The sequence below is a fragment of the Scyliorhinus canicula genome, chromosome 1 (assembly GCF_902713615.1).
Source record: "Scyliorhinus canicula chromosome 1, sScyCan1.1, whole genome shotgun sequence".
Taxonomy (NCBI): Eukaryota; Metazoa; Chordata; class Chondrichthyes; order Carcharhiniformes; family Scyliorhinidae; genus Scyliorhinus; species Scyliorhinus canicula.
In genome coordinates, this window is record NC_052146.1 from 121,659,580 (window position 1) to 121,803,758 (window position 144,179).

The 144,179-nt window shown below is 47.2% G+C and overlaps 1 long non-coding RNA gene across 1 annotated transcript; it reads left to right on the forward strand.

Annotated features, from left to right (window-relative positions):
- Nucleotides 1-654: 654 nt before the first annotated feature.
- LOC119977576 lies at nt 655-66,983 on the forward strand. Its single transcript, XR_005463227.1, has 3 exons — nt 655-736; nt 41,543-41,601; nt 66,829-66,983. It is a non-coding gene; the product is annotated as an uncharacterized LOC119977576 (long non-coding RNA).
- The last annotated feature ends 77,196 nt before the right edge of the window (nt 66,984-144,179 follow it).

The window sequence follows — 144,179 nt, forward strand, 5'->3', positions numbered from 1 at the left end:
GCAAGCGGGAAAGTGATGTAAAAGCCCATGTTGATTGGTGGAGCAGGGTCAATGGGCTATGTGGTCTATTCCTGCTCCTTTCTCTTACGGTCTTACAACCTCTCTATGGAACCCACCAGCAAATGCAACACTTTTCTACAGGTGCAGCAGCAATATAAATCAGTTCAAAGAAAGCCTAGGCGAATGAATTGTATGGGGAGCAAGGTAAGTACATGAGGGAGAAAAGAATTGAAGATTATGATGAGAGTGTTAGATGAAGTAAGGTGGGAGGAGGTGCATGTGGAGTGAAATATCTGCATGGTTGGGCTGACTAGTTAATAATAATAATCTTTTATTGTCACAAGTATGAAGTTACTGTGAAAAGCTCCTAATCGCCACATTTCGGTGCCTGTTCGGGTAAGCTAGTACGGGAATTGAACCCACGCTGGCCTTGTTCTGCATCGCAAACCAGCTGTTTAGCCCACTGAGCTAAAAACAGCCCTTGTTTCTTTCTATGCTGTGAATGTTATATATTGACAGACTTTAACCATTATGAGTCAATTTTGATAATAAGAACTGCAGAGATTTGGAATCCTATAATGTAATAAGTGTAGCTATAGCAACAGGATGTTACAACAACTCTGTTTTTCTTGACATGTAGTGTGAATTTATGCTCATCAAGGTGAGAGCTTGTTAGTTATGGTGATGAGGCACTTTCCATTTCAGTCGTGTGTGCATGAGCTTCAAGTTTTCCAAGGTATGAAATGAAATGAAAATGAAAATCGCTTATTGTCACAAGTAGGCTTCAAATGAAGTTACTGTGAAAAGCTCCTAGTCGCCACATTCCGGTGCCTGTTCGGGGAGGCTGGTACGGGAATTGAACCGTGCTGCTAGCCTGCCTTGGCCTGCTTTCAAAGCCAGCGATTTAGCCCTGTGCTAAACAGCCCTCAGGTACAAACTAGGTTAAACAGAGTAAAGCAACATCTATTCTGCCCAAGTGCAATTATGAGAAGAACATCTCTTGCTGCAGGAGTGTGGGGATACAAGATTTTGTCTTTGTGACTATTTCAATTCTCAACAGAGGTCCATGTATAGAGCTATTCAAACTGTGTAGGTATTTCTTGTGACTACTTACTGGTCACAGACAAAATGAACAGCTTCACGTTAAAAATCAACAGAAAGAAACTGTAGTCATTGGATGTTTGTTATTGATACTAATAAGAAGTAAATTCCCAGGCAAGGCAAGACAAGTTTGCACACCTCATTGAACACCAGAATGTGGATCAAGTAATAGCAAGCACATTGTTTTGTTACATGTGTGGTAGGTAACATCTGCTACTCAATCCTTGGCTAATGAAGAGGTCTTCTGAATCTCGATGAAGAAGACTCAAACTCATCCAGTAGTAACAAAAGGTTTAGTGAGTAACTATAACAATAATTGCATGAGTTCTTTACTTTAACTTTGATACTAGTGATAAGATTAACAAGATCTAACTACAGTAACTATATGTAACTCCACTAGCCATCTGAACTACTCTGCTATTGCCCTGGTCACAGTGCACCCCTGAGAGAGCCCGAGACCCAATGTGGTTGCCTTTTATACCCCTGTTGGTCCGGCCCTCTAGTAATCATGTGGTGCTACTGATTACACATTAACCCCTTGTGTACATGCACATATAGAGATCACTACATCCCCCTGTTTTTCATGTTACATATTTTCTGTATGTTGTATAGAAAATTGAACAAACATAATGGATGCAGTTTGCAAATGCATTACATAAAATCAATGTGTTAGTCTGTCAAATGTGAATACATTTAGTCTCTAAAGTTTTTTTGCTTGCATGAAATAGGTAGACAAATGATGTTATGTACAAGTTGTGATGATCTTGATGATTATACAAAGTAATATTTATGAGTCCAATCTTTCTTTTTAAAAAAATATTTTCATTAAAGTTTTGCAAAATTTTTCATAATAAATAGTAATAATCCTAACACAGCAAAATAGAGTGAACATTAACATAGTGCAGAAATAGAATATACAATACCAATTAACTAGATGTTACCCCACACGCCTCAGTCTTCCCACACCCTCCCACTGGAGCACTAACCCCCCCCCCCCCCCATGGATCGCTGCTGCTGCTTACTTTTTAATTTTCCACGAGAAGTCAACGGACGGTATTATGCCCCCGCTCAACAGCCGCAGCTCTGTACACTTGGCAAAATTATTTACACACATAAGTAGGCACCTGTTCATGGTGTTGTCCCTTGCTTCTCCCGGACGGAGTTTGTGCCATTGTCGTCTGCGGCACTCCTGTCTTCCCCGTTTTCTCTGTTCCTGTGGATGCCAAGTTTGTTAACATTTCCTTGCCTCCCCCCTCACCCTCCCTGGCTCTCCACTATTGTTCCCTGTCTCTTCCCTCTACCCCTCCCTCTCCCCGCTTCTGCCCCCCCCCCCCCCCCCCCCCCCCCCCCGTGGTTTGTCTTTCCTTCCTCTTAGATTTAGCTGTCCCCCTCCTCTCCCGGTCTATCTCTCCCTCTCATGCTTTGGCTACTTTCCCCTGATTCTTGGCTACCTGGCTATTCTTCTGCTTGTTTGTTGGCCACAAAAAGGTCGAGGAACAATTGGGTGAATGACTCCCACGTTCTGTGGAAGTCGTCGTCTGACCCTCGGAAGGCGAATTTGATTTTCTCCATTTGGAGAGATTCCGAGAGGTCGGACAGCCAGTCTGCAGCTCTGGGTGGTGCTGCTGACCGCCAGCCAAACAGGATTCTACGGCGGGTGATCAGGGAGGCAAAGGCAAGGGCATCCGCCCTCCTCCCCAGAATAGATCTGGCTGGTCTGAAACCCCGACGACTGCCACTTTCGGGCATGGCTCCACCCTCACCCCCACCACTTTGGACATTGTCTCAAAGAAGGCTGTCCAGTACTCCACAAGTCTGGGACAAGACCAGAACACGTGGTTGGCCGGGCCTCCTTGGCACCGTTCACATCTGTCCTCCACCTCCGGGAAGAACCTACTCATACGGGTTCTTGTTAATGGGCTCTATGTACCACTTTTAGTTGCGTCAGGCTGAACCTTGCGCACGTGGAGGTGGAGTTGACCCTATGCAGTGCTTTTCTCCAAAGTCCCCACCCTATTTCAATCCCGAGGTCCTCCTCCCACTTCATTCTTGTTGCGTCGAGTACGGTGGCGGCACCTTCTACCTTTCGGTCATACATGTCGCTATAGTTTCCTTTATCTAGTATGCTTGCGTCCAGTAACTCTTCCAGTAATGCCTATTGTGGTGGCTGTGGGTATGTCCTTGTCTCTTTTCGTAGGAAGTTTTTTAGTTGCAGGTACCTTAGCTCGTTCCCCCTGGTTAGCTGGAATTTCTCTGTCAGTTCGCCCAGTGTTGCAATCCCGCCGTCTGTGTGTAGGTCCCTGACTGTCAGTGTCCCTCTGTCCTGTCCCCACCTTTTGAAGGTGGCATCAGTCAGCGCTGGCGTGAACCTATGGTTGTTGCAGATGGGAGCTTTACCCAACATTTTGGTCAGGCCAAATTGCTGCCATAGTTGGTTCCAGGACTTGAGGGTGGCTATTACCACTGGTCTGCTGGAGTGTTTTTTGGGTGGGGATGGGAGTGCCACCGTGGTGAGGGCCATGAGGGAGGTCCCCCTGCAGGAGGCCACCTCCGCGCGTACCCATTCGGCTTCTGGCTCCTTTATCCACCCCCATAAGTCCAATCTTAATTTTTTAAAAATTTGTAAGTCCAAACGTCACAAATTTATTTGGTTGAGTTGCTTTCGTCTTCTGTTGTTGAAGTAGTGATGTTGATGTTGTTATTTGTGAACGTTGTCAGTGTTCTTGTGTTTAAGTGACATCAAGTCATCATGAGATGTTCGAATGGTCGAATCACTTTGTTGTCTGATTTAGACTTTCTTTTTTTTGTCTATACTTGTGGTAGCGATTCTGTGTTACACCATTGTCTGACCTGAATTTTTTCCTGTGCTTGCGGTATTGATCTAGTGTGTCATCTGCCTTGAAAGCTGGCATGCTTGCTTGTTCTGGAGCAGATGTGAATTTGTGAGATGCTTTGTCATGCCTTGGCATGTTTGTAGTCTTGTCATTGTTTTGCAGTGTGCTGTGGCATTGTCCTTCATGTGCTGAGTTGCACCATGTTATCCAGGTCGTTGTTTCATTGTTGTTGTTTCTGTCATTTCTTTGTTTGTTGTTTTCATTGTCGTTCTTGTTGTTGTCATTCTTGTTGTTGTTTTTGTCATGCTTGTTGTTTCTGTTTTTGTTGTTTTCACTGTTCTCGTTGTTTTTCTTGTTGTGCTTGTTGTTTCTATTTTTGTTGTTTTCGTTGCTGTTCTTGTCATTTTTCTTGTCATGCTTGTTGTTTCTGTTATGCTTCTTGTTGTCTTTGCTGTTCTTGTTGCGCTTCATGTTGTTTTTGTTGTTGCTGTTGTTGTTCTTGTTTCTGCTGTGCGTCTTGCGGTGTTTGTTGTTCTTGTTGCACTCAATGAGTGTTCCGTGTGGATGATTTGAGTAATTGTCACAGTTATTAGTGTCAGTGTCCATTGTGGTATCTGTTACATTGAACGTTACTTCTTGAGAATTGTGAGAATGATCTGATGTTGCATTGATGTTGGTGACATCAGTCATTTGTGGTGGATTTGATTCCTCTTCTTTGCTTACTTGGTACTCCTCTTCTAGAGCCATTTCAGGTTCACTTGAATCATCATTGATTTCTTTGTTCTCCTCTTCTGGAGTTATTTCCGGTTCATTTGAATCACCTTTGGTTTCTTGGTGCTCGTCTTCTGGAGTTAAAATTTTCACAATTTAATTTTCTTGTTGGTCTTCGTGCTCCTCTTCTGGAGTCAAAATCTTCAAGATTTCATTCTCTTGTGGGTCTTGGTGCTCCTCTTCTGGAGTCAAAATCTTCACGATTTCATTTTGTTGTAGGTCGTGGTGCTCCTCTTCTGGAGTCAAAATCTTCAAGATTTCAATTGACGTGGTCTCTCTGGGCTCATGAGTAGCCCTCCTCTGATTGTTGAGTGCTTCTGTGCAGACGAGCTGAGATCTGTCTGTCTCACTCTCATCCTGCACATCCTGTATGGGAGTTGTGATTTCTTCGTCACTTGTCTCACATACAGTGGGTAGACATTCAGTGTCTTCTTGTTGGTTAAATGAGCTGGATAGACTTTCATAGTCTTCTTCTGGAGGCTCAAATGAGCTCGGTAGACTGTCTTATTGTTGGTTAAATGAGCTGTGTTCTGGTGGCTCAGATAAGCTGTCATAGTATTTTTGTTGTTCACATGAGCTTGGTAGACTTTCATAGTCTTATTCATGCATGGCGTTTGCTATGGAGTGTTTGCTTGCTTCCATTTTTGAGGCTGCCACCGAGTTGTCTGTGGAGACTTGCATCGCTCTCTCTGTGGAATCTTTCATCGCTCCCTTTGTGGAATCTTTCACCGCTTTCTCTGAGGAGCCCTTCTTCGCTCTCTGTGTGGAGTCTTTCATCGTTCTCTCTGTGAAGTCTGTCATCGCTCTCTCTGCTGAGTCTTTCATCACTCGCTCTGTGGAGTCTTTCATTGCTCTCTCTGTGGAGTCTTTCATCACTCGCTCTTTGAAGCCCTTCATCGCTCTCTCTGTGGAGTTTTTCATTGCTCTCTCTGTGGAGTCTGTCATCACGCTCTGTGTGGAGTCTGTTATCGCTCTCCCTGTGGAGCCGTGTGGTGTTCTCCCTGCAAAGTCGATCTGTGCTCTCTGTGTGGTGTCGTCTTCTTCTTGGGTATTGCTGTCATCCAATGTATCTGCCATGGCATCATGGTATTGGATTCATCTACCATGAGAAGAGTCATATTGAGCGTTTCGACCGTGTTGCTGATGCAATAATCATCAATTCCAAATAACTCATCCATGTCTGAGTAGTAGTCTTCAATGAACAAATCATCTCTGTTTGTTTCGGATTTGTCATTGTTCTTTCTATGTCCAATGAATAAATCATCTTCTGAGTAGTATTCTTCAACAAACAAATCACTGTGCTCTCCTCTTTGGGTGGTGCAAACTGCTTGTGGCAGGATGTTGCGGGGATTATTTTTAACTGCTGGTGTAAGTTCGGGAATTGTTCTGTCTTTTGATGGAAGGAAATTTGGTTTTGCAGCTTTAAATGTCTTTTTGTTCATTTTCGTGCATTTCCCTTTTAGGTGAGCGTACATTCGATTGCGAATGTACAATCCGAGTTTCCTTTCTGTGCGCTCTTTTCGCAACTGTGCATGGGCTGCTTCTTGCGCATGCGCAGAACACTGTTTCACCGGTTTGCGTCTTGTCGGGTAGTGCGCATGTACGTGCTGGCCAGAACACTCTCGCTCAAGATGGCTGCCAATCAAAAAGTGCTGTTGCATCGAGTGAGATTCTGCCTCTGCCTCATAGTGAGTATTTGCGCCATTTTTACAGATTTTGTTTTCTAGATAATGATTCTGCCTTTGTAAAGACTCAAACTATTGATTTTGCTTTTGCTCGTAAGCAAGGCATTGTTGTATAGTGATTTCTAGAGTTAGATACTTATCGTGTGAAAGTTCTTCCTTCAAATTTTTGTCAGGTAGACCAGAAATGAATTGATCCATTATTATAGTGTCTCTGAAATCAGCATAATCACAGCCTTGTGCCATTAACTTGAGATTTGTGATTAAAATCAGCGATGGGCCCTCCGTTTCTCTGGAATTTATGACAAGAGTTAAATCTTTCCAGCATCTCTCCAGACTGACTCTTACAGTGTTCATCAAATTTTTTGAGTATTACTTCTATTTTGGTGTTGTCTTCACCTTCTAAGTAATTAAAACAATTATAGATTTCTCTAGCTTCATGCCCTCCTGTTGAGAGTAGTAGAGCAATTTTTGTTGCGTCAGAGATCTTGCTTAAATCATTAGCTGCGATAAATACTTGGAATATCTGTTCAAATCTTTTCTAGTTATAACTTACATTACCGGTTGTTTCCAGCTGCTGTAGAGGTCCAATGAGTCCCATAGTTAGTCATCGAGGATCCATTTGCTGCAAAGTCTTCCACAGTCGAATATCCGGTCTGAATTTTCTTCTCTTTTTGTCTAACCTAATCTAACTAGTTCTGTTATAGCCAACACGCCTGGTACCATGTTTTGCTACCTGTGTGGTAGGTAACATGTGCTACTCAATCCTTGGCTAATGAAGAGGTCTTCTAAATCTCGATGAAGAAGACTCAAACTCATCCAGTAGTAATAAAAGGTTTATTGAATAACTATAACAATAATTACATGAGTTCTTTACTTTAACTTTGATACGAGTGATAAGATTAACAAGATCTAACTACAGTAACTATACGTAACTCCGCTAGCCATCTGAACTACTCTGCTATTGCACTGGTCACAATGCACCCCCGAGAGAGCGCGAGACCCTATGTGGTTGCCTTTTATACCCCTGTTGGTCCAGCCCTCTAGTGATCATGTGGTGCTACTGATTACACATTAACCCCTTACGTACATGCACATATAGAGATCACTGCACATGTTATTGAAATCAATCAGCTTTTTTGACTGAGGTACAAGAAAGAGAAAAGATTGAGGCAAAGTATAATTGTACAGGGTCTGGTGGAGCGCCACAGCTAAAAACATCTCCAGGTGACTGGTGGTATAAAGGGGACAATAACTGCATGATGAGGGAAGCAGTACATAGCTTTGTCTTCAAAATCATCCTGAAATCCTGACTCTTTGACGGTGTCTTTTGTCACCCCTCATGCTTCTCTAATACATGCTCTATGTCTAAATGTCTTTCTTGTAGCATGGAGCATTTTTGCTTTGCCAGAGGCATTATTTAATATAAAATGTTGCTGTCATTGTTGTATTCTTTCTTTTTCCTTTCAGCTTTGACGTCAAATAATAATAATAATCTTTATTAGTGTCACAAGTAGGCTTACATAATACTGCAATGAAGTTACTGTGAAAATCCTCTCGTCACCACACATTCCGGCGCCTGTTTGGGTACACTGAGGGAGAATTCAGAATGTTCAATTCACCTAACAAGCACATCTTTCGGGACTTGTGGGAGGAAACCAGAACATCTGGAGGAAACCCAGGCAGACATAGGGAGAACAGACGGTGACCCAAGCCGGGAATCGAACCTGGGTGCCTGGCGCTGTGAAGCAACAGTGCGAACCACTGTGCTACAGTGCTGCCCATACCATTTGCCTTTTTTACTGCCTGCTGTACATGCATGCTTACCTTCACTGACTGGTGTACAAGGAACACCCAGTTCTCGGTGCGCATTCCCCTCTCCTAATTTATGGCCATTCAGATCCATGCCAGTAGTGATCACAGTCGACCTAAAATATTTACAAATAAGAGCGCAGTAGTTATGCAAAGCTGCAGAAATTGTACAGCACATAGGATAATCTGTGGTGAACCCTACTTTATGAAAAATCATTCTACATTAGAAACATGTTATGGATGCGCAAAATCTATATGTACAAAGAGGTTTTGTACAAGAAAGTAGATGGGATATAATCCAGAGTTCTGACTAGGTCACAGACCTGAAATGTTAACTCTGTCTCTCTTTCCCCGCAGATGCTGCCGGAAGAATGTTTCCAGTACTTTCTATTTTTATTTCAGATTTCAAGTATTTACAGCATTTTGCTTTTGTACGAACAGACTGCATCTCTTTTCTCGTGATTAAAGAAGGCTGAGGAGTGACCTATAAAAGCTCAGGAAGCCTGAGATGGTAAATCCAAAAGAAATTTAATTTGACAACAAAAGTAAAGTCCGCAACGGGGTTTACAGTTCCATAGTCCCAATTGGGATTACTGTTCACGTGGTCCCTGTCCAGCTCAGTGTTTATGAGGTGATTTCTATGAGCCCCAGCTGATGGGCCTCCGCCCACTAATGGTGGAGCTTCTATTCCATGTGTCCCATGGGGAGATCGATTGGGGTGTCCCTGTGGGTCTCGTAAGGGTTGCATGACCTAAACTTAGTCTTTGAGATTATGGAAAGATTTGGTAGAGTAGCCATAGTGAGAATGGCCAGGATATTTTGGATAGCAGAGCATAAATTGGATGGAGACAGGAACTCCACCTTCGGTCGTGAGGAAATCTGGCCTCTGAGAGCTGCCGATCGATCTGATTTCCCAGCAGTTCTCTCATCCTCACAACTCCAGATGCTGCAGTGAATGGCTCTGGGAGTGCAAGCAGTCCCCAGACTCTAAGTCCTGGGAGCCCAGGACCAGGTAGGATTTGACGATCTCAGGATGGGGGGGAGGATTTGGGGTGTCAGTGGAGAGGCTGGGTGAGCGGAATTAGACCGTTGGGTGGGGGAGTGGGGGGTGCCGGGGTGAGGGCCAATGTTAAAAGGAGGCAGCTCCCCCACCTTGCTGCCTGAGATCTGAACGGGGTTAATTTATGGGGGGTTTTCAGCCACACATGAAATCCTCCCATCAGCCTGAAAATGGCCCTTAAGTGGTCAATATTGAACTTCCAAGGAACCAATTGAGGCTGAACTACATCTTGCCCAATCCAGTTTAAAATTGCGGAGTGCTTGGGGCAGGTGGGAAACCGGTAGGAAATCCCTCTGAAAAATGTTAAAATGCCTAGCCCCTAAAGGTGCGAGAATTCCGCACCTTTGGGGAGGCCTGACGCCGGAGTGGTTGGCGCTACTCCACTACGCCGGGAACCCCTGCCCCGCTGGGTAGGGGAGAATTTAGCCCCTGATCCTGGCAGCACAACGGATCCAGAGGAAGAATGCCTGGACTCCGCCTACTGTGTGGGAATCATTACCAAATGTGAATATGCCACATCCAACTCATCACAAATTCAATCCATCCTCACTGTGGATTCTGCGGACGAATGGCGTGCGGTGATGCAGGTCGACCACTGCTCCATCCAGTTTAAGCTGGACACAGGTGCTTCTGCCAACCTCCTCTCGCAGGCAGATTTCAAACACATCAAGAAGCCCCCCAAGGTCCTTCCAGCAGCCTGCAGGCTCCTGGACTACAATGGAAATGCCATCACGGCACTGGGATCCTGCCATCTACTTGTCTCCAACCAGAGCACCTATGCACGGTTACGTTTTGAAATTGTCAAGCCAGACAGGGCATCCCTACTTGGCACGCATGCCTGCAAGGAGCTGAACCTTGTGCTGCGGGTTTACACAACATCCTCCAATGTGGATCTTCAGGCCGGCATTGACGACATCCTCGCTCAGTACCCGGATGTGTTCGATGGGATGGGCACGCTGCCATATCAATACAAGATTCTGCTATGACCTGATGCCAAGCCAGTGGTCCACGCACCACGCTGGGTCCCGGCTCCGCTGAGGGAGTGCCTGAAGGCACAACTCAAGGATCTTCAGCAACAGGGCATAATTTCCAAGGTAACCGAAGCGACTGACTGGGTCAGGTCGATGGTATATGTTAGAAAGCCTTCGGGAGACCTAGCATCTGCATTGATCCCAAGGACCTCAATAAGAATATAATGCGTGAACACTACGCCATCCCAAAGCGGGAGGAACTCACCAGTGAGATGGCACACGCACGCTTTTTCACCAAGTTAGATGCGTCACAGGGATTTTGGCAAATCCAGCTGGATGAGACTAGCAGAAGGCTCTGCACCTTTAACACACCGTTTGGCAGGTACTGCTACAATCGTATGCCGTTTGGTATTGCCTCAGCATCGGAGATCTTCCATCGTATCATGGAACAGATGATGGAGGGCATTGAAGGGGTTCGTGTGTATGTGGACGACATCAAATGATTCACGACCCCTGAAGAGCATGTTTCCCGTCTCCAGCAGGTATTCCGCCGTGTCCATGCCAATGGCCTGAAGCTGAACAGGTCCAAATGTTGCTTTGGCATGTCGACACTCAAGTTCCTAGGTGACCAGATCTCTCAGCAGGGCGTGCACCCGGACACAGACAAGGTTAAGGCCATCGAAGCCATGAAGGTCCCTGAAGACAAGAAGGCCGTGTTGCGCTTCCTGGGCATGGTCAATTTTATTGGCAAGTTCATCCCAAACCTGGCCTCACACACCACGGCCCTACGACACCTGGTGAAAAAGTCCACTGCCTTTGAGTGGAAGGCAGCACATCGAGAGTGGTTAGAGCTGAAAGCCAAGCTCATCACTGCACCCGTCTTGAGACTTTTTGAACCAGACAGGGAGACAAAGATCTCAACAGATGCGAGCCAGGATGGCATCGGTGCGGTGCTGTGTCAACGTGATGACACTTCATCCCGGCACCGGTAGCCTACGCATCGAGGGCCATGATGCCCACCGAAACAAGGTATGCACAAATAGAGAAGGAATGCCTGGTCTTCTCACTGGCATTCTCAAGTTTTACGACTATGTCTACGGCCGACAATCACTGTGGAGACGGATCATAGGCCTTTGGTCCACATTATCCCCAAGGACCTGAACGACATGACGCCTCGGTTGCAGCGCATCCTCCTCAAACTCAGAAGGTATGACTTTGACTTCGTGTACACGCCTGGCAAGGAGCTCATCATCGCTGATCCATTGTCCCGCTCCATCAACTTCCTAGTGAACCGCTGGAAATCATCCAGCAGATTGAATCACAGGTGCAGCTATGTGCAAGCACCCTCCCAGCGTCTGATGAGAAGGTCGTTCGTATCCGTGAGGAGACAGCCAAAGACCCCCCTCTTGCAGCGTGTCATGCACCACCTTGCAAATGGCTGGCAGAAAGGGCAGTGCTCTCAATTTTACAATGTAAAGGACGATCTGATGGTGATTGATGGTATCCTCCCCAAGCTGGACAGCATTGTCATTCCACTCAGTCTCCAGAGCTTGGTGCTCCGCCAAATCCATGAGGGACACCTGGGTGTCGAGAAGTGCAGATGCAGAGTCAGGCAGGCTGTCTACTGGCCTGGGATTAGCCAGGACATCTCGAATATGGTCCTCAACTGTGCAACCTGTCAATGCTTCCACCAGTGCAGAGCAAGGAGACGCTCCAGCAGCATGAAATCGAGACCTCCCCGTGGTCCAAGGTTGGCATCGACCTCTTTCGTGCGAATGGTCGTGACTACGTGTTGATTATTGACTATTTTCCCCACTACCCTGAAGCCGTAAAGCTCTCAGACCTCACATCTCGGACCGTTATCAAGGCCTGTAAGAAAACGTTCTCCAGGCATGGTATCCCACTCACTGTCATGAGTGGCAATGACCCGTGCTTCAATAGCCACGAGTGGTTTATGTTTGCCAAGTCATACCATTTCAAACATCTCACTTCCAGCCTACACTATCCGCATTCCAATGGGAAGGTTGAGAAAGGGGTGCACATTGTGAAACAGCTCATCTGCAAGGCCACGGATTCTGCTTCTGACATCTACCACGCGCTGCTTGCGTACAGGGCAAACCCACGTCCACTGGCATGTCGCCAGCTCAATTCCTGATGAACAGGGAGCTGCGGACGACACTTCCAGCCATACACTTGCCCAACCTGGATCACCTCCCCGTGCTGCAGAAGGGGCAGCAGCTCTGAAACCAGCAAAAGCAGGGCTATGATGCTCATGCCACCGATTTGCCCGTGTTATCCCCGGCAGACACTGTCAGGATCAAGATACCAGATGGTGTCTGGTCTGCTCCAGCTGTCGTTGTTCGACAGGCTGTGCCCCAACATATGTTGTACGTATGGCTGATGGTTCTGTTGTGTGACGAAACAGACGGGCACTGCGCAAAGTTTCCTGTCCGCAACCGCTTTCTTCTCAGTTTCCATCCGTTGCTTTGCCACCTCCTGATACCTCGCACCATGAGGCCACCGGTCAGGCTTCCATCCCGCCTGTCAAGGCGCCGTCGTCCCCACCACCACCTCTCCGGCGGTCAACAAGGATAAGACGCAAGCCCCAGAGACTGGACTTATGAACATTTATTTTGTTTGCCAAGTTCTGTTTTCTCACATTAGACAGCTGTCTTCCCATGTAAATATGTTCACATATGCCAACGCTTGTAAATATGTTAAAAATGCCACCACATGTAAGTATGTTCCCATGTGCCAACAAAACATTTAAAAAAAGGAGATGTCATGATATGCAGACATGCAGACAATGATATACAGACAGGCACAGACAGGCAGCTAATGAACACAGAGAACAGGACATAACCAATGAGCAGGCAGGACACTCAGGGGTGGTATCTCACCATAAAGGGGCTGGTTTAGCTCACTGGGCTAAATCGCTGGCTTTTAAAGCAGACCAAGCAGGCCAGCATCACGGTTCAATTCCCGTACCAGTCTCCCCGAACAGGTGCCGGAATGTGGCGACTAGGGGCTTTTCACAGTAACTTCATTGAAGCCTACTCGTGACAATAAGCGATTTTCATTTTTTTTCATTTAAAAGGCACGAGTTGCTCACACTGCCTCTTTCCACTGATGAACATCCACAGAGTGAGTCAGGATGTATTTATAGTATCACACCTCCAGCACGTGGCTAAGAACTAGTCTGGTTCAGTCAGACAGAGTAACCACACTTAGATTAGCAGAGAGTTGAACTCATAGAGATCTGTGCTAACTGTGCTACTGGTTCAATAAATCAGATTGAACTAACTTCAAGGTCTGGAGTATCTTCTGGTTAAAGCTGCATCCATTTGCAGCCTGTGTTATCCCAGAGTACATAACACATCAGTCAGCAATATACGATAGTCACTACGAAGTCAAATTGAGAATTCAGAAGAACAACTTCTTTACCCTGGGAATGGTGAGAATGTAGAACTCACTACCACAGAAGTGAACAGTATAGATCAGGCTTGTCCAACCTTGTCATGTGAACTCCTCTGTTCAATTTTTCTCATACTCCGGGGGCTGATGAGGAAATTTCGGAAATATAAGGGGCGCGATTCTCCGCAAATGCGGCGAGTCGTAAAGGCTGCCGTGAAACTGGCCGTGTTTCACGGCAGCCTCCGCGCCCCCTCCCGGGACCCGATTTCCCCCCCCCGGTCGGGGCTAGCAGCGCGGCCCCGCGAAGCACGGCATCGCAGGCTTGGCGACCGTCGCTAAGCCCGCGCGCCAAGGGTCACGGTGGCTGACGCGCACGATGACGTCAGCCGCGCATGCGCAGATTGGATGGCTCCAACCCGCGCATGCGCAGATGACGTCACCACGCATATGCGTCAAACCTGCGCATGCGCGGGCCGTCATGCCCCTCAGCCGCCCCGTGGACTGATCCTGCGGGGCGGCGGAGGAACAAAGAGCTGCAAAAAAAACAAAAAGCTGCCCGCCATCGGTGCCCACCGATGTAGTAGATGCAGTAAATGAGAGAAGCAGGCTCCCTTGGTACCTACAATTAAATAATTTATGGACATTAATCTTACAAAGAAAAATTCTCCTGACAACAAAAGAACATCTGTGAGTTTGATGATGTCATTGTGATGGCCACTGTTACCCAGGGGTTTGTGGGATGTTTCATACAGTAACATATTCTTCACCAACTGCAGGTTGCTGCATGATTTCAGCACATTATTGGAAAACCTCAACCAGTATAACAACAGTAATTAGGTCAGCTTTCTCACTGTTTTGTGGCAAATTCAGTCAGCGCAATACTGACAGGGGACTGTGGTGCAAGATGGTGGAGCTGGGGATGAGGCAGAGCCCAGCTTACATCGTGACTAAAGCTAGATTATTTGCAGCAATGATTTCCAGGAAATGCAAAAGAAATTGCAGAATATGTACTGACCCGATTAATTGTCAGTGACACCGATGAAAAGTTGCTTTGTACACACACAGCCACACACACATATATACACACACATATATAAATGGACAAAATAACTATTTAAAAACTCGTTAAGAAGTGGGTTACAAATCCCTGAGAGAGTTTGCTAGTTTGCTTCAATCCTGTCTGTCCTTGAGAGAAAAGAGCTTCAAACTGTGAGCAGCCACATGCAAGAATGAACGGATTTGTGCCGTATTTATTAGCTGTGGCATCTCAGATTCAGCTTCAGGACAGGAATACTTCGAATCGACTTTCTCTTAAAAAAAAAGAGATGAAATTTGAAATTTGTCTTCTTACCTGCTCTCCTGAAGGTACTGATTCAGAAATTCGAACTGGTCCATCTTTGGGCAGGCAATGGAAATAAGCCCTGCACCTGAATGGAAGGCCTGAGGTGCCCAGGATTGGGCCTTGGTCCTTTTAAGGGGCACCTGCAAACTGCACGTGAATTTGATTCCGCTCAGTGCCACTGGCTCCTTCAGGACAAACCAATCTAGTTTTAGAGGCCTCAAGCATTGTTGGGCTCCTAATTTGTAAATGCATAAGGCATGTTTCAGTCACGGGCACCAGCTTGCTGGTTTTGTGGCCTTGACCAACGTGGATGGTAGTACACTTCTGGCTTGTTCTGGGCATGGACTTCCTGTCTGCTATCTTGGTGCCTTACGAGATTGCTTCACACCGGAAAAAAAGACATTGCAATGTTTCCTTCCAGTTCACTTAGACCATAAGGCATAGAAGCAGAATTAGGCCACTCTGCCCATCGAGTCTGCTCCGCCATTCAATCATGGCTGATATTTTTCTCATCCCCATTCTCCTGCCTTCCCCCTATAACTCCTGATCCCCTTATTAATCAAGGACCTATCTATCTCTGTCTTAAAGACACTCAGTGATTTGGCCTCCAACAGCCTTCTGCGGCAAAGAGTTACACAGATTCACCACCGTCTGGTTGAAGAAATTCCTCCTCATCTCTATTTTAAAGGATCGTCCCTTTAGTCTGAGATTGTGTCCTCTGCTTCTAGTTTTTCCTATCCAGGCCTCGTAGTATCCTGTGTTTCAAAAGATCCCCCCTCATCCTTCTAAACTCCAACGAGTACAGACCCAGAGTCCTCAACAGTTCCTCACACAAGCTGTTCATTCCAGGGATCATTCTTGTAAACATCCTCTGGATCTTTCCAAGGCCAGCATATCTTTCTTTAGATACGGGCCCAAAACTGCTCACAATACTCCAAATAGAGTCTCACCAAAGCCTTATACAGCCTCAGAAGTACATCCCTGGTCTTGTATTCTAGCCCTCTTGACATGAATGCTAACATTGAATTTGACTTCCTAACTGCTCACTGAACCTGCATGTTAACCTTAAGAGAATGGTGAACAAGGACTCCCAAGTCCCTTTGTGCTTCTGATTTCCTAAGCATTTCTACATTTACAAAATAGTCAATGCCCAAATTTCTCCTTCCAAAGTGCATAACCTCACACTTTTCCACAATGTATTTCATCTGCCACTTCATTGCCCACTCTCCCAGCCTGTCCAAATCCTTCTGCAGCCCCCTTGCTTCCTCAATGCTACCTATCACTGCCCTCAATTCCTTCTTCAAGATCATTAATGTATATTGTGAAAAGTTGTGGTCCCAGCACAGACCCCTGAGGTATACCACTAGTCACCGGCTGCCATCCTGAAAAATACCCTTTTATCCCCACTCTCTGCCTTCTGCCAGTCAGCCATTCCTCTATCCATGCCAGGATCTTACCCTTATCACCATGGGCTCTTAACTTATTTAACATCCTCCTTTACAGCACCTTGTCAAAGGCCTGCTGGAAATCTAAATAAATCACGTCCACTGATTTTCCTTTGTCTAACTTCCTTGTTAACTCCTCAAGGAACTCTAATAGATTTGTCAGACATGACGTCTCTTTGACAAAGTCGTGCTGACTCAGTCCTATTTTACCATGCACTTCCAAGTACTCCGCGATCTCATCTTTAATAACGGACTCTAAAATCTTACCAATGACCGAAGTCAGGCTAACCGGCCTATAATTTCCCATCTTCTGCCTCCCTCCCTTCTTAAACAGAGGTATTAAATGACCACTTTCCAGTCCTTTGGGACCCTTTCTGCCTCCAGTGATTCCTGAAAGATCACCACCAATGCCTCCACAATCTTTTCAGCTATCTCTTTTCGAACCCTGGGATGTAGTCCATCCGGTCCAGGTGACTTGTCCACCTTCAGACCTTTCAGTTTCCCCAGAACCTTCTCCTTAGTGATGGCCGCTGCACTCACCTCCTCCACCTCCTGAAGCTCTGGCATCCCACTGGTGTCTTCCACCATGAAGACTGATGCAAAGTAACTATTCAGTTCCTCTGCCATTTCTTTGTTTCCTATTATTACTTCTCCAGCCACGTTTTCCAGTGGTCCAATGTCCAGTTTTGCGTCTCTCTTACCTTTTATATATTGAAAAAAACTCTTCCTATCTTCTTTTATATTATAAGCTAGCTTGCACTCATATTTCATCTTCTCTCTCTTTGTTGCTTTTTTAGTTGTCCTCTGCTCACTTTTAAAGGCTTCCCAATCCTCTGGCTTCTCACTAATCCTTGCCACTTTGTATGATTTTTCTTTTGCTTTTATGCTGTCCTTGACTTCCCTCTTCAACCATGGATGCCTTGTCCTCCCCTCAGCATGTTTCCTCCTCCTTGGGATGAATTTCTGCTGTGCCTCCCGAATAACCCCCAAAACCCCTGCCATTGCTGTTCCACTGACTTCACTGTTCGGCTCCCCTTCCAATCAACGCTGGCCAGCTCCTCCCTCATGTCTTTGTAGCTACCCTTATTTAATTGTCATACTGTTACTTCTGACTCCAGCTTCTCCCTCTCAAACTGCAGGGTAAATTCTATCATAAAAGCAAATTACTGCGGATGCTGGAATCTGAAACAAAAGGGAAAATGCTGGGAAATCGCAGCATGTCTGGCAGCATCTGTAGGGAGAGAAAATAGCTAACGTTTCGAGTCCGATGACTCTTTGTCAAAGCTAATTATATCATATTGTGGTCACTGCTCCCTAAGGGTTCCTTCACCTTAAGATCCCTAACCAAGTCTGCCTCATTACACATCACCAAATCCAGAATTGCCTGTTCCGTAGTGGGCTCTACCACAAGCTGCTCCAAAACACCATCTCTTAAACATTCCACAAATTCCTTTTCTTGGGATCCAGTACCAACCTGATTTTCCTAGTCCACCTGCACATTGAAGTCCTCCATGATTATTGTGATATTGCCTTTTTTACATGTTTTCTCTATCTCCTGATTTATTTTCTGCCCCACATCCTGACTACTGCTAGGGCGCCTGTACATAACTCCCATCAAGGTCTTTTTACCTTTGTGACTCCTCAACTCTACCTACAGAGATTCTATGCTTTCTGATCCTATATCGCTGCTTGCTATCGATTTGACTTCATTCCCTACTAACAATGCACCACCCCCCCCCCCCCCCCTTTGCCCATCTGCCTGTCCTTTCGATAGGACACATATCCTTGTATATTTGGATCCCAGCCCTGATCCCCTTGCAGCCACGTCTCTGTGATGCCCACAGCATCATACCAGTCAATTTCAATGTGCGCAGCAAGCTCATTTACCTTGTTCCATATACTGTGTGCATTAAGGTACAATACCCTCAGTCCTGCATTGACCATCTCCCTTCTCACACTTGTCACCTTTCTTGCTCTGCCTGAGGGTGATGTTGTTCTATTTCCCCTTCAGTTATGACACCTTCGAAGCTAACGCTCTGGTTCCCAACCCCTACCATACTAGTTTAAATCCAGCTGAGTGACACCCGCAAACCTCCCAGCGAAGATATTGGTGCCCCTCGAGTTTAGATGCAACCCGTCCTTGTACAGTTCGCACCTGCCCCGGAAGAGATCCCAATGGTCCAGAAATCTGAAACCCTCCATCCTACACTACTGGTTTAGCCACGTGTTTAGCTGCACTATCCTCCTATTTCTAGCCTCAGTGGCACATGGCACAGGGAGTAATTTTGAGATTACAACCCTAGAGGTCCTGCTTTTTAACTTACTGCTTAACTCCCTGAACTCCTTCTGCAGGGCCTCGTCGCTCTTCCTGCCTATGTTGTTAGTACCTATCTGTACTACGATCTCTGAATGTTCACCCTCCCCTTTCAGGATCTCCTGTATTCATTCAGAGACATCCTGGACCCTGGCACCAGGGAGGCAACACACCATCCTGGAGTCTCTTTCACTCCCACAGAAGCGCCTATCTGTGCCCCTTACTGTAGAGTCCCCTATACCTATTGCTCCCCTGAACTTTGCCCTCCCCTGCTGAGCAACAGAGCCAGTTGTGGTGCCACTGTTCTTGCTGCTGTTGTTTTCCCCTGATAGGGTATCCCCCTCAACAGTATCCAAAATGATATACCTGCTAGAGAGGGGGCAGCCACAGGGGATTCCTGCACTGACTGCCTGCCCTTTCTAGCATCACCCATCTGTCTGCCTGCACCTTGGGTGTGACCACATCTCTATAACTGCTATCTATGACGCTTTCCACCACCTGGATGGCCACTTCAAGGTTTGTGGTCATTAACTTTGGCACTTCATTTTAGTCAAATGGACAGGCTGCACAAGGGGGCTCAGACACAATGATGATCTGTTATTGGAATTTTGGGGAAAAGTCAAGCTCAATCCTGTCTGCATCCTAACATGTACATGCATACATGCATAGATATATAATTTTAAATCGCACTGGATCTATCAGAAGATAATTATTCCTTTTCCTATCTCTCATTTTCCAATGAAGGGGCAATTTAGCGTGGCCAATCCACCTACCCTGCACATTTTTGGGTTATGGGGGTGAGATCCATGCAGGCACGGGAAGAACACATAAACTCCACATGGACAGTGACCTGGGGCTGGGATTGAACCCGGGTCCTCGACACCGTGAGGCAGCAGTGCTAACCACTGTGCCACCCTTCCCCTTCCTATCTCAATGTCAAGATTTTTGCCATGGCCCCTCCACGATGAACTCCTGACAGCAGCTAACTGGGTGTGATCCAAGGTTCAACTCTGCGACCACCCTGATCTATTGGGATCAAATAATGTCCCTGACAATATGGAAACTTGTCCAAATATGTCCTGTTCACAAAATGCAGGCCAGATGGAACCTGACCAATTACCACATCATCGGTCTACCACTAGTTTACAGTAAAATGATGGAAAGGGTTGTTGACAGTGATATTAAGCAGCACTTACACCTACTTGCTGAAGATTTTTTATTGACAATACAATATTTAGACAGTTACATGCAGCAATAATTGATCAAATGATTCTCACAGAGACATTAGCTGTCAAGTGCAGGATAATTGTTGCAGTGCGATAAAAAATTTCAGCCACAATGGAGTATTCCAGATATCTCAGTCCTTGGCCCGGTAACCGAGATGCAGTCGATGCCACGGCTAAGAAAATTGAATTTTTTTTTTTTTTAATTTAGATTACCCAATTATTTTTTCCAATTAAGGGGCAATTTAGTGTGGCCAATCCACCTACTCTGCACATTTTTGGGTTGTGGGGGGCGAAACCCACGCAGACACGGGGAGAATGTGCAAACTCCACACGGACAGTGACCCAGAGCCGGGATCGAACCTGGGACCTCAGCGCCGTGAGGCAGCTGTGCTAATCACTAGGCCACCGTGCTGCCCTAAGAAAATTGAATTCAAGTTCTTCCTGTGCCACTCAGTTCCTGGCTTTGTTACAGCCTTGGTCCAAACATGGACAAGAGAGCTGAATTGCAGACATGCTGTGACAGTGCTCGCCCTTGACATCAAGGCAGCGTTTGACACAGCAGGAGCTCAACAAGGCTGCTTCAGCAGCAACTTCCAAACCCACAACTGCTCCCACCGAGAAGGACAAGGGCTGCAGATACATGGGAACACCACCACTTGCAAGTTCCCATCATGCCACACACCATTCTGTCGTGGAACTGTATCACAGTGCCTTCACTGCCACTGGGTCAAAATGTGCAAAGTCTCTCCCTAACAACACTGTGTGTGTACCTACACCTGATGGAGTGCAGTGGTTCTGCTCAGCACTATTTTCTTACGAGCAATTAGGAATGGCAATAAATGCCAGCCTAGTCAGTGGAGCCGACATCCCATGAAAAATTAGAATAAAGAAAGCATGGTAGAAAGAGTCAATCATAATTTTTGAAGAGGACTTCCGGTAGCGGCATGCAGGAGGAGGTCGCACGTTGGATGGCTCCTGCTCGAGGCTTGATTTTTTTCAATTTCATACCCGGTCCCAGGGGCAATTTTTCAACAAATAAGTGCAGGAAGACATAAGGAAGGAGGGGGATGTCCAAAAACCAAAAGAAAGCCATTGTGAAGAAGGGGGCAAGTGAAGGTTCGCGGTCAAGTGAAAGGGTTGCTCAGCAACTGGAAGGATGGCGGAGGCTGGGTCGCTGGGTGGGGCCACACTGTTCACGGCAGAAACGATGACCGAGGTGATGGTTGTAGAATTTGAAAACAGTTTGCAAAGCACATGTATTAGGGAGGAGATGATGGCAGCATTGAACGTGCTGGTGGAGGAGGCGATTGCCCCGGTGAAGGCAGCAGTGTCAAAGACATTGACCGAGATGTGGGAGCAGGGTGATAAACTAAAAGGGGTGGTGGAGGCCTTGTCGCAACACAGCAATCAGCTCATCACGATGAGTGAGGAGCTGCAGAGGGTGGTGGAAGCCAACAAAGGTCTGTGAGCAAAGGTGGAGGACATGGAAAACAGAGCTATGCGGCAAAGTCTGAAGATCGCGGGCGTACCAAGAGGTGGCGGGCCAAAGGCTGATTGAGTACTTTGCCAAGATGTTGGCGGAGCTGTTGAGGGAGGGGGAAGATCCCTCCTGATATGAACTGGATTGGGCTCGTAGGTCATTGAGGCCTCAACCAAAGCAGAATGAGCCACCAAGAGCAGTGATTATTTGTTTCCATAGATACAATGTGAAGGAGAAGATTCTGACTTGGACAAAACAGAAGCAGGAGGTGCAGTGGGCAAGAGCTGGTATACACATATACCAGGACTTAACCATGGAGTTGGCGAGGAGGTGGGAAACCTTCAGCCAAGTTAAGACAGCACTGTATAATAGTGGTGTGCAGTTCGGCGTACTGTACCCAGCTAAGTTGAAGGTGCCTTTAAATCCAAAGACTTTTATTTTGAGAGGTGGAAGTGGCGGAGGCATTTGCGAAGGTAGAAGGACTGGGGCAGAAGTGAGAAATTGGACTGAGAATTGACTTGGATGAGGGTATGGAGAATGGAAGATTGTACATAGTTCTATTTTTTTATTTCATGTTATTTGTGTTAAATGGAGTGAAGCTGCCTATTTGGGTAATGTGGTAGTATGACTAGGGGTATTACGGTACCTGGAAGTGTAAGCTGCTATTGGTGCAGAGGACTCGCTACCCATTGGCCTGGGTAAGTCATGTGCCTCTCAGCCGATTGGCTGAGATGTAGGTAGCTCCGCCTATGAGGCGGGATATAAGAACCCGTGCTTCCCAGCAGTCAGCATTTCTTCTGTACGTCTGCTGCCGGGTACACTTCTTGTGTATTAAAGCCTATCGTTCGGACTTCATCTACGTTTCGTGTCCATTGATTGTGCACCAATAAGGTAGGAGGTGTTTTTTTTGCAATTACCTTTTTCTGGGGTTTGTGTGTTGACACCGGGCTTGTTTGTTTGATGGGGTTTCTTTGTTTTCCTGGGACCAGGTAGGGGGGGGAGGAAATTTGTTTCCCTGGGACCAGGTAGGGGGAAGCGTATGGGGGTATTCTGGGAGGGGGAGAGGCATTTGATGGCAACAAAGGAATGGGGCGGGCCAAGCCCAGTGGGCAGGGCCCAGAGTTATGATGATGGCGCATAGGAGGACGGGGCGGGGTGGGGTTTAAGAGATGCGTGGCTATGATAGTTACGTGCAACGTGAAGGGTTTGGGGGGGGCTAGTGAGGAGGATGAGGGTGTTTATGCACCTAAAAGGCTTAAAGGCTGATGTTGTCATGCTAGAGGAGACTCATCTGAAGGTGAAAGATCAGGGGCGGGATTCTCAGACCCCCTGCCGGGTTGGAGAATCGCCGTGGGGCGGCGTGAATCCCGCCCCGCCGCTCCAATGCTGGCTGCCGAATTCTCTGGCGACGGATTTATGCCGGGGGCGGGGATTACGCCGCGTCATTCAGGGGCCGTTGGCAGCGCCCCTGGTCCCCGATGGGCCGAGTGGCTGCCTGTTTTCAGCCAGTCCCACTGCCTTGGATTAGACCAAGTCCGTACTGGTGGGACCTGGCTCTGGGGGCGGCCTGTGGAGTCCTCAGGGGGCTTGGGGAGATCTGCCCCAGGGGAGGAGAGGGGGGGCCACGGTGGCCTGGCCCACGATCGGGGCCCACCGATCTGCCGGCGGGCCTATGCCATGAGGACACTCTTTCCTTCCGCGCCGGCCTCTGTAAAGTTCCGCCATGGCCGGCGCGGAGAAGAAACCCCCTGCGTGTGTGTAGGGATCACACCAGCGGTTCTGGACATGCGCCAGAACACGCTGGCGCTACTGCGCATGTGCCAATTCTCGCCGGCGCCAATCACTCAAGCGCCGGCCTAGCCCCCGGAAGTGCGGAGGATTCCGCAACTTCCAGGCGGCCTGATGCCGCAGTGGTTCACGCCACTCTTTGGCGCCGGTAAGGCCCGCCCGCCAGTTGGGGGAGAATCCCGGCCCAGGTGAGGCTCAGGATGGGCTGCGTGAGCCAAGTATTTAATTCGGGGTTCGACAGTTGGGCACGGGGATAGAGGTTTTGGTGGGTAAGAGAATGAGGTTCCAGATGGAGAAGGTGGTGGCGGAGCAGAGGGGTAGATATGTGATAAAAACAGGGAAGGTTGGTGGCTTTGGCAAGTATGTATGGCCCCAACTGGGATAATGCAGGATTTGTGAGGAAGGTGCTTGGGGCAATTCCGGACGTGGATTCTCACGGGCTAATAGTGGGAAGGGATTGGAATCTGGTGCAAGAGCCAAGGATGGATAGGTCGCAGCCGCACTCCCTTGTCCAGTCCGGGTGGGGTGTGGGGGGGGGGGGGGGGGGGGGTTGAGGGGGGGACGGCGTTAACTGGGTTTATGAGGGAAATGGGAGGGGCCAACCCGGGAACGTTCTTGCACCTGAGGGAGCGGGAATATTCGTTTTTCTTGTTTAATAAGGTTTATTCGAATATAGACTTTTTTGTGTAGGGAAGGCATTGCTGGCGGGGGTAAGGGGATCAGAGTGTTCGATGGTAGCGATCTCGGATCACACACTGCATTGGGTGGACATGGTCCTGGAGAAGAGGTAGCGCGGAGACCGGGGTGGAGAATGGTTGTGGCGTTGCTGGGGGACCGAAGTTTTTGTGAGGAGATCGGGAAGGTGATTGAGGTGTATGTGGGCTTTAACTGTACGGGGGAAGTATCACAGGTGGTGGTATGGGAGGCGCTGAAGTTGGTAGTTAGAGGGAAGGTGATATCATTTAAGGCCAAGGTGGATAAAGAGGAGAGGGAAGAGCATCAAAGGCTTATAGAGGAGCTATTGGAGGTGGAGGGGAGGGACGCGAGGGATGCAGATCCGGTACTTTTGGACAGAAGGAGGGAACTTCAGGCTAGCTTTGATCGGTTGTCCACAGTGAAGACGGTGCACCAAATAAGGCGGGCGAGGAGAGTGATTTACGAGTATGGGGAGAAGGCTGGGCATGCTGGCAGGCCAACTTCAGAGATTACAATTTGAGCATTTGACCACAGGTGGTGTGGCGACAGGAGAACATTACTGGAGCACAGACACCTGTGAGGCAGAACGTGGATAGCAGGCGTAGAGTCCAGTCGCGTTTCGAGTAGCTTCTTAGTCAATAGCAATTAATACTAGCTAATCACAGTTATTTTTATTATAATAATAATCTTTATGTCACAAGTAGCTTAGATTAACACTGCAATGCAGTTACTGTGAAAATCCCCTCGTCGCCAGATTCCGGAGTCTGTTCGGGAACACAGAGGGAGAATTCAGAATTTCCAAATTACCTAGCAGTACATCTTTTGGGACTTGTGGGAGGAAACTGGAGCACCCGGAGGAAAACCACGCTGACATGGGGAGAACGTGCAGACTCCACACAGACATTGACCCAAGCCGGGAATCGAACCTGGGACCCTGGAGCTGTGAAGCAACTGCGCTAACCACTGTGGTACCGTGCCACCCACTGTGCTACCGTGCCACCCATATTGAGCTATGGTATCCAACTGTAATTAATCATAGTAGACATCTTAGAAACTCTTTCATGTCCCCCTGCCCCCCCCCCCCCCCCCCCCCCCCCCCCCCCCCCCCCCCCCCGCTCCCAAACCAGGACGGCCCCCGCGCACAGACCTTCCAGGTTCCGCCATGTGGGACAATATGTCACCCACGCCAGCGGGACTCAGCCAAACCCAGCGGCCATGCGGCCTGTCGAGGCCTGGAGAATCGCCGGGTGGGGCGCTTTCAACGGCCCCTTTCTGGCGTGGCGGCGATCCCGCGGGCGCTGGAGAATCGGTGCCAGAGAATTGGCGAGCCGGCGTCGGGGCGGTGTGGCGCGATTGTCGTGCCCCCCCCCCCCCCTCCTCCGGGGATTCTCCAACCTAGCACGGGTCGGAGAATCCCGGCCCACCTCTGGCACTATCTTCCGCAATATGACCAACTACCAATCACCTGCCCCACCTCCCCAGGTAGGTGGACCCGGATTTCCCCCCCTACCTGGACACACCATATGCAGGTGATGGGTGTGAGCAAGCACACAGCAGACAGGTAGAAGTCAGACTGTGGCATAGATTGAAGAACACCATCGCTCAGCTCTCAGCGGGTTATCATCACCCCTTTGCCCTCGACAGTGACCCGTTGGCAGTCCCGACACAATCCCAGCACCCTGGGGTGATGTTATACAGACCCTGGGAGGGTGGAACAGTGTGGTGGGTGGGGGGGGGGAAATGAATGGGGGGAAAGGGGGGGAGGAGGGAGGGAGATGTCGGATGAAGCCACGCCCTATGTGAAGCGGGCGAGGATCCCCTCCGGGGATGTAATTCTATGCATTTTGAGAAGTCCAATGTACTGCTCAATGACAACACGGTGGTTGCATGGGCCTTGTTGGATCGGATCTCCACATAGGTCACCGGCGTCTGTAATGGCATCATTAGCCAGGTCCTCAGCGGGTTCCCCAAGAGCCAATGGGCCATCTTGGGCTGGTCCTCAAAGAGGGTGGCGATGTCCGACTGCCCCAGTATGTAGCTGTTGTGCACATTCCCCGGGAAGCGGGCACACATGTGCATGATCTTCCTGAGCTGGATTTTCAGGGAGTGGAACCCCTTCCTGTTAATGTAAGGCACTCCCTTACGCTCTGTGTGCACAAGGCCCACACTCGTGCCATCTATTACCCCCTGGACCGAGGGTATCCCATTGATAGCGGAGAATCCCTCTGGGTTGACCCTTGTTGGGCTCGGTCTACATCAAATTTTATATATTGAGCTGCACAGGTAAACCAGGCATCCTGGGATGATCCTGAGGCGAAAGGTTCAGGGCTGCAGTAACCTAGACGGCCACCAGGAGCGGGTATCCTCCTCCATGTGGTGTCAAGTCTGCAAGGACATGACACAGGTGCCACACCGTCCTCTTGTTGAGGGCCTCTTTGTGGCACGCGCTATCTGCTATCTGTTCAAAAGACCAGTGAAGCATGTACACCTTGAGCCATCGCCGGCCTTGTCCTCTGGGTCCCTCCCTGGCCTATTGAGCAGCTGGGCTCTCAACGCGTGGGCGGCGCCCTGCACATGGGCCACCGCCTCGAGTCTGTTGACGTTGCTGCCACCGCCTTCTTCAGCATCTGGACACCTGGCCTGCCAGCAGCACTGTGGGTCCAAGATATCATCAATTGCATGTAATATCTGTAAGGAATTGGAGAGGTTGAGTCTGGTGACTAGCTGTGAGACTGGTGTCTTCTACCCTAGGATCCTCCATTCCGCATGCCCCCCCCCCCCCCCCCCCCCCCACGACATTCCCTGCCATCCAACCCGCCCCTCCCATGCACTCCTGGACACAACAGGTGCTGGGGCCCAGCCCTTCGGTGTCCAGATGTTGGCCGCTGCATCTGAGGCGTTGCCTCCCGCAGTCTCCAGGCCTCACGGTCTGATTGGGATGCCAGGCAACAACTTCTGCATGCTATACGGCACGTCTACCCATTGGAATCCACTTGGGAGTTGTGAAGTGCTCACCTTTTTCAAAATAAATTTAGAGTACCCGATCAATTTTTTCCAATTAAGGGGCAATTTAGCGTGGCCAATCCACCTGGCCTGCACATCTTTTGGGTTGTGGGGGCGAAACCCACGCAAACACGGCAAGAATGTGTAAACTCCACACGGACAGTGACCCAGAGCCGGGATCGAACTTCGGACCTCGGCGTCGTGAGGCTGCAGTGAAGTGCTTACTTAACTATGATTGCCAATTCCCTATTAGCAAGAGCCTTCAGCCTTGTGCCCAGAGGCCACCACGGTCACTGGGAGTTATGGGTAGTTGGTGGGACGTACAGGCAGGGGCTGGCTAGAGTTGCCACCATTACAGGTACACATGGTCCAGGGAGTGGCATAGTAGACACAGGCACTTAGGCACCCACCCCCCAACCCCCCCCCCCCCCCCCACCCCAAGCCGAGGGGCTCCCTCCTCCCGACCGAGGCCTCCCCATGGGGGCTACCTCTCCCCGAGCACTGGTGCAACAACCACAGTACCCCGGGCTCATTGCCTGGGATCGAAGATGGCTATTAACCTCTTGGATCCCCAGTCAACCGCCAGCTTCACGTTTTTCAAAGGTGTACTAATCGACACCTGCATGACCACAGCATCATGGTAGGCCATTAGGGGGGGGGGGGGGGGGGTCCCGTTAATTGTATGGAGATTGACTTTGAGTGGTTATTATTCATTTCATGCCACGCCAGGATCCTGATTTCACCAACGGGAGCGAGCCAATTAGATCACAAACCAATAGCACCCCTGCGCGGTTGCCAATTTTGGGCTCTCCCGCAATCTAACTGCTTTGTAGCGCTATCGCTCACGTTCAACGTGGCCGTAAAATCGCAACCATGTTGTCAGACCTGCTGAGATTGTACAGTGTTTTCTGTTTTTTATTTCAGGTTCCAGCATCTGCAATAATTTGCTTTTGTCATAATTTACCCCTTCAACCATGGCATAATTTTAGTGAATCTATGCTAAACTCCTTCAAGGCCAGGATATTCTTCCTTGGGCACAGTGGCCAGAACTAGACACAGGCCACAGCAAATGCTCTATGTGAATTGTCAGCATTGTAATTTACAATGTATACGTTTATGTCAACACCAATACTTATAGCTTCTGCCTCCTCCTTCCACAGCCTCTGGTGACCTACCAGGGCCTAGCATTTAGGTCCGATTGAAATTGACCATTTTAAATGAAAGAATTGGGTACTTTAAAACACGCCACAGTCGCTCCAGCACAGCCTCATGGGAATACGGACTGACCAAGTTTGAATACACTAAAGGTCAGACAAGCTGCCAGTATATGTCCGGACCTGCCCTGTCAATTGGCCATCAAGGGATAATCGATCCGATTGGTATTCATCGATCTATTGTTGCAAACCCAGACCAGGCTGTCATGATATACATCTATGTATATAATGGAGGGCAGACAGGCAGTGATTGACACACAGGATGACCAGTAAGCACACAGGACAGAGCAGCCAATCACCAGACAGGACACGACCACTATAAAGCCAGAGGGCACTAGGTTTCCCGCTCTCTCTGGACCCAGCCACTGAGACAGTCAGAGTTTGTGAGCTAGTCAGTGCAAACACCATGCGGTAGCTAGTAAGTCTGGTCAGGCTAGTACTAGGTCTCAAGTCAAGTCAGTATAGTGTCAACCCACAGTTGAACATGTATGTTAATTAAGACGTTAAATAAAATCGTGTTGCATCGTATCCAGTGTTAGAGGTCTGTCTCTCGCTACCAGTCCACGTCGAACCAGCCTGCCTTACACATCACAGGCCAGCCTAGAGTTCCCGCCATCACCTTATTTGGCAAGGTGTACGTGCAAACATGTCCACCGGAGATGGACACCTGGGGCGGGCCCAAGGGGGCATCAATCGGATCATTGGACACTAAAATCCCCTTTCGATATCCCATCAGCCAAAAACCCACAGGAAGCAGGGGAAGGGTGCAAAGCCAGAGGGGGGGGGGGGGGGGGGGGTACAAACAGGCACTCTGGACCCCTTGGCAGCAAAGACTCGGCGTGCGAGGTGACCTTGACCAGACCAGAGAAGTGAAGACCAGACTAGGAGGAAGGAAAGAAAATACCGCCAGCGAGTACCACCTTTGTGAAGATGGGCCAGGAGGGCAACATGGTGGCAGAGTGGTTAGCACTGCTGCCTACGGCGCTGAGGACCCAGGTTTGAATCCCGGCCCTGGGTCACTGTCCATGTGGAGATCTACCAAGACATCTCTGCGGGTAGTATGCACTGATCTTGGGCACCTCTAGTATTTTGAGGGTAATTTAACGGTTAATTGGGTTTAATAAATATCGTTGAATTTTGAACTCGTGTTTGTGGTTTGTTTCCTCGTAAATCAAGACACCCAGGGTAAAACCTTTGAGTAAGTGAACTGGTCAAAAGTACCTGAAGTTTTAAAGGTACAACAAATCCTTCCACTTACTAAAGTTTTGTTGCATTGCCTGTCCAGAAGCAAATCAGTCAGTGATGTGCTCTGACACTGGATCACATTCTGCCAGGATTTACAAGACAATGTGTCTGGAATGATATGGCTATCATTGAATTTTGCTTGTTGGCCTAGCCAAAATAGGGAATTATCATGTGAGAGGCCTGTTTACTAAAACATTCACAGCTGTCCTTTGAACGCAATGATAGCCTCACCTCCATGTTCCTTATTAATCTCATTGGCAACTCAAATAATGGAACTCACAATGATATCCCTTCCATATCTCCCCACATGTCGCCTGTCTGCTGCTGGGCTTAGTGAAGAGGATAATATTACTAGGGTAAGGGCTCAACTTCATATCAGAAATGAAATGTGGAATAAGGAAACAATTAGAATAGAAGATTTGCTCACTGTTAAACCTCACTTCTGCTTCCTCCATATGCTTCTGCAGTTAACTGGCTGCAGTATTCTCCACAGCTGTCAACAATGGGGATCACATTCAGCTTGTTCCGATATTTCACTCTCAGCAGTAAACATTCCTCCTCCGTTGGGCAAATTTTTCAGAGGCTCAGCCTCTAAAACGTGTTCCCAGTCAGCCAACCTTGACACCGCGAGCTTGAATTCATAAAATATATTGCTGGCACTGTAGTTCTGAAACTTCATTGTATGAATTGAACCCAGCTACTGGTATAATACTGAAACACTTACTTCTACTGTTGACGATGGTCTGATCCCACATCCTGTTCAGCACCAAGGACGCCTTTCTCCACTTCTGTAACATTGATTAGATTTACCCCAAACTCAACTAGTCCAATGCTCTCCTGCACAGCCTCCCACCTACCTCTGGTGGCAAACTGTAGCTTATCCAGTTCACCACCTGCCTGAATCCAAACTCGCACCATTCGCCCCTTGCCCCATGTTTGGTGACCGATATTGGCTCCTGGTCCAGCAGTGCTTGAATTCTCAAATTCCCATTCTTCTGCTCAGATTTCTTAGTGGCCTGGCTGCTCCCTATCTCTGCAACCTCCTTAAAACATCTGACTCGCAGGTGGCACAGTGGCCCAGTGTTTAGCACTGCTGCCTCAAGGCGCCGAGTACCCGAGTTTGATCCCGGCTCTGGGTCACTGTCTGTGTGGCGTTTGCACATTCTCCCTGTGTTTGCGTGGGTCTCACCCCCATAACCCAACGATGTACAGGGGAAGGGTGATTGGCCATGCTAAATTGTCCCTAAATTGGAAAAAAATAATTGGGTACTTTCAATTAGAAAAAAAAAATCTGACTAGCTAAGATCTCTATACCAATTCTGGTATCTAATGTATTCCCCACTTCCTTCATGCACTTGATGGCCATGCTTCCGCTCAATAACTTTTAACAGAGTTGGACAAATACATGAAGGGGAAAAATAATGCAGGCTGTAGGGAAAGAGCTAGGGAGTGAGATTAATTGGATAGCTTTATCAAAGAGTCTTCAGTGCTCTATCATATGGTCTACCTCTGCTCCTAGTTTCTATGTTCTATAATTATATGAATTAAACAAAGACTTAACTGCAATTTAGTGATCAAAGGGACAGGAGAGCAGGACTTCAACACAGAAATGATTTTACCCCATTGCAGATTGGCCCTTGAAATCCAGCCTGACTATTATTTTTGTCTCTTACTCTATCTCACCGCAGCTTCATGGTTCATAGGCTCACATCACTGCCACCCTCCCACACAGTGAAATTTAACATGTTGTATATTGTGGCCAAACAATGGAAATGTGTGGGATTAGGAGAATTGTGTCATGGCTAAACAATGGCAGGGGGATGTGCATCACTTGACATAGGGACAATCTGTCAGTTTTGGTGGCGTCAGCATTTCTAAACCCATCCAGGCCATTGTCTGCCCCAATCTACAAGAAAACCACTAGCCTCCACATCACCACTTCACATTGTTAAACTCTATAACCGAGAATCAAATAGAAAACTAACCAGGGTTCACGCCAGCCATGCTGTACAGGAGGCTTTTGATTCCAAGGGACAGAGTTGTTGCCACATCCCTGTGGTAGGGCTGAAGGGCAGGGCTTTGAGTTTGCAGTGTAATTTTACAATGCTTTGTGATTAATCCAATGAGCACTGTGTGAGGTGGGATGGCTGCAAGTCTCTCACTGTCAGCTGTTTCTCAGTGAGGCTGTCAGACATCATGTTGTGTGTGCCCACAGTGGTGTGCTCTATATTATTCTCACAGTCACTGCCATGAACATTGGGAGTAGAATAGCAACAGCTTTCAGGACAGCTGAGCCAGACTGGTAAAATGGGTCCACACAAGTCAGATAAAATTTAACATGGTGAAGTGTGACATGATGCAATTAGTCAGAATAAGGAGGGGCAATATAAGCTAAATGGCACAATTTTAAGGAGATCCTGGAGCAGAGCGACCTGGGGTGTATGTATGTACACAAATCTTCAAAAGGAGGCTGGATAAATTGAGAAGGTTGTTAAGAAATCACATTGATCTTGACTTTATTCATAGAGGAATGAACACATGGGAATTGGATGAATATTGATGCGGAATATTTTGCAGGGCTCTATGAAAAAGGCAGGGATTAATTGAATTGTTCTTCTGAAGAGCTGGCACAGAGACAATTGGCCAAATGGCCTCATTTTCTACTGTATGATTTTATTTTTCTGTGAACTGCCTATTTGTAGCTTCAGTATTTCACTTATTACTTTACTGTTAGCATAAAGCCTCATACTGGAGCACATCCAAATCCCTCTGCCCATACCTGAACAAACCGAGACCCATTAACTCATCGCCTTGTCCATTTTGACCTATACTGGCTCCTGGCAAGGGAAGTGAAAGGAAAGGGTTAGGGGAAGAGGAGGATAGGGGAGGGGACATTACTCTTGATAGTTTTACTGGAAAAAGCTGCTGGGAGTCCAAGCTACAGGAAGAATGTCACTTGCTGGGAGAGAGACAATTTTACAAGTTAGCACTTGCTGTAGCCTACATTCCTTGCACTCATTAAACCTCTAATCTATGTGTATAAGCCAATCACACACTGGTATGCTAGCTAAATAAAAGCAATGTTATTCTGACAGTCAAAAGAAACAATATGCAGGCACTGGAAATCTCATCCTCCCTTGGTGCCCGACCCAGTTCTTCCCAATAAACGCTGAATCAACAATGCACCTTTAGTTTGAGAGCAATAGATTTACTCAGGCTATGGTGTTCCTGCTTTTGTTCTTTTCCATCTCTTTCTCTGTTCACTTTTCTTTGGCCCTCTATTACAGGCTCACACTTTCTTTGTTGGGCACTGGTTTCAACAGAGACTGACCACTAGCCTCCTCTCCAACCCCGCCCTCAACCCCCCCACCCCTCCATTCCCAACTAGCTAACCATCCTCCCCCCCACTCCCATGTTTGAGCCTCAGACAGGGAGTTTGGCGACATGCTATTCAGCTGTGCGGGGGATCACCACTAATCACAGCCATTGGCATTTTCAAAGCAGCACACGATTTGCACCCGAGGTCATTGGCAACGTTCAGGACCAGGAATCTTGGCTGATTTTAACCCTTATTACCCCAACACCAGAGGTATCCATTGTAGAGCTTCCAAATTACTCTTCAATGGAGATCTCCACGGAATCTCAACACAGACTGAGGGATCAAAGGCCTTTCCATTTGAAGCAGAATTTTCCTTCCTTTATTAACGTGTCCCATGTAACTTTTATTGTCAAATAAAAGTAGAACAGAGTGATGTCCACACATATTCTCCCTTACCCTTGTAAAATTGTCTTTACTTGAGCCCTTGTTGAATTAATCTGTTAAGGTTTCAGTTGACCCCTCCTCCCACAGTTATGAATATGCAGAGTGTCGAACAATGACATTTTGTAAAGTCTCATGCTTCTTCCTTGTCCCACCCATTTCCTCCCACAGCATGCTCAATCAATTTGTGCCTATCCATCGCCATAACAACCTGCATAACAATCACCATAACAACAGGCACAATTAAAATCTGTAACATCATCATCTCACTTCTGCTCCCCGGGACAGTTTTAAATACATTTTGATTTCATCTGCTTATTGACGTTATTTTAGAATGCACAAATTTCAGAGTTTAAATAATTTGAAGTGTGGGATTATTTATGAATCAGAATCATATTGTCTTGTTTACTGGAAATGGGCAGATGTAAAGATCCATTCTTTAGCCCGTTTTCAGTTATTTCTGATCTAGTTTTAATACAGATTTATAATGCTCTAAACACGACCACACACTTAAGATGGAAGTTTTGACATTCAAATTAGAGATTTTCTCTTGGGTTTCCATAGCAACAGAGAGTACCCAAGCAGATGGGTTTTTATTTAACGCATTCATGGAACGTGGGCGTCATTGGTAAAGCCAGCATTTCTTCTCCATCCCTTTGATTGTGATCCATCTTGAATGCAACTGAGTCAAAGATAGTTAAGAGTATGCCATACTGCTTTGGATCTGGAGTCACATATTGGCAAGGATAGCATTTTTCCTTCCCAAAATGATGGTGAACCAGGTAGGTTTTACTGACAATCCAGTCATTTCATGGTCACCATTTTTATTAGTCGTGGAGGAGTCCGGAACGGGGAGTTAAAAACAAAGGTTTATTTCCGAGAAGGACATTTTTACAAGTAACAGTCCCAGTCTCAGTCGGGAGTACTCTGCAGCTTAGCTCCTATCTGCGTTGGCTTTATGGTACTGAATCAACTAGCCCGCAGATTAATTGTCTTGCCCTGTGGGCCTTGTGGGGTCATAACATCACACCTCCCTCCCCAAAGTCTGGAAGTCCCTCTAAAGAAGAGAGAGCAGAAGGACTTCCGAGCCTCTTTGCCCACGGCTACGCTTCCGGTCGCTGCAGGGCTGGGTCGGGGTGCATAGGATGTTGGGGAACGTCGTTTCTGTGACACAACTCTTGGGGTACCACTGGCAGCTTATTCCTGGCCAGCCTGCCATCAGAAGCCTCGGGTGCCTGGGTCTCCACCTTAGAGCCGGAGTCCACCAGCTCTCGCATCTCGGTGTTTTGGCCCGAAGGGGTGATGCCTCCATGTATCGGGACTGAAAGACGGTTCTTCTGATGGGGCGTGGCCTAATACTTCTGAGGTGGTCAAAGTGTTTCTGCACCATTGCCGTACACGTTTTCACCGGTCCGATTTGTTGTACCACTGTCCCTGGAATCCAAAGGGCACTGTCCCAGACGTTTCAGCCGTACACCACATCCTCTGGTTTGAAACTCCTGATCCAGATCCGTCAGCTTTGGCTTTGCTTCTGTAGGTCCTGCTGATGTTGTACTTTCCCTCAATATTAGGGAATGTGAGCCTGATGCACCCCCTGAGCCCCCAGTCCATCAACAATTCCACTGGTGCGACTCCCATTGCGGCATGCGGTGTGGTCCGGTAGCTAAACAAAAACCATGCCATTCACATCTCCACGGATCGCATGGTCTGTTTTTCATCCTTCTCATGGGCTCGGCCAGCCCATTTGAGGAAGGGTGAAACGGGGCCCTACGGATGTACCGCATTCCGTTTGCATTTTAATTCATCACTGATGAACAGGGTGTTGTTTTCTATGACTACCACCTCCGGATGTCGTGTGGCTGCAGAAAGAAAGCCGTAGCTTCTCAACCGTGGCCACTATCATGGATATAGTGGGGTGACTGGTGGGAGATTCTGCTGCTCCTGGCCTGTGGTGCATTGTTGGACCAGTGGTTTGATTGCACCATCATACACATAGCTCTTGGCCAGCAATATCATTTTTGACACCCTGGGTGTCCGTTGTACAGATCCTGGAAAATCGCCTCTCTAACCTGGCTTGGGACAACGATGCAAGCTCCACAGTGGAGGATGCCGTCTTCCACACTGAGCTCCTGCATCTTGGGTCAAAGGCCATAGGTCCTCGGGCAGCCACCCTTGCTGGCTCCTGTGTAAGGTGGTGCAGCGTACTTTCGCCAATATTGAGTCCTTTTGCGTCCAGTCACGTATCTGGGTAGCGGTGAGCTGCAATGAAGTTGAGCGCTGAATGTGGGGGCACCATAGGCGTTCAGAAGAATCACCATCTGGCGATCATCCCCAACGATAGCGTTGGCCTTAAAACAACAGGCAGCACGATTGCGCAGTGGGTTAGCCCTTTTGCCTCACGGCGCCGAGGTCCCAGGTTCGATCCTGGCTCTGGGTCACTGTCCGTGTGGCATTTGCACATTGTCCCCGTATTTGCGTAGGTTTCGCCCCCACAACCCAAAGATGTGCAGGATATGTGAATTGGCCACTCTAAATTGCCCCTTAATTGGAAACAATGAATTGGGTACTCTAAATTTAAAAAAAACAGCACATATGCTCCACATATTGGACGGAATTCTCCCCCCCCCCCCCCCCCCCACGCCGGGTGGGAGAATCGCTGGGGCGCCGAGCGAGTCCTGCCACGCCGCCACGCCGCCCCGGCACCCGCACGCGATTCTCCCAACCCCCCCAAACCGGCGCGGCGAGATTCACGACTGGCCGCTGGGACAATCGGCGCTCGCCGTTTGTAATGGGCGAGCGGCGATTATCCGGCCCAGATGGGCCGAGCGGCCTGCCCAATACGACGGGTTCCCGCCGGCGCCATCCACACCTGGTCGCTGCCGGCGGGAACAGCGCGGGAACGCTGGGGGGGGGGGGGCGGTCTCTGTGGGGGGGCGGAGGAGGGATCCAGCACCGGGGGGAGGCCTCAAAAGGGGACTGACCCGCGATTGGTGCCCACCGATCGGCGGGCAGGCCTCTCTGAAGGAGGAACTCCTTTCCTCCGCCGCCCAACATTTCTTGCAGGGCGGCCGCGGGGAGGACGGCAACCGCGCATGCGCGGGTGACGTAATTTACACGGCGCTGGCCGCGTACTTTACGCGCCGCCGCTTTTACGTGGAGCCAAGGCCCAGCGGCGCCGCTCCTAGCCCCCTGGGGGTGGGAGAATAGGGGGCGAGTAGCGGCCTCCGACGCCGGAGTGAACCACTCCAGTTTTCACTCCGGCGTCGGGGCTTAGTCTCCCAATGGGAGAATTGCGCCCCAGTACTCTACACCCACATCGAATGTGTCGAGTCGGCCAAAGAGCAGCATTTTCAAAATGGTGCAAACCTTATTCCTTCATGGTTAGCAGCACCGACTGTATTTCCGCTTTATCCTGGTCGCCAATTGAGTAATAGTGGAGGAGTCTGGAAAGAAGAGTCATAAAAAAGCTTGTTTCCTGGAAGAACGCATTAAAAAAAAAAAAATTTAGAGTACCCAATTCATTTTTTCCAATTAAGGGGCAATTTAGCATGGCCAATCCACCTATCCAACCTACATATCTTTGGGCTGTGTACGAGCTGCCCTAGAAGAGCATATTTATAAGTGACAGTCCCAGCCCCAGTCGGGACTGCTTCGCAGCTCGGCTCCTACCTAGGCTGGCTTTTATGGCACTGAATGAACTAGTCCTCTGATGGACATCCGCCCCTCAGCAGGGCAGCTCGAACTCCATGAGGCTCATGGGGAGATTAATCGAGTTGTCCTTGTGGATTTCGTTGTGGGTTATGACACCATTACTGAGACCAGTTTTTTATTCCGGATGCCGTTGAATTAATGGAATTTGAATTCTCCAGATGTTTCGGGGGGGGGGGGGGGGGGGGCGCATGGTGGCACAGTGGTTGTGACTGCTGTCTCACAGCGCCAGGGACCCGGGTTTGATTTTGACATTGGGTGACTGTGGAGTCTGTACGTTTTCCCCGTGTCTTCATGAGTTTCCTCCGGGTGCTCCGGTTTACTCCCACAATCCAAAGATATGCAGGTTAGATGGACTGTCCATGCTAAATTGCCACTTTGTGTCCAAAGGTTAGGTGGCATCACGGGGAAAAGACGGGTGAGCGGGCCTTGGTAGGGTGCTGTTTTGCAGGGTCCCTGCAGACTCGATGGGTTGAATGGCCTCCTTCTGCACTGTAGGGATTCTATGGGACTGAAACTCATGTCCAGATCATTAGTGCAGGCATCTGGATTACTAGTCTAGTAACAGAACCACTTATCTATTGTATGCCGGCTCAGTAGGAGGAAGAATGTCTGAGATTACAAGTTAAGGGGAGCCAAGCCCAGGCACACAGCCCATGGTCCCACAGGGGCAGATACTCCTCGGTAATTACACTAAGAACAACTTTCAATTATATTGTTTGTGGGCAGCACGGTGGCGCAATGGGTTAGCCCTGTTGCCTAACGGCACCGGGGTCCCGGCTCTGGGTCACTGTCCGTGTGGAGTATGCACATTCTCCCCGTGTCTGCGTGGGTTTCGCCCCCACAACCCAAAGATGTGCAGGCTAGGTGGATTGTCCAAGCTAAATTGCCCCTTAATTGGAAAAAAAAATGAATTGGGTGCTCTAAATTTATTTTTAAAAATAAAAAATTATATTGTTTGTGACTGTATCATGTTGTTCTAAGGTGCTTTACAGAGGGAGAGAGATCGGAAAAAATTAACTAAAATAGGTTGCAAAAGTAAACCATAATAGGTAAAACATAGTATTACTCCATATGACAATGCATCCTTTGACCACATGGACAGCTGAAGTTGGCGTGCCAGGACTGAGATATGTGGATGGAAAGTACAAGTTTAAACATGTAGCAGCACCATCTAATGTCAAGTTAAATATTTACAACGTCTGGCTTCAGAAGAGCATTCTACCATCTGGTGGACATTATGGTAAAGTACAAAACCAACCCAGGAGAATCAGTATAGCAAAAAAAGGCAATTTTTAAAAACGTACTTGAACTAAATGGAATTTTAACAGTTAGTTACCCTGTTTTTCTTCATTCCCCCTACAACTTTCAACTCCTTCCATACTCTTGCTCCTCTCTATCTGGGAAGGCAGTGATGTGATGGTACTGTTACTGGACTCCATTGTAATCCAGAGACGAGGGTAAGACCTGGGTTCAAATCCCACCGAGGCAGATGATGAAATTTTGAATGCAATCAAAATAGGAATTAGAAGTATAATGGTGACCATGAAACAGTTGTTGATTGTTGTAAAAACCCATCTGGTTCACTAATGTTCTTTAGGGAAGGAAATCTGTTGTCCTTACCTGGTCTGGCCCGCATGTGACTCCATTGACCCAAGATCCACAGCAACGTGGTAGGCTCTTAAAATATCCTTTGAAATACACTCAATGTAAGGGGCTGTCTCACATCCTCTGAACAAATAAAAAAAATCTCTGAAACCTCTTCCAACCCCACAATGCCTCAGAGATCACTGCACTCCTCTGTGCACCCCCGGTTATCACCACACCATCAATGTTGGATATGCCTTCAGCTACCTGTATCCCAAGCTTTGGAATTCTTCAGGGGAATTCTTCTGCTTAATATTTATCCTTCCTTATTTCGCACTCCACCTTTAAAATGCTTCACAAAACCTATCTCTGTGACCAAGCGTTTGGTCACCTTCAGAGCAGGTAAGGTGAAAAGGTGCCTGTGTGAGAATGGATGTTAATGTTTCTTTTATTTTGGGGAAAAGTTGTGTTATTCTGTTGTGATGAATGGAAGGGATTGTCATATTTTATATATTATTTGCAGTAATGCTATTAAAACCTGGGTTAAGATGTGTACAGCCAGTATGTCTGCTAAAGCTGTAATAAAGGGGCCACAAAAGCGAAGTAATTGTTGATTTTGCAGGTGAAGTGTTCAACTTATAGATTTAAAAAAATAAATTTAGAGTACCCAATTTATTTTTTACAATTAAGGGGCAATTTAGCGTGACCAATCCACCTACCCTACACATATTTTGGGTTGTGGGGGCGAAACCCATGCAAACCCGGGGAGAATGTGCAAACCCCACATGGACAGTGACCCAGAGCCGGGATCGAACCTGGGACCTCGGCGCCATGAGGCAGCAATGCTAACCACTGCTCCACCATGCTGCCCTTCGATTAATAGATTTGAGAACTATTTACTTGTTTTCAGCTAGCCAGCTAAGGGAATATCATTTACGTTTAAAGGACAACTGGTTTGTAGATCATCTATGAGGGGTATTGTGTTTAGTCCTGGCTAAACAGGTCATGGGACATTGTGTGGTAAGAGACAGAAGAATGCCGTATGCTTTGGATATAGGAGATTTTCACATTAATTTGTTGCAGTGTTAATGTAAGCCTACTTGTGACACTAATAAAGATTATTATTATTGATTATGTAATTAAGTAGAGGAGCCAGGTCTGCCTGAAAAAGTTAGTTCTTCCTGGGATTTAAATCGAACAGAGGTGTTTCAATTTTGGTCTTGAAAGGTTCCCTCTCCAAAGTTTCTGCACAGAGAAAGCAAATAAGGAATCTGGTTGTTAACTTTATTCATGAGTGGTGTTCTTAATGTGAATATAGTGGCAGGTTTCGGAAGTAAGTTAAAGTTTCTTCTTTCGCTTCAGAACTGATGTAACTGTTAACTGCAAATCTATTTCTCTGTTGTTAATGTGGTTAATTCTGTGTTTAAATTCAAGTTTGTTTTGACACATAAGATACCCATTGGTCAGTGATATCACTCCCGTGGTGCAGTAACCTTTCCTCACAGTTTACAAATTGTAAATAGTCTGATTCTCGTCCAGGAGCCCAACGCTGTACAGAAGGCTGAATGTGTGTGTTTGTGTAGGTGTGTGCATATAAATGTTTTCACTAAGCTGGGAAAAGATTGATGGAGACCCTTTGTCTGGAAGAGGTGAGGGAAAGGGAGCAATGGGTGTATGCATTTGTATTGAGAATCTCTTGGTCAAATGTAAATAAGTAGGCTAGATTTAGAAATTTGCATTAGGAGATACCTAGGTATATGTTGCTTTCAGCAATTAAATTTCACAGGGTACTAAAAGGCTTTTAGAGCTTGCAAAGTTTTCACAAATAAACAAGCGAAGGTTATTCAATTTCATTTGACCCGAAGGTGGGCCCATAGGAAAACATTGACAGATATTTTGGAAATATTAAGTTTAAAAAAAGTGCATTACTAATAATCTTTTGTTGTCACAAGTAGGCTTACATTAACACTGCAATGAAGTTACTGTGAAAAGCCCCTAGTCGCCACATTCTGGCACCTGTTCGGGTACACAGAGGGAAAATTCAGAATGTCCAAATTACCTAACAGCACGTATTTTGGGACTTGTGGGAGGAAACCGGAGCACCCAAAGGAAACCCACACAGACACTGGGAGAACGTGTAGACTCTGCACAGACAATGACCCAAGCTGGGAATCGAACCTGGGACCCAGCACTGAAGCAACAGTGCTAACCACTATGCTACCATACCGCCCTCGAGGACAATGGAATCGTAAATGAAAAGTAATAAAGCTATTTCAGGAGAAATGTTCTGAGCTTAGAGGTTGGCTGTGTGAGGAAGGCCTGCTGGAAACAGCTCTGGGCTGGAAGAGGTGTAGTTTGAATCAGCCATCCATTCATGCCAGGAAATTCTTGAGACATCTGTAATGGAGTGTTTCCTGGGTGATGTTTACTTGTGGGTCTGACCATGTCGGGAATCTTTTTGGGGGAGTGTTTTGTAAGACAATTTGCACTGCGTAACTACAATCTTGTGTGCTTGGATTTTCTTTTCTTCTTGTTGATTAACCTTTTATTTTCATTTTGAAATCCCAGGAGTATTACTGGATTTCGTGCTGCTAAGATTAGTATGTTTACCTCTTGGTGTCAAAATACAATAAAAGGGGTAGGGTCCAGTAAGCTATGATTCCCTCTGGGATTTGGTTTGGCTGGCAATTGACATCTGCTGTGGTCATAACACCTGCAAAAAGTCTTCTCAAAATATTTCTAGATACTTAAGCAAGTTGAATTGCAGCTTTCAAACCAGATGGTCGGTGAACCATTAACATCCACAGCTGTTTTGGTAAACTCCCTGCTTTTCCAAAACCACTGGACAATTCCATAGAACATTGTTGCATTCTATTTTTGAGTATTAACACACTTTGTGCGTAGGACATTGCCATTATTTCCTCTTATGCATTTACTCTCACATGGACTAACACCAGTATGCCCCTTCCTACCACCTTCAATAGCCTTCAGCTCTTCCTTTATTGTGCACTGCTCCAAATAATGTGGGTAACTTATTGTCTTATACTATATTGCAAAACCTCATAATGTTTTCTTGTCTCTTGATGAAGGTTCGGGAGAGAATTTGTCCAGTCCCTTCTAGTCCGTAATCGGGGAGCTTGTATGTAAGGTTTGTGTATTTCCTTACCCTCAGAGTGATTTCTCCTGATTTAAAATAATTTCCTACGGTAGGCTTTTTGGTGCTTTGAAAAAAACAACGAAGGTTAATTATCATCAACACTTGCACAATATGTTTAAAACGCAACATCTGTGACGACTGGAAGACTAAGAATATTGGGTTCTAAGTATGGGGCACTTTAAGATTTAAACGCCTGGGGTTAGTGTGTGTTTTTGCTTTTCAGGACCTGGATGCTTTTGGCAACTAGATGGTGAAATTCATAAAGGAATGTGGTTTTCAGTCTGGGTTAATGGATTGTGAGTTGACTGGGAAAGTCCCTGGAGAGTAAATGTGGTCTGCAGAGATATTTGTTTTTCAGCTTGGGGAAATGAGGTCATTGCTGGAGGCAAATAATTCGGATCCATTTTGAAAAGTTTTAGAAGAGGCAGTTTTGTGGAGAAACCTTGGAGAGAGGAGTTGAATTCTGATCTGCCTGATGCTGAGTCCACAATTTTCCCAGAGTAAGATAGATTGAGAACTGTATGTTTCTTTTCTTGTTGTTTAATGGGAAATTGAGCAATAATGTTAAGGGGCAACTGTAAGCTGTTCTTTTCGGGTGTGAAGTTAAAAAGTTTAATATTGTATTCATAATCACAGAATCACAGAATAACACAGCACATCGAGTCTGCACCGACACATGACGAACACCTGACCTGTCTGCAATGATATGTAGACAGACATATAATTAAAGGGTTAATCACAACACCTAGCTGTGACACCACCACTAGAGGGCACCACCAGATCACACTATATAACTGTGCTCCCAAAGGCTCTTGGTCTCTTTCCATACAGGAGCAGCCAGACAGCAGTAGTATAGTATTGTTATATCACAGCCTGGACACAACGTGTAATTCAGATATTTTATATAGTTATATCTCATTACTTTATTTCTAGAGTTAGTTCAGTAGAGTGTCGAACACATTTATTAGTTTTATTATTACTTAATAAATGTGTTTACTTTACATTGAAGACTCGTATTCTTCAAGATCATCTGCAACCAGTAACGACAGATATTACTTTAACCAAGTAATACAACATGGTACCAGAAGTGACTATTGAATCTACCTAATAAAATTTAGTAAGTTTAGAGAGAAAATTAGATAGCTATTCGGCAACAGAAGCATCGCCTTCGGAACAAAACCTTTGATGATTCCCGGCTCGATGGACAGAACACAAGCTCCTCGACACCTCCGGATCACTGATTAATCTTAATGTTAACTGGCAGTTGTTTAGAGAACAATTTCAACTGTATTTAGAAGGTTCTGACTCAACAAACGTGACAGATGCTCAAAAAATAGCTCTGTTCCTAACTATGGCTGGTCCACACATTTAACTATACAGAAAGTCAAGGCAAGACAATGTATGAAACAATCCTTGAAAAATTTGGTATCCACTGTAAAGTACAGACAAATGAAACATTTGAAGCTACATCTTTAAAAAGAGATTGCAGGGAAAGAGGAATCTTTTAATAGCTTTGTTACTGATCTCCAGCAGAATGCCAAATTGTCTGAGAATTGGGCCTTTAACAATTTTTGAAGTACTTTACTTGGCTTGTTAATAAATTCAGGCAAGTTCTGAGGCCAGTGTTACCCCCCCCCCCCCCTCATGAAAATTGGCAACACCAGAATTGGAGGTTGGTCATCCAATTCCAGCTAGTATTGGGCCACAACAATTCAGCCCCAGGTGTTGCTGTCATTGCTTGATTGCATTCCAGACTGCTGGAAGGAGGTCTAACCAGGTTTACATCATTAGGTGTCCCAACTGGATTGTGGAGGCAGAAACATGCATGATGCTGATGTAATAATGATGTCAGATCACATGACTGAGGAAGTAGTGAGATCTTAAAGAGAGCAGAAGCTCTTCCCTCATGTGGAGGTCCAGATGTGTAAATAATTGCTTCAAATAAATAGTTCCAGTTAAAAAGACTATGGGCGGGATTCTCCATTCCGGGATAGCTGGAATGCATTCTCATGAGACGGCGTCATGGGAAAATCGGGATAGTTGCCAGGCGCCGATCGGAACGGCATGCTCTGACCCCCCACCATTGGCGGCGTGAACAAGGTCCATGATGCGCGGCGGCGGGGGGGATGTAAAAGACCCATTTGCATCTATTTAGTGGACCTGGCGACCTATGCTCCGGCCTCTCATGATTACCTAGTCACTGTGGCCGGGAATCACAGGGGTGCAAATCACTTGTGGTCTCAGCAATCGTCAACCTGTCATGGTGGGCCAAGGTGGCAACAGTTGCCCCCTTGACCCACCGTGAGGTACACTGCACCAGCGCCATGCTGGTAGAGACCATCCAAGCCCATCCAAGGGCCACCTCCCCAACAACGCATTGCCTGCCCAGGCCTTCTCTGGCAGACACCTCCACACCTCCTCCAGGGACCCCCTGCATAAAGGAACCTTCTCCACGGATCCCCACCCAACCTAGAAAAGGGACCTAAGTCTGGAAGTCTAGAGAACAGTATGTGCAAGAAAATTGTCAAATGACATAATGACAGGAATACTATCAGAAGGAACTGAACAAGAGGATTTAGACTTCATCAAGGAAGTTGAAGCATATACGTCTTTAATCACTTACCAGCAACTGCAAGAAAGTTGCAGGAAATAAAGCAAGCCTCGAAATGGGATGAAAATTTTTTTCAATCCAAGAAAATCCCCAGTAAATAAATACTACACAATATTTTGAACAGTGCAAGCACCTCACCATCATTGACTTACCAGTCTTCAACAATAGATCAGCCTTACCAAGAATCCTTCAGCATGATATTCTTCAAAGACTTGATCAGGTCATTTCGGAATTGCAAAGGGTCATGCATATGTGCATCAATCAGTCTGGTAGCCAGTTATTGGTTGCTATATAGAAGAGTTATTTATAGCTGTATTGCTTGGGCCGTACAATAGCCCAGAACAAAATGAACCACTATTACCTTCTTCCTTTCAATCAATCCTGTGTGTGTGCCTGCGAACGGACTTAGTTGAATTTACTGTTATTGATTATTATTCATGGTTGATTGAATGAAACTGTTTGCATAGTATCACAGCAGAAGCAGTCATTCAATCCCTCAAGAGAATTTATTGAACAAATGATTTTTCCAGACACAGTAGCACAGTGGGTAGCACTGTTGCTTCACAGCTCTAAGGTCCCAGGTTCGATTCCCGGCTTGGGTCACTGTCTGTGCTGAGTCTGCATGCTCTCCCCATGTCTGCGTTGGTTTCCTACGGTGCTCTGGTTCCCTCCCAAAAGTCCCGAAAGACGTGCTGTTAGGTGAATTGGACATATTGAATTCTCCCTCAGTGTACCCGAACAGGCGCCGGAGTGTGGCGACCACAGGCTTTTCACAGTAACTTCATTGCAGTGTTAATGTAAGTCTACTTGCGACAATAAAGATTATTATTATTAAAACATTGTGGTGTCTGATATAGTCTGACCATCTTGTAAATGAGCAATTCCAAAATTTCACTTACAAATTTGGCTTCCTTCATGTTACCAATTCATCTCACTATCGTCAAGCAAATGGAGAGGCGAATAGAGGAGTACAAGTGTTTAAGAGTTATTGAATATAAACAAAGACCTTTATCTAGCTCTGCAGAGTTACCATTCCTCACCATTACAGTATGGTTTCTCACTATTAGAGTTACTAATGGGTAGGAGATTTAGAGCAAAGCTTCCACCTTTGAAACAAAAATTCAAACTCAATGTCACCATGGTCGACCAAAAAATGATAAAACAACCAGGCTCATAACTGATCCCAGGCATAGAATATGTGAATTATCTATGCTGAAGCCTAGGGGGAGAGAGTAAGAGTCTGAGGTCATCGAAAAAGCTCCACAACCAAGATCGTACAGGATTGAGATAGGTCAAGGTATCATAGGATGAAGTGGATCACCTTAATATCCTTGAAAAGAAAGCAAATAGAAACTTGGGTTTGTTACTCAGAACCTGATGAAGAGGAAATACATGCTGCAGATTTTACAGTCACCAAGGAGAAGAACACTCACACTGGCACAAGAATGTGTATTGAGTATCCTCCACCTCAAAAATAGATCAAAGCAGGATCAAGGAGATTGGCTAAGGCACCTCGGAGATTGACCATGTAAATCTGATACTTTGGGGGGAAGATGTAGGAGACTGTAAATATGAAGAGGACAAAGACTTGGGGGAGATGTAGAGTAAAGGGTGGGCACCAGAAGCATCAATGATGTTGATTTAATAATGATGTCAGATCACATGACTGAGAGAGATCGTGAAGAGAGCAGAAATTCTTACCTCGTGTGGCGGTCCGAATGTGCTAACCCTTGCTGTAAATAAATAGTGTGGAATCTGTCCAATTCAAATACTTTTAATCAGTTTACTTACTCAAAGGTTTTATCTAGGTGTCTTTTAATAACGAGGAGAACAAAGGACAAACACAAGTATAAATTCAACAATCTTTATTAAGTGCACAATGAACCCATAAATTAACCCAAAATATATAATCCCAGAAACATCTAAGATTTGGTTACATTACTCGCAAAGATGGCTGATTGAATTGTGGGTTCGATTCTTGAATCCCTCTGGTCCATCATCACGAAAGTCAGTCTCGCAGACAGTTTCTTCCTTCCGTCCTTCTCAGATTGCCTCTGCCTGGAGGCTTCTTTGCTGATGTGCCTCAGGTGCCTGTTTTTATCTCCCTCCTTTCATGCCCTTTTGCCATTTCCGCTGGCCTTTTGCCAATGATGCCTCAAGAGGGGGGTCTCAGCATCCAATAGTCCAGTTAATGGAACACCTTTTGACGTTTGACGGAACACCTGAGCCAGCCCCCGGTGTCCATCTCTGGTGCTGTGGTCTGCTGATAACCTCTTCCATAACAGAAGGAACTGTGTGTGCCCGAGAAACTCGCTCAATCTGGGCTACTCACAATAGACCAGTGCATATCAGTAGTGTGCAATGATTTCCTGAAGGACGATTGATGGTTGTGTTCCAGACATGTTTCTAGCAGTTGGTCTGTGCGTTTTGTATTTGACTTTGGTCAAGTCTGACTTCCCCACAACCTGCCTGAGGGTTGACTACAGTTTAATTTAAAGTGCCCAATTCTTTAATTTAAAATATCCAATTTAATGGACTCAAAACTAGGCCCTGTCATAATAGAACATTTGTTCCACTATGGAGTTCAGCGGCATACCTTTGGGAGACTAGGCAATCCTCAAATTCCATCAAAATTCCTACCACACAGCCTCCGCCTTACCCGGACACTCTAAGAATCAAGGGATACAGGGGTAGGGGACAAATGTGCAGATGATGTAGAAGATCAGCCATGGTCTAAAAGAATAGCGGAGCAGGTTCAGGGAGCCATATACTGTTCTAAAAATGTTAACAACACACATGAAAGGTAGCACATCTGACAGTGCAGCACCTACTCAGTACTGCTTTGGAGCATCAGCCCAGATAATGTACACAAGCGTCTGGATTCCATAAGAGTACTAGATGCTAAGATATAGGAGCAGAATTGGCCATTCAGCCTATCAAGTCTGCTCCACCATTCAATCATGGCTGTTATGTTCCTCATCCCTATTCTCTTGCTTTCTGCCCATTACCCCTGATCCCCTTATTAATCAAGACCAGTTCTGTTTCTCTCTTAAAGAAACTCAGTGACTTGGCCTCCACAGCCTTTTGTGGCAATGAGTTCCAGAGATTCACCACCCTCTGGTTGAAGAAATTCCTCCTCAACTCAGTTTTACAGGATTGCCCCTTCAGAATTGTGATAAAGCCAGGGAAGTCTAACGAGCTTCTTAAAAGTCCTCCATTTCAGAAACAGCATCATGCACGCACAGGGCCCGGTTATCTTTCACCAGGTCCTCGTTCCTTTTTAGCTGGCTCTACAGCTGCCGGCCTTTTATGCTAGTGCTGGCTGAACTCAGTCCAATTGAGCATGGGGAACAATCATCCCCAGCTGGATGAGTCCTGTGCAGGTTATTACACCCCTCCCCATCCAAAGTCAGAAACCCCTCGCAAGGACGTCCATTGAGGAGGAGAGGAGCAAACAGGTGCAAACCCGAAGTGGCCAGACAACAAACCCCCCCCCCCGCACAAAACACATTGGTTTGGATAAGGCGCCACCGAACGGGGAGGCAGGATCGGCCGGTGGGTACTCCACCAAGCGTTACATCCAGCCCAACATCCTCACCAGTCACACAGGGGACAAAGCTGGCAACAGCCGAACCCGGAGGCGGCGCGCTCCACGGTATCGGACCCATCAACCCAAGGTCCAATCGACGTGACATGCCTTCCAACCACAGAGGGACCAGATGAGGGAAATATTGGAGAACATCCCATAACTCCCAAACGCCCCTTAATTTAAAAAAATCAGGCACTCCTGATGCACGATCAATTGCACAAAGACAAGAGTTGAAAACAACTGAGGGTTTATTGCTCTAAGATGTGTGGCCTCCCACAGCAGCTAGTGAAATGGCTGCTGCACAGAGGACACACATATTTATACTCCGCCTATTGGGCGGAGCCAGCAAGCAGGGACTATCGACGTACCTGTAGTACAGGTCCCACCATACATCACCTAATATACATCACCACCCCCTGTTAAAATTGAGTCCAGCGGGGGTGGTGGAGAATTATATACAACAACTGACTTTTACATATACAATTTCTGTGAGAAAAAAAAAGTCTTTTGAAGTCCAGTGGACCAGTTAGAGATTTAACCGGTCAAGGGCCTTGATGTGCCGCTGGGAGCGATGCAGTGGTGGCGGTGATGCCGATGCTGGTCTCGTCTTTGGTGACTCTGGGAGCGTGCCAAAATCCTCTTCATCCTCAGTCGTGGGCATGGGGAGGACGGATGGTCCTGTGGGGGTTGCTGCTGGGAGCGCCGGGGAAGGGGAGGGTGGCGCCGGGCCGGAGGGGTGTGTGTGGAACCTGCTAGTGCCAGGTCCCTGAGGGAGACAGTATCCTGGCGACCATCAGTGTACGCCACGTAGGCATACTGGGGGTTCGCATGGAGCAACTCCACCCTCTCCACCAACGGGTCCCCCTTGTGGAGTCGGACGTGCCTACGAAGAAGGACGGGTCCTGGAGCTGCGAGCCAAGTTGGGAGCGATACCCCGGATGTGGACTTCCTGGGGAAGGCAAAGAGCCGTTCATAGGGTGTGTTGTTAGGTGCGGTGCACTGTAGTGACCGAATGAAGTGTAGTGCATCAGGGAGGACCTCCTGCCAGCGGGAGGCCGGGAGGTTCCTGGACCGCAGGGCCAGTTGGACGGTCCTCCATACTGTCCCGTTCTCCCTCTCAACCCGTCCGTTTCCTCGGGGTTTATAGCTTGTCGTCCTGCTGGAGGCGATACACCTGCTGAGTAGGAACTGACGCAGCTCATCATTCATGAATGAGGATCCCCTGTCACTGTGGATGTAGGCGGGGAAACCGAACAGAGTGAAGATTGTGTTGCGAGCTTTGATGAAGGCAGACGTCATGTCGGGGCATGGGATGGCGAAGGGGAATCTGGAGTACTCATCGTCCACACTGAGAAACTACGTGTTACGGTCGGTGGAGGGGAGGGGCCCTTTGAAATCCACGCTGAGGCGTTCAAAGGGGCGGGAGGCCTTCACCAGGCGTGCACGGTCCGGCCGGTAGAAGTGCGGCTTGCACTCCGCACAGACCTGGCAGTCCCTGGTGATTGTCCGTACTTCCTCGACGGAGTAGGGCAGATTGCGGGCCTTTATAAAATGGTACAACCGTGTGACTCCCGGGTGACAAAGGCTGTCGTGCAGGTCCCGGAGTCGGTCTACTTGTGCGCTGGTACATGTACCTCGGGATAGGGCGTCTGTGGGCTCGTTGAACTTGCCGGGGTGATACAAAATCTCGTAATTGTAGGTGGAGAGCTCGATCCTCCACCTCAAGACCGCTGGGCTGGCCGTCTGTGGGGTCCACGGTGTAGGCCTGAACATTGTGTGAGACGACCGTCATAGAGAGCGCTAGCGTCTTTGTCTTTGAGAGATCGAGCATGGCCCCTTCTAAAAGTCACTGACGTATGAGGTCCGACCCAATCCCCATAACAAAAGCGTCCCACATAAGGAGGTTAGAATGTTCAGTGGCCATAATGACCTGACAGTCACAGTCCTGGACTAGTGGGATTATGGCCCGTCAGAAGTCTTCTATGGACTCACCAGGGATTTGAGGGCGAGTGGCGAGCACATGCCTGGCGAAGAGCGTGTTCGTCTTCTGGGCGTAATTTCCTTTAAGTAGCGCCATGGCTTCGGCATAGTTTGGTGCATCCTGGATCAGCGGAAAGATGTTGGAGCTCAACCTCGAGTACAGTATCTGTATTTTCTGAGCCTCCGGAACGGGGCTTGGCACCGAGTTGATGTACGCCTCGATACAAGCTAGCCAGTGCTGAAAGTCCTTTTTGGCGTCGCTTGATTGCGGATCCAGCTGCAGGCAATCCGGCTTGATACTGAGGTCCATCTTCTGAAAATCTTAGAGCAATAAATTGATGCACGATCAATTACACAAAGACGAGAGTTGAATACAACTGAGGTTTTATTGCTCTAAGATGTGTGGCCTCCCACAGCAGCTAGCGAAATGGCTGCTGCACAGAGGACACACATATTTATACTCTGCCTGCTGGGCGGAGGCAGCAGGCAGGGAACTACCATCGTACCTGTAGTACAGGTCCTACCATACATCACCTAATATTGGTGCAACAGTGGTTTACCTAAAATTAAGGCACCTACCAAAATGCCCAATATTCACCCCAATATTCTTACAGTACCTCCATGCAGGCAAATAAACCCACAGCACAATTTTTAAAAAACAGCAGAGATCCGCACAAGCTGCCACAGGACCAGAAGTCACATATGGAATGCCCAGTCAACACAATGGCAACGGAGTCTCCAGGCACAAAACCTGCAGTCGTATATTAACTGTCTGCTCGCAGGCAAAACATCACTGTTGCAAATCCCAGAGTCCGAGCTGCCACAGAAATGTCTTCCAAACACAACTCCACACTCACGACCAGAATGACGTTCCAAAAGTGCGGCGAGCAACTCGAGAATGGTCTCCCCAGTGGACCACTCTGCCAGCATCAGGAAACAACGACAGAGATGAATGAAAGGCTACGCAGCCAACACCAGAAGTCACTCAGAAGATACCGCATCTGGTACCGCGGATCACGTCAGCCTCCAGATCACGTCAGCCTCCAGATCACTTCCAGCCCACACACTTCACAAGCCAGCAGCAAAAATTTGACCCCGCATTCGCCTTCCAAGACGTTACAGGCTCCCAAAAAAAAACAACAAAAAAAAGTCTGTACCATAGTGCACACGTTAAAAAACTAATTCTGGGGAGGTAGCTCAGCTGGACAAGCAGCATGCCGACAGCTCCAATTCATCATCGTCACCAATGTGATAAAGACAGGGGAGTCCAATGAGCTTCTTAAAAGTCCTTTATTTTAGCAACAGCATCATACCTACACGGGGCCTGATCACCTTTCACCGGGTCCTCGTTCCTTTTTAGGTGGCTCTACAGCTGCTGGCCTTTTATACTAGTGCTGGGTTAACTGAATCCAATTGAGCATGGGTCCTGTACAGGTTATTACATGAATGAGGCTGTCCCCTAGGATCTACTCTACTCTCTCCGACTGGTGGAAACACTCTATCTAGGTCTCTCAGTATTCTGGAGAATCAGTGTGGTGATATGTCTGTAAATAGTAATGTACGTAGTTAGCAATGCGACATCCAACCAGCTGGTGGCATCAGATCTTGGTCACGTGATGTGGGACACTCGCCAGTTGGTGATAGGATGTACAACAGGACAGTTGCACTTAGAGTAACTCCCAAGGAATTCAAAAAACTTTGTCTGTATATAATTCTGTCAGTTATCCTTCCACGTGTTTGACAATAAATCATTGTGTTAGTTGAAGGCATGTATATTCTGTGTGTATCCTTGTCAACGCCGGCACCACAGAACAAAACAAGATTTCAATGAGATCATCCTCATTCTTCTAGACTCCATTGATTACAGAGCCAGAGTCCTCAACAGCTTTTAACAAAAAAGACAAGTCCTTCATTCCCAGGATCATTCGGCAGCACGGTGGCGCAGTGGGCTAGCCCTGCAGCCTTGCGACACCGAGGTCCCAGGTTCGATCCCAGCTCTGGGTCACTGTCTGTGTGGAGTTTGCACATTCTCCCCGTGTTGGCGTGGGTTTTGCCCCCACAACCCAAAGATGTGTAGCCTAGGTGAATTGGCGACGCTAAATTGCCCCTGAATTGGAAAAAATGAATTGGCTACACTAAATTTATTTAAAAAAAGAAAAAAATTCCCGGGATCATTCTTGTGAACCTCCTCTGGACCCTCCCCAATGTCAGCACATCTTTCCTTAGATACAGGATCAAAACTGCTCACAGTATTCCAAATGGGGTCTGACTAGAAACTTATACAGCCTCAGCAGTACATCTGTGCTCTTGTATTCTAGCCCACTCGAAATGAATGCTAACCGGCATTTGTCTTCCTAACTGCCAACTGAATCTACATGTTGACCTTAAGAGAATCCTGAACTAGGACTCCTAAGTCCCTCTGTGCTTCAGATTTCCTAAGCATTTCCCCATTTAGAAAATAGTCTATGTCTCTATTTTTCCTACCAAAGTGCATAATCTCAGACTTTTCTACATTGTATTCCATCTTTTCTTTTCCCACTTTCCTAGCTTGTCCACGTCCTTCTGCAACCTTCCCGCTACCTCAACACTACCTGTCCCTCGACATATCTTTGTATTATCTGCAAACTGAGCAACAATGCCCTCAGTTCCTTCTTCCAGATCATTGATGTATATCACGAATAGTTGTGGTCCCAACAGTGACCCCTGCGGAACACCACAAATCACTGGCTGCCATCCTGAAAAAGACCACTTTATCCCCACTTTCTGCTTTCTGCTAGCCACAGTAAGAAGTCTCACAACACCAGGTTAAAGTCGAACAAGTTTGTTTCGAATCACTAGCTTTCAGACTGCATCTCCTTCATCAGGTGAAACGCCTCCTGTACGGCACCTTGTCAAAAGCCTTCTGGAAATCCAAATAGATCACGTCCACTGGCTCTCCTTTGTCTAACTTCCTCATTACCTCCTCAAAGAATTCTAACAGATTTGTCAGATGTGATCTCCCCTTGACAAACCTGTGCTCACTCAGCCATATTTTACTGTGCACTCCCAAGTACTCTGCAGTCGGATTCAGACTGGATCATGGCTTTCTGATTCAGAGGTTAAAGGGCTACTAATTTAAATATGGCTAGCAGCTGATATTGATACTTAAACAATTTAAGATTAAAGAACAACATCATCTGAATGAATACCCAGCTGTGACAGTCATAATCACATCTTCCTGTTTGCCTGCAGAGCAAAAGTACACCTCCAGCTAAGTAGTATGGAATTGCTCTGCAACACAGCAAATCAGAAATAATAAACATTAATGACTGATGATAAACCATTTGTGAGTGGAACTGTAATTTGTGTCAAATGAGCATTAACAGTTCCAGAGTCCGCCTTGGGACCTTTGTCAACATTATCATTTTTAAACCCATCAGCGTTAGCATAAAACTGACTGTCCCCTCAACATTTTGTCCACTTTGATATTTGTTCATTTTTGATCTCAGTGAGAGCTGCCTACATGTGTTCTTGTAAAGGTGTTGAGGAATCTCTTTGGATTCGAAGAGTTTCTCAATGAGTTTGGGAATGTGCACATTTTTTTTAATGTACAGGGAGCAGCACCTGCTCTGGCTATTATGAGTTTGGAGTCGGTGTGATGGACCAGCTACTCTTCTCATACCCTTCAGCTTCATATCTTTGCATGTTTGTATTTGCAAAGTATAGAATCTCTGCAATGCAGAAGGAGGCTATTTGCCCCATTCAATCTGCACCGACCCTCCAAAAGAGCACCCCACCCAGTCCACTCCCCTATCTCCAGCCTATCTCCCCTATCTTCCCGTACCAGCCTCCCCGGACAGGCGCCGGAATGTGGCGACTAGGGGCTTTTCACAGTAACTTCATTGAAGCCTACTCGTGACAATAAGCGATTTTCATTTCATTTCATTTTTCATTTCAGAATACCATAACCCCACCTCACCTTTGGACACTAACGGGCAATTTAGCATGGCCAATACATCTAACTTGAGGGCAGCACGGTGGCCTAGTGGTTAGCACAGCTGCCTCACGGCGCTGAGGACCCGGGTTTGATCCCGGCTCTGGGTCACTGTCTGTGTGGAGTTTGTACATTCTCCCCGTGTCTGCGTGGGTTTCGCCCCCACAACCCAAAGATGTGCAGGGTAAGTGGATTGGCCACGCTAAATTACCCCTTAATTGGAAAAAAAAGATTTGCGTACTCTAAATTTATTTCAAATAAGACATGGGGAGAAAGTGCAAACTCCACAGAGAACATCACCCAAGGCCGGAATTGAACCCAGGTCCCTGGTGCTGTGAGGCAGCAGTGCTTAGCACTGTGCCACCATGCCACCCCTGCATGTTTCTATATTTGTAAATAATAGTACTTAGAAGAGTCAGAATCTAGTGGCCATCGTCAGTGTAGGAAACTGAAGGAAATACACATCAGGCCAGCCACCGTAGGTTTCGATTCATTCATAGGGTATTATCACACTATTGCAATATGGACTTATGAAATATAAACCCAAAATGGATGCTTTACTTTAAAACAAAATGGAGTTGGGAGATCACGTGACCTTTTTATTTCCTGCCAATGCACTACAAGACCCCTGAGCGAATCTTCCTATTGTTTTCCTATTGTTTGCAAATCCTGCTGCCGGTGGGAATAGCCATAAAATTTCACGCTATAATATTGCCTCTTAACAGCCTCAGTCTCATTCGAGACGGGCAACAAACACTTTTGCTAGGACAAATAATTGCAAAAAGGTGATTATATAATTGTACACTTAACAAATATGGGGAATATATTTCTCAGAATAATGAAGATAACTACAATAATAAGGCTTTGTATGATATTGAAACTTACCTAGCATTAAATTAAGATGACATTTTTGAAAATATGTTCTCCATAAATCATTTCCCAACAAACAATGAACATAAAAAACGTCATCTGTCATTGATAAACAAGAACGTGCAATCAGATGGTCTCCTGACCCTAACTGTATGAGATTGAGGTACTGCATGTTATAAAGTGAACAGCCACATCAAAGTGTTTATTATGCATTTCATTGGATAATCTAATGTACAATGGAAGCTGAATAATCAGACACCCAATGAACCGAGATGCTAATCTCTTATTTACAAGGATTTTACCAGAACTGCGGACGGTTGTGTTAAGATCCCAGGCCAGACCCCAACATTCATTAAGATACCGGATAAGAACACCAAACACTTTTTAAAAATTTAAAACTGTGAAGAAAGGATACTTTACTCCAGGAGTGATTCCACTGACCAATAGGTACCTTTTATATTAAATTAAATGTTATTCTTAACACAGGATTAAACAAATTAACATCACAGAAAATAGCTTTTCAATTACCAGTAAAACAATTCTTAAAATAAAAGGAAACACTTTTTGCTGCTAACTTATACCTCCTCTATCTCTAGGTAAGCGAAGCCCATCACAGGTGAAAAGCCACTTCTAAATAAAGTTAGCAAACACAGTTTACTGGACACTGTAAAGTTGCTGTACGCTTCAACAGAGGTCACTTGCAAATACTGTGTGAAGAGAGAGTTCCTTTCACGAAACAGCCTGAAGATCCTTCTGGCTGTGTCAGACTACTGATTAACCTGACAGTCTTTGGCAAAAGCTGCTACTCAGCTTAACGCTCCTAGCAAAATACCAAAGCAAAACTGCCTGTTATAGACCTGGCTCCTTCAGAATCTAGTGGCCATCGTCAGTGTAGGAAACTGAAGGAAATACACATCAGGCCAGCCACCTTAGGTTTCGATTCATTCATAGGGTATTGTCACACTAATGCAATATGGACTTATGAAATATAAACCCAAATTAATTACATCATCTTTATTCCACTCAGGTCTCCTGCCCTGCTTACTGAAGTCTAAACACAATGGGCTGAATTCTCCAAAAATGGGGCTATGTCCCCACACCGGTGTAAAAACGCTGGCGTTACACTCCAGATTTTCCTGAAAAAAATAAAGAGCAATTCCACTACCAGGGAGCTTCACGCAGTTTTGGCTACAAATGTAGGCCCCTGCACTTCTGGTTCCGAGTCTGTGCATGTGCACGGCGGCGATCCAGCAGCCACACCAAACGCAATGGCAGACTCAGCCGGCGGACTGGGACCAACAAACAAGGTCCCACTGACCTGCCCAGTGCAGCTCCATCTGACCCGCCCGATCACCGCCCCGGCCGCCCATTAGGCCTTCCCTGGTAGTTGATCGCCCCTTTCCCCAACCAGGGTGGCCGCGGACTGAGTCTGCAGCCGCTGCGCGAGAGACCCGACCGGCCAGACGTGGTTAGAACCACGTCGCCGGGTATTCGGCCGGTCGGGACCGGAGTTTCGCCGGGAGGGCCTTTGGCAATGGCCCCCCAGCTGCGCCGTGTAATTTGCGTGCAAGCAATTCTCTGGGGACTGGAGCGGCGCCGGGCCCAATTCGGGTGTAACTGTTGATTCTCTGCCCCCGCGCCAAATGCAATTTTGGTGCGGGGCTGCGGCGAATCCAGCCCAATGTCTCAAATGTTGTACTCTCCAGGAATTCTCCAGCTATCATAACAAAATTCTATTAAGCCTCATATAGGCAAGCAATTACATAGCTGGAATGAATGGTGATCTCACTTGTACAACATCTTAGTTGCACCTTTTGCAGACACTGAATCTGCCCATATGTCAAGATGTTTCAAAGTAATTTGCAGGAGTGCTAGCATACAGAATTTCACATTAGCTGCGTAAGGAGAAATTAGGACTGGCAACAGAAAGCTTGGTCAAACAGATGATGCTTTCTGAAACAAAATAGAAGAAAGAAGGATGGAGAATTGTAGTGAGGGAATTCCAGATTGTAAGTCCCAGGGAGCTGAAAGCGTGACTAGCAACATGGCAGCAATTAAAATTGGGGATGTACTAGGAACCATAATTTGAGTAGCACAGAAGCAGGCCTGGAAGAGGTTACAGGTAAGAAAGGAAAGTGTAAGGCCATAAAGTGATTGGTAAGCAAGGATGAGAATTCTAAAGTCAAGGCATTGCCAGATTTGAGCCAATATATGCCAATGAGCATAGAGGGTGCTGGATGGATGGTACTTGATATGGTTTAAGACACAGGCAGCAGTTTTGGAGGAACTTAAGTTAATGTGGAGTGGAAGGCGAGATTCCAGACAGGACATCGTCAGAACAGTCAAGCCCAGAGGTGATAAATGCATGGATGAGGGTTTCATTAGCAGATAGGATGAGGTAGGGGGCAGCTTCAGACAATGCTATCGAAGTAGGTAGCCTTAATGATGGAGCAGATATATGATTGGAAGTTCAGCTTGAGGCCAAACGTGAGACCAAGGTCATGAACATTGTTGGATTCAACCTCCGACAGTTTATAGACCTCAGCAATTGATAGAGAGGTTACAGAGATAGGGAAGGGGTAGTCAGCGATTTCAAGAGATATTGGGAGAACCAGTTGACTCAGTGAACTGGAATTCATCCTGACTCACAGGCCCCAAAAGACAGGGGAGAAAGAAGTAACAACAAAAAAGCTGAACTTTTTATTTTAACTGTTGGTAACCTTGGTTTCTAAGTTGCTAACACGCAAAGAGCAAAGTCCAAAAATAAAGAGCAAAAAGTAACAGGAGATTTAGATTATTGTGCTTCCAATAACCCACCCCACAGTGTTTATTTACATTAGGCATGCAACTTCTTATCATCAGGTGAAGAATAACGCATTATCAGTTTATACTGCAGACGGCATGCTAATCTGAAGCTGAAATGCATTTTTACAGCATTGTAAAGATTAACTCAGCAGGTCTGGCAGCATCTGTGCAGAGAGAAACACATTGATATTTCGAGTCCATATCACCCTTCCACAGAACTGAAAAGGGATAGAAATGTGATGCATTAAATACTTGGAGAGAGGTTGGGACAGAATGGAATTTATATTGCATTTATATTATTCCTTCCACCACCTCAGGACATCAAAAAGTGCTTGGCAGCTGTTATATTGCAAAAAAAGTTTGTTTGATGACCTTGAACTCTCCCAGTGAATGTGAATGAACCTGAAGCCTCAAAATCCCAGGAAAGGGGTGAGGAATGGGTTTGGCACTTCAATTCCAGACTGGGTGAGCAATAGTCAAAATAAACCCCTATGTGTGCGGGTAGTTATAAGGTGAAGCTCGATTATGAAGCATTACCTTCTTCCTCTACCTGTGGAGCAACACAAGGTTAGGCTTATACATGAGGTATGTAAGAACAGGAGGAAGACATTGAGTCTGTGGAGCCTGTTCCATTACTCAATCAGGTCACGAATGATCTGAATATTAACTCCATCAACCTGCTCTGGCTCCTTATCCCTCATTACCCTTGCAAAAATCTATCCATCATAAATTTGAAATGAATAATCGAGCCAGAATCAACCACTTTTTTGTGAAAGAGTTCTATAGTTCTATCACACTCTGAATGAAGAAGTGTTTCCTAACCTCTTTCCTGAGACTCTGTACTCTCTGCCACTTCTTTGGATGTCCTTCCAGCCTCTCGTGTCTCGCAGGGCGATCGCCAGTGCTTCAATTGCCAGGGCAAACAGGAACAGGAACAGCGGACATCCCGATCTTGTGCCTCTGTGCAACTGGAAGTATTCAGAGCTGGTGGTGTGGGTCCAAATGCTCGCCTTGGGGGTGATGTACAGGAGTTTTACTCATGAGGTAAACCCCAACCCTAGCCCAAACCGCTCCAGTACCTCTATGAGATACTTCCATTCGACTCTGCCAAAGGCCTTTTCTGCGTCCAGGCAGACAATCACCTTGGATTTGTTTATTATCACATGTACTGAAGTGCAGTAAAAAGTATTGTTTTACGTACAGTACAGATGGATCATTCCATACATGAAAAAAAAACATAGGGCATATATAAATACAATGTAAATACATTGACAAAGGTGTAATGGGTCAGGGTTTAGAGAACACCAAATTGCATCATGGAGTTCACCTGACCCACGACCTTTAATAAATTGTGGTTATGGGGAGCACAAGGGCTTGCTTTACAGTTGTGATGCAACAGAGATCTAAAGTACTTTTAAAACAAAACCATGTTTATTTATGAATCCAGTTGACACTTTATAAACCCACAGTAAACATCTTAACAACCGTCAACACCAATAATCCCCACAGATACAATATTCTATAAGTAACCCTTCATACGGACGGTCTGCACTTGGGCAGGACTGGAACCGATGTCCTAGGGGGGGTGTTTTCTAGAGCTGTTGGGGAGGGTTTAAACTAATGTGGCAGGGGGATGGGAACCAATGCTGGAAGTTGGAAGGTAGTAAAACAGGGACAGAAACAAAAGGAAGTAAGGGGAAAAGGGCAAGGCAGAGAAGACATAGTCAGAAATCCATAAGGGCGACAGTACAAGGTACAGTGAATGAGGGGAGCACAGTGAATAGGCCCAGTAATAACAAAATGAATAAAACTGGAGATGTTAAGATTCAAAACAGAGGTAAAAAAACCAACATAAGTGTACTTTACCTGAATGCTCGTAGTATTCGGAATAAAGTAAATGAGTTGGTGGCACAAATCATCGTGAAGGACTATGATTTAGTGGCCATTACTGAAACATGGTTAAAGGATGGTCACGACTGGGAGTTAAATATCCGAGGGTATCAAACTATTCGGAAGGACAGAGTGGATGGTAAGGGAGGTGGTGTTGCTCTGTTATTTAAGGATGACATCCGGGCAATAGTAAGGGATGACATCGGTGCTATGGAGGATAAGGTTGAATCCATTTGGGTGGAAATCAGGAATAGTAAGGCGAAAAAGTCACTGATAGGAGTAGTCTATCGGCCACCAAATAGTAACGAGATGGTGGGGCAGGCAATAAACAAAGAAATAACTGATGCATGTAGAAATGGTACAGCAGTTATCATGGGGGATTTTAATCTACATGTCGATTGGTTTAACCAGGTCGGTCAAGGCAACCGTGAGGAGGAGTTTATAGAATGTATCCGCGATAGTTTCCTAGAACAGTATGTAATGGAACCTACGAGGGAACAAGCAGTCCTAGATCTTGTCCTGTGTAATGAGACAGGATTGATTCATGATCTCATAGTTAGGGATCCTCTCGGAAGGAGCGATCACAATATGGTGGAATTTAAAATACAGATGGAGGGTGAGAAAGTAAAATCAAATACTAGTGTTTTGTGTTTAAACAAAGGAGATTACAAGGGGATGAGAGAAGAACTAGCTAAGGTAGACTGGGAGCTAAGACTTTATGGTGGAACAGTTGAGGAACAGTGGAGAACCTTCCAAGCGATTTTTCACAGTGCTCAGCAAAGGTTTATACCAACAAAAAGGAAGGACGGAAGAAAGAGGGAAAATCGACCGTGGATATCTAAGGAAATAAGGGAGAGTATCAAATTGAAGGAAAAAGCATATAAAGTGGCAAAGATTGCTGGGAGATTAGAGGACTGGGAAATCTTTAGAGGGCAACAGAAAGCTACTAAAAAAGCTATAAAGAAGAGTAAGATAGAGTATGAGAGTAAACTTGCTCAGAATATAAAAACAGACAGTAAAAGTTTTTACAAATATATAAGACAAAAAAGAGTGGCTGAGGTAAATATTGGTCCTTTAGAGGATGAGAAGGGAGTTTTAATAATGGGAAATGAGGAAATGGCTGAGGAACTGAACAGGTTTTTTGGGTCGGTCTTCACAGTGAAAGACACAAATAACATGCCAGTGACTGATAGAAATGAGGCTATGACAGGTGAGGACCTTGAGACGATTGTTATCACTAAGGAGGGAGTGATGGGCAAGCTAATGGGGCTAAAGGTAGACAAGTCTCCTGGCCCTGATGGAATGCATCCCAGAGTGCTAAAAGAGATGGCTAGGGAAATTGCAGATGCATTAGTGATAATTTACCGAAATTCACTAGACTCTGGGGTGGTCCCGGTGGATTGGAAATTAGCAAACGTGACGCCACTGTTTAAAAAAGGAGGTAGGCAAAAAGCAGGAAATTATAGGCCAGTGAGTTTAACTTCGGTAATAGGGAAGATGCTGGAATCTATCATCAAGGAAGAAATTGCGAGGCATCTGGATAGAAATTGTCCCATTGGGCAGACGCAGCATGGGTTCGTAAAAGGCAGGTCGTGCCTAACTAATTTAGTGGAATTTTTTGAGGACATTACCAGTGCAGTAGATAATGGGGAGCCGATGGATGTGGTATATCTGGATTTCCAGAAAGCCTTTGACAAGGTGCCACACAAAAGGTTGCTGCATAAGATAAAGATGCATGGCATTAAGGGTAAAGTAGTAGCATGGATAGAGGATTGGTTAATTAATAGAAAGCAAAGAGTTGGGATAAATGGGTGTTTCTCTGGTTGGCAATCAGTAGCTAGTGGTGTCCCTCAGGGATCCGTGTTGGGCCCACAATTGTTCACAATTTACATTGATGATTTGGAGTTGGGGACCAAGGGCAATGTGTCCAAGTTTGCAGATGACACTAAGATGAGTGGTAAAGCGAAAAGTGCAGAGGATACTGGAAGTCTGCAGAGGGATTTGGATAGGTTAAGTGAATGGGCTCGGGTCTGGCAGATGGAATACAATGTTGACAAATGTGAGGTTATCCATTTTGGTAGGAATAACAGCAAACGGGATTATTATTTAAACGATAAAATATTAAAGCATGCCGCTGTTCAGAGAGACTTGGGTGTGCTAGTGCATGAGTCACAGAAGGTTGGTTTACAAGTGCAACAGGTGATTAAGAAGGCAAATGGAATTTTGTCCTTCATTGCTAGAGGGATGGAGTTTAAGACTAGGGAGGTTATGTTGCAATTGTATAAGGTGTTAGTGCGGCCACACCTGGAGTATTGTGTTCAGTTTTGGTCTCCTTACTTGAGAAAGGACGTACTGGCGCTGGAGGGTGTGCAGAGGAGATTCACTAGGTTAATCCCAGAGCTGAAGGGGTTGGATTATGAGGAGAGGTTGAGTAGACTGGGACTGTACTCGTTGGAATTTAGAAGGATGAGGGGGGATCTTATAGAAACATTTAAAATTATGAAGGGAATAGATAGGATAGATGCGGGCAGGTTGTTTCCACTGGCGGGTGACAGCAGAACTAGGGGGCATAGCCTCAAAATAAGGGGAAGTAGATTTAGAACTGAGTTTAGGAGGAACTTCTTCACCCAAAGGGTTGTGAATCTATGGAATTCCTTGCCCAGTGAAGCAGTTGAGGCTCCTTCATTACATGTTTTTAAGGTAAAGATAGATAGTTTTTTGAAGAATAAAGGGATTAAGGGTTATGGTGTTCGGGCCGGAAAATGGAGCTGAGTCCACAAAAGATCAGCCATGATCTAATTGAATGGCGGAGCAGGCTCGAGGGGCCAGATGGCCTACTCCTGCTCCTAGTTCTTATGTTCTTATGTTCTTATAACTTTCCTAACAACATCCATAAGGCCAAAATACTCTTTTTACAGAAAGACAGCAGGTTTAAATTCTCAACAGAAACAGGTATTACTTCAAAATCCACAAATGATCTGAAGACAGTCTTTAGATTGCAGAGAGAGATCAACATACAGCTGCTTGCTTTGCCTGCAGCTATCCAGCTCTGAAAATGAAACTAAAACACACTGTAATTGCATGTTCAAAAGTGAAAGTGAGAGACAGCCAGCCCAGCTACACCAACATTCTGACATCACTGCAGCTATTTGATAATCACTCATTTCTTAAAGGTATATCCAAAACATTGGATGTACCTTTTGGAAAACATTAGGCCGTTCCCACTCGCTACCACACTTGGAAACTTTTCCATTAGATCGCCCATAACATAAGTTTATAATTTAACCATGTATATCCCTCTCTAAACCGTTGAATGTTATATTGAAAACAGTACTTCAAATATACCTCATTGGTCATAGGCATTTTGAAAAGTCATGAGATTGCGAATGGCACTATATATATATCTGACAGTCTACCTTTCTTTGTAGATCATTGCCAACCATCTTAAGTTTCAATTAATAATTCAACAATCAAAAAGGCCAATGAAACAAATGCATTGAGTAGCATGTTGAAGCACTTGAAACCTAATGCAGCCCACTCTCATGCAACGCGTCATGACCTGCCAGTGGAGAGCTGCAACCTATTGACCGAATTCTAGTGGTTGGTCATTCCAAGGGTTACTGTTTTGCAGTTGTTTGTGTCCAATGTGTGGATATTATGGCGTTAAAGACAACATAGGTTAGGCAGCTCGTGTTGATTTTTCTTACTGTCAATATATTTTTATTACAATAGACAATCAGCCTGTCACTTACTAAATAGTTTACATTTGTTAACTACACCCAGTATAAAGCAAAGTCCAGAGATACACAATTAAACAATGGAGTACTGTTTTCAGTGGCTTTGTCATTTAAATAAAACTTCTCATTTTAAATAAATGGGTAATATAGTTTCAAACATTACCACCAAGGATGTAACCTGCAGTGCAACTCCATTAACTTCTTTCTTTATTATCAATTCAGGAATATGGGCACCGATGGCAAGATTGGAATTTATTGCCTATGTCTAGTTGACCACGAGTAGGTGGTGGTGAGCCACGTTCTGGAACTGCTCCAGTGAATATGCTAAAGATACAGCCACAGTGTTGTTAGATAGGGATTTACAGGATTTTAACCCAGTGACCATGAAGATATGACAATAAGCAGAAATCTTCCAATTCCCATTGGAACTGCTTTGTCCGGTGCTGGCCAGCGAGAGGAAATTACCCACTGGCCTGCAAGTAACTTTTCTGTCCAAACTTCCGATGGAGGATCCTGCAGAACCCCCTTAGCACAGGAATCCATGGAGAGAATCTGTGCAGAAGCCATGACTCTTTTTACAGTCCATGGTCACATATTGTAGAATGTGTTTTCAGATCTCCAGGTTTCTCAGTGTGTCAGTGATTGAGTGTATGATTGAATAGATGAATGTAAGTGGGCGAGGTAAATGGGTAAGTGAACAGGTGGTAGCTGGGTAGGGTGGTAGCTAGGTGTGGTGACAGGTGGGTAGGGTGGCAGCTGGGTAGGGTACTAGGTCGATAGGCAGGAAGGTAGGTAAGGTGGTAGGTGTGTGAGCTGTTCAGGGTGGGTTAGTGGGAAAGGGGATTCAAGGAATCATGGGGGTGTTGGGGGGGGGGGTAATTGGGTAGTCAGGAGGTTGAGTGGGGAGTCAGAGGGATCAGTGTGAACCCACAAGTCTGCATTGGTTTCCTCCGGGTGCTCCGATTTCCTCCCCAAGTTTAAAGACGTGCAGGTTAGGTGGATTGGCCATGCTAAATTGCTCCTTTGTGTCCAAAAGGTTAGGTGGGGTTACTGGGTTATGGGGATAGGGTGGAGGCATGGGCTTAAGTAGGGTGCTCTTTCTAAGGACCGGTGGACAGACTCAATGGGCTGAATGGCCTTCTGTACTGTAAATTATATGAGTCTATAATCATGAGGTCAGTTGTAGAGGGGTTGTGAGGAAAACATAGGATTTTTCTGACTAATATCCCTGGATGACTATTCAGGAAAGTGTGTCGGACTGTCTGAAGTCATTCTAACCCAGAGTCAGAGACATTTTGGGAGTCCTAAGGGGCCCATCTGAAGTTCACATTTCTTGGGAAATTCCTGTGGAGTCAGTGCATTGGCAAGTTAGCAGGGTCCTGGCGAGCATCTTGGGTTATATATCAGGGGCTGGATTCTCCGCCCCGTCGTGCCACATTTCTATTTCACCCTGCTGGCGGGATGCTCCACTACGCTGGCCGGTCAATGGGGTTTCCCATTGTGGGGCAGCCCCATGCCGTCGGGAAACCCCCGGGCTGCTGGCAAAATGGAGCATCCCACCACCGGAGAATTCAGCCCCACATTTCTGGTGACCTGGAGACTGGAATAAATGTTTACATTGGGATGGTATGTAACTTGGAGGGAAACTTGGAAGTGATTATGTTCCCATGCACTTGCTCCCATTGTCCTTCTAGGTGATGGAGATCATGGGTTTGGAAAGAGCTGTCAAAGAATCCTTGGCAAGTTGTTATAATACATCCTGCTTGTCATAGATAGAGTCATAGAGTCATTCAGCACAGAGAAGACCCGTTGGCCCATCGAGTCTGTACCGGTCAAAAGCAACCACCTAACTATTCTTTTCCCATTTCCCAGTACTTGGCCAAAGCCTTGTATGCCCTGGGATCGCAAGTACATATCGAAATACTTCTTAAATGATATGAGGGCTTCCGCCTCCACCACCCTTTCAGGCAGTGAGTTCCACACTGGTAAAAGGGATAAAAGATTTTCCTCACATCCCCCTAAACCTCCTGCCCCTTACCTTACCTGATCAATGATCCCTCCACCAAGGAGAAGAGTTTCTTCCTGTCCACCCTATCTATGCCGAATATGTTGATCCCAGTAATGCACAACCTTTGATTTTGATCAGAGCTTACTACCCCATGTTGACCAATTCATTCCACTCTGGATCATTACTTTTTAAAATAAATTTAGATTCATTTTTCCAATTAAGGGGCAATTTGGAGTGGCCAATTCACCTATCCTACCCACTTTTGGGTTGTGGGAGTGAAACCCACGCAAACACAGGGAGAATGTGCAAACTCCACACGGACAGTGACCCAGAGCCGGGATCTAACCTGGGAGATCGGCGCCGTGGGACAGCAGGGCTAATCCACTGTGCCACCGTGCTGCCCCACTTTGGATCATTACTTGTGACACTTCTTACCTCACCACTTCTGCTTTTCAAATATTTCCGCTTTGGCAGATAATTTGTGTCACCAGTCTTGACAATCTGCAGATAAACAGGACAAGTGTAGAATCAGCACACCAGTTGGTCCCCATCTCAACACTCTAACCTCCGCTCCAGCAGCAGAAACTGCTTCTTCAGTGAATGCCTCAAAATTCTCTTTGTAAACCAATGAACTACCTTCAAGAGAATTCACCTCTTTGGAACTCAACCAAGCTGACTAGTATCAGCATTGGCTCTGTGCACAGCATTCAGAACTCTGAATCAGAATGTCTTGGCTCCAAGGCCATAGATTGACATTCCAGTGTACTGCTGAAGGAGTGCTGGAGTGCTGAATGAAATATTAAACAAAGGCCCATTGGCCCCTCAGATGGACATAAAAGATCTTATGGTACTATTCCAAGAAGAGCCAATATTTATGCTGTAAAATGAACTGTTATTTAACTGGGAGCCAATGTAGGCCAATGAGTACAGGGGTGATGGACATTAAGATTACAGAGGGTAGAAAGTGGGAGGCCAGAGCTTAAAATAGAGGCAACAAAAATGTTTCAGTAGTGGCAAATAAGCTGAGGCGCATTTGCGTGATGTTATGAAGATTGTAGTGTACTTCAGAAAGTAGGAATCTAGGATAGGCACCACCCTCTACAATACTCTTTCTATTTATATAAAAGCACAATGTCTGTCCGTCTGTTTGTTGGCAAATTCCCCCAATATCCCTGGGCCTATCTGAACAATCTTTGTGGGACAATACCTCAGACTAAGGGGTATGTTGTAGGGGAGTTGACATCTAACCACTGCCACCAGAATGGGACTTTTCCCCATCCTAGCAGAGGATCCTGCTGCCCTTCCTACTTTGTGCCTCCGCTAGGGTTGCTAACTGTGACTAAATATATTCCTGGCGATTTCATCACATGACTTACCCCCATATTCCAATCATCAGTTGGCCAACAAAATGCATCCTTGTGACGCAAATCATTGCCCAACGCCTGACTGTCAGCTAAACAACACTTTTCTTCCCATTTTCAATAATTTTATATCTAGGAAAAAGAAACGTTCAAATAAGAAGTGACAAAAATCTATCTATTTTAATGCCCTGATGATTTTTCCCCAGGCTTGTCCATAGCACTGTGCTAGAGATTGATCTTCATTTCCTGGAGATTCCAGGCCAATCCTGGAGTATTGGGAACTCCAGTCTCTATGGACACTGTAACCCAGGCATGCTTTTTTGCAATAAAGAATGCAATGAATTCACTTGATAAATCCATGATGTTCTTTCATAATTCCTTTGTTTTTTTCCAGATTTTATTTGTTTCCTGTATGTTACGTTCTAAGACTACTGTATGTTATTACTTCGTGCAAAAGAAAGCGACAAGTGGCAGGCCAAGGTAAGGATGATAAAGGGGCTAAAACAAGAAGACTAGAAGCTGACCAAAAGCGACAGAATGGAAGAACCAGTGCTGTAAGTAAGAGATTGAGGCACTTGAGGGAAGCTTTCATTTATGATTCTCATCATCATTGTGAGCCAGACCCAGAATATCATATTGGCAGCTGATCAGAACTATGTGAATATTGTGGTGCAACAAATTGGGAAAATGAGCCACCTTCAATGTGTTGTACCCAGTGCCACCCTTCAGTGAGACACCTACCGGATTGAATCTTCTTAGAAACATAGAAACATAGAAATTAGGAGCAGGAGAAAGCCATTTGGCCCTTCAAGCCTGCTCCGCCATTCATTATGATCATGGTTGATCATCCAACTCAGTAATCTGTTCCTGCTTTTCCCCCATATCCTTTGATCCCTTTAGCCCCAAGAGCTATCTCTAAATCTTCTTGAAAACATCCAATGCTTGGACCTCAACTGTTTTCTGTGGTAACGAATTCCACCCACTGTGTGAAGCCATTCCTTCTCATCTCATTCCTAAATGATATACCCATATCCTCAGATCTTAACCCCTGGTTCTAGACTTCCACGCCAGCTGAAACATTCTTCCTGCGTCTACCCTGTCTAGTCCTGTTAGAATTTTATAGGTTTCTATGAGATTCCCCTTCATTCTTCTAAATTCCTGAGAATATAATCCTAACCAACTCAATCTCCTCTCACACATCAATCCTGCTATCCCATCAATCAGTCTGGTAAAACTTTGCTGCGCTCACTCCATAGCAAGAACATTCTTCCTCAGATAAAGAGACCAAAACTGCACACAATATTCCAGCCTTTCCAGACTCGAAATGTTAGCTCCCTTCTCTTTCCACAGATGCTATCAGACCTGCTCAGATTGTCTAGTGTTTTCTGTTTTTATTTCATAGTCCAGCATTCGCAGTAATTTGCTTTTAATATTCCAGGCATGGTCTCACCAAGGCCCCATATGATTGCAGCAAGACATCCCTGCTCCTGTATTCGAATCATCTTGCGATGAAGGCAACCATTGGCCTTATTCAACTCCTGATGCACCTGCATGCCTATTTTCAGCGACTGGTGTACAAGGCCACCCAGGTCTCATTTCACATTCCTGTCTCTCAATCTATAGCCATTCGGATAATAATCTGCCTTCCTATATTTGCCACCAAAGTTGGTAGCTTCACATTTATCCACATTATACTATGCATTTGTCGCTCACTCAACTTGTCCAAATAACACTGAAGCATCTCTGCATCCTCCTCACAACTCACACTCCCACCCAGCTTTGTGTCACCTTCTTCTGGGAATAACCACAAAATCAAAACACTCCTTGAAAATCAGAAAATGTAACAGCTGAGTGGAATATCTTTCCCTTCACTTAAGAAGAAAGAACTTGTAATGGGGTCTATCATGAAATATTTAATGTTTCAATGAGCACTGAAAAGACAGATATAGATACTGAAAATGTGACATTCTGGATGTATCCTTTGACGATGATAATAGAATAGTTAGAGTGTTAATAAACATTGAGGAAATAGGTGTACATGTAGATTTTGATACACAGGATTAAAAAAAATTTTTTTTTAGAGTCCCCAATTCATTTTTTTCCAATTAAGGGGCAATTTAGCGTGGCCAATTCACCTAACCTGCACATCTTTTGGGTTGTGGGGGTGAAACCCACGCAAACACAGGGAGAATGTGCAAACTCCACATGGATAGTGACCCTGGGCCGGGATCGAAGCTGGGACCTCAGTGCCATGAGGCAGCACGGCTAACCCACTGCGCCACCATGCTGCTCTGATCCTCAGGATTTTGAGAGCAACACTGAGAATGTAGAGAATGATTTTTAGAAACCATACAGTAAAATATAATCATACTAGAGTTAAGCCTAGTAAAGGAAAGCAAATGAAAGCAAATTCATTGTGAAAAGAAATATTTTTTGTGAACCTAGTTATTTGATTTTCATATTTGAAGGGTTCAAATTGTTTATGAAAATAATTGTGTGAAAGAAGCTAATGAAGTGCATTGTTGAATAAAATCTGTTGAATATACAGACCATATGCATGTAAGGTGACATAGACATAGAATTTACAGTGCAGAAGGAGGCCATTCGGCCCATCGAGTCTGCACCGGCTCTTGGAAAGAGCACCCCACCTAAGGTTAACACCTCCACCCTATCCCCATAACCAAGTAACCCCACACAACACTAAGGGCAATTTTGGACATTAAGGGCAATTTAGCATGGCCAATCGACCTAACCTGCACATCTTTGGACTGTGGGAGGAAATCAGAGCACCCGGAGGAAACCCACGCACACACGGGGAGGATGTGCAGACTCTGCATAGACAGTGACCCAAGCCGGAATTGAACCTGGGACCCTGGAGCTGTGAAGCAATTGTGGTATCCACAATGCTACCGTGCTGCCGTGCTTATTACTTCATAAACACATTTATATTTTATTTTTAACTTTTGTCCTTTTATTTCCTGGACATAAACCAGGGTACATAGAACATAGAACGATACAGCGCAGTACAGGCCCTTCGGCCCTCGATGTTGCACCGACATGGAAAAAATCTAAAGGCCATCTAACCTACACTATGCCCTTATCATCCATATGCTTATCCAATAAAATTTTAAATGCCCTCAATGTTGGCGTGTTCACTACTGTTGCAGGTAGGGCATTCCACGGCCTCACCACTCTTTGCGTAAAAAACCCACCTCTGACCTCTGTCCTATATCTATTACCCCTCAATTTAAGGCTATGTCCCCTCGTGCCAGCCACCTCCATCCGCGGGAGAAGGCTCTCGCTGTCCACCCTATCTAACCCTCTGATCATTTTGTATGCCTCTATTAAGTCACCTCTTAACCTTCTTCTCTCTAACGAAAACAACCTCAAGTCCATCAGCCTTTCCTCATAAGATTTTCCCTCCATACCAGGCAACATCCTGGTAAATCTCCTCTGCACCCGTTCCAAAGCTTCCACGTCCTTCCTATAGTGAGGCGACCAGAACTGTACGCAATACTCCAAATGCGGCCGTACTAGAGTTTTGTACAACTGCAACATGACCTCATGGCTCCGGAACTCAATCCCTCTACCAATAAAGGCCAACACACCATAGGCCTTCTTCACAACCCTATCAACCTGGGTGGCAACTTTCAGGGATCTATGTACATGGACACCGAGATCCCTCTGCTCATCCACACTACCAAGAATTTTACCATTAGCCAAATATTCCGCATTTCTGTTATTCTTTCCAAAGTGAATCACCTCACACTTCTCCACATTAAACTCCATTTGCCACCTCTCAGCCCAGCTCTGCAGCTTATCTATGTCCCTCTGTAACCTGCAACATCCTTCCGCACTGTCTACAACTCCACCGACTTTAGTGTCGTCTGCAAATTTACTCACCCATCCTTCTGCGCCCTCCTCTAGGTCATTTATAAAAATGACAAACAGCAACGGCCCCAGAACAGATCCTTGTGGTACGCCACTCGTAACTGAACTCCATTCTGAACATTTCCCATCAACTACCACTCTCTGTCTTCTTTCAACTAGCCAATTTCTGATCCACATCTCTAAATCACCCTCAATCCCCAGCCTCCGTATTTTCTGCAATAGCCGACTGTGGGGAACCTTATCAAACGCTTTACTGAAATCCATATACACCACATCAACTGCTCTACCCTCGTCTACCTGTTCAGTCACCTTCTCAAAGAACTCGATAAGGTTTGTGAGGCATGACCTACCCTTCACAAAACCATGCTGACTGTCCCTAATCATATTATTCCTATCTAGATGATTATAAATCGTATCTTTTATAATCCTCTCCAAGACTTTACCCACCACAGACGTTAGGCTCACCGGCCTATAGTTACCGGGGTTATCTCTACTCCCCTTCTTGAACAAAGGGACCACATTTGCTATCCTCCAGTCCTCTGGCACTATTCCTGTAGCCAATGATGACCTAAAAATCAAAGCCAAAGGCTCAGCAATCTCTTCCCTGGCTTCCCAGAGAATCCTAGGATAAATCCCATCCGGCCCCGGGGACTTATCTATTTTCACCTTGTCCAGAATTGCCAACACTTCTTCCCTTCGCACCTCAATGCCATCTATTCTAATAGCCTGGGTCTCAGCATTCTCCTCCACAATATTATCTTTTTCTTGAGTGAATACTGACGAAAAGTATTCATTTAGTATCTCGCTTATCTCCTCAGCCTCCACACACAACTTCCCACCACTGTCCTTGACTGGCCCTACTCTTACCCTAGTCATTCTTTTATTCCTGACATACCTATAGAAAGCTTTTGGGTTTTCCTTGATCCTACCTGCCAAAGACTTCTCATGTCCCCTCCTTGCTCGTCTCAGCTCTCTCTTTAGATCCTTCCTCGCTTCCTTGTAACTATCAAGCGCCCCAACTGAAACTTCACGCCTCATCTTCACATAGGCCTCCTTCTTCCTCTTAACAAGAGATTCCACTTCTTTGGTAAACCACGGTTCCCTCGTTCGACCCCTTCCTCCCTGCCTGACTGGTACATACTTATCAAGAACATGCAATAGCTGTTCCTTGAACAAGCTCCACATATCCAGTGTGCCCAACCCTTGCAGCCTACTTCTCCAACCAACACATCCTAAGTCATGTCTAATGGCATCATAATTGCCCTTCCCCCAGCTATAACTCTTGCCCTGCGGGGTATACTTATCCCTTTCCATCACTAACGTAAAGGTCACCGAATTGTGGTCACTGTTTCCAAAGTGCTCACCTACCTCCAGATCTAACACCTGGCCTGGTTCATTACCCAAAACCAAATCCAATGTGGCCTCGCCTCTTGTTGGCCTGTCAACATATTGTGTCAGGAAACCCTCCTGCACACATTGTACAAAGAATGACCCATCTAATGTACTCGAACTATATCTTTTCCAGTCAATATTTGGAAAGTTAAAGTCTCCCATAACAACTACCCTGTTACTTTCGCTCTTTTCCAGAATCATCTTCGCCATCCTTTCCTCTACATCCCTAGAACTATTAGGTGGCCTATAGAAAACTCCCAACAGGGTGACCTCTCCTTTCCTGTTTCTAACCTCAGCCCATACTACCTCAGAAGAAGAGTCCCCATCCAGCATCCTTTCCGCCACCGTAATACTGTCCTTGACTAGCAGCGCCACACCTCCCCCTCTTTTGCCCCCTTCTCTGAGCTTACTAAAACACCTAAACCCCGGAACCTGCAACAACCATTCCTGTCCCTGCTCTATCCATGTCTCTGAAATGGCCACAACATCGAAGTCCCAGGTACCAACCCATGCTGCCAGTTCCCCTACCTTATTTCGTATACTCCTGGCATTGAAGTAGACACACTTCAAACCACCTACCTGAACACTGGCATCCTCCTGCGAAGTCAAATCTGTGCTCCTGACCTGTAAACTCTCAATCTCCCGTACCCCAAAACTACAATCCAGGTTCCCATGCCCCTGCTGAATTAGTTTAAACCCCCCCAAAGAGCACTAACAAGATACAAAATCATAATCATAGCATAGAATCATAGAATCCCCTGCAGTGTAGAAAGGGGCCATTCAGTTTGCCCCTACCCTCCAAAAGAGCACCCTCTGCAGGCCCAATCCCCACCCGATCCCTGTCAGCCTAAAACCCCATCTAACCTGTGGACACCAAGGGCAATTTAGCATGGCCAATCTACCTAACCTACATCTTTGGACTGTGAGGGGAAAGCGGTGCACCCGGAGGAAACCCACGCAGACATGGGCCGAAAGTGCAAACTCCACACAGATAGTAACCCGAGGCTGGAATTGAACCCGGGTCCTTAGCACTTTGAGGCAGCAGTGCTAACCACTGTGCCACTGTGCTGCCCATAATATCAAGAATGGTCACCATTCTCTAAACTGACCGCTTTATGGTAACCGTAATCTATGGGATAGGGGGGGGGGGGGGGGGGGGGGGACGGACGACCTATTTTTGTGAAATGTTGCTACGAGAATGTTACCGAAGATGCAGGTTAACATTTCACAGCTGAGCAACAACCAATGTTACTGCACTGATCTTTCTGTGGGGTTTACAAGCTGACTTATTCGATTGTACAGTTCAAGATGAACTTTAAACAAAACACCAACAGTTTAGAACACGGGTGTGGAAAACTACCAGGACAAAATATTGCTACACAGCAAAAAATATTTACAAATGAAAGGTTCTTCCTGAGAATTAAAGTTTATGATTTCTTATCACAATGTAAACAGATATCCCAGGGAATGGCGCCAATAGAAACATATCTTAATGTTAACCACACAGGGGCAGTCTACAAGATATGGAACACATCTCTAGCTGACCCATTCCTGACTAAACTGCAGCTGGGGTTTCCAACTCTGGGGATAATCATGGACGTTTTATCACATAACCTCAACTCTCCAAATGTTCCACCCACGGACTTCCACCATTCCTCACCCTGCATGACAATCCTCATGGAGCAATGCCTTCCTGTGGCCATAGAAAGCCAACCACCCGATTGGATGAGACGTGACTGTCAATCGAATAGTCTTTTCTTTACCAACTATAGTATTTTTATCAGAAATGTTGAAAACAATAAATGCTTTTAACTTTCCTGTGATTTTTCTCCAGGATACTCCCAGGAGGGACTTGGGAACTAATCTTCAATTCTGGGGATACCAGGACAATCCTGAAGGATTGGCAGCCCTACAGCCACAGCTACCCCACCACAACAGTCAAACCGATCTGTAAATAATTCAAGGCCTTTCACTTCCAACACTTTGCTCTGAAATAAATCAGTATGAGGTGCCTAAGCTAAATAAAACGCATAGTTCATGAGGGCAGAAACAATGGCAAGTGGTTACAATTTGTACCCGATATGATTAGATACCGAAACACTAAGAGCGTGATCTAACGCCCGTTTTGCGCCCGTTGGGGATCCAAGCGAGCCGGTTAGATCGTGGGAGATGTCGAAATCAGGATCTGCACCAATTGTGTTCCGATCTAATTGGCCAGCTCCCATTGGCGAGATCCGGATCCCATCTAGACATGGCCAGAAACTAATAATCACCAATTAAGGTCGATTTCCATCCCATTAACGGGAAGAGCCCCCTATCTAACGGCCTCCCATGATCTAGCCGTCTCCCCAGCGAGCGGCCGCGCGGGTGCTCTTTGGCACACCTAATTAAAAATGAGGTAGCACAATGGCTGCTGAGGGGATTGAGGAGTTGAGTAGCAATCTTTGAAATGGGTAATCAGCCAGGGGGATCTGGGACTGCTGTCCCAGTGCTCGGGACATGTGGGAGCCCCTGGGGTGGGGGGGGGGGGGGGCGCCAATGGTGGGGGGGGGTCGCTCCTCGGCTGGGGTTGAGGGGCTCATCATTCGCTGGTCCAACATGCCACGCCCCCGATAGTGTATACCCATACCGGGGGCAACTTCATCTGCTGCCTGCCTGTCCCACCGAACACCTCCAGAACAGAGCCCTGTCCATGGTAATATAGTGCAGGTCACTTTAACTCCCTCTGACCGTCGAGGCCGCTTGCTGCACAACTGAGGGCTAGCGTTAATAAGGAATAGGCATTGCTAGTTACATGAGTACTTCACAGCTTCCAAGTGGATTCCCGTGGGTAGACGATGTCATGTCGCAGTAGAGTGTTACTGCCTGACATCTCAATCAGACTGCAAGGCTTGGACACATTGCCTGAACACTGGAGGTGTCAACACCACAGAGGCAGCAGCCAATAAGCAAACATCCAAGAGCTGAACCTCAGCACTGGAGATTTCCCCCGATCAGAGGGTGGGTGTGTGGATTGGGGTGGGAACCTGCCCTGGTCCAAGTAATGTTTCCAGTGGGGTGTGTGGTTTACAGGGTCTGGGGTCTGGTGCCCAGGGGCCCCTGTTGTGTCTGGGGTGCCTATGCAGTGTGGGGTCCCTCAGCACAACCAGCTTGTCAGATGGCACCCTGAGAGATGGCAGGGAATTTAAGGGTGGGGGAGCTTGGAGGACTCGAGGCTCCCGGGGTGGAAACCAGAAATGATGATGGGTTGGCCTGTGGGAGATAAGTATCTGCTGAGGCCCTGGTTAATGATGCCAGTACGGAGGCCGGAGGCCGATGTGGTGACCCGATGTACAAGGCCCGGGTTGTCATTGAGCGGTGCATCGGACTGCTGAAAATGTAGTTCCAGTGCCTCGACCGCTCTGGTGGTGCACTGCAGTACACCCTCTGGAGGGTCGCCCACTTTGTGGTGGTTTGCTGTTCCCTACACAACTTGGTACAGTGTCGGGTCGACGGGCTGGAGGTGGAGGAGAAGAAACATGCGGCCAAGTATGAGGAAGAGGACAAGGAGGACGAGAAAGAACCGGATCTAGAACCACCATGCCCTCAGGGCTGGGGCCTGGGGAGGGTGAAGGGCAATGGGGGTGGGGAGGGGATGGGGGGGAAGGGAGGGAGGAGGTTGGGGGAGGGAGGGGGCGTGATGGGGAGGTGCCCTACAGTGTGGAATAACCTGACAGAGGCTTCACATGTCTCAGATGTAACGTGTTTAATGGCGTACAATCGTGATGCTAACTGTCCCTAGCTACCGATGGTGCTGACCCTACCCCTCCCCCTGAGTGCCCTCTCAGTGATCCTTGAGCTTGCATGTTCTCATCGTGTTTGCATGGTTCTCACCCCTACAACCCAAAAAATATGCAGCGTAGGTGAATTAGCAATGCTAAAATTGCCCCTTAATTGGGAAAAAAAAAGATTTGGTTACTCTAAAATATGAAAGAACATGCTTTCTATTGCAACCCAGCACATCCTCCGATCATCTCAAAGCACATCAAAGCCAACGAATCACTTTTTAAAGTAGCGACTGTTGGTATAGGGAAGCTCTGAAGTCAGATTGTACTCGGCGAGCTCCAAATCAGAAGATTGCTTTGTCCAGTATCTGTTGACCCCTTTGAGGTTTAGCGCAGTCAGGTCAAAGTCTTCTTCTGATTGGCTCCCCCAGAAGCACTGGGCCAATTCCAACACCTCTACCATCAACCCTTCTCAACATAGTGGACTCAGCAAAGGCCAGAGATCATACTTCAGCCCGAGCTTCCTGCCCTGTTTTGTTCAGTTACACATTGAACACGCATCTCAAGGAAAGAAATGGGTTATCATCTTCATGATCTCAGTACATCCCAAAGTGCTTTACAGCCAGAGAAATACCTTGAAGTTTTGCCCTGATATTCCACAGCCAATTGAAAAGTGACCAGACTTAGGGCAGCACGGTAGTACAAGTGGCTAGCACTGTGGCGTCACAGCGCCAGGGTCCCAGGTTCGATTCCCCGCTGGGTCACTGTCTGTGAGGAGTCTGCACGTTCTCCCCATGTGTGCGTGGGTTTCCTCTGGGTGTGCCGGTTTCCTCCCACAGTCCAAAGACGTGCAGATTAGGTGGATTGACCATGCAAAATTGCCCTTAGCGTCCAAAAAAGGTTAGGAGGAGTTATTGTGTTCCGGGGATAGGGTGGAAGTGAGGGCTTAATGTGGGTCGGTACAGACTCGATGGGCCGAATGGCTTCCTTCTGCACTGTATGTTCTATGTTTAGGTACTGTTGTAGTATGGGAAATGTGGCTTAATTCGCTTAATTACTCATTCAGAAGAAAGCACCTCTTACAATGCAAGCACTCCCTCAGTACTGCACCGATAATGCCAACCTACAGTTCTATGTTCAAGTGGGAGCTCAATATGAGAGCTAGCTACTAAGCCAAAGCTGGCATTACTGCCCCACGACGCTGAGGACCTGGGTTCGATCCCAGCCCCGGGTCACTGTCCGTGTGGAGTTTGCACATTCTCCCCGTGTCTGCGTGGGCCTCACCCCCACAACCCAAAGATGTCCTGGGTAGGTGGATTGGCCACACTAAATTGCCCTTAATTGGGAAAAAAAGAATTGGGTGCTCTAAATTTGTAAAAAAAAATAGTTTGCATCAGGGGCTGTTCAGTTCCTGAGTGCGTTGGAGAGAGAAAGGGAAGTTAACACATATTGGCCGAGATTCTCCGAGCCCGTGCCGGTTCAGAGAATCGGAGTTGACGCTGAGGCAGCCTGCCACGCCGGTCCGATGCCGGGACGCGATTCTCCGGCAACCGGAGAATTGCCGCCAGCCGCGCACGTGTGGATCGATGCAACGCCGGTTGGGGGCCGTTGAAAGAGGCCCCCGCGGCGATTCTCCATGGTCGACCGGCGAGTTCCTGCCGGTGTGGTTCTAGCATGGTTCCACCCGGCAGGAGCTTGGACCTGCGGCCGCGGTGGCTGTCCTGGTGGAGAGGCAGGGAGATCAGACTCTGGTGGGGTGCCTCTATGACGGCCAGGCCGGGCGTGCCCACTGTGTGGAGCATTCCGCCGCCGTGCTGGCCCCCTGTGGACCATGGAATCACTGGGCCAGGAGGCCAGTTGACACCGGCGTGAAACACTCCAGTGTTTACACCGGCGTCAACACTTAGCCGCCGTATTGCAGAATCCCGGCCATTATGTTAAATATGGTGTGAGCCCATTTTATTTTCCTAAGGAGGTAATACTGGCTCTGTCCCTACAGCGGTCACAGGGCAACACATGGCTGGGGGTTCAAGGGAAGAGGTGTTTCCGAGCCTTCTCGCTCACTTTTTTCTGTATGTGCCCATTTTGAGAGGTCCCTGAATGGACTAAAACAAGGCCTTGTGCCTGTACATTGTGAGATCCAGAGGCTCTGGGAGGGTGGAGCGGGGGAGCAGGAAGCGAATCAAGGAACAACTTAGAAGCTAAGTTGCACATTCATCTGCAACCTCCATTCGGACTAGAATACTTTGGGCTACTGTTGGCCAGGAGCAGGCAGACGATTCCAAGGCTGGCAGCTAGGTATATAACTCTTCCTGGGAACTCACTTGATTTCCAGGTGCAAGGTCCTTCCATGTTGATAGAACTGCGTTTATAGTGTGACCAGGTTGTGTCAGCAATCCAGCCTGCTGAAAATCGGTACTGTGAAACCATCAATGAAACACAGTGAATGATGTAAATCGGAATTAGAAAACGACGTAAAATGCTGGACTCTCACAGCATATTAGGCAGCACTTGTATGGAGAGTGAAACAGTTAATGGCTGGGATTTTCTGGCCTCGGCAGCAGTAGGCATCATTGAATGCGGGACAGGAAATTTGGAGATTCTCTGTTCCCGAGACTAAGGATTGACACCGGGGTAGGATTCTTGGATTTTCACAACAGTAAAACGCGCCGAACATGGACCGAATCTGCGACCATGGAGGGGCTAGTACTGGTGCCATATGGAATACAATCGATTCCAATGAAAAACAGTGTGGGATTCAGCTGGTCTGTGATTGACACTCGGGAGGCTGACAAGCTGCAGCTGCACGTACACATTACACTCCCCACTCATTCCAGCCAACAAGATGGCACTGGTTGGGTTACTGGGATAGGGTGGAGGTGTTGGCTTGGGTAAGGTGCTCTTTCCAAGGGCCGGTGCAGACTTGATGGGCTGAATGGCCTCCTTCTGCACTGTAAATTCTATGATTCTATGATTGTGCTAGAGCACGCCCATCCTGTTGATGGGTCGGGCGGGGCTAGAGGGCACTTTGGGGGGGTGGCCTGGGGGAGAAACCTATACGACCCTTCACCCTACGTTCACAGTGGGCTGTCAGCGGCGTGTGCAGCTGCATGGCTGCCTTTCCGGCTGTGACAATGCTGTCCCATGTCCGTCCATCCCGACCAGACAGCCCACCTCCTGGCCACCCCTGCTACTCTCCCCGCCCCTGGCAGAAGCTCCCCCGACCAGCGGCACAACTGGCAGCTAACTATGGCGATGTTGGACACTTTCCGTACTCCCCCCCACCTCTCCCTCAGCAGCCATGACGCTGGTTTCACGATCTTTAAAAGCACAAGTGACTCGTGCCGTCTGGAATTTGGCCCATGGGAGGCGGAGAATCGCGGAGGCCCCGGGGTACATTGGATCGGGCCCACTAATGATATGCAAATGGTGCACTCCAGAACATTTTGCTGTCGTTGTCGAGGTGACGGAGAATTGCAATTTAGCGTCAAATCGGCACCCGCCGCAATTTTGACATCAGAACCTATTCTCTGCCCAATCGCATTTCCCGATTTCGGCATCAGCCAAGGGAGAATCCCGCCCATTGACTTTTAACAACTGTCCAAATTTTTCCAATCAGGCCATGACAATGCCGCCAGTGTCGGGCTGGAAAACCCTGTCTGATGTTTGAGGTCGATTATACTTAATCAGAACAGGTCGATCTTATAAGGCCTGTTTCTGGTTCAAAGTCTTAGCTCAGGATTCAATGGGTTTGACTTTCAAACAAATGTAAATTCAGCCCTGGGCCTAGAGCTGTGGTTACATCATTGTGACCAGCAGAGGGCACTGTGGTCCATCTGACCTCAATATCCTCAATATTCTCTCAAATTTAATATTTTGCCCTTGCTCGAGAATACTTGGGTATCATGTTCAATGCATACATTACAATTAGTAATATTTGAACTGCCAGGACTATGGTATCTATCATTATTGACTCATTTCAAGTTGGGAAGAAGTTGCTGTTTTCAAGAGGAAATATGTGACAAATTTTGATCATAATGCTGAAAAAAAATTGCTTCTGTGGGCTTGAGTTTGAGTTTGGGTTAGGCAGTTGCTGGAGTCAGGGTGGGGATTTTGGCTGAGGACTGGATATTCGTGACAAGTAACAGTTGGAATATGAAAAATGAAAAATGAAAATCGCTTATTGTCACGAGTAGGCCTCAATGAAGTTACTGTGAAAAGCCCCTAGTCCGGGGAGGCTGGTACGGGAATCGAACCGTGCTGCTGGCCTGCTTGGTCTGCTTTAAAAGCCCCTGAATATGAAGTGGGAATGAATGACTTTGAGGGATGGGTGTTTTGGGAGGTGTGGGAGAAATGGTGGGCGGCGGTGTCGTATGTTGTCCAATGTGTTCAGCAAGTTTCACAAAGAGGTTCTGAGGCTTTTATGGTTGAACATTAAGCGTTTATTGATACCACTTAGCTCTGCAAACTAAGAGCTAACTCCATGATTGCTTCTACACAGGTCTCCATCCTGTCCATAACTGACCCTAGTCTCAGTTATGTGTCCCATTATATCAAACGGTGGGTGTTACTGTTCTCCAGTCCCACATCAATTCTTGCCATGCTAGACACTCATATACTACAACTCTCCCAAGTCTTTACCCAACATATTTACATTACAATCATGCTACCATATCTCCACCCCTTAGGTCTCTGACTTTATAAATCAGATGGTTTGGAAGCTTGACAATACTTCTGGAGATCATTCAGGTCATGTTTGAATGAATGGTAGACTCAGTTGATTTGGGCGAGCTATGTTGATCTGGTCACTGATTGCTCCTTAGGCTATTTCAATTAACTCATTCGGTCTTCAATCTGTTTTTTTTTAGAATTTTCCTCATCTGCTTTCAAAGTTTGGATTTGCTCGCCCATACTATACATCTCCTCTTTCATGATTTAAAAAAAATATTTAATGGGATCTGAGCATCACTGGCAATGCCAGCATTCATTGCCTATCCATAATTGTCCTTCAACTGAGTGGTTTGCTAGAACACTTCCAAAGGCAGCTAAGAATGGATCTGGATTAACATGTGGGTCAGACCAGGTAAGGATGGCAGATTTCTTTCCCTGAAGAACATAAGTGAACCAGATGAGATTTTACAGCAATTAATGTCAGTTTCAGAGCTACCATTACTAAGACGAGCTTTTAAATCCAAATGTTTTATTAATTTGAATTTAAAATCCATCAGGATTTGAACCCATGTCCCCAGAACTGCACCTCTGGATTCCAGTGACTTACCAATAAGCCACCATCTCCCCTTCACTTTGGATTGAAGTTCAAGAATGTAATCAGTTTTGGTTGTTAATTGGGCATTAAAGCAACTGTTGTGGTTTATCAGCAATTCTTTCTTGTTGTTTCCCGACGACTCAATGGTTCTCAATAAGCTTGATGCATCCAATGCTTTCCCTATCAGTTCCCTAATCTTCAGCTTCAGAATTACATTTTCTGATCTTACACCTGTCTTTTCTTTATAAGCCTACAGCAGAGATTTGTACTTATTCATCATTTTGGTTTCCCTGTTGGCCAGGCCTGCCTCTGGTGAAGCCTTAACTTGGTCCAGTTCTGTAATTGTGCGAATAAGAACATAAGAACCAGAACCAGAAGTAGGAGTAGGCCTTCAAGCCTGCTCCATCATTCAATATGATCATGGCCGATCTCCTCTCAGCCTCAAATTCCCTTCACTGCCCGTTCTCCAGAACCCTTCAACCCATTACTTTTAAAAAAAAATAATTTTTATTGAAAAATTTAGAATTTATACAACAATAACGCACCATAGTAAAATACCAAAAATAACAATAATATTAACAATCATAAACATTCGCCCCACCCCCATGCACAACACAGCATTTTAACAACAACGCAAATTAACACAATATAAAGTTACAGAATAGAAACCACAATAAGGAACACCCCCCCCCCCGCCCCACTCCCGGGTTGCTGCTGCTATTGACCAAGTTACCTATCTTTGCGCCAGGAAGTCCAGAAAAGGCTGCCATCGTTTATAGAACCCTTGTATTGATCCTCTCAGGGCAAATGTGACCTTTCCAGTTTTATAAATCCCGCCATGTCACTGATCCAGGTCTCCACACTTGGGGGCCTCGCATCCTTCCACTGTAGCAAGATCCTTCGTTGGGCTACTAGGGACGCAAAGGCCAGGACACCGGCTTCTTTCGCCTCCTGCACTCCCGGCTCCACCGCAACTCCAAACATCGCGAGTCCCCACCCTGGCTTGACCCTGGATCCAACCACCCTCGACACCGTCCCCGCCACCCCCTTCCAGAATTCTTCCAGTGCTGGGCATGCCCAGAACATATGGGCGTGGTTCGCTGGACTCCCCGAACATCTGGTGCACCTATCCTCACACCCAAAGAACCTACTCATCCTAGTCCCGGGCATGTGGGCCCGGTGCAGCACCTTAAATTGGATGAGACTAAGCCTCGCACATGAGGAGGAAGAGTTGACTGTCTCCAAGGCATCCGCCCAAGTCCCGTCCTCTATCTGCTCCCCGAGTTCCTCCTCCCATTTAGCCTTCAGCTCCTCCACTGACAACTCCTCCACCTCCTGCATTACCTTATAGATGTCAGACACCTTCCCCTCTCCGACCCACACCCCCGAAAGCACTCTGTCCATCGTCCCCTGCGAGGGCAGCAAAGGGAATCCCTCTACCTGTCGCCTAGCAAACGCCTTTACCTGCAAGTATCTGAACATGTTCCCTTGGGGAAGGCCAAATTTATCTTCCAGTTCCCCCAGACCCGCAAACCTCCCGCCAATAAACAGGTCCCTCAATTTGCTGATGCCCGCCCTTTGCCACCCCCTAAATCCCCCATCCTTGTTCCCCGGGATGAACCGATGGTTGCCACCCAGTGGAGCCTCCATCGAGCCCCCTTCCGCCTCCACTGTCCCCAGATTCTTAGGGTCGCCGCCACCACCGGGCTCGTGGTAAACCTCTTAGGGAAGAGCGGCAACGGCGCCGTTACCATGGCACCCAGGCTCGTACCTCTACATGACGCCATCTCCATTCTTTTCCACGCCGCCCCTCCCCCCTCCATCACCCATTTACGCACCATTGACACATTTGCCGCCCAATAGTACCCCAGAAGGTTGGGCAGCGCCAGCCCGCCTCTATCCCTCCCTCGCTCCAGGAACACCCTCTTCACTCTCGGAGTCCCATGCGCCCACACAAAGCTCAGAATACTGCTAGTCACTCTCCTAAAGAAGGCCCTGGGGATAAAGATGGGCAGGCACTGAAAGAGGAACAAGAGCCTCGGATGCACCGTCATTTTGACGGACTGTAACCTCCCCGCCAACGATAATGGCAGCATGGGCAGAGGGGCTGTTTAGCTCACTGGGCTAAATCGCTGGCTTTGAAAGCAGACCAAGGCAAGCCAGCAGCACGGTTCGATTCCCGTAACAGCCTCCCCGAACAGGCGCCGGAATGTGGCGACTAGGGGCTTTTCAAAGTAACTTCATTTGAAGCCTTCTCGTGACAATAAGCAATTTTCATTTCATGTCCCACCTCTTGAACTCCTCCTCCATCTGATCTACAAGTCTGGTGAAATTATGCTTGTGAAGAGTCCCCCAGTCCCTGGCCACCTGCACCCCCAGGTACCTAAAGCTCTCCCCTGCCCGCCTAAGCGGGAGCCTACCAATTCCTTCCTCCTGGTCTCCAGGGTGCACCACAAACACCTCGCTCTTGCCTAAATTTAATTTATAACCTGAAAAGGTCCCAAACTCAGCTAGCAACTCCATCACCCCTGGCATCCCTCCCACCGGGTCCACCACATACAGTAACAGGTCATCGGCATACAACGACACCCTATGTTCCTCTCCACCTCGCACCAAGCCTCTCCACCTCTCTGAATCCCTCAACGCCATCGCCAGCGGCTCGATTGCCAGTGCAAACAACAAGGGGGATAGGGGGCAACCCTGCCTGGTCCCTCGGTAAAGCCGGAAGTACTCCGACCTCCTCCTATTCGTGGCCACGCACGCCATTGGGGCCTCATATAGCAGCCTTACCCATCTAATGAACCCTTCACCAAATCCAAACCTCCCCAACACCTCCCATAAGTACCCCCACTCCACTCTATCGAAGGCCTTCTCTGCATCCAGCGCCACCACTATCTCTGCCTCCCCCTCAATCGCCGGCATCATGATGACATTCAATAATCTCCGCACATTCGTGTTCAGCTGCCTTCCCTTCACAAAACCTGTCTGGTCCTCGTGCACAACCCCTGGCACACAGTTCTCTATCCTGGTGGCCAGGATTTTTGCCAGCACCTTAGCATCCACGTTGAGGAGAGATATGGGCCTGTATGAACCACACTGCTGGGGGTCCTTGTCCCTCTTTAAAATTAACGAGATCAGCGCCCGCGACATCGTCGGGGGCAAAGTCCCCCCTTCCCACGCTTCGTTGAGTATCCGCACCAGCAAGGGGCCCACTAGGTCCACAAACTTTTTATAAAATTCCACCGGAACCCATCCGGCCCCGGTGCCTTCCCTGACTGCATCTGCCCGATCCCCTTAACTAGCTCCTCCAGCTCAATCGGCGCACCCAACCCCTCCACCTTCTCCTCCTGCACCTTCGGGAAAGAAAGCCCGTCAAGGAACCTCTCCATTCCCCTCCTCTCCCCAGTTGGCTCCGACCGGTACAGTTCCTCGTAAAAGTCCTTGAAGATCTCATTCACCTCTACCCCCTTCCGCACCACATTCCCACTCTTGTCTCTCACTCCAGCAATTTCCTTAGCCGCATCCCGCTTGCGGAGCTGATGAGCCAGCATCCTACTCGCCTTTTCACCATGTTCGTACACTGCCCCTTGTGCCTTCCTCCACTGTGCCTCCGCCTTTCTAGTGGTCAGCAAATCAAATTTAGCCTGCAGGCTGCGCCTCTCCCCCAACAGTCCCTCCTCTGGTGCCTCTGCATACCTCCTGTCTACCTCCAGCATCTTCCCCACCAGTCTATCCCTCTCACTCCTCTCGCTCCTCTCCCTGTGTGCCCGGATGGATATCAGCTCCCCACGAATTACTGCCTTCAGGGCTTCCCAGACCATCCCCACCTGAACCTCCCCCGTATCATTCACCTCGAGGTACCCCTTAATACTTGCCCGGACCCTCCTACACACCTCCTCCTCCGCCAACAACCCCACATCCAACCGCCACAACGGGCGCTGGTCCCGCACCTCCCCCATCTCCAACTCTATCCAATGCAGAGCGTGGTCGGAGATTGCAATGGCCGAATACTCGGCCTCCTCCACTCTCGGAATCAGTCCCCTACTCACCACGAAGAAGTCTATCCGAGAGTAGACCCTATGTACGTGGGAGAAGAAAGAGTACTCGCGTGCTCTCGGCCTCACAAACCTCCATGGATCCACCCCACCCATCTGGTCCATAAACCCTCTCGGTACCTTGGCCGCCGCCGGCCTCCTACCCGTCCTAGAGCTGGACCGATCCAGTGAAGGATCCAACACCGTATTAAAGTCCCCCCCCATGATCAGACCTCCCGCCTCCAGATCCGGGACCCGTCCCAACATACGCCTCATAAAGCCCGCATCGTCTCAATTTGGGGCATACACACTAGCCAGTACCACCTTCTCTCCTTGTAGCCTGCCCCTAACCATAACATACCTACCCCCCTTATCCGCCACCACCTCCGATGCCTCAAACAACACATTTTTCCCCACTAGAATCGCCACTCCCCGGTTCTTCACATCCAACCCAGAGTGGAAAACCTGCCCCACCCATCCCTTCCTCAGGCGGACCTCGTCCACCACCTTCAGGTGGGTCTCCTGAAGCATTGCCACATCTGCCTTTAGCCCCTTCAGATGAGCAAGTACCCTCGACCGCTTCACCGGCCCATTCAACCCTCTCACATTCCAGGTGACCAATCGGATCAGAGGGCGTCCCGCCCCCCTCCCATGTTGACTAGCCATAGCCCGTCGACTGCCCGCCCCAGGCCAGCACCCCCTGCCTGACCCAGTTCCCACGGCGACAACACCTCACCTCTGTCCCCCCAGCCCCCACCAGCTCCTTCCTGACCCTACAGCAGCAACCCAGTATTCCCCTTTCCCCCCCTCCCTTCCCCCCCAGGCTAGGAACCCTCCTAGCCGCGAACCGTCCTCCATTGTACTTCCGTGGGTCGGCTAACTTCTGCTGACCCCGGAAACTCCCGCCAATAACCCGACCCCTCCCAAAGTGGGATCATCCCCCAATCTATCCCTCCTCCAGGGACCGCTCCAGCGCGGGGAAGAACCCGCCTCCCCCGTCACAGTCTCCGCCCCCCAGCCCCGCAGCGCGGGAAACCAGAGGAAAGCCCGCGCTTTCGCACTGCCCCACCACACCCTTCTGACGCAGCTCCCAAATACCAGCCCCACTCCATACCCCCAACCCGACATAGAATACAACACACCCCCCGACCCTCCCCGCAAGATACACAACTCGAACAGTGCCCCACAGCAAAAAAAAACATAGCAGAACACCCCCGTAAATAACCATATCAAAATTGTAAAAGTACAAAAAACAAAGAGAACACAGCAACAGCAGAATCCAGCACTAAAATATTACAACCGACCCCACAACCCCCAACCCCTAGTTCAAGTCCAGTTTCTCCGTCCGCACGAAGGCCCACGCCTCCTCCGGGGAATCAAAATAATAGTGCCGGTCCGAATAAGTTACCCACAGGCGCGCGGGCTGCAACATTCTGAACTTTATCTTTTGCCTGTAAAGCACCTCCTTCGTCCGATTAAATCCGGACCGCCGCTTAGCCACCTCCGCACTCCAATCCTGGTAGATCCGTACTGCCCCATTCTCCCACTTGCTGCTCTTCACCTTCTTGGCCCAGCCGATCACTGAACCGGTGGAACCTCACCAGCACCGCACGCGGGGGTTCATCTTCCTTAGGCCTCCTGGCCAGCACCATGTGTGCTCCCTCCAGCTCCAAGGGCAGATGGAAAGACCCGGCCCCCACTAGCGAGTTCAGCATTACAGCCACGTAGGCTGTCAGGTCCGACCCCTCTAGCCCCTCCGCAAGGCCCAAGATCCGCAGGTTTTTCCGCCTCATGCGGTGATCAAGCTCCTCGAAGCGTTCCTGCCACTTCTTGTGGAGTGCCTCATGTCCCTCCGCCTTACTCACGAGGACCACGGCCTCCTCCTCTCGTTCAGTGGCCTGTGTCTGCAACTCCTTGATGGCAGCACCCTGGGTGGTCTGAATCTCTGACAGCCTTCTGTTTGTTTCCTGCAGAGAACTCAGCACCTCAGCTTTGAAGTCTGTGAAACAGTGCATGAGAGCAGCTAGTTGTTCTTGGGCCCAGAGCCTCCACTCCTCTGGAGCTGTGCCAGCGGCCATCTTAGATCCCTTCCCCCGTTTTTTCTGGGGAGCTGCTGCTGCTTTTTCCCCCTTTCCACTCCAGGTTCGAGTCATGAACTGCGGGGAAAGTCGTTCAGCACACCTTCCCCCACCGGGAGATGTCGAAAAATTTCCGTTTTGGGCTCTAAAAAGAGCCTAAAAGTCCGTTTAAACTGGGAGCTCCAAAATGTGTGGCTTCCTACGTCATCACAGCCACCGGAAGTCCCCTTCAACCCATTACTAATTAACAGTCTGTCTGTCCCCTTCTTAAATTTACTCAATGTCCCGGCATCCACCGCGCTCTGGGGTAGTGAATGGCACAGATTCAGAACCCTTTGAGAGAATTAACTTCTCGTTCTCTCTGTTTCTGATCTGGGGCGAAATTCTCCGACCCCACGCAGGGTCGGAGAATCGGCCGGCGGCGGCGTTGTTCCCGCTCCCGCCATGTTTTTAATTTACCGAACCGCCATTAAACGGCGTAGTTCAAATCCCGCCGGCAGCCTCCGAGAACAGCTGGCGCCGGCGGGATGTCATTTAATTTTTACGTTGAATAATTCTCCGGCCCAGATGGGCCGAAGTCCCGCCGACGTGGCCACGGGTCACGTCGGCGAAAATCACAGTAGGTTTATAACGGCGTCAACCATTGATGATGGTTGACGCCGTTCAGTTACCTACATCGAGTGCGGCGCGGGGAGGAGGAGAGTACCGGCATTTGTGGGGGGGGGGAGAGTACCGCCGTTTGTGTTGGGGGGGGGGGAGGAGGAGAGTACCGGCGCTTGTGTGTTGGGGGGGGGGGGGAGAGTACCGGCGTTTGTGGGGGGGGGGGAAGTACCGGCGTTTGTGGGGGGGGGGAGTACCGCCGTTTGTGGGGGGGGGAGTACCGGCGTTTGTGGGGGGGGGGAGGAGGAGAGTACCGGCGTTTGTGGGGGGGGGAGGAGGAGAGTACCGGCGTTTGTGGGGGGGGGAGGACCGGCGTTTGTGGGGGGGGGGGAGAGTACCGGCGTTTGTGGGGGGGGGAGGAGGAGAGTACCGGCGTTTGTGGGGGGGGGAGGACCGGCGTTTGTGGGGGGGGGGGAGAGTACCGGCGTTTGTGGGGGGGGGGGGGAGAGTACCGGCGTTTGTGTGGCGGGGAGAGTACCGGCATTTGTGTGGGGGGGAGAGGAGGAGAGTACCGGCGTTTGTGGGGGGGGGGAGAGTACCGGCGTTTGTGGGGGGGGGGGAGTACCGGCGTTTGTGGGGGGGGTAGCGGCGTTGGAGAGGGGTGGGGGGGTAGGGGTGGGGGGGTGGGTGGGGGTGGGGGGGAGGGGTGGGGGGGTGTGGGGGTGCGGTGGTAGGGGGGGGGGGGGTAGGGGTGGGGGGGTAGGTGTTGGGGTAGGGGGCAGCGGCGTGCAGAGGGGGGGGGCGACGGTGCGTTGGCCCCGGGCATCCATTGGATGGGGGCATCAGCAGATCTTCCTCAAGGCTCCCCTTCCTCCCAGCTGCCTTGTCTTTATTTGAGAGAGAGAGAGGGAGATTGTGGGGACAGAGAGAGAGAGAGACAGAGAGAGTGAGTCCCGTCCGTCCTCTGGCTGAGAGCAGGGCTTTGGTGAGTATATTGCAATCTGCCTAAACCCAGGAATATTGCCTGGTTAGAATGTAGAGGGAAATGCTGGGATCCCGGGGTGGGAGATGTGTCTGGATTTGTCTATTTCAGCTTCAGCCTCTGCGATTTCAGGTCAGTTTCACAACAACAGGAAAAACGCGCGGTGAGAGAGGGAAAAACTTTTGGCAAAGTTTCTGGGTTCAGCCTTTATAATTCACAGCGCAGAAAGGGTTCTGCGCTGTGAATTATCAAGGCACCTTTTCTAATCCTGGGGAGAAACAACCTTTTGAAGAGTCTGAGGAAATAAGCAGGAATTTGGATTAATTCTGCCTCCCCACCCCTGGGCCTCTTTCTCCTCCCTCCCCCTTTCTCCTCCCTCCCCCTTTCTCCTCCCACCCCCTTTCTCCTCCCTCCCCCTTTCTCCTCTCTCTCTCTCACTTTCTCTTCATCCTGCCCTTTGTTCCAGAGCTATTTGATCCCCCTGTGCACTGGCACAGATTTACAGTGCGGTTTAGGTTTTGTGTTTACCCCAGGTGTAGGGGCGGGGAAAAGAGGGAAGGTTCGGCATTCCTCAGGGGCACTGCATTGAACCACCCCCACCCCCCTCCCAAATTATCCTCCATCTAACCTCATCCATCCCTCTTTTCCCCTGACTTCATTCATAGTCAGCCAGCTCAACACTGCCATTTGCTGTTGCAGTTTTGGAAATGGGGTGGCATTTTCAAAAATATATTTTTTAAAGACTTTGGCCGGTCCTCTGGTTGTCTGCCACTATTGTGTGGTTTGCTTAGGTATTGTCATTTCCCCTTTCATAACTTTACAGGGGGTTTTGTACCCTTCTTTTAATGCTCTGTGCACTCCCCAACTTGAAGATTATAATGTTTGTCAAAGGCTTTTAACGTCCCATCAAAGCTCATTGAGGATTCATCACTGCAGTGCACTTCATCCGCAAACTCACCAAACGAGTATACAAACATATAAACTTGCATTTCAGGGCGGCATGGTGCCACAGTGGTTAGCACTGCTGCCTACGGCGCTGAGGACCCGGTTTCGGTCTCAGCCCTGGGTCACTGTCCGTGTGGAGTTTGCACATTCTTCCCGTGTCTGTGTGGGTTTCACCCCCACAATCCAAAGATGTGCAGGGTAGGTGGATTGGCCATGCTAAATTTGCCCTTAATTGGGAAAAAAAATAATTGGGTACTTTAAATTTATAAATAAAAATCTTGTTTTTCTTTTGATTTTCTACTGAATCCTAATGTACTCCCGAACTTCTAATTGTTCTCATGCAAGACACCCACTTTTGCTTCTGGTTTGGCCCTCGTATCAGTCCAAACTGGTCTGGTAATGTTCCAAGTTGTCCTTTGATACACTACTTACCTCTGTTCTGTTATTAACACGTTCTGACCTTTTAACGTGCCACTATAAGCACGCTTCTTAGTCATTATCACCATCTACATTCCCTTTGTCTTTTTGTCTATGACATCTTTGTCAATCTCCAGCTATCGCTGGCCCTCTATCCAGTCCCACTGCTCCAGCCCACTCCCACAACAGTATAAATCTCACCCTATTTTCCGTTCCCTCTAGCTTTGACAAAGAGTCATCGAGACTCAAAACTTTAGCACCCTTCTCTCTCCGCTGTCAGACCTGCTGAGAATGTCCAGTATTTTCTGTTTTCATTTCATATTCCAACATCCGCAGAAATTTGCTTTTATCTTTGGTCTGGTAATGTTGATTTGTCAACTGCCCTTGGTTACTTTTACATTCAGATGAATACAGTTTTAAATGGCGTGCAACTTTTAAAGATGGTGCCGCAGTAACCGTTTCTTCAAAGAGTCTTCCCGTGCTTGTTGGGTTTTGCTGGGCTGCTGTGGCGGTAATGGGTCTTGCCTCCTGAGGATTTATTGATTTATTAAATCGATGATTTGGGGCCTTCCCCGTGATATCAAAGGAATGTCAAGTGTGTGATAATCGATTCTTGGCTTTGGCTGAGGCTTTTAAATTTCCTGCTTTTTTAAAAATACAAGCTTGGTTGCCACATAGTGCGGCACCCGGAATGGCCACGGTAATTTCTGAAATTGACTGTGCCGACTTTTTAAAGCACTGGAAACCTTTAAAGCTAGTTCTGGCTTAGATCTGAATTTTTGCTCACTCCTGCTAGGTCCTTTGATTCTGCGAATGATGGGGGCTTCCAATGGACTTCAATTAGACCTTGTGGAGTCCTTCGTTGCACACTGCAGTTTTTCCTTCGGTCTTTCTTCTTCTGGTTCTGCAAAGGAGCTTATATCAGGTGATGCCGAGCTGTGGTTTCACTCCAGGTGCTTCCAGTCAGGTCAGAATACTGCTCCTTTAATTTTCCAGCTTTTGAATTTCTGCTCCAGTTTCTCTGAGGTTCTGGGTTTTTCCAAGGGCTGTCATCGTAAAGACCAAAGTACAAAGAACTAAAAAAAAACAGCACAGGAACAGGCCTTTGGGCCCTCCAAGCCTGCGCCGACCATGCTTCCCGTCTAAACTAAAATCTTCTACACTTCCGGGGTCCATACCCCTCTATTCCCATCCTATTCATGTATTTGTCAAGATACCCCTTAAACGTCACTATCGTTCCTGCTTCCACCACCTCCTCTGGCAGCGAGTTCCAGGCACCCACTACCCTCTGTGTAAAAAAACTTGCCTTGTACATCTCCTCTAAACCTTACCCCTCGCACCTTAAACCTATGCCCCCTAGTAATTGACCCCTCTACCCTGGGAAAAAGCCTCTGACTATCCACTCTGTCTATGCCCGTCATAATTTTGTAGACCTCTATCAGGTTGCACCTCAACCTCCATCGTTCCAGTGAGAACAAACCAAACTTATTCAACCTCTCCTCATAGCTAATGCCCTCCATACCAGGCAACATCCTGGTAAATCTCTTCTGAAACCTCTCTAAAGCCTCCACATCCTTCTTGTAGTGCGGCGACCAGAATTGAACACTATACTCCAAGTGTGGCCTAACTAAGGTTCTATACAGCTGCAGTATGACTTGCCAATTTTTATACTCAATGCCCCAGCCAATGAAGGCAAGCATGCCGTATGCCTTCTTGACTACCTTCGCCACCTGTGTTGCCCCTTTCATGACCTGTGGACCTGTACACCTAGATCTCTCTGACTCAATACTCTTGAGGGTTCTACCATTCACTATATATTCCCTACCTGTATTAGACCTTCCAAAATGCATTACCTCAGATTTGTCCGGATTAAACTCCATCTGCCATTTCTCCGCCAAGTCTCCAAACAGTCTAAATCCTGCTGTATTCTCTGACAGTCTTCATCGCTATCCGCAATTCCACCAACCTATGTGTCGTCCGCAAACTTACTAATCAGACCAGTTACATTTTCCTCCAAATCATTTATATATACTACAAACAGCAAAGGTCCCAGCACTGATCCCTGCGGAACACCACGAGACATATCCCTCCAATCCAAAATGCACCCTTCCATTGCTACTCTCTGCCTTCTTTGACCTAGCCAGTTCTGTATCCATCTTGCCAGCTCACCAGCAATGAGGGACCTTGTCAAAGGCCTTACTGAAGTCCACATGGACAACATCCACCGCCCTACCTGCATCAATCATCTTTGTGACCTCCTCGAAAAAACTCTATCAAGTTAGTGAGACACGATCTCCCCTTCACAAAAACCGTGCCACCTCTCGCTAATACGTCCACTTGATCCCAAATGGGAGTAGATCCTGTCTCGAAGAATTCTCTCCAGTAATTTCCCTACCACTGATGTAAGGCTCAATGGCCTGTCGTTCCCTAGATTATCCTTGCTACCTTTCTTAAACAAAGGAACAACATTGGCTATTTTCCAGTCCTCTGGGCCATCACCATGATGTAAGGTTATTGTTCAGCGTCTCACTTAGATGTCCTAAGGCTTCTGTGATTGAACATTAAGTGTTTTTTGATAACGCATAACTATGTACATATACACAGGGTATCGCACAAGCTATGAGCTCACCATGCTTGTTTCCGCACAGGTCTCTGTCTATCCACAATGGCCTTGGTATTATGTTATGTATCTCTTTACATCACACAATGGGTGTTATGTTCCCTGGTCCCACCTTAACCCTTGCTATTCCAGACACCTTTATACTACAGGAGGCAGTGTTTGAGGAAATGCTGTGAACATGAGTGCACTAGACGTATTAGGATTGGATCGTAAGTAGTTCTGTAGAAGAGCCATATTCGACTTAAAATGTTAACCCTGTTTCTCTCGCCACAGATCCTGCCTGATTTTCTGAATATTTCCAGCATTTTCTGTTTTTAATTCAAACATCTGCAGAACTTTGCTTTGGTTTTACTGGATAGTAAGTAGGAATGGGAGGAGTTTGGTGAGGCTAATCTACAATTACAGAATCACAGAATAATACAATGCAGAAGAGACCCTTCAGCCCATCGAGTCTGCACCGACACATGAAAGACACTTCAACATCCTGGACTAAAGAGAGGAAAATTAATCAAGATTCACTCCCTTTATTGCTTTCCTGAAGGAGAGTGTATGGGGGTGAAGGAGAACGTTGGGATGGGGGTTGGTGGATCTTGACTTTGTGAAATATTATAAAACAATTAATAATAGCCAGGATTCTGTGGAGCCGCCAGGGGTCTCACCCACTGGTCGGGAAACCGGTAAGAAACCCCCACCAGTTCCATGGGTGAGGCCCAATGGAATGATGCCCTTCGTGCACTCAATTGGCCACCATTGGACTCTCCCTGTAATTGAGGTCATCAGCCGTGGAGGCTCTGCCTGCTGAGAACTGCTGGCCGATCAGAGACTGCCATTTTCCCATTGCTCACCTGGGGCCCAGGATCGTGGACCGAGTCCAGGCCACAGGTGAGTGAAGGCGGGATCGGGAGTGTGGAGTGGTGGGGGTTGTGGGGAGGTGGGGAGGTGGGTGGGGGGGGTGGGGGGGGGGGGGTAGTGATATCGGGGCCCCGGGCTTTCATTTCCCCCATCCAATGTTCAGTTCCTTACCTTCCCCACCCTCCAGCATGTTTTGCTGGGGATCTTTCTGTGGGTGCGGAAGACCCGTGCAGACTCTATTCACTCCCTTTCAGCCTGCGCCTTAATCAAGGAAGATATTCCCCCTACCGTGAGACTGATATGTGGTTTCTCCCACAACTGAGTGGGCCAGGCCACCAATGTTCCTGTTTCAACAATTTGAACAAAATCTAACCCTATGAGTCAGCAGCCTAGTTTACATCTCCATCCAGTTTTACCTCAGCTAATTTCAGTACAAATAACAATGGGAAGATTAGTAAAATTAATTTCCCATTTGCTATTCGCTAACATGTGCTTTTTCCCAAAGACTAGGCGCGATTCTCCGCCCCCCCCCCCCCGCCGAGTGGGAGAATAGCGGGAGGGCCTCCTGACATTTTTCACGCCCTCCCGCTATTCTCCCCCCCCCCACGCCCGACACACGCCACAAATCGGCGCTCGCCGTTTTTTATGGCGAGCGACGATTCTCCAAGGCCAATGGGCCGAGTGGCTGGGCCGAGTGGCTGGGCCGAGCGCCCGTTTCAATACGGCAGCAAACACACCTGCTCGCTGCCGTCGTGAAACGGGCGCCAGATGCCCGTTTGGGGCATCTGGGGGCCCGATTGGCACGGCAGTACCACGGCCGTGCCAAGGGGAACATAGGCCCGTGATCGGTGGGCACCGATCGCGGGCCATGCGTCCGTAACGGACGCGCTCTTTTCCCTCCGCCGCCCGCAAGATCAAGCCGCCACGTCTTGCGGGGCGGCTGAGGGAAAAGACGGCAACTGCGCATGCGCGGGTTGGCGTTGTCCAACCTGCGCACGCGCGGCCGACGTCATCGCCCGCGTCAGCCAGCGTGATGCTTGACGTGTGGCCTTGACGACCGTGCAGCCTTGACGACCACCGTGACGCACGGGGCCACGCTCCTAGCCCCATCCGGGGGGGGGAGAATCGGCCCTGGAAGTGGGCATGAAGGCTGCCGTGGGTCACGGCCTGTCCCACGGCAGCCTTTACGATTCTCTGCATTTGCGGAGAATCTCGCCCAGGATTTATTCTCTCATGTGCCTGAATGTTGAATGTGGGCTGGGTGAATCCAGGCACAATGCCCCCTGCAATGACTCAAATGGCATGCTTCTAGAATGGTCAAAGGTGATCAGGTGAACGGAATGGTACCCACAGAGCCAACACTTCCAAAAGAAAGAAAAGGACCGGATTTGTTCAGTTGAAAAAATACATTTTGATTTCCTATATTTAATACTCTTTCTGTGTATAAGTGCCTTGATGAGATCCATAATTGTTCAATTATGTCCATCGTGCAGAGGCGGTAGCATCGCGATGATGTCACTGTGATTACCAGACAAATGCTCTGGTGATTGATACGAGTTTAAATCCCAGCATGGTAGCTGGTCGAAGTGAAATCTGGAAGTGAAAGCTCGACTCAGTAACGGTGATTGTCATCAATTGTTGTTAAAAAACCCCATCTGGTCCACTAATGCAATGAAGCAGCTAATTTCTACAAAGCAAACTCCCACAGGCAGTAATGTGATAATGAACAAATAATCTGTTTATGTGATGTTGTTTGGGGGATAAATCTTGGCCAGGACACCGAGGGGGACTCCCTTGCTCTTCTTCGAAATAGCGTCATCGGGATCTTTTACATCTACCCAAGCAGGCAGATGGAGCCTCCATTTAATATTCCATTCAAAACAGAGCACCTCCGATAATGCAGAACTCTCTCAGTAATGCTGAGTTTAATGGTGCTCACTGTTCGTAAATCGTTCAGCTACTCATCGGAAAGAAGAGATAACTTCGAATTACTGCCACGAGTTGTTGGACAATTAGTGCAACACTTTTCAGCCTCTTGAAGAGATTGAAGTTTGCCACCCTTACCCAGTCTGGCCTATATGTGACAACAATATAGGTGACTCTTAACTGCTGTCTGAAATGGCCCAGCAAGCCACTCAGTTCAAGGGCAATTAAGGATTGGCAGCAAATGTTGTCCTTTCTAGCAATGCCCACATCCTATGGAAGTAATAAGAAAAACAATTTGAGTCATAGCACAATAGCCCAAAATTTCCCGTGGTGTGGCATTTTGAGGTGTGCCTTGCTTGTCAGCTCCAAAACGTTTTTCCTTAGTTTTAGAGTAAACAATTCATTTTTTCCAATTAAGGGGCAGTTTAGTCTACCTGGTACATCTTTGGGTTGTGGGGGCAAAACCCACACAAATCTGGGAAAATGTGCAAACTCCACAAGGACCATGACCCAGAGCTGGGATTGAACCTGGGACCTCGGTAACCACTGCGTCACTGTGCTGCCCATCCAAAATGTTTTGTGCCTTAACTTGGCAGAAATGCAAACTGATAATGGTATAGTGAGGGAACAGGGCATCTGCGACCTGGGTGAATGACAACACTAACCATCTATCCCCTTAACCAATCAGATTTCAGAATAGTGAAGGAAAAAGAGGAAAGACCAAGAGAGAAACGGGTTGAATTAGAGTTAAAATGGGTACAAGAGAAGTGAACAGGGAATGAATGGTTGGATTAAGAGAGACAGAAAAGAGATATGCAAGAATAAAGTAAGAAAATGAAGTTTTAAATTTTATAACCCTCTAGCAACAAATTATTAACTGAAAGAACAAAACAAATTATTAACTGAAAGAACAAATCTCCACACGTTCAAATTGTTCTCTTTCTGGCCTCAAGAGATCGATTTGCATGATAGAACATTAATTCTGTCTCTTTAAAGGGTCCTTATGTCAGTAAGTGCCAACACTGACTTCCTGTGGCAAGTCTACATGTTTTTAACAGGGTTGATGCAGCAATTTTTAAATATAAATTTAGAGTACCCAATTCATTTTTCTAATTAAGGGACAATTTAGCATGACCAATCCACCTAGCCTGCATATCTTTGGGTTGTGGGGGCGAAACCCACGCAAACACGGGGAGAATGTGCAAATTCCACACGGACAGTGACCCAGAGCCGGGATTGAACCTGGGACCTCGGTGCCGTGAGGCAGCAGGGCTAACCTACTGTGCCACTGTGCTGCCCCGATGCAGAAATTTGTTGACATTCATAGGATGTTGGTGTTGAGCTCACAGTTTCACAAAGCGAAAGAGAGTTGTATTAATTGCCCAACAACTAGTGGCAATTTGTAATTCGCAATGTGCCTCTTTCCGATGAGTAACTGGACGACTTACCAACAGTGAGCACCATTAAATTCACCATTACTGAGAGAGTTCTGCATTATCGGAGGTGCAGTGTTTTGAATGAAATATTAAACCAAGGTTCCATCTGCCTATTTGGATAAAAGATCCTAATGACATTATTTTGAAGAAGAGCAGGAGAGCTCTCCTCGGTGTCCTGGCCAATGTTTATCCCTCAATCAGAATTACCAAAACAGAATATTTGTTCATGATCACATTACTGCCTGTGGGAGTTTGCTGTGTATAAATTAGCTGCTGCATTACAAAAGTGACAATACTTCAGAAATGCTTCATTGATTGTAAATCCATTGAGACATGTGTTGTGAAAAGTGCTATATAAATGCAAATCTTTTTTTGTCTATTTTCCCAGCAAATTCTGAGCCAATTACTTCATCAACAAATTACGACCAGAATTGCCATAAATATTTGAGTACATCCAGCTAAAAAGTTAAATTGCTATGGATACAATCATTGTTTAGTCAACAGGAACTGCGATCTTTCAATAGACTAACTGGCAACAACATCAAATCTTTTTGAGGCATTTACTGATTGTGCAAGGATACAGTGGTCACACTGACACATGTATAATGTGGAACTGCAGGAGTCAACATGATAAGTTGCATGCTTCAGAATTGAAAGATTATGCCATAGGTATTTTGGGGGTGATTTTACCTTCACTGGCTACAACTGCCGAGTATTTCAGGTCAAACAATGACAATGATCGTGATTTTACGTGCAAAAAATAGAGTCCCATTTTGGGCGTGTATAGTGGGGTCTTTCTCGGTGCCTGCAGCACTCAGAACAACCTATCAACAAGGCTCGTTTTTGGGCCTCGGCAGGGAATGCCCCACACGTACCTCACTGCCTGCACTGACAAAGAGATCAGGGTGTCATTTTAAAAATCCGTCCCAATCTCTCGACACCCCCCTACTGCGGCCTCCGGATCCTCTCCCACTGCCCCACCTTATCTCGGAGGAGGTCTTCGAGAACACCCCCCCCCAACTCTTAAGAGCAGGGCACCCCCCTGCCCGATCCCTGGCACCGGCAACCTGGCACCTGGGCACCTTGGCACGGCCAGCCTGGCACCCTGGCAGTTTCAGGGTAGCAATGCCATGGTGCCAGGCTGGCAGTGCCAAAGTGCAAGGCTGCCAGCACCAAGGTGTCCAGGTGCCAGCGGGAGTGCAGGGATGCCACCCTGCTCTGATCCTGACCACTTGGGGGCCTCTGATGGCTGGTTCGAGACTCTCCCAAGTGCCGTTACACCTGGTCCACGTTTGTGCAGACCAGTGTTAAACGGCACCATGGCGAGGTCTTCCAGGAGCAGGTGTAAGTTCCAGGGCCTCGTGAAAATCAGACGCAGACATATTTAAATGAGCCAATATGTTAATCTGGTTCTCTTTCAGTGAGGGCAAGACCCAGATTGTGACATCTCGAGGGACCTTGTTAGATATTGCGAGGCGTTCCGGGCATCGTAAATTTCAAGAGAGGCCTTCTCGTGAGATTTGCGATATTCAGAATGCCTTGCAAGATCTAATGAGGTCACCGAGTTGGACGCGACGAGACCATTAGATCATGCCCTATAGCCGCACCAAATCAATTCATATTAAAACAAAAGCCATTCCTCACTTATTTGAGACACAATACCGGAATAACTTATTAAGTTCCAGCAAATGGAAATGCAAATTGGATGGTCTATATGATGGTTGCATATATCACTGGTCTATATCAGTGTTATGTGCCAGCGACAAGTTGACATTTTGACCTGTAACCAGGCTGAATATGGCTTGCTACGGTAATCAGGTAGGCAGTGGGCATTATGATTGTATTGCCCGCTTACCCGTCTATCCAATTGCAGTCGTGAGAAATCCAAACTTCTAAGCGGTCAGAAGTCCAATAATATTTAACCAGGCACCTTTATTGAATTCATTCACGGGATGTGGGCATCTTTGGCAAAGCAAGAATTTAGTGCCCTTGAAAGGTTAATCATGAGCTCCCATCCGGAATACAACTGCTCACGCAGTAAGAGTCAACTACATTGACCATTAATTTAGAATCACATGTACGTCAGACCAGGTAAGGAGAGCAGACTTGAAGGACATTAGCAAACTAGATAGGTTTTTTGACAAACCAGCCATTTTATGCTCACCATCAAAGCTGAGCATAAAAGGTGCTTTTAATTCCAGATTTATTCAATTGTTTAATTCAAATTCACTAGCTGCTGTGGTGGGATTTGAACTCATGTCTTTGGATTCTCAGTCCAGGCCTCTGGCTTAATTACTACTCCAGCAACACAACCACTATCTCCCCTGCAAAGACCAAGCAAGAAGATTGGACAATCGAGAGGTTCCAATGGCAGGCCAGCCGACATCAATTTGCTGGGTGGTGGAAGGGGGAAAGCAGGCAGGTTCAGTGGCTGTCATGCAAGGACATTCTCCTTTTGAATCCTCAAGTATGTTCTTTTTTATATATATTTTTATTCAAATTTTTAAAAATGATATATCAATACAAACAATAACAGTAATAACATCAAATTCTATCTCAATAGTAAAAACTAATAACAATAAACTTATCCCTTTTCCCTCCCCAGATTTCTTTAACAATTAATGGTGATCAACTCTTTAAAATATAAAACAAATGGTCACTATCTCTCGGGGAAATCCATCAATTGAGTCCTTCAGGGTGCACTTGAGTTTTTGAGATATAAAATTTCCATAATATTTTCAAGCCATATTGAGGCACTTGTTGGAGAAGCGATCTCGATCTGATTAGTATCACCCTAGGAACAATTATGGGCAGCACAGTACCAGGGGCGGGATTCTCTGACCCCCCCGCCAGGTCGGAGAATCGCTGGGGGCCGGCGTCAATCCCGCCCCCGCCGTGTCCCAAATTCTCCGCCACCAGAGATTCTGTGGGGGCGGGAATTGCTCCGCACTGGTCGCCCCCCCCCCGGTGATTCTCCGCCCGCGATGGGCTGAAGTCCTGCCGCTATCAAGCCTCTCCCGCCGGCGTGGATCAAACTACCTACCTTACCGGCGGGAGCAGGCGGCGCGAGCGAGCACCGGGGTCCTGGGGGGGGGGGGGGGGGCACAGGGCGATCTGGCCCCGGGGGGGTGCCCCCTCGGTGGCCTGGCTCGCGACCAGGGCCCACCGATCGGCGGGCGGGCCTGTGCCGTGGGGGCACTCTTTTCCTTCCGCCTTCGCCATGGTCTTCACCATGGCGGAGGCAGAAGTGACCCCCTCCCCTGCGCATGCGCGGGGATGACGTCAGCAGCCGCTGACGCTCTGGTGCATGCGCGGACTTACGCCGGCCGGCGAAGTCCCTTCAACCCCGGCTGGCGTGGCGCCAAAGGCCGTCCATGCCATCCGGCGGAGCGCCAACCACTCTGACGCAAACCTAGCCCCTCGAGGTGAGGGCTTAGCCCCTAAAGGTGCGGAGACTTCCGCACCTTTGGGGCGGCCCGACGCCGGAGTGGTTCACGCCACTCCATCACGCCGGGAACCGCCGCCCCGCTGGGTAGGGGAGAATCCCGGCCCTGGGTTCAATTCCCAGCTTGGGTCACTGTCAGTGCGGAGTCTGCACATTCTCCCCGTGTCTGCGTGGGTTTCCTCCGGGTGCTCCGGTTTCCTCCCACAAGTCCTGAAAGACGTGCTGTTAGGTAATTTGGACATTCTGAATTCTCCCTCAGTGGACCCGGACAGGCGCCGGAATGTGGCGACTAGGGGCTTTTCACAGTAACTTCATTGCAGTGTTAATGTATGTCTACTTGTGACAGTAAAGATTGTTATTATGAAGCAAATGCGACGGTAAATTGGGTAAGTCCAATATTACAAATATGGCTACTAGAGAATAAGGATGCAATTTAATTTCTAGAATGGCTGACATGATGTTGAAGAAGGTAACCCAAAAATCTACGAGTTTATGATGAGACCAAAAAATATGCATATGATTGGCTGGGCTAATTCTATACAGTTCGCACTCATCTTACATTCCTATAAACATCCTACTCATCTTTGATTTGGTTAAATGGGCTCTATGTAGAACCTTTAATTGAATTCATCCTAATCTAGCACATGATGATGTTGCGTTTATTGAGGGAACCTAATCGTAAATTCATGATCTGGGAGGAGAAAAGGATAGTTGTTTCAAAAGATTTATTTGTGGAAGTCCAGTTTGCAAATTTTTAAGAATTGATGACTAAATTTGGTATTTCAGGGACTGGTGAATTTATATATTTGCAAATATATAATTTCACAAGAAAGTGTTTTCCATCTTTTCCAGAGTTACCACCTTCCTTATTATTAAAGAAAATTCTTTTATTAATTGGGAAGGAGGGAAAAACATTGGGAGTTTATAAGAGACTTATGGCAGAGGAAGCTGCATCTTTAGTTGGGATGAAAACCAAATGGGAAGAAGAACTGGGATTTGATCCTGAAGATGGAGTGTGGAGTGAAATTTTATGAGGAATAAATGCAGGATCCTCAAATGCATAAGGAAAAGAAAACTGTCAATCTTATGGACATAGAATTATAGCATTTACAGCGCAGAAGGAGGCCATTTGGCCCATCGAGTCTGCATCGGCCCTTGGAAAGAGCACCCAACTTAAGCCCAGAGCTCCACCCCATCCCCATAAGCCAGTAACCCCACCTAAACTTTTGGACACTAAGGGGCAATTTAGCATGGTCAATCTACCTAACCTACACATCTTTGGACTGTGGGAGGAAACCGGAGCATTCGGAGGAAACCCACACAGACATGGGGAGAAAGTGCAAACGCCACCTCTGGCCAGAATTGAACTCAGGACCCTGGAGCTGTGAGGCAGTAGTGCTAACCACTGTACTCCCATGCCGCCCATTAAATTTAGAGTATCCAATTCTATTTTTTCCAATTAAGGGTCAATGTAGCATGGTCAGTCCACATACCCGGCACACCTTTGGGTTGTGGGGGTGAGGCCCATGCAGACACGGGTAGAATGTGTAAACTCCACACGGATAGTGACCCGGGGCTGGGAGCGAATCCAGGTCCTCAGCATCATGAGGCAGCACTGGTAACCACTGCGCCGCTGTGCTGCCCATATTTTAAGGGAATAAAATGATGTGAGGATAGAGTGGGATTGTGACATTGAGGTAGGAGAACTGGCATGATTTGACTGGATGGTGGAGCAGAACTGAGTGGCTGAGCGTCTCCTCCTGCTACTACTTATTTGCATGGTTTGGCTGGTCTGCAACGAGGATCAATGGTGAATCTGTGCACCACATACTCTGGCCATTGCTAATATCACTGGCGCATACCTGACAATTAACTCCTATTTATATATGAATTGAAACATGCTCTCTCCAGTGCTGGCTGCCCATTATAAATCCTACTCAAAAAAGTAAGTTGCATGGGCAATCAGTTAACACTATTTATTTATTTATCTTTAGCTTGACTTCTGACCTCCTCCCAGCATAAAGGAGACAATTGGCAAACAAAGAATTGACCTTGAGACCGAGAGAGATAAACGGCAGGAGCAACTGATTTCATGAATGCTGATGGTGCCATTCACAACTCGGCGGTGAAGTTAATGTGATGCAATGATGAAGCTTGAAGCAACTTGCTTCACGTTGTTCTTTTGTGGAACACTTGGACAGACAAAGAGGAACAAATAGTTCTCTTTGATTACCATTGGGTAATTAGAGTGTCGATTTGCAGAGCATTCCCACCCCCTCCTGCCTGCTCGTCACCAATCCCTACCCAACAAAAGATTAAATGGGTATAGCAGAGTCATGAATAAAGTTGTGGGCACATGGCCTAATGAATAATGAGTTCAATGGCTTTTCCTCTCTTGATTCCCTTAAACTGTGATGTTCTTAATGTCTATTTTCCTCTGTGTTAAGTGCTGTAATTATCCGACAGTTTTGAGGAGTTCCAATTAATTTATAATACCTCAGAACTACTCCTGCTCTTGATCGAATTCAATGGATGCAATGGGATAAATTGGGTTTTAATAGTCCTTGAAATGTCGAAAGTCATCAAGGAGACAACAAGCCGGTATTTTGTCTCTAAACAAAATAAAGCAACTTGATGATAAGATGGAAAAAATACCCAAATCTACTATAGACGCATACTATTTTGCCAAAGAAAGACCTGGATTTTATATGGTGTCTTTCGTGACATTAGGATGTCTCAATGTGCTTTACAGGCAATGGGGTACTTTGAAATGTATTTATGTTGCAGGTTAGGAAATGTGCCAGCCAATTTTCACAGAGATCCGGCAGCAATGAAATGAATGACTAAGTCATCTGTTTTTTTATGTGCTGGGTTAAGGGAATGGTGTTGAAACCCGGAGAACTTTCCCTGTCCTTTTTCAAATACTGCCAGTGTCTTTACTGTACACCTGAGAGGGCAATTGGGGGCCTTAGCTTGCCATTTCATCCAAAAGACAGCACCCCCAACAATGCGGCACTGCCTCAGTACTGTGCTGGAAATGTCATCCTGGATGATATGCTCTGGAGTGGAGATCCGTAACTCTCTGGCTCAGAGGTGGGAGTGCTACCACTACAACAAGCCGGCAAAACAGAGTTTTGAAGACCCCGATAGCAGAGTTGCCAACTCTGGTTGAACCTATCCCCGGAGGCTTCCCTTTTACATCCATTCTGAGTTAAACATCATTTTTAAAATATCATTCTCCAAAATGTTTGTAACTGACAAGCTAGATGAAAAACACACCTTTTAAAAATATCCCATGGTGTTTCTCTCGAGTGTTGTTCAGAGATGTGTCCTGGGGATTAATTTTTAATTGCTGAAGATTCCAAAGAAACCTTGGAGGGTTAGCAACCATTGGTATTTCGGTAAGAAGAGATTCCTGGTACAAAGCCTGACTGGCTTGTGGAAAGGGCTGTAAAGGTATCAGGCTGATTCTGTGACGCACATTATAGCTTTCTGTTCTTGGTGAGGAGCCTCACATAGTTGCCCCTATGGTATAAATGGTAAGTGTAAACTGTGCAACTGGTTTTCTGAATGCGTTGACAGTAGACAAGCCTGTACAAGTTGAAGGAGATGAGGACTCAGACAACACGGGTGCCAGACATTCTCGGAAACATAAATATAGGTCACAAGGGCTTGATGTTTTATTTCTTTTGTATTTGAATTAGTAACCGGAGAATGAGGAAAATGGTCTGACTGCAGCACTGCTAATATTCCTTTTAATCAGCACACAAAATCAGGCAAGTAAATTATACTGTTATTTTCCTGCAGTAGAAAGAATAAGTCAATACTTGACTCCACCCATGATGACCCACTTTGCTATAAAACTCTAAATGTCTGCTCAACAAGAACGGTAGAAATTATAGGACTAAAGGACATACGACCTTTCAGGAAGGGTTGTTAACCCTCCGTCCTGGAGTTGACAGCAAGTTAATCTGCAGGATTTGGCTATGAGCAATGCCTGAGAAATAAATCACAGGAACATTGAGCAAAGTTGTGTTTTTTTCCCCTTTTATTTGCATATTTTCAGTTATTAATTGTTAAAATATTGGAAACAGAGGGAAAAAGAATGATAAGAGGTCATCAACCTGAAACATTGGGTACGATTTACCAGCCCCGCCCTCCTGGAATTGGAATGGGGTGCGGCTGGTGGCTCCTGAGAGAGGCATCTTCCAGGTTTTCCGATCTAACAAGATCGCGTGAGACGTTGTGATCTGGATTCTGCCCACAATGGACGGGACCCAGGTTTGCAGAGTTAAGTGATCTTAAAAGATTACTTAACTCTGCCAGCCTTGCTGGATGGGGGCTGCCTGGCTCGCGGTTTTGCTAGTTAACAGAAGCAAAGTGGCGGTGGGGGCTGCAGCTCGATGCTTGGGGTGGGAGTGGTTTCTGTTTTGTTTGTTGGGTGAGGTAATGGGTTTAGATTGGTTAGGTTTTCTGTGCTGGGGGTGGGAGAGGGGTGCCTATTTGAGCTAGGAGGGATGATTAGCAGATGTTTGGAAGGGTGGGGAAGGGGTTTTGGATGGACAGCTGAGGGAGGAGGTCGGAAGGAGCGTAGAAAAATGTCGGCGACGAGGGTCTCTTTACTTATGGGCCTATGTAAGCGAATTCCATCATGGGTGGGCCTGGATTCAAGGTAGGTTGGGGCCCAGTTGGAGGTCCTCAGTAGGGGATATGACTGACTCTACTAGAGGGAGAGGTTGGTGACATGGAACGTAAGAGGACCTAATGGTCCGGTTAAAATGTCTTGGGTGTTTACTCATTTGAGGACTTTGAACACAGAGATAGTCTTCTTGCAGGAGACACATTTGGGAAGTAGGGATCAGACGAGACTGAGGAAAGGGTGGGGGGCAGGTGTTCCACTCAAATTTGATTCAAGGTTGAGAGGAGTTGCGATCTTGATCAACAGGAGGATGGCATTTACGGCGACGAGAATTTTGACAGACCTTGGGGGGAGGGGGAGTGGATATGTTATGGTGAGTGGGGTGCTGGCAGGTGCACCAGTGGTATTAGTGAACATTTATGCACCAAATTGGGACAACACAGTATGGTGATATGCCTATGCACAGTTATGTATATAGTTATCTATTAATGTATAGTTATCGATCCAACCTCTAACCAGCAGGTGATGATAGAGATCTACCATGTAAATCGAGATATCTGGCAGTTGGTAGTAAGTCATAGTAGAGGGTAGTCGCACTAGAAGTAGCTCCAGGAGAATTCACTGAATTTGTTTACTCGTTACCATTTGTATCATCGTTTGTTCGTTATTTTTCCACGTGTTCATTCTGTTAATAAAGTATCTTACTCATCAAGCAGCTAGATGTTCTGTGTGCTTCTGTACTATGGCCACAACACATAACACACAGATTTTATTAAAAGGGTGTTGGCAGCCATCCCTGATCTTCACTCACACCATTTGATTATGGGGGGTGATTTCAATTGTTTATTAGACCCACGTATGGACAGGTCAAGTGCCAGGTCTATGGCTAGTCCTGGGATGGCAAAGCATTTGGTTGTGCTCATGGAACTGATCGGGGGTGGGGGAGGGGGGTGAATCCTTGGAGAGTTCCAGAATAGATTTGTTCATAGTGGGAAAGGTGTTACTCCGGGGGGTGGTGGGAGCTGGGTACTCAACGATAGCAGTATCAGACCATGCTGATATGAGGTTAGAGAAGGGCTGAGCCCAGCACCCACCATAGACGTTAGACACAACACTCCTGGCAGATAAGGGGTTTTATGAAAGGGTGGCTTCAGCCACAGGGAATTACGTAGATTCCAAACAGAATGGAGAGGTCTCGCCTTCCATGTTTTGGGAAGCGTTGAAGGCGGTGATCAGAGGAGAAGTAATATCGTATAAGGCCCATAAGGTTAAGGCTGGCAGGCTTGAAAGGCAGAGGTTGGTAGACGTAATCTTGGAGGTGGACCAGCAGTACTTCACGGCCCCTATGGCAGAGTTGTTGCCAAAGAGAAAGAGGCTGCAATTGATGTTTGAGCTTGAATCGACGGGGAATGCTGAAAGCCAGCTTTGCAGTTTAATGGAGCTTTTTGAGGTTTATTACTGAGGGGTATAGAATTTTGAACCATCAGAGGCTGGCATGGACATGGAGCAATTTGTGGAGGGATTGTACTTCCCAGTGGTAGAAAGGGTGAAGGGGAGGGGGCTGGAGGCACCATTGGGATTGAAGTGGTTCCATGCAATCGAGGATGGCATCGGGGCTGGATGGGTTTCCGGCGGAATTTTACAAACAGTTCACGCCTTGTTGGCACCCCACTTACTGGGAATGTTCAACGACTCTTGTGTACAGACCAGATACAATTTACAAAAGACAAACATTATAAATAACCCCCAAAACCTGAACCCCCTAACTCCCTGACCCCCTTTTTCTTTTTTGTTATTTTGAAATATTTTTATTGTTTACAAAAGGAGCTTGCCATGTATTTACATATGTGTAGCTTTTTGTCCCCCTTTCCCCTTGTTGAATGGCCCTGCCTTATTTTAGGTTTGGGGGTATTTTGTCTTGATTTCATATAACCTGCCTGGCAATGCTCTAGGCCACATGTTGGTCTGCTGGTTGGTCTGGACTTTTCCATCTTGTGGGAATGGGGGGGGGGGAATTTGGTACCAGGTTCGGTCTTGGCCAGCCCCCATTTTGTCCTGCGGCCCTTTGTCCCTGCCGGAGGGCCCCGTGTTTGCAGCCTTGTTGTTGGCCCTCTGTTGTCTATTCTGGCTGTTCCCAATCCACCCCCACTTCTCTCTCCCTGCCCTTTCCCCCTCCCTTCTTTCCCCATGCTCCTGTTGCCTGGTGTCACATTGGCCTGTCTGCCCCCCCCCCCCCCCCTTCTATTGGCTGTTGGCACCAAACAGGTGTTGGAACAAGTTGATGAATGGCTTCTACATCTTGTGGACCCTCGGATGGTCTATTTGATCTTCTCGAGGTGGAGAAACTCCGACAGGCCTGTCAGCCAGTCTGCAGCTTTGGGTGGTGCTGCTGATCGCCAGCCGAGCAGGATTCTTTGAGGGGCAATTAGGGAAGCAAAGGCAAGGTCATTGAACCCCTTCCCCATAAATAGCCCCGACCGGGGACCAGAATCGGTTCCCGGTCGGGGAGGGGGAGGCTGGCGTCAAACCCGCCCGGATTTGATGCCAGCCTTACGATTTCTCCCTGTCTGGGAGAATCGCGCCCCACCTACTTCCACCACTACAATATTGATCACCACTGTCCCTACTTTGGACTCTCCGCCAGTGAAACCCTCACACTTGCTTTCGTCACCTCCAGACTTTAACTTTCCTTGTTGCTCTCTTTTTTTTGGAAATGTTTTTTATTGAGTTTTCATATTTTCTATCCAACAAATTACAAATTATTAGAAAAAAAAACACGCAAAAATTAACATGTATATTACAGGTAAGCATCTTCATAATAACAACTGTGGCCACCCCCTTTAACCGGCATACATATTTTACATTCCCCAATATGGCCGAGGCACATGTTTATAGGCATTTATTTACAATTTGGTTTTGGGTCTTAGCTTGCCATCAGACTGTCGCTTGCTGCTTTGTCCTTCCTTTTTTTTTGGAATAATTTTTATTCAAGTTTTCAACAACAAATTTTATCACAACAGAGAAAAACAGTAACCCCTCCCCTCCAATACAAAAACAATAAATTAACAAGAAAAAGTCCTTGTTGCTCTCTTAATGGCCTCCCGCCCATTATAACTCACACAAAATATTTCCAGGCACACCCTTCCCCAGTTAGTCCTGCTTGCCCCTTGTTCATGTCTTCACTGACCTACATTGGCTCCTCATCCCTATCCACAACAAATTACAAAATCTCTGTCCCCTTCTTTAAATCTCTTCAGACCCTTGGCCTATTGTATCTCTGCAATCTCCTCCCGGCTCTAACCTCCCAAAACACTATACTCCCTGGCTTCCAGCCTGTTGCGCCTCATCCCTCCCTTAGCTTAACCATTGCTTGTCCAGTCTGAGCCCGAGGGAATACCCTCTCTAAACCCTCTCTCTCCCACTTACTTTCACATGCCTCTCACAACTATTTCTTTGATGAAGCCTTCAGTCACCCCATCTAATCTCCCTTGATATGCCCATCTTGATATTTATTTCCCTCATGTTTTTAAGTCAAAGATGCGTCTTCTTATTCTATTGGTTATGTTAATCTAACCAGACAATAAAATGTCATTTCATTACTTCTCCTCATCTGTTTCCCAGTTATTATATTATTCCCCGGGCAGCACAGTGGCGCAGTAGGTTAGCCCTGTAGCCTCACGGCGCCGAGGTCCCAGGTTCGATCCTGGCCCTGGGTCACTGTCCGTGTGGAGTTTGCACATTCTCCCCGTGTTTGCGTGGGTTTCACCCCCACAACCCAAAGATGTGCAGGGTAGGTGGATTGGCCACGCTAAATTGCCCCTCAATTGGAAAAAAATTAATTGGGTACACTAAATTAAAAAAAAAAATTATATTATTCACCCTCATGCATTTCACTTTCGTCCAAAAGGAAAGTCATTTGGTCAAGTGGACTTCCATTTATCTGCAACTGATAAGCTGATGTATGAAGACTTGTCCTTTGGAAAGCTGTTTTTAAATCCCGCTGGGCAAGATATTGAAGTAGATTTTTGTTTACAGAACTTTGTGAACTGAAGATAAAAATGAATATGAAACATTATGCTCATCCTGTTACATGTGAAATGAAGTATTTTTCATTCAATGATAGATTTAACTGAAATTATTCAGGGTTAAAGAGATTTGAAGATGTGAGGCCAGATTTTCCTGTGGGCTTGGGAAAACCCAACCTGCACACTTTTTTGCATTTTCCAAAAGGTATTCCTAATCAATGTATGACTTTGCCTGGGATCTTTGTCTTTGCATACAGGAGTTGGGATCACAGTGCATTTTGTTAGCCATGGTGGAGATTGTGAGGAGTGCAGGTGTGGAGGCAGGTCAGTTAGAAGGCTTGCCTCAGCTCTCCAATATGTCAGCCCAGCTCCCAACATTGTTTAAATACCTTCTAATCTTTATGCCTCACACCCCTACACATTCCCCATGCCACCCCATGCCCCCTCAGGTCACACATGCCACCCATACCCCTTTTATGTTTTCTATAGTCACTCACCCAATTCGTACAATATACAGTCCTCAGGAGCCATTCAACAGCCCCTCCCTCTGCCCCCCCCCCCCCGACCCCCCACCCCACCCTGGAGCCTGCCCTCAACTCTGCCACCTTAAGGGTTTGATGGGACCATGTGATGGAATAGTCAGCTTGCATGCAGGGATCACCCAGATGGACGATGGAAAGTGCTACTGTGGGCAGGGGTCAGACATTGTCAAACGATGCAGAGCACCAGAGCTCATCACAGAATGGGTCGTTATCATCCTCCATCCCATGGACCAGTGGTTAGCACTGGGACTACGGCGTTGAGGACCCCGGTTTGAATCCTGGCCCTGGGTCACTGTCCATGTGGAATTTGAACATTGTCACCGTGTCTGCATGGATTTCACCCCCCCAACCCAAAGATGTGCAGGTTAGGTGGATAGGCCACGCTAAATTGCCCCTTAATTTGAAACAAAATAACTGGGTACTCTAAATTTATTTTAAAAAAAATCATCCTCCATCCCATGGACCAGGTCCACTGTTACTGCCAAGCCAGGGCCCGCATCCCTTTGTGAGGCAGGTAGGAATAACAGAGGGTATTGCAGGTGTGGGGGGAGGCCTGGGGGGGGGGGAGGGGGGGGAGAGCAGGGGGGTGGTGGGGTTGGTGCAGGCAAGGTGGACATGACCAGGTATGGTCAGCTGGGGAGGGGTGGGACGGGATGTTCTTGGCATTGTCGGCCAGACCCGAAGCTGGGAATCGAACCTGGAATCCTGGAGCTGTGAAGCAACAGTGCTAACCACTGTGCTACCATGCCGCCCCATTGGTGTCACCATGGAGTTGGCGAAAATAGCGGAGGATTATGCTTTGCATCCGGAGGCTGGTGGGATAAAATGTGAGAACGAGGGGGACTCTATTCTTGTTCTGGCAGGGAGGGGAGGGGCGAGGGTAGTGGCGCGGGAGATGGACCACACACTATTGAGGACCCTGTCAACAACTGTAGGTGAGAAATCACGGTCGAGGAAGAAGGAACACATTTTCGAAGCACCATTTTGAAAAGTGGCATCATCAGAACAAATGCGATGGAGGCGAAGGAGTTGAGAGAAAGGGATGGAGTCATTACAGGGTGAAGGTGCGAAGAGCTCTAGTAAATCCAGGGGATAAATGGGTGTTTTTCTGGTTGGTGATCAGTGGCTAGTGGTGCGCCTCAGGGATCAGTTTGGGACCGCAATTGTTTACAATTTACATAGATGATCTGGAGTTGGGGACCTAGTGTAATGTGTCAAAGTTCACAGATGACCCTAAGATGAGTGGTAGAGAAAAGTGTGCAGGGGACACTGAAAGTCTGCAGAGAGATATAGGTCGTTTACATGAGTGGGCAAGGGTCTGGCAGATGGAGGACAATGCTGGTAAATGTGAAGTCATCCATTTTGATAGAATAACAGTAAAATGGACTACTTCAATGACTGAAGAAAGGAAAATGTGTTCAATCGCAATAACTCACGCATCATGATTATGTTTCATGTTCCCAAGTCCCCATTTAGAAATTGTCTGGCTTTATTAATTCAGCTCCAATTTCTAGAGGCGGATGCTGATATCAGGGTGTTCAAAACCACACAAAGGGTTTGAAATAGTAATAGATTATTTTCAATGGTTGGTCAATCGGTAGCAAGGGCACAGAGAGCAGGTGGAGGTGATTGAAGAAATTATTTTCACGCATTGAGTTACGGGGAACTGGAATGCATTGAATCCTGGAACTCCCATTATAACAGCACAGTGGGTGCACCAACAGTCTTGGATTGCAGCGGTTCAAGAAGGCGGCTCACCACTACATCCTCAAGGGCAATTTGGGATGAGCAATAAATGCTGGCCTAGCCAGCAATGCCTACATCCCATGATATAATAATAAAAATGACCAGTGGATGCCAAATTAATCCTAACTGTTAAGAAGGAATGAGATATAGACATGAAGAATAGGTATTAAAGGGTATAGGAAAAAAATAATGAAATGAAGTGTGTAATTGGAACCAGTGGACTGACCCGATGAGCTGAATGCCTTCTTTAAAACTGATGCTTCTGTGATTCTACGGCCCAGTGCTGGGAAGTGTGTTAGCATGGCAAAAAGTGACCATTCCCATTAGGTGTAAACTTAATCTACAAGGTCACTGCACAAAGAAACAATGCTGGGGACAAGATCTTCTGGTGTTGAGGAGGAGATGCATATGCCTGATATGACATTCCATTGCTGTGTGAGAAATTTTCCTGGGTGGGATTCTCTGGTCCAGCAGCTGTGTTTTCTAGCGCCGCGCCCCCCCCCCCCCCCCCCCCCCCCCCCACCCACCCACGACAGTGGGAATCTCCGTTCCTGCAGTCGGCCAATGAGGTTTCCCATTGTGGCCACCTCACGCCATCGGGAAACCCGTGGGTGTGGGTGTGCTGTCGGTGGACAGGAGGCTCCTGTTGATGGAGTATTCTGCCGTTTTTGACCACTTTATCTCCAAGAAAATTAGTTGAATTACACATGAACACACAAACTTGATCAGGTCCATTCAGCCCCTCAAACCTGTCCTGCCATTCATTATGATTCTGACTGATCTGATTTTGCCCTCAATTCCTCTATCCTGTCCGTCTCCCATAACCCTTGACATCCTTGTTGATCATGAATATAACTCAGCCTCGAATGCATTCAGTGGCCCAGCCTCCTATGCTCTTTGAGATGGAGAGTTCCATAGACGAATGACCCACTGAGAGAAAATAAATCTCCTAATCTCAATCTTAAATGGGAGACCCCAAATTTTTAAACTGCATCCTCCAGTTCTTGACTCCCTGACAATGGAAACATGCTCTTATCATCCGCCTGGTCCGGTCCCTTCAGAATTTTACATGTTTCAATAAGATCATCTCTCATTCTTCTAAACTCCAATGGGTACAGGCTTAATCTTCTCAGTCTTTCCTTTTAGAATCATCACTTCATCCCAGGATTCAGTCCAGTGAACCTTTTCCGAACTGCCCAAATACAATTATATTCTTAAATAAGTGTTGAGTTATGTACTCTGGGATAACACAGGCTGCAATTGGATGCAGCTTTAACCAAAAGATACTCCAGACCTTGAAGTTAGTTCAATCTGATTTATTGAACCAGTAGCACAGTTAGCACAGTTCTCTATGAGTTCGACTCTCTGCTAACCTAAGTGTGGTTACTCTGTCTGACTGAACCAGACTAGCTCTTAGCCACGTGCTGGAGGTGTGATACTGTAAATACACCCTGACTCACTCTGTTGATGTTCATCAGTGGAAAGCGCCTCGTGCCTTTTATAGTGAGATACCACCCCTGAGTGTCCTGCCTGCTCATTGGTCATGTCCTGTTCTCTGTGTTCATTAGCTGCCTGTCTGTGCCTGCCTGTATATCATTATCCGCATGTCTGCATATCATGACAATAAGGAAACTAAAATTGTGTACTGCACTTTAGATATGGTCTAACTAAGGTCCTGCAACACTACACTATTTTTATCCCAAATTCCCTTTTCAGCACCAGCATTCCATTTGCCTTCCTAATCACTTGCTGAACCTATATATTAACTTTTTTGTAATTCATGCACCAGGACCCTCTGCTCTTCCTGTACGGTAGGGTTTTGCTTTCTCTCTCCATTTAAATGATAAACTGCTTTACTAATCTTCCTGCCAAAGTGGACATTATATACTCCACCCGCCGAGTGTTTGCCCTCTCATTTAACCTCTCATCTAAATCTCTTTTTGGATCTTTTATGTCCTCTTGACAACTTACTTTCCGACTTACCTTTGTGCCATCAGCAAATTTAGCTACCATACATTTGGTCCCTTCATGCAAGCATTGATATACATTGTAAATAGTTAAGGCCCCAACGTTGATTTCAGTAGCACTCCACTAGTTACAGCTCGCCAATACAAAATAGGCCCATTTATTCTTCCTCTCTCCTTCCTGTTAGCTAACTGATCCTTTATCCCTGTTGACATGTTATACCCATCACCATGAGCTCTTATTTTGTGTCGTAACCTTTGACCTTGTTGAATGTACAGAAACAGATCATATGTCCCAGTTGGTCTATGCCAGTGCTTGTCCTCCATCCTGGCCTCCCTTCACCTTACTCCCAAACCAAATCATTATAATCTATTCATTTCTCCCTCACTTATGTCACTTCCACTTAAATGCATCTATGCTAATCGCTTCAACAACCACGTATGATAGACACTCAAATTAAATACTTCAAATGTACGTTGGTTGCCGCTGGCTAAGAAACACTTTCAGAGACATAGATAAGTCTGAATAATAATTGGGTTATTGGATGAACATAACAATTTACAAATATGCAAGACCACAGTTGCTACACAATCTAAGCCAAGAGCTTTCTCCTTCTTGACTTTAATCCATATGTCTCCCCTACATCATTACATAGGCAATACTACTATTCAGTCCCACATATTAAGAACTTCAGCCTAAATACTCTAATACTACACCAAATTCACACAACATTTTTTGGTTTTTATTGTGACGAATCTGAGGTACATTAGTGGCACCACCAAAAGTGGGGAGAGCATAAGTGAATCATCCCAGATCTGAAAATCAACTGGGTGGACATTCTCCAGCACTATGATCCTTTGCACAATGTCAAATCAGGAAATGCAAAGACAAAATATAAACGTTGCAAATGTTCTGACCTGGATTTTCCACTCTTGCCTTTCTCAGGTGTGTTTGGTGATGGGAGTGGAAAATCTCACATGAAGTTTCACACTGACATGAATGGATGATACAATTAACCCTGACCTTCCTCATCAGTGACCTAGCAAATTTCCAACATTGAAAACATAATTTAAATACACGATCATCTCACTATGAGGTCTCTATGCCTGAATCACCCCCCACCTTGTAAGATGTTAGAAAGTCCATTCAAGTCAGCAGGAGGGCAGAATGGCATGAATCACGACTGGTCTCTCGAGGCATGCACCTGGCGAGCAGACCTCCCAGCGGAGCTCAGGTGAGTGCATCATTCAGGGGGCAGAGGAGCAAATCCTAGCTGTGCCCCGGGGGGGGGGGGGGCATTTCCTGGTGATCCGTTATGTGCTGGGTTGGCCATTGCAAATTGCACCCCAAACTTCAAGAAACCTATGTGCTGGCAAGGCGGGAATGCCCCTTGTAGTTTTTAGGACTAAGCCCCAAACAATACGATGGAGAAAGCTGCCATTGCTGCCGGCAGCTTCAATGTCATGATTCCCACTTACAGTGGGCCTTTGCTAATATCTGAGAAAATCCCCCCCCCCCCCCCCCCCCCCCCCCCACACCCACCCACCACCCCGATTAATTTCTCAAGAAATGTAAGAATAAGATACAACATATTGGTCACAGAGAGTTAAAAATAGGACAGTATGTGAATTCTATTTTATCCTACAGTTGTGAAACATCTCTGAGGAAAGGAACACCTTGTCAGCAAACAAACTGCTTCCCAGGTTAATTTTTATTCTCATCAAGCCTCATGACATCATGTATCATGAATTCCAAATGAAAGAGTTGGTTTGTAATCAGGAACTATCTGCACAGTCCCTGAGTCTGGGGGGGGCGGGGTTCAGGATGCTGGGTTTCCAATCTGGCTGAATATATTCCTGAATGTTTCAACACACGGCCCTCCTGCTTTCAACATATCTGTGCCCCCGCCCCCTCCCCCCCCCCCTCCGCATGATTCTTACACAATTAATTACTTGGAAACAGAAACTGTTGCACTGCAGGAAGACGTGGCCTCTGCTTTGCACACAGCAAGGTTGAATCAACACCAATGAGTTAAATGAGCAGGCAACCTATTTTTGGTGGCATTGGTTGGTTAAGGGTGAAATGTTAGCCAGAGATGTCACCTCTCTTCTTCCATTGGCGTTACAACATTGACTGGAACAGGATGGCCATGGTTTAGCATATTACCTCAATGGTCGCAACTCCAAGAAAGCAACATTCCCTCAACTGCATGGAGAGACATCCAAGAAAATCCTGGAGTGGGAATTTGAATCAATGCTCAAACGTTCCCCTCAAGCGGTTAATAACGTGTTAAAAGTTTTTATACAACATGCATCAATGATTAAAATGAGAATTACTGCATATGCATAAAGCATGGCATTATCAACTGTGCACTAAAAGATTTTATAACCTTCCAGCTCTGCTGCCTTTCCTGTCTGTTATATTCTGGAAATATGTTTGCTTAGTTTTATACTTTTACAACCTGACAAAGGGCAGGCATTGGCAAGTTTTCTGCTTAAAAGCTGAGATTGATAAAGTTCCATTTCTTCACCATCAGAATCCCGCAGACAATAAAGTTAATAACTAAATAAATTGTATTTTTGGTTTGTCAGGTTTCATCACCTGTTCCCATCTTCAACATCGGTCGCTCAACATACCCAGCCTCATGGTGTGCAGCCTATAAGAAAACAAGCACAAGTGGGTCAAGTCGGGTGATTGAGAGATTGGGACGTCAGTTGCAAATGCCATTCCGATCACACCCTGAACTGAGGGATTCCGGTGAACGGAGCACCTCAGTGCAGAAAACAGGGCTAATTGCAGCTTCGGTCGCATGTTCCCCACTGAGGCACCCGATCTATCCGAATGGCCATTCGACTGTGTGGTGTTTCTCGGTGCTCTGTGCCCATGCGGGTAGATCACACCCATACTTTTTAAAAATTGACACAACGGTTTTTAAGATAACTGACAACATATCATGCGACTTGCCGATATTGACTCCAGACAAGATCTGAAACTCAAGCAAATACCTCATTAAAATGTGAACATCCCCAACCACTTGTGAAACTCACAAGTCCTTTTCCTTAAGAATGAACTGTAAATAACCAGGACTACGATACCAGCTAATTGACTTTCCTGCCTCCCTGTGGACAATGGAAATGTCAAAACTCAATGGGTGTTAGAAGAAAATGTCTCATTGACTATTCAGTACATTGTTACGGTCCCCAATAAGCGATTTTCATTTCATTTCATCTAAATACACTCAAACTGTAAAAGGTCACAATACAGGATATGTATCGGCCCAACCCAACTTATTTGGACTTGTATCGGTCGCCAGTTAAGACAGCCATGTTTGCAACTGCTTTAAAAGTTACAGCAGAAGCTGTTTGAATCAGAGAAACACCATAAGAAATTCCATCTGAAAACCCCTTAAACCAGCTTCAAGTTTACCTGAGAGTTGACCTCGTGGCAATTTGACCAGAGGAAACCTCAAACCATAATAAGAACCCTCTGCTTTTTACTTGACACACACTCTGGCTACAGCACCAGTTCGCTAAGGAACTACAGGCCTGCTGTACAAGAGACTCAAATAATTTCAACTTACAATTGTGTTATTTTTTCCACAACCGTTTCTATTCTTTGTGTGCGTGATAGTATGTGTGAGGTGTCACATTAAAGTCTCCAGAATAAGAGCGCAATAATAAATAATCTTTATGTTAGAATTAACAAAACCTTGCTGCTGAAAATTATCGGGTTGGATTCTCCGTCGGTGGGATACTCTGTTTCTCTGGCAGCACACTCAAGCAGCGCATTTCCCGATGGTGTGGGGGTGGCCACAATGGGAAACCCATTGGCTGGTTACCGGGACAGAGGATCCGGCTGCTGGAGGGACACGCCGCACCAGAACATGGGTCTGGGGGGACGGAGATTCCCGCCCATTAAATTTAGGACAAACCACTCTGAAGGTAAGAAAACATACTGACCTCACACATATAAAAGAAAGCTTTGATCATGGGCAATAATATACACAAACTCTGTCTGTGCCACTGCCTTATTTTTGAATAGATACTTTCAGAGCTAACCTATAATAATCTTTATTATTGTCACTAGTGTGCTTACATTAACACTGTAATGAGTTCCTGTGATAATCCCCTAGTCGCCACGCTCTGGCACCTGTTCGGGTACACTGAGAGAGAATTCAGAATGTCCAATTCACCTAACAAGCACATCTTTCGGAACTTGTGGGGGATAACCGGAGCACCCGAAGGAAACCCACGTAGACACGTGGAGAACGTGCAGACTCCGCACAAACAGTGACCCAAGCAAGAATTGAACCTGGGTCCCTGGCGCTGTAAAGCAACAGTGCTAACCACTGTGCTGTCCATAACAACAATAACTTGCAATTGTACAGCAGCAAAGTGAGATATAGTCAACATGACTTTGTCAAGGGAAGATCAGTCTAACAAATTTGATTGATTTTTTTCAGGAGGTGACCAGGTGTGTAGACGAGGGCAGTGCGGTTGATGGACTTTAGTAAGGCTTTTGACAAGGCCCAACATAGGAGATTGATCAAGAAGATAAGCGCCCATGAGATCCAGGGCAAATTGGCAAACTGGATCCAAAATTGGATTAGTGGCAAGAGGCAGAGATCTAAGGTTGTTGTTGTGACTTGGAGCCTGTGGCCAGTGGCTCACTGCAGGGACCAGTGCTCGGTCCCTTGTTGTTTGTAGGGTGCATTAATGATCTAGATGGGAATGTGGACAGTATAAAAAAACCAAAACAAAACAATTACAGCACAGGAACAGGCCCTTCGGCCCTCCCAGCCTGCGCCGAGAATGATCAGTAAGTTCACAGATGACAAAACAATTGGTGATGTGGTTAATAGTGAGGATGAAACCATTAGATTACAGGACAAAATAGATAGGCTGGTCAGATAGGCAAATGGTATTGAACCCTAAAAAGTGTAAGGTGATACATTTTGAGAGAACTAACAAGGCAAGGGAGAACACAATGAATGGTAGGATGCTAGGAAGTTCAGAAGCCCAGAGCGGCCTTGGGGTGCATGTCCATACATCTCTGAAGGCAGCAGGATAGATAGATAAGGTGGTTAAGAAGGCATATAGGACACTTTCCTTTATTAGCCACCGTATAAGAGCAGGGAGGTTGTATAAAATGCTTATTAGGCCACAGCTGGAGGGAGTACTGAGTGCAGTTCTGATTGCCACACTATAGGAAGTGTGTGATCGCTTTGAGAGCATGCATCAGAGATTCACTAGGATGTTGTCTGGGTTGAAGCGTTTCAGCTTTGAACAGAGGTTGGTTAGGACTCTCCTTTGAGTAGAGAAAGCCGAGGGGGTGAGATGTATATAATTAAGAAGGATATAGATAAGAAGAAACCTTTCCCCTTAGTTAAGGGGGCCAATAACCAGGGGCACAGATTTAAGGTGATGGGCAAGAGATTTAAGAGGGATTTGATGAAACACTTTTTCAGCTAGAGGGTGGTGGTAATCTGGAACTCACTGTCTGAAAGGATGGTAGAGGCGGGAACCCTCACAAAAAAATAAAAAATATATACTTTTATTAAAGTTTTACATTTTTACATTGTACATTGGTTAAAGATAGGTGAGGTGGTTACAATTTCCAAGTTGTTCTTTTTCAGTGTTGCCCCCCCTCCCCCCCCACCCTTTGCCCCCCTCCCCCTTCCAGCCTACCTCCTTTCTTTCGCTGTTTCAGGGTCTTTTCCTTGGCCCTTTACTTCACCGTGAGTGGTTGTTTGTTGTTTATCGGAGGGCAGTGCTCTCCTTCTCCCTTCCCCCTCCCTATTGCTTGGCCTCCCCTCTCTTCTCTCCTCTTCCCATTCTGTTATCTGCCGGCTTTTGAGGATTCTCTTCCAATGGCCTTGTATTGGATCCACTGGTCCTTGTGTTGGACGCTTTCTGGCCTCCCCCTTGTTTCCACTCGTCCCATTTCTGTCTGCTCCCTGTGTCCCAGTGGCTCCCGTGCTTCCCCCCTCCCCGCCCAATCAACAGGTCCTGGAACAAGTTGGGGAATAGCCTCCATGCTTTATGGAAGCCACCCTCTGACCCTCGAACGGTGAACTTAATCTTCTCCAGGTGGAGAAATTCCGACAGGTCAGCCAGCCAGTCTGCAGCTACGGGCGAAGCTGCTGATCATCTGTGAGCAGGATTCTCCGGCAGGCGAATAGGGAAGCAAAGGTAAGGACGTCGGCCCTCTTCCTCACATGTAATTCTGGCTGGTCTGATAACCCGAAGACTGCCACTCTTGGGTACGGCTTCACCCTCACCCCACCACCTTGGACATTGCCTCAAAGAAGGCTATCCAAAACCCGACAGGACTGGTGTAGACCCAGAACATGTGGGCGTGGTTGGTCGGTCCTCCCAGGTATCGTTCACATTTATCCTCAACCTTTGGGAAGAACCTGCTCATTTGGATTCTTGTCAGGTGTGCTCTGAGCACCGCTTTCAGCTGCATGAGGCTTAGCCTTGTGCATGAGGAGGTGGAGTTGGCCCTGCTCAGTGCCTTGCTCCAGAGTCCCCACCCTATTTCCATCCCGAGCTCTTCCTCCCATTTTTTCCTTGTTTCATCCAGTGGGAAACATGTCCTTTCTAAAAGTCGTCCATGTATGTCCCTGCAGTTCCCCTTTCCCAGACTGTCCGTGGTCAGTAACTCCTCCGACATTGTGTCTCTCAGGGCCCTTGGGTATCTTGTCGTCCCCTCGCAGAGAAAGTTTTTGATTTGTAGATGTCGGAGTTTCTGTCCGTTCGGTAGTTCCAGTCTCTCTGTCAGTTCCTCAAAGGTTGTTAGTCTGTCCCCTGTGTAAAAGCTTATCACCGTCAGTGACCCCCCCCCCCCCCCCCCCCCCCCCCGCCGTCCTATCTCCATCTCTTAAAGGTGGAGTTGAGCATGGCTGGTGGAAACCTGTATTTGCTGCAGAGGGGGGCCATGGTGGACACATCGGTCAGACCAAAGTGCTGCCTCATCTGGTTCCAGGCTCTCAGGGCTGCTACCACCACCGGGCTTATATTCGGGGGACCCGGCATAGGGGAGTGGCGTCAACCTCTCCGGGGTCGGGCTTCCCCAAAGGTGGGGAATTCTCCGCACCTTTGGGGGCTAGCCCCGCGCCGGAGCGGTTGGCACCAGAAGACTGGCGCAAAAAATTGGCGCATGCGCGATGTGGGTTTCTCTTCCGCTTCTGCCATGGCGGAGGCAGCGGCGGAGGAGAAAGAGTGCACCCAGGGCATTGGCCCGGAGTCTGAACGGGTGGCCCCAATCGCGGGCCTGGCCACCGTGGGGGAAACCCCCGGGGTCCGATCGCCCCCCGCCCCCCCCAGGACCCCGGGGGCCCGGTCGCGGCGCCGATCCCGCCGCCACCAGAGGTGGTTCAAACCTCGGCGGCGGGAGAGGCCTCCCAGCGGCGGGACTTCGGCCCATCCGGGCCAAAGAATCGCCGCAGGGGCCTCGCCGATCGGAGTGGCGTGATTCCTGCCCCCGCCAATTCCCGGGTGGCGGAGAATCTCTGCCACGGCGGGGGCGGGATTTTCGGCGGCCCCAGGCGATTCTCCAACCCTGCTGGGGGTCGGAGAATTTTGCCCCACAAGTGTAATTTTCAAATTGAGGCACACCCCTGACTGGGAGCCGATGTAGGTCAACAAGCACAGGGATGATGAGTGAACAGGACTTGGTTGTTAGTCCAGATTATCAGAGGGTGCAAGGTGAGGGGAAGGCCAGAAGGGCAGTGGAATAGTCGGGAATCGATATAACAGGGGATTGATTAGGTTTCAGCAACAGATGCTTTGAGGATTATTTTGCTTGTGGGCGAGATAACTGATGCTTGAATTCTGGCGGTTTGACAGTAGATAGCGGCGTTGGCGTAATCTTATCTGGATCGATACTAATATATAAACACTGCATACTTTTACACAGTGTCATGGTTACTGTTACACAATCAAAACTACATCAGACAATTTATCAGACAACGTGCACATTTTCTTACTGTGTTGAAAGAAACTAGTGTTCCCATTTAGACAGATGTTGTTCTCATGTTATCTTAAAAGAAAAACAACTTCTGTAAGAGCACTCTAGGTGCATGTTCTTCTAAATGTTATAAATTATTTGGGAGGCAAAGATCTGCTGATGTGGTAAAAGACTTTCTGCTGAACAATCGTGCAATTCCAAATAAATTAGACCTATTGTGAATATGAAATTACCTCCTGCATTGAGCGATATCTTTACAATCGGAGATTATACCACAGCACTGAAACCTTGCACAGTGTGCTTACATAAGTTGAAAGAAAATAACCTGCACTTAAACATCCCCCCTTCCCAATTGACAGATTTGTTCTGCCGGTTAGCATGTGGGGGTGAGGAGTGAAGCATGAAAGTTTTGATTGTCTTTAAAGTGAGTTGTTCTCATCGACAGCTTTACAAACCAGCTCAGAAATGTACCTCAGCAAAACTCTCAGGGGGCGATTGTCATATTTTTCGTGATCGCCCCACGAGGGTTTTGCTGAGGTACTTTTCTAAGCTGGTTTGTAAAGCTGGCGATGAGAACAACTCACTGTAGACTTCTCTCCCTGATTGCAGCCAATTTAAAGAAAAGCAAATTCATTTTCTACAGAACAGTTGCTCACCCAACTACAGATTGGGGAGGTGAAAGGGGTTCCCCGCTTTCCTGGGGCGGGATTCTCCCCTACCCGGCGGGGCGGAGGGTCCCGGTGTAGCGGAATGCGCCAACCTCTCCGGCGTCGGGCCTCCCCAAAGGTGCGGAATTCTCCGCACCTTTAGGGGCCAAGCCCTCACATTGAGGGGCTAAGCCCGTGCCGGAGCGGTTGGCACCACACCAACTGGCGCCCAAACCGGCTCCAGCGGTCTTTGACGCCCGCTGCCCGGCGCCGGGGCTGGCCAAAAGGCCTTCGCCGGTTTGCGCATGCGCCGGTGCGTCAGCTGCCGCTGACTTCACCACCGGTGCATGCGCGCTGGGGGATTCTCTTCCGCCTCCGCCATGGTGGAGGCCCTGGCGGCGGCGGAAGAAAAAGAGTGCCCCCACGGCACTTGCCCGCCCGCCGATCGGTGGGCCCCGATCGCGGGCCTGGCCACCGTGGGGGCACCCCCTGGGGTCCGATCGCCCTGTGCCCCCCAGGACCCCGGGGGCCCGCCCGCGCCGTTGATCCCGCCGCCTCCAGAGGTGGTTCAAGCCACAGCGGCGGGACTTTGGGCCATCGCGGGCCGGAGAATCACCGCATGGGGCTTGCCGATTGGCGGGTGGTGTTTCCCGCCCCCGCCAATTCCCGGATGGCGGAGAATTTCTGCCACAGCGGTGGCGGGATTTTCAGCGGCCCTGGGCAATTCTCCGACCCTGCGGGGGGTCGGAGAATTTCATCCCTGATGTCAGGACACACGATTAAGGTGTACAGTCTCCATTAGATGAGTCAGAGATTCCACTAATTCTTCATTGTTTTAGTTTTAAAACTGGCGCGTTAGAACATTTAGTACAGTGTTGGAGACCATTTCTGTTAGTAGTGTAGTGCTGAACTCGCAACCCGGAAGTCATTAGTGTGTGTTTCCATGGCTACTGAGATGGCCACTAAAATTAAAGATGGCCACTGAGATCACGCTACACATGCACAGTGGTCTGCACATGGAGAAAGCGATCGCTGATGACATTCCACTCAAATTCCATGTAAAATTAAATGCAATAAAAGCTGACCATTTATGACATAGTACCAGAAACCAAAGGAACAAAGTTTCTATATTGCCATGAATAATCCACTTGTTCACTAACTTAATGACCCTGATAGCTAGATTTCTGTTCGGTAAAGGTATCTAAGGATTATGGAGCAACGGTGTGGAAATGGAGTTAAGATACATATCAACTATGATCTAGCTGAATGGCAGAGCAGCCTCAAGGGACTAAATGGCTCACTCCTGTCCCTAATGTTTCTACAAGGTGAAGTAACTTGTCTCCAGTCCCACACAATGGGCCGAATTTACCGATCACCCAGCCAAGTGCTTTTCGGCAGGAGAGGAGGACCACCAGCGGGATCTACCGGTCCCACTGTTGTAAACGGGATTTCTCATTGACGGTACTCCTCATTGCCAGGAAACCCATGCGCCGGCATGGGACCGGAATTTCCTGCTGGTAAATCCCAACCAATACGATTGATTCCTACTGGCATCCCACAACTATAAATGTAAAACAATTGCTGCTGAAGAAGGCAGCACACTACCCTCTCTTCAGGATAATTAGAGCAAGACCATGAAAATGACCATGCCAGCATTGTCCACATCCTGAGCGTACAGTTTTGCATAAAACGGATGGCACAGAAACAGGGAAACAGCCTAACTAGTCCTTGCCAGTGTTTATGATCCATATGATCTACTTCTTCCACATTTGTCTATCCAACTTCTCGAATAATGTTATTTGCTCAATTAATAGTAACAATAATAATCTTTATTATCACAAGTAGGCTTACATTAACACTGCAATGAAGTTACTGTGAAAAGCCCCTAGTCGCCACATTCTGGTACCTGTTCGGGTACACAGAGAGAGAATTCAGAATGTCCAAATTACCTAATAGCACATCTTTCGGGACTTGTGGGAGGAAACCGGAGCACCCGGAGGAAACCCATGCAGACACGGGGAGAACGTGCTGACTCCACACAGACAGTGACCCAAGCCGGGAATCGAACCTGGGACCCTGGCACTGTGAAGCCATAGTGCTAACCATTATGCTGCCGTGCTGCCCCTCCCTTGTAATAGAAATATAAGGCAGAATCTTCGAGTGCCACCAGCAGCAGGAAGCATTTGGCATGGGCCAAAAATCAGTTCCTGACATTAGGATGAACTGAAGGAATTCAGTTACTGGGCTTTATGAAATGAAATGAAATTAAAGGCGGATTAAAGGCAAGTCAGGCTTCCTGGTGAACTATGTCAGGAAGCCCTTCTCCATGTATTAGCATGTCACGCATGCTCGTTAAAAGGCAACCTTGTCAGAACTCAGCTCTCCCTCTGAATTAAGTTCCCCGTCATTGGGAAATTCGAAAGTTTACTTTTACAACTGTAAATAATTGGTGTGTACCTGACGAGGTGATTTCTTCCATGAGTAATGGTGAGTTGCTGCTGTGTTGTCCTCTTTGGGGAGCATCTGTAAATTCCAGCCTAAACTTGAGACCAGGTGGTGGCAGCTCAATTTGTGTGAAGGATGACCAAGGAAGGAAGGACGGATTAGCATGAAAGAGTGGAGGAGTGGCCGGGCAAAACTGGAAGGGATGGTGCAGGTTGTCCGGGGGGGGGGGGGGGGGGGGGACAGTGCAGGATGTCCGGGGAGGGATGGTGCAGGATGTCCGGGGAGGGATGGTGCAGGTTGTCTGGAGAGGGACACTGCAGGCTGTTGAGGTGCCCTTTAAATATGGCTTCTTTCAACATGCCCGTAAGTCTCATGTAATGGCAGGGATGCCAACTTCCTGTCTGTCACTGCAGGGAAAATGAGCAAGCTCTTTAAGATACATATTTAATGAGTTGAGCAGTCCAAGAGCATGTCTGGTCAGCCATCCTGTTATCCCCAGTGGGACTCACTCTCATGTGTGCACCCACCATTGAACGTGGACCTTACAGTGGAAGATTTCATCCTATAGAAACAGAAGTAGTCCAGTCAGCATATTCCCGCATTCTATAGCATCATGGTTGATCTTTGTCCTAATCCATCCACCATCGCTCCATATCCCTGACATTTGACAGACAAAAGTCATCTCAGATTTGTGGTAATGCTTCACATTTGAACAATTCTCTGGGTAAAGATATTTATTTAGAATTCACTGCTAAATTTATTTAAAATGTTCTTATACTTAAGACGCCTAATGTTTGTCAGCCCCACATATCAGAAGGACTTTCTGTCGTCCTGTTGAATGGTAGATACGTGGATCAGAGTCGCACCCATAATAGCCTGTGCCTTGTACCTTCCACATAGAAAGGAAACAGGGAAAGGAAACTGGGTGTGTAAGTGGGATAATTAGCGGTGGCACTGCGGCACAGTAGTTAGCACTGCTGCCTCACAGTGCCAGGGACCTGGGTTTGATTCCGACCTTGAGTGACTCTCTGTGTGGAGTTTGCATATTGCTCCCGTGTCTGCATGGGTTTCCTTCGGGTGCTCCAGTTTCCTGACTGGAAGAAATATCGGTGGTGGGGGTGGTGGGGAGAGGGGCAATGGGGAGGGATGTGTGGGTTGGAGTTGTGCAGATAGAAGGCCAAATTTCAAACAGCAAAATCTTGATGAATAGATTTTGAAGTGTCTGAAAATAGACAGGCTTGCTGTGTGCTCCACAAAGGTCATCATAACCTGGTATTTGGAAATCCACCGCAAAGACAATGTGGTGAGTCAATCACGTACATATTCAAATATATGAGAAGGCAGTGGAATGTAAATGGCATCGCTGGGAAAGCCCAGCCAGAACTATTTGTAATGTTCTTTGATTGGGCTGATGTGAACAAAGGACATTAGACTTTGTTTTATAAACAAAGCTATTTATTACTAACACTGCATTGACAAATAAAATGTTTAAGATGAATACAGTTGGGAATAATGTCTCTCATTAACTTACACTAAGATACAACAGAGCTACTTCTAACTGCGACTGCAAACAACTCCTGACCAACACCTTCCGAAACAGCACATGGTACGTCCTCGGTCCTGGGACTCCATACTTGCCCCACCTGATGGTTGGATGGTAGAACTACAACAATAAACATATAACTAATAATACACATAGAATTTACAAGGATGATGAACTACTCCTATTACATACAATTGATAGTTTATCTATCATCACATCATCCTTTCAAAATGATTTTTAATGACAGGCATGTACATTCAAACGATATACATATACATTGATTTTGGTCAGGTAAAATTGCATGCATGTAAACGTGACTGTTCATCAGTTCAATTGATCAGGTTTTCAATTGATTCTGCTGCTGAACCACCTTTGTTGCCTGATGTGGTCTTTTCCTGTGCTTGTGATATTGAAATATGTGTTGACTTCTTGTTTTCTTTGGTCTATTTTTGAAGAACCATTGACATCTTGCTTCTTGAAAGATCTGTGGCTGAAGCATGAAGAACACTTGTTCCTTTCTGTTTTCTCTCTCAAGACAGGCTTGGTATCTCTACGCACCTTGATCTATATTTTTCTTGAGCGTGAACTGGTTCAGTTGGGAGACCTGACTTGCTGAGGTTTCACGGAGTTTGGTTAGGTTTGCCTGAGACCTCTGTACATCCTCAACTAATTGCATTATCTCACGGACTTTTGCTGCCAGTTCAACTTCCTGACTTGATCGTGTTAATATTTCAACAGCTTGTTCTCCACCAGGAGCTTTCTGGATCTGGGTAGCCAGCTGCAGGGATTTGTTAGCTGAGGAAAGTTGTTCAAGTAAGGTCTCTGTCTCTCTTTGAACCACCTCTGCCCTCTGATTGGCTTTTTCCAGATCTTTCCTGACAACTTCAACTTCATCCACTTTGGCAGTTGATTCTGCATCATACTTCATACTTTGCTTTTAAATCACATGGCTCAGTCTGAGTTGATCCCAGTGTCATAATGTACATCCAGGTCTCCAGTCAAATCAGCATAGTGTCAACCCACAGTTAAGCATGTAATATAGTTAGATGTTAAATAAAATCGTGTTGCATCTCATCGAGTGTTGGAAGCTTGTGTCTCTCCTCACTGCATCAAATGCAGTCCACATAGACCCAGATTACCCAAGACATCATGGTACCAGGTCTGGATGCTGAGAATAGATGGACTCACCATTGAGGTAATCTGCGTTGACCAGCAATCAGCCATCCGGTAACATGGATAGCGTCCGCCCTCCTCCGCAGCTCCGCATCGCCGGCAATCCATGTGCAAACTGGAAGATTTTCAAACAGAAGTTACAACTCTATCTTGAAGCCACCGACCTCGAGGCCGCATCGGATGCCAGGAAGATCGCACTATTCCTCTACACAGCCGGGGACCACACCATCCACATCTACAACTCCCTTACATTCGCTGAAGGTGAAGACAAGACAAAATTTAAAGCAGTCCTGCTGAAGTTCGACAGCCACTGCGACATTGAGGTGAATGAGAGCTTTGAACGGTACGTTTTCCAGCAGAGGCTTCAGGGGAAGGATGAACCTTTCCAGTCCTTTTTGACCCATCTCCGCATCCTCGTGCAGTCATTTAACTATGACTCGACAACTGATTCCATGATCCGGGATCAGATCGTTTTCGGGGTCCACTCCGATTCCCTTCGCCAGCAGCTCCTGAAAGTCAAGCAGCTCACCCTCACCATCGCCATCGAAACGTGCATTCTCCATGAACATGCTAACAATCGGTACTCCCACATCAGGGCGGCAGAAACGGCAAAGCTAACCCCTCACGAGGCAGAACGGGTGCAGGCTATCGCACAAATGCAGGGCCTGAGTCTTGATGAGAGTGTCCATTTTGCGCGCTTTTCCCGGGCTCCAGCGCATGCGCGCCATGACCGAGGGGACGGCAAGACCGACGACCAGCCTGCGCAGGTGCGTACGTCATTCGACCGCACTGTGCATGCGCGTTGGCGTAAGGAACGCGCTGACGTTGGCGTCATGACGTGTCCGAATTGTGGCTCCGCTCATTTAAAGCGGCAATATCCAGCAAAATCACGATGCTGTCTTCAGTGTGGCAAGCTTGGCCACTACGCAGCCCTTTGCAGATCTGCTGCACTGTCCAACATCCAGCGACCCCAGCCACGGCGCAGAAACATCTATTTGATAAAGCAGGCCGTGACAGATGCCGACCCCGACAGCCCAACAGATGCTGATGCCGAGTGCCTCAAATCCCCATTCCGGGTGGGCATTATTACTAAGCATGCGCTGCCTTTCTCAAAGATGGTTAAACGCCTCCCAATCCTGGGCGTGGATCCCGACGACGAGTGGTGTGCTATCCTTCCAGTTAACAAGGCTCGCATCCGTTTCAAGCTGAACACCGGTGCTTCAGTGAACCTCATTTCAAAATCCGACCTCGACACCATCCGCGTCAGACCAAGCATTCTTCCACCGGCCTGCCTGCTCCTCGACTACAATGGCAATGCCATTGCTGCCAGTGGCTCATGCCAACTTGGAGTATCCAATAGGTCATGAAAGCGATGCTGCGATTTGAGATCGTAGAACTTGACAGAGCTTCGGTGCTCCTGAACCTGGTTCAACGAGTCCACACCATGTTATCCTCACAGGCGACGGCCTCACCTGATGAAAACTTCCAGGCTTAAATTGATTACATTATAGTGCAATACCATAGCGTGTTCGAAGGTATGGGCACACTCCCATACCAATACAAAATCCTGCTGAAATGAAACGCCACCCCTGGGGTTCATGCACCACATCGGATGCCAGCACCCCTTAAGGACCGCCTCAAGCAGCAGTTGCAAGACCTCCAGGGCGTCATATCAAAGGTCATGGAACCCACGGACTGGGTTAGCTCCATGGTTTGCGTCAAGAAGCCGTCAGGGGAGCTTCGAATCCCAGAGACTTTAACTGCAACATCATGAGGATACCAAAACGAGAGGAGTTAACCAGTGAGATGGCTCATGCCAAATTCGTTACGAAGCTGGACGCCTCCAAGGGGTTCTGGCAAATACAGCTGGACACGTCCAGTCGCAAGCTGTGCACATTCAACACCCCGTTCAGTTGCTACTGCTACAACCGGATGCCCTTTGGCATCATCTCTGCCTCAGAGGTATTTCACCGCATAATGGAACAGATGATGGAGGGTATCAAGGGGGTGCGAGTGTACATTGACGATGTCATAATCTTGTCCACAATTCCTCAAGAACACATCGATCGCCTCAAGCGGGTATTGCACAGGATCTACGAGCATGGCCTCCGACTCAACAGAGGCGGTCTTCCGCTTTCTAAGGATGGTCAACTTCCTTGGGAAGTTCATTCCCAACATGGCATCCCACACCACAGCCCTCCGCCACCTCGTCAGAAAATCGACGGATTTCCAGTGGCTACCCGCTCATGAGAAAGAATGGCGTGAGCTGAGGGCAAAACTCACCACAGCCCCGGTGCTGGCGTTTTTCGACCCCGCCAAGGAGACGAAAATATCCACTGACGCGAGCCAGGACGGCATTGGGGTGGTGCTCCTCCAATGGGATGACTCCTGCTCCTGGGCCCCAGTTGCGTATGCCTCCAGAGCCATGACGCCCACTGAGCAACGGTATGTTCAGATTGAGAAGGAATGCCTGGGCCTCATAACGGGAATCGACAAGTTCCATGACTGTGTGTAAGGCCTCCCCAAATTCACGGTTGAGCTGGACCACAGGTCATTGGTCCACATCATCCAAAAAGACCTCAATGACATGATGCCACGGTTGCAACGCATCCTTCTCAAGCTACGCTGCTACGATTTTGAACTTTCCAGGTCTATCACCACACTGTGTGAACAAACTGACTTTGATGTCAAATGGACGCGCTGGTGCAATTCTGTGCCTCCAACTTCCCGGCCTCTGATGAGAGGGTCATTCAAATTCGTGAGGAAACGTCCAGGGATCCTCAGCTCCAGCGGGTGATGCAGCACCTTGCGAATGGCTGGCAGAAGGGACAGTGTCCCCAGTTTTACAATGTCAAGGACGATCTGACGGTGGTAGACGCCATCCTCATGAAGCTTGACAGAATTGTGATCCCGCAGAGCATGCGAGATTTGGTTCTCGGCCAAATCCACGAGGGTCACCTGGGGATCAAGAAATGTCGACGTCGAGCTCGGGAGGCAGTCTACTGGCCGGGCATCAGCCAGGACGTTGGCAACACGGTCCTCAATTGCCCTACGTGTCAAATATTTCAGCCGGCTCAGTCTAAGGAGACTCTACAGCAACATGAGATGGTGACCTCCCCATGGTCCAAAGTCGGTGTTAACCTGTTCCACGCCAAGGGGCGTGACTATGTCCTCCTGGTCGACTACTTTTCCAATTACCTCACGTCGGCGGCGGTGATCAAGGCATGCAAGTAAACTTTTGCCCAACATGGGATACCACTCACGGTGATGAGTGACAACGGCCCCTGTTTTTTCAGCCAGGAGTGGTCAGATTTTGCCTGGCTGCACAACTTTCGGCACGTCACATCCAGCCCCCACTACCCACAATCAAATGGGAAGGCCGGAAAAGGGGTCCACATCGTCAAAAGATGATTATGTAAGGCTGCAGACTCAAGCTCCGATTTCAACCTGGCGCTGTTGGCATACAGAGCGACCCCACTGTCCAATGGGTTGTCTCCAGCGCAGATTCTCATGAACCGCACACTGCGGACGATGGTTCCAGCCATCCACATTCCGGACCTTGACAACTTCCCGGTCATACAGAAGATGCAGTAGTCTCAGGCCCAACAGAAATCAGCATACAACGCTCATGCCACAGATCTCCCCGAGCTGGTCCCAGCTGATCGAGTTTGTGTTCAGCTGCTTGACGGTGGCTGGTCCACCACAGCTGTGGTGGTCAAGCAAGTGGCCCCGAGATGGTTCCTCATTCGCATGCCTGATGGCTCTTTCCTCCGACGCAACAGGCGGGCACTGCGCAGACTTCCACGCCCGCCACCCGACCGTAACGTCCCCTCCGGACGCGCCCTGCCATGAGGCCCCTGATCTACCAGCAATCCTGCCGACTCTGCGACCACCGCATTGGAGGCAGTCCTGCCCGTCCAAGTGCAGGCAGCCCCTGATCCACCCTTGAGGCGGTCAACCAGAATTCGTCGCCTGTCACAGAGACTAAACGTATAGACTGAATGTTGCATAACCTTGTTGTCTCATCGTTTTGACATCTGTACATATCGTTTTTTTACTGTTTTATCTGCCCTATATCTGCACTAGCGACACCTTCCCATGTATATAAGTTAGCATATTATGTATATAGTCAAGTACATGTACACATCTTCACGCACACGCACCTCAATATTTATTACCTGACCACAAACGTTTTTTAAAAAAGGGGGGGAGATGTCATAATATACATCCATGTATATGGTGGAGTGCAGACAGGCAGTGATTGACACACAGGATGACCAGTAAGCACACAGAACACAGCAGCCTATCACCGGACAGGACACAACCACTATAAAGCCAGAGGGAACCAGTTTTCCCACGCTCTCGGGATCCAGCCACTGAGACAGTCAGAGCTCGTGAGCAGCAGCTAGTACAAACACCATGTGGTAGTCAGTAAGTCTGGTCAGGCTAGCTCAGGTCTCCAGTCAAGTCAGCATAGTGTTAACCCACAGTTAAGCATGTATTATAGTTTAGATGTTAAATAAAATCGTGTTGCATCTCATCAAGTGTTGGAAGCCTGTCTCTCTCTACACTGCATCAAACACAGTCCACATAGACCCAACTTACCCAACATATCACCCAGGACTGCCTGTAATACTTGAACCTTGTGATTAGCCTCCTCAAATTTGGAGGCTAAAAATGTTTGAGTCTTCTGCAACTTCCTGTCCATTTTCATGAAGCAAATCTGTAATGCCTGCTCGTTCCCAAAAGCAAGGCTTTCTGCTTTGCTGCTCAAGGTCTGCTCAGGAGCGTTAATTGTTTCTTTAAGTGCTTTTATTGTTGCTTCCTGATTCTTGACTTCTGCAAACTCCTTGTTGTATTCCTCAAGTGTGTCCCACAGTTTCTGAGTCTTGGTTTCTATATATTGCATACGCTGGATTTTGAGCTGGAGCTGTTGTCCTAGATCTAATGTTGGAATGGGATTACTGAGGTTAATGTTGGCAATCCGCAGAGATGCATTTTCAGATTGCAACGAGCGGTTCCTTTCCAGCCGAACTACCTCCAGGGTTTTGAATGTGTCCTGTGATCCAAACCCTTCTGATGCTAGATCTCCCATCGATTTCAGGATACTCAGCACTTTTTCAACCTTTTTGTGGTCAGACTGCCCTTTCGGCTCTTCATCTAGTTGCTTGAGTGTGCTGTTCTTTGCACTGAGCTGCTGTTCTTTAGTATTTCTGAGATTATCCATCGCCACTTGCAGCTCTGCCTTTTCCTCTTGCAGGCAGGTCTCCATATCTCCTGTCTTTCTATTTAGCTCTTCCTTCTGGATGTTCTGTTGCTTGATTTCTTGATGCAATTCACCTATCTCAGTGTGTAGCTTCTGCAGTTTAAACACAGCGTCTCTGTTATTGTCTTCACTTGCTTCAAATGCTTGTTTTGACTGAATAAATCCATTCTCTAATTCAAAACAATTCCTTTTCACGTGGATTTTCTCTCTCTCTCGCTAGAGACTCAATAATTGGCCGAAGGAAGTTCATTTTTGTGTTGAGCAGGTTTATGATTTGCTGATTCTTCTCCATGATCTGTTTCTGGTATGTTATTTCGGCTCGTTAAACTGAGAGGCCAGTTGCAGGGTTTCTGGTTCCCGCTTCTCCTCCCGTAGCACAACTCGTGTCCTCTCCAGTTTCTTCACGTTTAGCTCCTGATGCTGTTTCAATTTCAAAAGATCATCATTTTCTTTCATGAGGCCAGCATATGCTACATTGTGCCAGTTTTTTCTTGTTTGCCACTCAGGATCAATGCTTTTCAAATTCTTGTTTGTCCTGCTCGCCGGACCATTTGTTCTTCTTGTTTTCAAGTGTTCTGGCTGGACATTTCCATCCGATGTTTGACGAGTAGCCATCGACATCACCTCCATGTTGCTCTTCAAGGAGGCATTTGCCTCCAGCGCCCAGGAATCACCCACTGAAACAGCCTCTGGCTTCGCTTTGAACACTTTGTTTCTATCGGCTTCCAACTTGGTGTCTATGCATTGTTTCACACTGTCGTGGGCATCCGTATCTTCTAGGTCCACCCTCCTTTCAGTAGAACCTCTTTCTTAATGCACTGTATGCGGAGTTGTAGCCTGAATCTTGGATTGTTCCCCCGGCGTCTGTACTGACTTTGCAGCTATGGCTGCCATGTGCGCCATCGGTATATGGTCAGTGTTTATGTCTTCGTCTGTGTCTGTATAGTCGGTGTCTGTATAGTCGGTGTCTGTACAGTCGGCATCGGTATCGTACAATCATGTACTAGCTGCAGTGACTCACCTGCTGCTGTGCCTAGCCGTAATCGCTTGTCTGCTTCTACAATTGCAAATTTAACTGTGAATAATTGTGCATTCCTTCGACTTGCAGGTTACATGTTCCCAATGTCTTAATTGGTGCGTGGTAGTCGGTGAGATTGCAATCATTATCCTCTATTTGTGGTTGAACCCACATTTTCTGCAGGTCAGCTTCGTTGATTAAATTCGCTCTGGCACCTGCGTCCAGTTTGATGTTTTGTGCTGGTTTGATTAATTATGAGCGGAATCGTCCAATTGTCCAAGAAGTTTGTTATTTCTTCTTCTATTTTATGTTTCGTTGTTCAGCGCCTTCACTGATCATGCCCACGATAAAAGAACTTTCCAGGCTATCTGGTGCGTCATTAAACTCAGCTTGCCTGTTCAGGGCTGCACTTTGCATAGTTGATGAATCACTCATTCTTTTAGTCTCGGTTATCACATGGGCAGCATGGTAGCACAAGTGGTTAGCACTGTGGCTCCACAGCTCCAGGGTCCCAGGTTTGATTCCCCGCTGGGCCACTGTCTGTGCGGAGTCTGCACATCCTCCCCATGTGTGCGTGGGTTTCCTCCAGGTGCTCCGGTTTCCTCCCACAGTCCAAAGACGTGCAGGTTAGGTGGATTGGCCATGATAAATTGCCCTTAGTGACCAAAAAGGTTAGATGGGGTCATTGGGTTACGGGGATAGGGTGGAAGTGAGGGCTTAAGTGGGTCGGTGCAGACTCGATGGGCCAAATGGCCTCCTTCCGCACTCTTTCTTTTAATACTTTTAGGTTGCCGCGTTCTTGCAATTGACAGACATTGCTAGGCAAAATGTTTTTTCTGGCACAGCTGGCACAGGTTTTGCCAAATGCAGGGCATTTTGTCGGGCCATGTATTCCCCCGCACCCACAAAATGGCGTTCTCTGAAAATTTCTCAAAATGGCCACCGCCCGTACCACGTTTCTGATCCCACTGCGACACAGCAAAGATGGTGTCGGTCGCACCCTCTTTTTTCCCTCCACTTTCTTGTGTCTGGATCTCAGTGATTTGCTTTTGTACAACCTCACTGGTCTTGCATATGTTTATGGCATCTGCTAGTTTTAAATTGTTTTCCCTCGGCAATTGCTCGGGTAATTTATCACATTGTAAACCGTATACAATTTGGTCTTTTATCAATGAATCATGGAGGTCTGCAAAATTACGGGATTGCGTTTTGAGACGCAGATCCGTGACAAAACAGTCAAAGATTCCACACGATTTCTGCAGTCTCATCCTGAATATGTAGCGCTCGAAAATTTCATTTTTTTTGGATGGCAGTAGGTGTCGAATTGGTCGATTACTTTTGGGTAGCTCATCTTGTCGGCCTCTGAAACAAACTGAAAAGTATTATACAGGTCAATTGCTTGGGGACAGGCTACTGTCATTAGGAGTGCTATTTTTCTCCCGTCCGAAGCTTCTTGGAGGCCAAGAGCTGTTGCTTGAAAGCACGCCAGTTCGCAGCTACATTACCAGTCGTGAGCAGTTGGCTGGGAGTCTTCAATGATTCCATCTCGCTTCAACGATCCTGGTAGTATTTCTTTTTACAGCAGAATTTTTTGCTTCAAGCCTCTGTTCTCTTGTGTCTCGTCGATTTATCTAACTTTCCCTAATTGTTCTCTTTCGACATCCACTCCAAAGGTACCATGTAATGTTCTTTGATTGGGCTCATGTGAACACAGAACATTAGACTTTGTTTTATAAAGAAAGCTATTTATACTAATACTACATTAACGAATACCTAAAATGTCTAAGATGAAAACAGTTGGGAATAACGTCTACACTAACTTACACTAAGACACAACAGAGCTACTTTTAATTGCAACTGCTAGCAACTCCTGACCAACACCTTCTGAAAAAGCACGTGGTACGTCCCCGGACCTGGGACCTGGGACTCCTACTGGTCCCACCTGCTGGTCGGATGGTAGAACTACAACAATAAAACACATAACTTATAATACACATGCAGATCATAGAATTTACAGGGATGATGAACTGCTTGTATTACATACAGATGATAGTCTACCTATCATCACACTATTCGCAACAATAATTTGTCTCCCTCGGTGACAAGCCTGCCTTTCAAATATTGGTCAGAATGTTACGTAGTTTGAGCGGACGGACGCTCACTCTGGCAGTGCGTGAAATCGCGCGGGAAGACCTCGGCCCTGCATCCCTGAATCGAGCATTTGCACGTTATTCCACTCGTTGGGCGTACGTGTGAATCAGAAGCATGCCCGCCGACAATTAAGCAGGCGATTAATCCCATTAAGCAGTCAAAGCAGTTTTGCGTGGCCGATTCACTTTTATGGTTGGCAGCCTTCACCTTTTCGCTAAAATCTTGATCCAGGGTGAGGTGAAATAGTTTGGGTAAAATATAATTTTTTAAAAGGTGACTGGGGATTGATGGTTTCTGAGGTCTGCTGTTGGGTGTTTGAATTTGCCTCACAGGCAGGGTTTTTGCTGCGTGTTCTGAAAAAATTTGTGCAGGTCAGCAGCTCCCTGAGACATCTCCGCGGCATGTGTCTGCCTTGAGGGAGCCCATCAGAAGTGCCTGTTGCTTTCCTCAGTGCCCACCCTCGACCGCACCCCCCAGTTGTCCTGAGCCTTTCTCAGCATTTATTTCACGCGGGCTGCCCATTAATTGGCCAGCAAGCGGAAAATTGTGTTCGGGGGTCGATCGCGGCTGGGAGCACATTTTGCATCCACTTCCGTACCTGCCAAATGCACACCCGATGAACAGAAAACTCAGGCCTTCAGCCCACTCCTCAAATTTCAGGCATTTTTGCTTATTTTTGTTAGTTGACTCATAATAGCTTTAATCTCTCAATATGATACTACAAAGCAGTCATAATAATGGGATATTGTGCATTTTGCACTTGTACCTCAACAACAACATACATTCAAAGAGCACCTTAAATGTAGTAAAACATCCCAAGGTACATACAGATGCTTTAGCAAATACAAGTGACAGCAACCCACACAAGTGATATTAGGAAAGATGGCCTAGAGCTTTGGTCAAACAAGCAGGTTTTCAGGAATATCTCAAAGAAGAAGAGAGAAGAAGACGTTGAGAGAGGGAATTCCAGAGCATGTCTGGCAATGATGGAGCAACCTGGAGCCAATGTGGGTGATTGGGAGTCAGCACAATTTAGGATATGGGCGGCAGAGGCTTGGATGATTTGAAATTCATGGAAGGTGGAAGATAGAAGGGCACATGCCTAGCCTTACATAAGTATTACCGAAGAATACTCTTTTCTGATGTGCTTAATGGCCAGTCAGAAGGGCGGGTTATTTTGTTAAATACTCAACAGCAGTAACAATTTCAGACTACATTAATCTTCTGTTACAATGCTTCCCATAAACACAGAGAGCAATAAAACACTATCTTGAATAGTGAACAGAATGTTAAATATTTTGTTCGATATGTCCTTTTGGGTCAGCTTCTAGCTGGGAAACGCGACTCACTTGTCCTACCTCCACCCAAGAAATGCCTTCCTGCAACCTCAGTTAGATGATACCGTTCCTAAAAATGTTTTTTTTTCTTTTGCTAATCCTGATCAGCAGAGGATGAATCTCAGTACATTACCCTGGCAACCACCCCCTGCTGAGATTAAATTAATTCAGTCATCTCAACTGGATTGGATGTGACTTATTTTATAAGTGTCCAAAATAACTAATTGTGCCAATTTTCTGGCCCTGCTTGCCGCAGACACAAGTCCCATTATGGGCCGCTAACTCTGGTGAAAGGGCCATAACGGGATTTGAACCAGGGAGATCTCAGAGTGCCCCCACCCCCGCCATCAACCATTCCCATCAATTTAAATAGATTTTAATATGCCTCATTGGCACAATGCCTTACTTCCCCAGGTGCTCCACAGGTTTCCCTCCCCCCCCCCCCCCCCCCCCCCCACGGCTGTTGAGATGACCAGGTCAGGCCAGTATGGCCCCCGGGTGATGAGGGACATGACAGGCCATGCCAATCTGGCACTGCCAAAGGGGTAGGGCCAATTGGGCAGGACCTAGGGGGAACGACCATGAATGGGAGGTGGGAGGCAAGATGGGGGGGGGGGGGGGGCAATGATGGGGATGGAGGGAACTGCTGGCAATGATAACAGGAGGGGGAGGGGTTTGCTGGTGATGGTGGATGGAGGCGACATGGGGGGAATGATTGCCGGCGATGATGGATTTGGTGGGGGCGGGGAGGAGAGGGGGACTGTCTCTTAACTTTGAGATCGAGTTAATCTTTGTGCACCTGTCAGTAGGTCCCGCCCCTAGAGAAGGATGGTGCAAAACACTCCGCCTATTTCTTTTTGACAAAGAAGACTTGTGCAGAAAACCTGACACGGAGGTTTTCAGTCAGAACCTGACGCTTTGCCATTTGAGGGGGTAAATTCCGCCCATTCCGCACTCTGGTTCTGACACTCCTTCTCAATTGCAATCTATGACTCTTTGAAAATGCAGCCCCATGAGAATTAGATTCAGCTCAGTTGCTTTTCAGTGAATATTACATCAAAAACATGGCAGAATTTATTTTCTGTTTCCCCCCCCACTCTCACAAGAGTTCTGGCTGTAGGGAGGGATTGGGGGAGGGGGGGGGGGGGTGGGGGTTGTGGGAGGAGCAAGAGAGAACTTGCTTAGTCACAATGCCCTAGTCATTATGATTGCAGGAAGGCTTGATGGATTCACGTTCATTAGCTTTGACTGTTTGCATGTACATGTTCCATTGTAATATCTGTCAGTGGATCATATGATTAGTGTTCAAAATGTTAAAAGGTTGGATGCAGTGAAACAATTTCTTAGGGTGGGGAAATCAAGAAGAGAGCCACATAATAGTAAAATTAGAGTTGGATTATTCAGGAGATCTAGAACTTATTTTCCTCACAGTGGCACTGAAAGGTGTAAACTGGGCTGAATCTTGAGGTGTCTTATGAGGAAAGGTTGTTGAGTTGGAGCCTAAGCTCTTTGGAATTTAGAAGAAAGAGAAGTGATCATATTGAAACTTTCTTAGGGGGCTTAACTGACAGGGTAGATGCTAAGAGGATGTTTCCCCTTGAGGGAGAATCAGGAACTGGGGTCACTTATCCAAAATGAGAGTTCTCCCACAAGACTGAGACGAGGAGAAATTTCTTCTCTTGGAGGGCTGATAGTTCTTAGAGTTTTCTTCCATGGTGGAGGTTGGGCTGTTGAACATATTGGCTGAGTTAGACAGATTTTTGATCAACAAGTGAAGTCCAGGCTAATGGGAGCAGGCAGGAAAGCAGAGCTGAGGCCACAATCTGGTCAACAATGAACTTATTGAATGACACATCTTGAGGGGCAGAATGGCCCACTCCAGTTCCTATGCCAAATGATCTATAACCTTATTAGTCTGGAATTCTCACCCCAAAAGACGATATGCGAGGTCTCAGTGGCAGCTACCGAGTCTGAGACTGATTTTTGTTTCGGGACAGTTATCGAGGAATATGAACCAAAGCGATGTTGAGATGTGCACCAACCAGCAGCTGGTTGTAAAGTTGATTAAGCTGAATGTTTGAATGGCCACCTCCAGTTCTTAATGTTCCTACAAGGTAAAAAGCAACAAATGTGAAAATATTTTCCGTGTTTAACCACAAATATTTTCCACATTTTTCCACAAACATCTGGGGGCAGCACGGTAGCACAGTGGTTAACACTGTGGCTTTACAGCGCCAGGGTCCCAGGTTCGATTCCCGGCTTCGGCCACTGTCTGTGCGGAGTCTGCACGTTTCCTCCGGGTGCTCCGGTTTCCGCCCATTAGTCCCGAAAGATGTGCTGTTAGGTAATTTGGACATTCTGAATTCTGCCTCCACGTACCCGAACAGGCGCCGGAATGCGGCGACTAGGGGATTTTTACAGTAACTTCATTGCAATGTTAATGTAAGCCTACTTGTGACAATAAAGATTATTATTGAATACAGATGTATTCCTTTTTTGAGATGAAGTTGGGGGCAGAAACTATCTGAAACTCCTAAATCTTTCCTCCCATGAACAAATACTTTCCTGGTCTACCATTATAGGTCTGGTTTGCACTATTAATGGTTTCCTTTTGTTATACATTCATGTATGTAAGCATCTTTGGCTAGGCCAGTATTTATTATCCATCCTGAATTGACCTTGAGAAGGTGGTGGTGAGCCAACTTATTGAACTGAGGCTGTCCATGTAGTGTGGGTACAACCACAGTGCATAGAATCCCTACCGTGCAGAAGGAGGGCATTTGGCCCATTGGGTCTGCACCAACGCTGCGATAGAGCACCCTACCTAGGCCCACTCCCCACAATATCCCCCTAACCCCACACATTGATCATCGTCAATCGACATAACTTGCACATCTTTGGACACTACGGGACAATATAGCATGACCAATCCACCAAAGCTACACAGCTTTGGACTGCGGGGAGAATGTGCAAACTCCACACAGAGAGTTACCCAAGGCAGGAATTGAACTCGGGCTCCTGGTGCTGTGAGGCAGCAGTGCTAACCACTGTGTCACTGTGCCACCTCTTTGTACAGTTAAAGAGAGAGTTGAAAAGGAATGGCCATATAATTCTAAGCCAGGAAGGAAGCTTGCATCTACTGATCTTTTCTTTTAGGTGGCAGAGGTCATGGGTTTGGAAGATACTGTCGAAGGAGGCTCAGTGAGTTGCTGCTGTGCATCTTGCAGAGATGCACGTTGCTGCTCCTGTGTGTCGGTGTGGAGGGAGTTAAGGTTTAAGATGTTGGATGGGTTGTTGATCAAGTTGTTTGCTTGTCCTGGATGGTGCCAAGCTTCTTGAGTGTTATTGGAACTGCACACGTCCAGGCATGTCGAGCATATTCCATCACACTCCCGACTTGTTCCTTGCAGATGGTGGACAGGGTTTGCAGAGTCAGAAGGTGAATCACTCATGATAGAATAACAAGCCTCTGACCTGTTCTTGCAACTACAGCATTTATATGACTGGTCCAGTTAAGTTTCACGCGAATGGTATCCTGCAGAATGTTGTTGATGGTAATGCAGTTGACCGTCAGGGGGAGATGGTTAGAATCTCCCTTGTTGAAGGTAGTCATTTCCTGGCATGTATGCATTGTTCACCACTTATCAGCCCAAGACTGAATGTTATCCAGGTTTATCCAGGGCTGGTTTAGCTCACTGAGCTAAATCGCTGGCTTTTAAAACAGACCAAGCAGGCCAGCAGCACGGTTCGATTCCCGTACCTGCCTCCCCGGACAGGTGCCGGAATGTGGCGACTAGGGGCTTTTCACAGTAACTTCATTGAAGCCTACTCGTGACAATAAGCGATTTTCATTTTTTTCATTCAGGTGCTGCTGCTTGAAAGTGAGGACTGATTAATGATGTGAGAAGTTGCAAATGGTTGTGAACATTGCAATCATCAGAATTCATCACCACTTCTGACCTTATGATGGAAGGAATGTCATTGATGACGCAGCTGAAGATGGCTGGCCCAGGACATTACCCTGAGGAACTGCTGCATTGATGTTCTAGAGTGGATTAGGTGACTGGTCTTCAAAAAACCAAACCATATTCCTTTGTGCGAGGTGTAATCTTTTTTAAGCCCAGTTACAAATAGTCTGCCGCATATTTTAAGAGTAACACATCCAGCTCAGTAGGCTTACTGAATTCAGATGTGGCATTTTGTGCCTCAGGTAGTCTGCCAAGTGATCAATATCAGAATGAGTTTAGGGATGATGTGAGCTTGGGGCACATGGTGGCCGTAGATGGCACAGTGAGTAACATTTGAGGTGCTAGAAACAGAATTGTCTGTTTCATTCCTTCGAACTATAAAATATAAACACAATTGCTCCTTACTCCAATTTTATATAACCTCTGCCATTCCATATTTTGTGAAGAGTTTACTTTGGGCATCGCTCAAGTCAAAAATTCCCTGGCTTGGTAGATGTGCATCGGTTCATGGATCCCTGTTGGTAAGTTCAAATGGCGTGCTGAGTTCAGGATCCCTCCTTTGCGAATCCCCCCTCCTCCCCTTTCCCTTGCCAGCAAGAATTGGATCTGTAGGAAAGGGGGGCAGAGCTTTTGCACCTGTGCGTGCCCCCCCCCGCTTTTTAAAAGGCTCGAGGAGTCAGAAAGGTTCCATGAAAATCTGGCCCATTGTTCCAGTTTTGCTCAAATGGCAGCAGTTCTGTCTCGGTGCTGTTGTTAATGGAAACCCCACACATGGAGCTGAGCATTGCCCAGTACATGATGGGCAGTATTGCCTCTGAATTGGAAAGTCTGTTCTAATAGTAATAGATCCCATTGAACTGTGCGCAATGAGATCCCCCAAATTCCTCACCAACATGTCTCCCACAATCACTACCATCTGAAATCAGGGGCAGAATTCTCCGACCCCCGCAGGGTTGGGGAATCGCCCGGGGCCGGTGTAAATCCCGCTCCCGCCGTGGCCGGAATTCTCTGCCACCCAGGAATCAGCGGGGGCGGGAATCGCCGGTCGGCGGGCCCCCCGCGGCGATTCTCCAGCCCGCGATGGGCCAAAGTCCCGCCGCTGTCAGGCCTCTCCCGCCGACATGGTTTAAACCACCTCTGTGCCGGCGGGAGCAGGTGGCGCGAGCGGGCCCCGCCACCTGGCGGAAGAGACCCCCTCCACTGCGCATGCACCGGTGGTGACGTCAGTGACTGCTGACGCTCTGGCGCATGCGCGGACTCACGCCGACCGGCGAAGGCCTTTCGGCCAGCTCTGACGCCGATCGGTGTGGCGCCAAAGGCCGTAGGCGCCAGTCGGCGGAGCGGGAGCCACTCCGACGCGAGCCTAGCCCCTAAAGGTGTGGATAATTCCGCACCTTTGGGGAGGCCCGAAGCCGGAGTGGTTGGCGCTACTCCGCTACGCCAGGACTCCCCACCCAGCCGGGTAGGGGAGAATTTCGCCCCAGAATGCTACCAGAATGTAAAGCAGAAAAGTTGTTTAAACTTGTACAGAAACTTGATTAGACCAAACCTGGAGCATTGTGCACTATTCTGGTCTGCATCTTATAAAAAGGCACGAAAGAAGGGCAAATAAAATTTAGAAAGATGATAACCGAATTAAAAGGTTATACCTATCGGAAAAGATAGAACATGCTATTTTCTATTTTCTATCTTCAAGAGAGAAGACTAAGTGGTGACGAGATAGAAGTATTTAAGATTATAAAGGAGTTTGAATGGGAGACAGAGGGAAATTTTTTTAATTTGTGAGAAAGACCAAAATTCAGGACTGTAAATGTATGAAATCCACTAATAAATCCAATAAGGAATTCAGGAGCAAGTTCTTTAACCAGATACTGGCTAGAATGTGGAACCCGCTGCTTCATAACAGTAGTTGAGAAAATCGCTTCTCCTTTAAGGTGAAGCTGGACAAATACATGAGGGAGGAAGGAGTAGGCAATTATGTTGATTGGGAGGGATGCAGGTGGATGTAAGGAGGTTCCTGTGGAGCATAAACATCACCATAGTCCAATTGGGCTCAATGCCTGTTTCTATGCTGTATGTAAAGACAGATTCACTTCATTGCCATTCATGGAACATTAGTGACGCAAAATTATCAACAGGTGCTTTATTGTGTGAAACACTTTGAAACATTTGTGATAAGGTGCAATGGAAATGCAAATATCACAATCTCTCAGATAATCTGAACTATTTATAGCTCTGAAACTAATAGGGAAGTTATTTTAAAAATACCTTCATTTTAATGTGATTTATTTATATGGGCTATGAAAGAAACAATTCGACAGAAGTCTAATTTTAAGCGGGCTTTCCAATTTTCCCTATAACTTATAATATAACTTGTGGTGACATGTAAAGTTTAGTCATGGTCATAGCCACATGGCAACTCCAAAAATAACTAGCAACAAAGGGCAGGACATTTAAAAAAATAATATGACTCGGTTATGATAGAACCACAGAAATGCACAATAGAAAAACTGGCCACTAGTCCATCAAATCTACAAGTTACACAATCAAAGCCACTATTCTCCTGCTTTGCTTCCCACATCATTTATTATTGCATTTATTCAAGCAACTGTCGATTTCGCTCTTAAAAAGTGTACACGGCGATGGAGGTTTACAGCCCTTTTGCAGCAGGGGGCGATACCAGACATGCAGCGAGCTATTCAAAAGTCCGTTGACTTCAGCGAGACCAGGAAATCCAGCCGGCGAGAGGGCCCAGAAAATTCCGCCCATGCAGTCAGAATCTTTGAATCATGGAATGGTACAACAATGGAACGTCTCTTCACGTCTGTGCCTGCTTTTTCAGAGAGCTATTCAGTTAAGCCCAAAATGTTGCTCTTTCCGAATGTCTCTGTAATGTTTCTCCTTTGAAAGTTATTATTGAATCTGTTATAGCACCACCCTTTCAGGAAGTGCAGATCAAAACTTGCTGCATTAACAAAAATCATCTTCCTCTTGGTTCACATGCTAATCACCTCAAGGTGTCCTTTGTTTTTTAAAAAATTCTTTCATGTGGGCATCGCTGGGCTGGGCTGCCGTTTATTGCCCATCCCGAATGATCCCTAAAAATGAGTGGCCGGCGAGGCCATTTTGGAGGGTATTTAAAAGACAACGATATTGCTGTGCATCTGGAGTCACATGTAGGTCAGACCGGGTAAGGGTGGCAGATTTCCTTCCTCCAGGACATTAGTGAACCTTACAACAGTTTCATGATCATCATCAGACATTTAATTCCAGGTATTTATTGAATTCAAATTTTAGTAACTGCTCTATTGGAGTTTGAACCCGGGGCAGCACAGTGGCACAGTGGTTAGCACTGCTGCCTCACAGCTCCAGGGACCCGGGTTCAATTCCGGTCTCGAGTGACGCTTTGTGTGGAATTTGCACTTTCCCCTCATGTCTGCATGGGTTTCCTCCGGATGCTCTGGTTTCCTTCCACAGTCCAAAGATGTGCAGGTTAGATGGATTGGCCATGCTAAATTGCCCCTTAGTGTCAAAATGGTTAGGTTGGGTTATGGGGCTACGGGGAGAGGGTTGAGACCTGGTCTTAAGTAGAGGATTGGATTGAATTTGTTTATTGTCACATGTACCGAGGTACAGTGAAAAGTATTTTTTTGCGAGCAAC